Source organism: Pan paniscus, chromosome 23, assembly GCF_029289425.2.
Source record: "Pan paniscus chromosome 23, NHGRI_mPanPan1-v2.0_pri, whole genome shotgun sequence".
NCBI classification, from domain to species: domain Eukaryota; kingdom Metazoa; phylum Chordata; class Mammalia; order Primates; family Hominidae; genus Pan; species Pan paniscus.
In genome coordinates this window covers 7,076,481-7,220,659 of record NC_085927.1, presented here as the reverse complement: position 1 = coordinate 7,220,659, position 144,179 = coordinate 7,076,481, and positions in this window count along the sequence as shown.

Genomic DNA, 144,179 nt, shown 5'->3' with positions numbered 1-144,179 from the left:
TCCTTCCTTCCTACCTTCCTTCTTTCTTTCCTTCCTTCCTTCCTTCCTCCTATTTCTCTCTTACTCCTTCTGCCCTCTCTCTTTCATATGCCTTAGGTGCATCCCACATTCTGCGTTTTTTGGGAGAAATCCTCGACAGGTGCAGGAAAATTGTGTTATTGTAACTATTTACCGCTATCTCTCTTTCACGGCTCTCCATCAGTTGTGAACATCTATTGGTTTATCCCAAGTCACTAAGCATATTTTTATTAGGTACACCTGTTTTTCCTTATACAGCTGTTTCTGGACTATAGGGTCGCATACTCATAAACCCACTGTAACTCAGAAACGCATCTAATATTCCAATAATCCCATCATAACGTTGAAAAATCATAAATCAAACCACCGTAAGTCACGGTGTGTCCGTGGATATGGGCGTCATCAATTCCATTGTGTTCGGTAATGCTGTACACCATTAACAATGGCAGACTGATTGGGAGTGGATATTGATAGCATTATAAAAGTCAGTTATTAGAGGGATACTTCTTTAACCTGACTGAAGAACTGATCTAATGGCTTTAGTACAGTGCATGATTATGTGAGATGTTTTGAGACAGAGTAGTACATTTGTGAATGAAGATTTTTCACTTAGTAGGAACCATTGTGTGTGGAAAAGTGAGAAAATTGCTTTCTGCTGTAGAGTCTGGCATTCATTGTAGACTTAAGCTTATTTTTCTGTGAGCAAATCTTATTCAATAAAATACTACTCTTTATACTAAAAAACAGAAACAGTGGTGATGTGTGGTCATTATGCTCAGCAAACTAATCCAGGGAAAGAAAACCAAACGCCACATTCTCACTTATAATGAGAGCTGAAAAATGAGATCACATGGACACAGGAAGGGGAACAACACTCACTGGGGCCTTTCGGGAGGCAGAGCGTTAAGAAAAACAGCTACTGCATGCTGGGCTTAATACCTAGGTGATGGGTTGACAGGTGCAGCGAACCACCATGGCACACGTTTACCTTAGTAACAAATCTGCACATCCTGCACATATACCCCAGAACTTAGAAACGAAACGAAACAAAAGAAAACGAAAAAGCAATAGCAAAACGCTAAAGGCAAAATAAAGTTTCAAACTCAGAACGTGACAGACCAATGTTTGGTTCAAATCATGGTTCTCAACCCAGGTGCCATAAGGCCAGGATAAAGAATTTGATTACATATTGTAAATAAGACATGCAGCAAATGACCAGAAAGATTATTCTCAACATATGTGTGTCTTCTAATTCAATGGTGACGCTATCTACCGGGACATAGCTTTAGATTCCAAAGGGCCGAGTCCCGCCAGACAGGCCTCCCACACTAATAACAATGGGAAGCCCCACGTTGTTTTACCTGTGCTTCTCAGCAACTGGCTATAAATCAGGTTGCCACCACTCCCAGATTTAGTTGCATTCATTGGCTGGAAGAGCTCACAGCACGCAGGGAAACACTTACATTTGCCGTTGTATTTTAGCGGACTTTGCAAAAAGTTCAGAAATAAATGCGGGGCCCGGCGTGTGGGGAGGGGTGCACTACCTTCCAGGAAGTGTTATCCACAAGCTCTCTGAACCCAGTCCTTTTGGGTTTTTATGGAGACCTCATTCTATAGGCATGACGGGTTAAACCATAGGCTATTGGTGATCAACTCCACCTGAGGCTCTCAACCCTCCCTGGAAATTGGGGTTGAGGCTTTGCCATTTCCAGTCTGACTAAAAGAATTTACCCAAACGGAATTTTAAAACAGATGAGCATAACTGGAATCTTAATTAGATGATTGGATTATCTGGAGCCACACCTTGATATTCCTAACCCGAGCACCCTCATCCAACGAATGCTCCTCCCAACTGGCTCCCAAGTCTCTACGTGGTTCCAGAGCAAAAGAATGTTTATACAACGCATATCTCCACCTTTTCTTCAAAGTCTTTTCCCTTACACGGAAAGACTCCTTAAACTGCCATGCATCCGGATCAGGGGGAGGTATTGTTACACCGCAGATCTGTGGATCTCCGGGGTTTGATTGTGGCAAGGATGCTGCTGGTGTCAAAACCACAACGTGGGAACCACAGAACCACTAGTTGGTTTTCAGTGTTTCAGTGCATACAATTCCTAATATATCTGGCCAAGAAAACTTGTAAGTTCTTAGATTGTCCCAAAGGTGGCGCATGAAATCAAAGCAGGAGAACAGTTTCCTAGGAGGTGTAGCCTGGGAAAGTTGGGGGTGACTGATGGAAAGGAGGAGTGAAGCTCCGCCCTTTCCGCTGCTAGGCTGCGCCCGAAGCCATTAAAACCCACCCTGGCTGGCCTGTACTCAGATCTTCGCGGAGCGGATCAGCGGCCGGAGCGGTTGGCGGACTCTGCGTTGACTTGGAGCTCAAAGCGTCTTGCGACTTGGAAGCGGATTCAGAGGACAGGACAGAACACTTGGGCAAGTGAATCTCTGTCTGTCTGTCTGTCTGTCTGTCTGTCTGTCTCATTGGTTGGTTGATTTCCATTTTCTTAAGGGGCACATACCTCACACCGCACACACACACACACGCACACACACTCCTTCCTTCTGCGAGTTAGAAAATTAGTAGGGGCCCCTGGGAGCTGCAGGTTTCCTAATCATGTCTGCACCTAAGAACAGTAGGGTCTTATCCAGCTCTTCTTATGAACGGTCCCCCAGCACGGACTCCCCAAGGTCCATGCGAGCCTCACCCAGCTTCTCCCTCTCCCCTCTCAGAAACTCAGGCTTCAGGGGAAGCTCCTCACCAGGGATCCGGAGCTACCATTCACCATCCCCTAGGGCTTCACCACACTCACCTCTGTCATCACCAGAATCCCACAAGCTCCCATTTCCCTGTCCTCACCGTGATGGGCAATCAATGAAGCCATTGGGCTCTCCCGTGTCCTCCTCTGAGGATTCCTCAGAGTCCCCACGTTCATCAATAATATACCACATGTTCTTACTGCCATCACCCAGCAGCTCACCCCCAGCTCTCGGGGGATCTCCTGTGTCTCCCAGCTACTCTCCAAACAACCCCAGATTTCAGCTGGAGTCAGCCCCCACACCCGGGAATCACCTACAAACTCACGAGCCTCTCGGTGCTCCACCCCTGTGTCTTTCATCTCTTCACCCCCAGGCCTCAGGGACTCTCCTGTGGCTCCCAGTTACTCTCCAGCCATCCCCAGTTTCCTGCGGGAGTCAGCCCCATGCACCCAGGAGTCCCCCAGAGACTCACACGTCTCGGGAGAATATGAGCGGTCCCCCAGCCCTGACTCCTCAAGATTCATGCCTGCCTCACCCAGCTTCTCCCTCTCCCCTCCCAGAAACTCAGACCCAAGGGGCAGCTCCTCACCAGGGATGTGGAAGTACTCTACATCACCCCGCAGGGCTTCACCACTCTCACATCCATCATCAACAGAATTCCACAACTTTACGTTTCCCTTTCCTAACCAAGCAGGACAGTCACTCATGTCATTGTGTTCTCCCGTGTCCTCCTCTGGAGATTCTTCACAGTCACCTCATTCATCAATAATATACCATATGTTCTTACTGCCATCATCCAGCAGCTCACCCCCAGCCACCCATGACTCTCCTGTCTGTCCCAGCTACTCTCCAACTACGCCCAGATTTCAGCGGGAGTCTCTACCCCACACCCCAGAAACACCTACAAACTCACAGACCTCAGTGAGATCCTCGCCAGTCTCTCTCACGTCTTCACCCCCAGCCCTTACGGACCCTCCAGTCTGTCCCAGCTACTCTCCAACCACGCCCACATTTCAGCGCGGGTCAGTTCCAGGAACCCGGGGGTCACCACCAAGCCCACCACTTTCACTGAGTTACTCCCCAGTCTCTAGCACGTCTTTATCTCCAACCCTCAGGGACTCGCCTGTCTGTCCCAGCTACTCTCCAAACACGCCCACACTACAGTATATAAGATATATTTGGTGTCCTTTTGATATTTTATGTAAATTATATAATATATATTTGGTGTAGTTTTTGATATTTCACACAGATTGTAATATATATTTACTGTCCTTTTTCATCTTCTATTTAGAGTATATAATATACATTTGGTGTAGTTTGTGATATTTTACATAGTGTGTGTAAAATATATTTACTGTACTTTTTGGTATATTATTTAGAGTAAATAATATACAATTGGTGTAATTTTTGATATTTTATGTACAGTATATTAAATATAATTACTGTAGTTTTTGATAGTTTATTTACAGTATATATGAGACATATTTGGTGTACTTTTCGATATTTTATGTACAGTATGTAATATATATTTACTGTACTTTTGATATTTTATTTACAGTATATAAAATGTATTTGGTGTACTTTTAGTTAATATTATATGTACAATATATGAAATATATTTAGTGTACTTTTTGATATTTTATATAGAGTATATAAGATATATTTGGTGTCCTACTGATATTTTACGTGAATTATATAATATATATTTGGTGTAGTTTTTGATATTTTACTTAGGGTGTGTAGTAAATACTTACTGTACTTTTTGATATTTTATTTACAGTATATAATATACATTTGGTGTAATTTTTGATATTTTATGTACAGCATATTAAATATAAGTACTGTAGTTTTTGATAGTATATTTACAGTATATAAAACACATATTTGGTGTACTTTTTGATATTTTATGTACAGTATGTAATATACATTTACTGTACTTGTTGATATTTTATTTACAGTATATAATATGTATTTGGTGTACTTTTAGTTAATATTATATGTACAATATATGAAATATATTTATTGTACTTTTTGATATTTTTTGTACAGTATATAAGATATATTTGGTGTCCTTTTGATATTTTATGTAAATTATATAATATATATCTGGTGTAGTTTTTGATATTTTACATAGGGTGTGTAGTATATATTTACTGTCCTTTTTGATTATTTACAGTATGTACTATACATTTGGTGTAATTTTTGATATTTTATGTACAGTATATTAAATATAAGTACTGTAGTTTTTGATAGTTTATTTACATTATATATAACACATATTTGGTGTACTCTTTGATATTTTATGTACAGTATGTAATATATATTTACTGTACATTTTGATATTTTATTTACAGTATATAAAATGTATTTGGTGTACTTTTAGTTAATATTATATGTACAATATATGAAATATATTTACTGTACTTTTTGGTATTTTATGTAGACTATATAACATATATTTGGTGTCCTTTTGATATTTTATGTAAATTATATAATATATATTTGGTGTAGTTTTTGATATTTTACATAGGGTGTGTAGTATATATTTACTGTCCTTTTTGATATTTTATTTACAGTATATAATATACATTTGGTTTAATTTTGGATATTTAATGTACAGTATATTAAATATAATTATTGTAGTTTTTGATAGTTTATTTACAGTATATATAACACATATTTGGTGAACTTTTTGATATTTTATGTACAGTATGTAATATATATTTACTGTACTATTTGATATTTTATGTATAGTATATAATATATATTTGGTGTCCTTTTGATATTTTATGTAAATTATATAATATATATTTGGTGTAGATTTGATAATTTACATAGAGTGTAATATATATTTACTGTCCTTTTTCATATTTTATTTAGAGTATATAATTTACATTTGGTGTAATTTTTGATATTTTATGGACAGTATATTAAATATAATTACTGTAGTTTTTGATAGTTTATTTACAGTATATATAGCACATATTTGGTGTACTTTTTGATATTTTATGTACATTATGTAACATATATTTACTGTATTTTTTATATTTTATTTACAGTACATAAAATTTATTTGGTGTACTTTTCTTTAATATTATATGAACATTATATGAAATATATTTACTGTGCTTTTTGATGTTTTATGTACTGTATATAATATATATTTGGTGTCCTTTTGATATTTTATGTAAATTATATAATATATATTTGGTGTAGTTTTTCATATTTTACATAGGGTGTAGTATATATTTACTGTCCTTTTTTATATTTTATTTACAGTGTATAATATACATTTGGTGTAATTTTGGATATTTTATGTACAGTATATTAAATATAATTATTGTAGTTTTTGATAGTTTATTTACAGTATATTTAACACATATTTGGTGAAATTTTGATACTTTATGTAGAGTATGTAATATATATTTACTGTACTTTTTGATATTATATGTACAGTATATAATATATATTTGGTTTCCTTTTGATATTTTATGAAAATTATATAATATATATTTGGTGTAGATTTGATAATTTTCATAGAGTGTAATATATATTTACTGTCTTTTTCACATTTTATTTAGAGTATATAATATACATTTGGTGTAATTTTTGATATTTTATGTACAGTATATTAAATATAATTACTGTAGTTTTTGATAGTTTATTTACAGAATATATAGCACATATTTGGTGTACTTTTTGATATTTTATGTACAGTATGTAACATATATTTACTGTACTTTTTTATATTTTATTTACAGTATATAAAATGTATTTGGTGTACTTTTCGTTAATATTATATGTACAATATATGAAATATATTTACTGTACTTTTTGATATTTTATGCACAGTATATAATATATATTTGGTGTCCTTTTGATATTTTATGAAAATTATATAATATATATTTTGTGTAGTTTTTGATATTTTACATAGGGTGTAATATATATTTACTGTCCTTTTTTATATATTATTTACAGTATATAATATACATTTGGTGTCATTTTTGATATTTTACGTACAGTATATTAAATATAATTACTGTAGTTTTTGATGGTTTATTTACACTATATATACCACATATTTCATGTACTTTTTGATATTTTATGTACAGTATGTAGTACATATACTGTACTTTTTGATATTTTATTTACAGTATATAAAATATATTTGGTGAATTTTTAGTTAATATTATATGTACAATATATGAAATATATTTACTGTACTTTTTGATATTTTATATACAGTACATAAGATATATTTGCTGTCCTTTTGATATTTTATGTAAATTATATAACATATATTTTGTGTAGTTTTTGATAATTTACATAGACTGTAATATATATTTAGTGTCCTTTTTCATATTTTATTTAGAGTATATAATATACATTTGGTGTAATTTTTATATTTTATGTACAGTATATTAAATATAATTACTGTAGTTTTTGATAGTTTATATACAGTATATATAACACATATTTGGTGTACTTTTTGATATATTATGTACAGTATGTAATATATATTTATTGTAACTTTAAATTTTATTTACAGTATATTAAATGTATTTGGTGTAATTTTTGTTAATATTATATGTACAATATATGAAACATATTTACTGTACTTTTTGATATTTTATGTACAGTATATAATATATATTTTGTGGAATTTTGATATTTTATGTAAATTGTATAATATATAATTGGTGTAGTTTTTGATATTTTACATAGGGTGTGTAATATATATTTAATATAATTTTCATATTTTATTTACTGTGTATAATATACATTTGGTGTAATTTTTGATATTTTATGTACAGTATATTAAATATAATTACTGCAGATTTGATAGTTTATTTACAGTATATATAACATATATTTGGTGTACTTTTTGATATTTTATTTACAGTATGTAATATTTATTTACTACACATTTTGATATTTTATTTACAGTATATAAAATGTATTCGGTGTACTGTTAGTTAATATTATATATACAATATATGAAATATATTTACTGTACTTTTTGATATTTTATGTACGGTATGTAAGATATATTTGGTGTCCTTTTGATATTTTATGTAAATTATATAATACATATTTGTTGTAGTTTTTGATATTTTACATAGGGTGTGTCATATATATTTACTGTCTTTTTATATTTTATTTACAGTACATAATATACATTTGGTGTGATTTGATATTTTTCGTACAGTATATTAAATATAATTACTGTAGTTTATGATAGTTTATTTACAGTATATATGACACATATTTGTTGTTCTTTTTGATATTTTATGTACAGTGTGTAATATATATTTACTGTACTTTTTGATATTTTATTTACAGTTTATAAAATGTGTTTGGTGTACTTTTAGTTAATATTATATATACAATATATGAAATATATTTACTGTACTTTTTGATATTTTATGTACAGTATATAAGATAAATTTGGTGTCCTTTTGATATTTTATGTAAATTATATAATACATATTTGGTGTAGTTTTTGATATTTTACATAGGTTGTGTAGTATATATTAACTGTACTTTTTGATGTTTTATTTACAGTATACAATATACATTTGGTGTAATTTTTGATATTTTATGTACAGTATATTAAATATAAGTCCTGTAGTTTTTGATAGTTTATTTACAGTATATATAACACATATTTGGTGTACTCTTTGATATTTTATGTACAGTATGTAATATATATTTACGGTATATTTTGATATTTTATTTACAGTATATAAAATGTATTTGGTGTACTTTTACTTAATATTATATGTACAATATATGAAATATATTTACTGTACATTTTGCTATTTTATGTACAGTATATAACATATATTTGGTGTCCTTGTTATATTTTATGTAAATTATATAATATATATTTGGTGTAGTTTTTGATACTTTACATAGGGTGTGTTGTATATATTTACTGTCCTTTTTGATATTTTATTAACAGTACATAATATATATTTGGTGTAATTTTTGATATTTTATGTACAGTATATTAAATATAATTACTGTAGTGTTTGATAGTTTATTTACAGTATATATAACACATATTTGGTGTACTTTTTGATATTTTATGTACATTATGTAATATATATTTACTGAACTTTTTGATATTTTATTTACAGTATATAAAATGTATTTGGTGTACATTTAGTTAATATTATATGTACAATATATGAAATATATTTACTGTATTTTTGATATTTTATGTACAGTATATAAGATATATTTGGTGTCCTTTTGATATTTTATGTAAATTATATAATATATATTTGGTGTAGTTTTTGATATTTTACATAGGGTGTGTACTATATATTTACTGACTTTTTGATATTTTGTTTACAGTATATAATGTTCATTTGGTGTCATTTTGGATATTTTATGTACAGTATATTAAATATAATTATTGTAGTTTTCGATAGTATATTTACAGTATATATAACACATATTTTTGGTGTACATTTTGATATTTTATGTACAGTATGTAATATATATGTACTGTACTTTTTGATATTTTATTTACAGTCTATAAAATGTATTTGGTGTACTTTTAGTTAATATTATATGCACAATATATGAAATATATTTACTGTACTTTTTGATATTTTATGTACAGTGTATAATATATATTTGGTGTCCTTTTGATATTTTATTTAAATTATATAATATATATTTGGTGTAGTTTTTGATAATTTACATAGAGTGTAATATATATTTACTGTCCTTTTTCATATTTTAATTGGAGTATATAATATACATTTGGTGTAACTTTTGATATTTTATATACAGTATATTAAATATAATTACTGTAGTTTTTGATAGTTTATTTACAGTATATATAGCACATATTTGGTGTACTATTTGATATTTTATGTACAGTATGTAATATATATTTAGTATACTTTTTGAAATTTTATTTACAGTATATAAAATTTATTTGGTGTACTTTTAGTTAATATATGTACCATATATGAAATATATTTACTGTACTTTTTGATATTTTATGTACAGTATATAAGATATATTTGGTGTCCTTTTGATATTTTATGTAAATTATATAATATATATTTGGTGTAGTTTTTGATATTTTACATAGGGTGTGTAATATATATTTACTGTACTTTTTGATATTTTGTTTACACTATATAAAATGTATTTGGTGTACTTTTAGTTAATATTATATGTACAATATATGAAATATATTTCCTGTAATTTTTGATATTTTATTTACAGTATATAAAATGTATTTGGTGTACTTTTAGTTAATATTATATGTACAATATATGAAATATATTTCCTGTACTTTTTGATATTTTATGTACAGTATATAAGATAGAGTTGGTGTCCTTTTTATATTTTATGTAAATTATATAATATATATTTGGTGTAGTTTTTGATATTTTACATAGGGTGTGTAGTATATGTTTCCTGTCTTTTTTATATTTTATTTACAGTATATAATACACATTTGGTGTAATTTTTGATATTTTATGTACAGTATATTAAATATAGGTACTGTAGTTTTTGATAGTTTATTTACAGTATATATAACACATATTGGGTGTACTTTTTGGTATTTTATGTACAGTATGTAATATATATTTACTGTATATTTTGATGTTTTATTTACAGTATATTAAATGTATTTGGTGTTCTTGTAGTTAATATTATATGTACAATATATGAAATATATTTACTGAATTTTTGATATTTTATGTACAGTATATAAGATATATTTCGTGGCCTTTTGACATTTTATGTAAATTGTATAACATATATTTCGTGTAGTTTTTGATATTTTACATAGGGTGTGTAATAAATATTTAATGTAATTTTGATATTTTATTTAGAGTATATAATATACATTTGGTGTAATTTTTGATATTTTATGTACAGTATATTAAATATAAGTACTGTAGTTTTTGATAGTTTATTTACAGTATATATAACACATATTTGGTGTACTTTTTGATATTTTATGTACATTATGTAATGTATATTTACTGTACTCTTTGATATTTTATTTACAGCATGTAAAATGTATTTGGTGTACTTTTAGTTAATATTATATATACAATATATGAAATATATTTCCTGTACTTTTTGATATATTATGTACACTATATAAGATATATTTGGTGTCCTACTGATATTTTATGTAAATTATATAATATATATATGGTGTAGTTTTTGATATTTTACTTAGGGTGTGTAGTAAATATTTACTGTCCTTTTTGATACTTTATTTACAGTATATAATATACATTTGGTGTAATTTTTGATATTTTATGTACATTATATTAAATATAAGTACTGTAGTTTTTGATAGTTTATTTACAGTATATATAACACATATTTGGTGTACTTTTTGATATTTTATGTACAGTATGTAATCTATATTTACTGTCCATTTTGATATTTTTTTTACAGTATATAAAATGTATTTGGTGCACTTGTAGATAATATTATATGTACAATATATGAAATATATTTACTGTACTTTTTGATATTTTATGTACAGTATATAATATATATTTGGTGTCCTTTTGATATTTTATGTAAATTATATAATACATATTTGGTGTAGTTTTTGATATTTTATATAGGGTGTGTCTTATATATTTACTGTCCTTTTTGATATTTTATTTACAGTATATAATATACATTTGGTGTAATTTTTGATATTTTACGTACAGTATATAAAATATAATTACTGAAGTTTTGATAGTTTATTTACAATATATATGACACATATTTGTTTTACTTTTTGATATTTTATGTACAGTGTGTCATATATATTTTCTGTATATTTGATATTTTATTTACAGTATATAAAATGTGTTTATTGTACTTTTAGTTAATATTATATGTACAATATATGAAATATATTTACTGTACTTTTTAATATTTTATGTACAGTATATAAGATATATTTGGTGTCCTTTTGATATTTTATGTAAATTATATAATATTTATTTGGTGTAGTTTTCGATATTTTACATAGGGTGTGTAGTATATGTTTGCTGTCATTTTTGATATTTTATTAACAGTATATAATATACATTTGGTGTAATTATTGATATTTTATATACAGTATATTAAATATAATTACTGTAGTTTTTGATAGTTTATTTACATTATATATAACACATATTTTGTGTACTTTTTGATATTTTATGTAGAGTATGTAATATATATTTACTGTAATTGGATATTTTATTTACAGTATATAAAATGTATTTGGAGTACTTTTAGTTAATATTATATGTACAATATATGAAATATATTTACTGTACTTTTTGATATTTTATGTAGAGTATATAATGTATATTTGGTGTACTTTTGATATTTTATGTAAATTATATAATATATATTAGGTGTAGATTTTGATATTTTACATAGAGTGTGTCATATATATTTACTGTCTTTGATGTTTTATTTACAGTATGTAATATACATATGGTGTAATTTTTAATATTTTATGTATAGTATATTAAATATAATTAGTGTAGTTTTTGATAGTTTATTTACAGTATATATGACACATATTTGGTGTACGTTTTGATATTTTATGTACAGTATGTAATATATATTTACTGTATTTTTGAAATTTTATTTAGAGTATGTAAAATGTATTTGGTGTGCTTTTAGTTAATATTATATGTACAATATATGAAACATATTTACTGTACTTTTTGATATTTCATGTACAGTATATAAGGTATATTTGGTGGCCTTTTGATATTTTATGTAACTTATATAATATATATTTGGTGTAGATTTTGATATTTAACATACAGTGTGTAATATATATTTAGTGTAGTTTTTGATATTTTATTTACAGTATATAATATACATTTGGTGTAATTTTTGATATTTTATGTACACTATGTAACATATATTTACTGTGGTTTTTGATAGTTTATTTACAGTATATATGACACATATTTGGTGTACTTTTAGTTAATATTACATGTACAATATATGAAATATATTTACTGTACCTTTTGATATTTTATGTACAGTATATAAGATATATTTGGTGTACTTTCAGTTAATATTACTTGTACAATATATGAAATATATTTACCGTACTTTTCGATATTTTATGTACAGTATATAATATATATTTGGTGTCCTTTTGATATTTTATGTAAATTACATAATATATATTGGTTGTAGTTTTTGATTATTTACATAGAGTGTAATATATATTTACTGTCCTTTTTCATATTTTTTTTAGAGTATATAATATACTTTTGGTGTTATTTTTGATATTTTATGTACAGTATATTAAATATAATTATTGTAGATTTGATAGTTTATTTACAGTATATATAACACATATTTGGTGAACTTTTTGATATTTTATGTACTGTATGTAATATATATTTAATGTACTATTTGATATTTTATGTATAGTATATAATATATATTTGGTGTCCTTGTGATATTTTATGTAAATTATATAATATATATTTGGTGTAGATTTGATAATTTACATAGAGTGTAATATATATTTACTGTCCTTTTTCATATTTTATTTAGAGTATATAATATACATTTGGGGTAATTTTTGATATATTATGTACAGTATATTAAATATAATTACTGTAGTTTTTGATAGTTTATTTACAGTATATAGAGCACATATTTGGTGTACATTTTGATATTTTATGTACAGTATGTAACATATATTTACTGTACTTTTTTATATTTTATTTACAGTATATAAAATGTATTTGGTGTACTTTTCTTTAATATTATATATACATTATATGAAATATATTTACTGTGCTTTTTGATATTTTATGTACTGTATATAATATATATTTGGTGTCCTTTTGATATTTTATATAAATTATATAATATATATTTGGTGTTCTTTTTGATATTTTACATAGGGTGTAGTATATATTTACTGTCTTTTTTATATTTTATTTACAGTGTATAGTATACGTTTGGTGTAATTTTGGATATTTTATGTACAGTATATTAAATATAATTATTGTAGTTTTTGATAGTTTATTTACAGTATATATAACACATATTTGGTAAAATTTTGATATTTTATGTACAGTATGTAATATATATTTACAGTACTTTTTGATATTATATGTACAGTATATAATATATATTTGGTGTCCTTTTGATATTTTATGTAAATTATATAATATATATTTGGTGTAGATTTGATAAATTTCATAGAGTGTAATATATATTTACTGTCCTTTTTCATATTTCATTTAGAGTATATAATATACATTTGGTGTAATTTTTGATATTTTATGTAGAGTATATTAAATATAATTACTGTAGTTTTTCATAGTTTATTTACAGTATATATAGCACATATTTGGTGTACTTTTTGATATTTTATGTACAGTATGTAACATATATTTACTGTAATTTTTTATATTTCATTTACAGTATATAAATTGTATTTGGTGTACTTTTCGTTAATATTATATGTACAATATATGAAATATATTTACTGTACTTTTTGATATTTTATGCACAGTAGATAATATATATTTGGTGTCCTTTTGATATTTTATGTAAATTATATAATATATATTTGGTGTAGTTTTGATATTTTACATAGGGTGTAATATATATTTACTGTCCTTTTTTATATTTCATTTACAGTATATAATATACATTTGGTGTCATTTTTTATATTTTACGTACAGTATATTAAATATAATTTCTGTAGTTTTTGATAGTTTATTTACACTATATATAACACATATTTCATGTACTTTTTGATATTTTATGTACAGTATGTAATATATATACTGTACTTTTTGATATTTTATTTACAGTGTATAAAATATATTTGGTGAATTTTTAGTTAATATTATATGTACAATATATGAAATATATTTAGTGTACTTTTTGATATTTTATGTACAGTATATAAGATATATTTGGTGTCCTTTTGATATTTTATGTAAATTATATAATATATATTTTGTGTAGTTTTTGATAATTTACATAGAGTGTAATATATATTTAGTGTCCTTTTTCATATTTTATTTAGAGTATATAATATACATTTGGTGTAATTTTTGATATTTTATGTACTGTATATTAAATATAATTACTGTAGTTTTTGAAAGTTTATACACAGTATATATAACACTTATTTGGGGTACTTTTTGATATATTATGTACAGTATGTAATATATATTTACTGTAACTTTGAAATTTTATTTACAGTATATTAAATGTATTTGGTGTAATTTTTGTTTATATTATATGTACAATATATGAAACATATTTACTGTACGTTTTGATATTTTATGTACAGTATATAATATATATTTTGTGGAATTTTGATATTGTATGTAAATTGTATAATATATATTTGGTGTAGTTTTTGATATTTTACATAGGGTGTGTAATATATATTTAATTTAATTTTGATATTTTATTTACAGTATATAATATACATTTGGTGTAATTTTTGATATTTTATGTACAGTATATTAAATATAATTACTGTAGTGTTTGATAGCTTATTTACAGTATATATAACACATATTTGGTGTACTTTTTGATATTTTATGTACAGTATGTAATATATATTTACTGTACTTTTTGATATTTTATTTACAGTATATAAAATGTATTTGGTGTACTTTTAGTTAATATTATATGTACAATATATGAAATATATTTACTGTATTTTTGATATTTTATGTATAGTATATAAGATATATTTGGTGTCCTTTTGATATTTTATGTTAATTATATAATATATATTTGGTGTAGCTTTTGATATTTTACATAGGGTGTGTTATATATATTTACTGTCCTTTTTGATATTTCAATTAGAGTATATAATATACATTTGGTGTCATTTTTGATATTTAATGTACAGTATATTATATATAATTACTGTAGTTTTTGATAGTTTATTTACAGAATATATGACACATATTTGGTGTACTTTTTGATATTTTATGTACAGTATGTAATATAGATTTACTGAAATTTTTGATATTTTATTTACAGTATATAAAATGTATTTGGTGTACTTTTAGTTAATATTATATGTACAATATATGAAACATATTTACTGTACTTTTTGATATTTTATGTACAGTATATAAGATACATTTGGTGTCCTTTTGATATTTGATGTAAATTATATAATATATATTTGGTGTAGTTTTTGATATTTTACATAGGGTGTGTAATATATATTTACTGTACTTTTTGATATTTTATTTACAGTATATAATATACATTTGGTGTAATTTTTGATATTTTATGTACAGTATATTAAATATAGGTACTGTAGTTTTTCATAGTTTATTTACAGTATATATAACACATATTTGGTGTACTTTTTGATATTTTATGTACAGTATGTAATATATATTTACTGTACATTTTGATATTTTATTTACAGTATATAAAATGTATTTGGTGTACTTGTAGGTAATATTATATGTACAATATATGAAATATATTTACTGTACTTTTTGATATTTTATGTACAGTATATAAGATATATATGGTGTCCTTTTGATATTTTATGTAAAGTATATAATACATATTTGTTGTAGTTTTTGATATTTTACATAGGGTGTGTCATATATATTTACTGTCTTTTTGATATTTTATTTACAGTACATAATATACATTTGGTGTAATTATTGATATTTTATGTACAGTATATTAAATATAACTACTGTAGTTTTTGATAGTTTATTTACAGTATATATAACACATATTTGGTGTACTCTTTGATATTTTATGTACAGTATGTAATATATATTTACTGTACAATTTGATATTTTATTTACAGTATATAAAATGTATTTGGTGTAATTTTAGTTAATATTATATGTACAATATATGAAATATATATACTGTACTTTTTGCTACTTTATGTACAGTATATAACATATATTTGGTGTCCTTTTTATATTTTATGTAAATTATATAATATATATTTGGTGTAGTTTTTGATACTTTACATAGGGTGTGTAGCGTATATTTACTGTCCTTTTTGATATTTTATTAACAGTATATAATATACATTTGGTGAAATTTTTGATATTTTATGCACATTATATTAAATGTAATTACTGTAATTTTTGATAGTTTATTTACAGTATATATAACACATATTTGGCGTACTTTTTGATACTTTATGTAGAGTATGTAATATATATTTACTGTATTTTGATATTTTATTTACAGTATATAAAATGTATTTGGTGTACATTTAGTTAATATTATATGTACAATATATGAAATATATTTACAGTAATTTTTGATATTTTATGTACAGTAAATAAGATATATTTGGTGTCCTTTTGATATTTTACGTAAATGATGCAATATATATTTGTTGTAGATTTTGATATTTTACATAGGATGTGTCATATATATTTACTGTCCTTTTTCATATTTTAATTAGAGTATATAATATACATTTGGTGTAATTTTTGATATTTTATATACAGTATATTAAATATAATTACTGTAGTTTTTGATAGTTTATTTACAGTATATATAGCACATATTTGGTGTACTTTTTGATATTTTATGTACAGTATGTAATATATATTTACTATACTATTTGAAATTTTATTTACAGTATATAAAATGTATTTGGTGTACTTTTAGTTAATATATGTACAATACATGAAATATATTTACTGTACTTTTTGATAATTTTTGTACAGTATATACGATATATTTGGTGTCTTTTTGATATTTTACGTAAATGATATAATATATATTTGGTGTAGTTTTTGATACTTTACATAGGGTGTGTAGTATATATTTACTGTCCTTTTTGATATTTTATTTACAGTATATAATATACATTTTGGGTAATTTTTGATATTTTATGTACAGTATATTAAATATAAGTACTGTAGTTTTTGATAGTTTATTTACAGTATATATAACACATATTTGATGTACTTTTTGATATTTTATGTAGAGTATGTAATATATATTTACTGTATTTTGAAATTTTATTTACACTATATGAAATGTATTTGGTGTACATTTAGTTAATATTATATGTACAATATATGAAATATATTTCCTGTACTTTCGATATTTTATGTACAGCATATAAGATATATTTGGTGTCCTTTTGATATTTTACGTAAATGATATAATATATATTTGTTGTAGATTTTGATATTTTACATAGGATGTGTGATATATATTTACTGTCATTTTTGATAATTTATTTACAGTATATAATATACATTTGGTGTAATTTTTGATATTTTATGTACAGTATATTAAATATAATTACTGTAGTGTTCGATAGTTTATTTACAGTATATATAACACATATTTGGTGTACTTTTTGATATTTTATGGACATTATGTAATAGATATTTACCGAACTTTTTGATATTTTATTTACAGTATATAAAATGTATTTCGTGTACTTTTAGTTAATATTCTATGTACAATATATGAAATATATTTACTGTATTTTTGATATTTTATGTACAGTATATAAGATATATTTGGTGTCGTTTTGATATTTTATATAAATTATATAATATATATTAGGTGTAGTTTTTGATATTTTACATAGGGTGTGTAGTATATATTTACTGAATTTTTGATATTTTATTTACAGTATATAATGTACATTTGGTGTCATTTTTGATATTTTATGTACAGTATATTAAATATAATAAATGTAGTTTTTGATAGTTTATTTACAGTATATATAACACATATTTGGTGTACTTTTTGATATTTTATGTACAGTATGTAATATATATTTACTGTTCTTTTTGATATTTTATTTACAGTCTATAAACTATATTTGGTGTACTTTTAGTTAATATTATATGCACAATATATGAAATATATTTACTGTACTTTTTGATATTTTATGTACAGTGTATAATATATATTTGGCGTCCTTTTGATATTTTATGTAAATTATATAATATATATTTGCTGTAGTTTTTGATAATTTACATAGAGTGTAATATATATTTACTGTCCTTTTTCATATTTTAATTAGAGTATATAATATACATTTGGTGTAATTTTTGATATTTTATATACAGTATATTAAATATAATTACTGTAGTTTTTGATAGTTTATTTACAGTATATATAGCACATATTTGGTGTACTTTTTGATATTTTATATACAGTATGTAATATATATATACTATACTATTTGAAATTTTATTTACGGTATATAAAATGTATTTGGTGTACTTTTAGTTAATATATGTACAATATATGAAATATATTTACTGTACTTTTTGATATTTTTTGTACAATATATAAGATATATTTGGTGTCCTTTTGATATTTTGCGTAAATGATATAATATATATTTGGTGTAGTTTTTGATACTTTACATAGGGTGTGTAGTATATATTTACTGTCCTTTTTGATATTTTATTTACAGTATATAATATACATTTCGTGTAATTTTTGATATTTTATGTACAGTATATTAAATATAAGTACTGTAGTTTTTGATAGTTTATTTACAGTATATATAACACATATTTGATGTACTTTTTGATATTTTATGTAGAGTATGTAATATATATTTACTGTATTTTGAAATTTTATTTACAGTATATGAAATGTATTTGGTGTACATTTAGTTAATATTATATCTACAATATATGAAATATATTTCCTGTACTTTTTGATATTTTATGTACAGTATATAAAATATATTTGGTGTCCTTTTGATATTTTACGTAAAAGATATAATATATATTTGTTGTAGATTTTGATATTTTATATAGGATGTGTCATATATATTTACTGTCCTTTTTGAAATTTTATTTACATTATATAATATACATTTGGTGTAATTTTTGATATTTTATGTACAGTATATTAAATATAAGTTCTGTAGTTTTGATAGTTTATTTACAGTATATATAACACATATTTGGTGTACTTTTTGATATTTTATGAACTGTAGGTAATATATATTTACTGTACTTTTTGATATTTTATTTACAGTATATAAAATGTATTTGGTGTATTTTTAGTTAATATTATATATACATTATATGAAATATATTTACTGTACTTTTTGATATTTTATGTACAGTATATAAGATATATTTGGTGTCCTTTTGATATTTTATGTAAATTATATAATATATATTTGGTGTAGTTTTTGATATTTTACATAGGGTGTGTAGTATATATTTACTGTCCTTTTGATATTTTATTTACAGTATAAAATGTACATTTGGTGTTATTTTGGATATTTTATATACAGTATATTAAATATAATTATTGTAGTTTTTGATAGTTTATTTACAGTATATATAACACATATTTGGTGTACTTTTTGATATTTTATGTACAGTATGTAATATATATTTACTGTAATTTTTGATATTTTATTTACAGTCTATAAAATGTATTTGGTGTACTTTTAGTTAATATTATATGCACAATATATGAAATATATTTACTGTACTTTTTGATATTTTATGTACAGTGTATAATATATATTTGGTGTCCTTTTGATATTGTATGTTAATTAAATAATATATATTTGGTGTAGTTTTTGATATTTTCCATAGGGTGTCTAGTATATATTTACTGACTTTTTGATATTTTATTTACAGTATATAATGTACATTTGGTGTCATTTTGGATATTTTATGTACAGTATATTAAATATAATTATTGTAGTTTTTGATAGTTTATTTACAGTATATATAACACATATTTGGTGTACTTTTTGATATTTTTTGTACAGTATGTAATATATATTTACTGTACTTTTTGATATTTTATGTACAGTATGTAAGATATATTTGGTGTCCTTTTGATATTTTATGTTAATTAAATAATATATATTTGGTGTAGTTTTTGATATTTTACATAGGGTGTGTCATATATATTTACTGTCATTTTTGATATTTTATTTACAGTATATAATATACATTTGGTGTAATTTTTGATGTTTTATGTACAGTATATTAAATATAATTACTGTAGTGTTTGATAGTTTATTTACAGTATATATAACACATATTTGGTGTACTTTTTGATATTTTATGTACATTATGTAATATATATTTACTGAACTTTTTGATATTTTATTTACAGTATATAAAATGTATTTGGTGTACTTTTAGTTAATATTATATGTACAATATATGAAATATATTTACTGTATTTTTGATATTTTATGTACAGTATATAAGATATATTTGGTGTCCTTTTGATATTTTATGTAAATTATATAATATATATTTGGTGTAGTTTTTAATATTTTACATAGGGTGTGTAGTATATATTTACTGTCCTTTTGATATTTTATTTACAGTATATAATGTACATTTGGTGTTATTTTGGATATTTTATGTACAGTATATTAAATATAATTATTGTAGTTTTTGATAGTTTATTTACAGTATATATAACACATATTTGGTGTACTTTTTGATATTTTATGTACAGTATGTAATATGTATTTACTGTACTTTTTGATATTTTATTTACAGTCTATAAAATGTATTTGGTGTACTTTTAGTTAATATTATATGCACAATATATGAAATATATTTACTGTACTTTTTGATATTTTATGTACAGTGTATAATATATATTTGGTGTCCTTTTGATATTGTATGTTAATTAAATAATATACATTTGGTGTAGTTTTTGATATTTTCCATAGGGTGTCTAGTATATATTTACTGACTTTTTGATATTTTATTTACAGTATATAATGTACATTTGGTGTCATTTTGGATATTTTATGTACAGTATATTAAATATAATTATTGTAGTTTTTGATAGTTTATTTACAGTATATATAACACATATTTGGTGTACTTTTTGATATTTTTTGTACAGTATGCAATATATATTTACTGTACATTTTGATATTTTATGTACAGTATGTAAGATATATTTGGTGTCCTTTTGATATTTTATGTTAATTAAATAATATATATTTGGTGTAGTTTTTGATATTTTACATAGGGTGTGTCATATATATTTACTGTCATTTTTGATATTTTATTTACAGTATATAATATACATTTGGTGTAATTTTTGATGTTTTATGTACAGTATATTAAATATAATTACTGTAGTGTTTGATAGTTTATTTACAGTATATATAACACATATTTGGTGTACTTTTTGATATTATATGTACATTATGTAATATATATTTACTGAATTTTTTGATATTTTATTTACAGTATATAAAATGTATTTGGTGTACTTTTAGTTAATATTATATGTACAATATATGAAATATATTTACTGTATTTTTGATATTTTATGTACAGTATATAAGATATATTTGGTGTCCTTTTGATATTTTATGTAAATTATATAATATATATTTGGTGTAGTTTTTGATATTTTACATAGGGTGTGTAGTATATATTTACTGACGTTTTGATATTTTATTTACAGTATATAATGTACATTTGGTGTTATTTTGGATATTTTATGTACAGTATATTAAATATAATTATTGTAGTTTTTGATAGTTTATTTACAGTATATATAACACATATTTGGTGTACTTTTTGATATTTTATGTACATTATGTAATATATATTTACTGTACTTTTTGATATTTTATTTACAGTCTATAAAATGTATTTGGTGTACTTTTAGTTAATATTATATGCACAATATATGAAATATATTTACTGTACTTTTTGATATTTTATGTACAGTGTATAATATATACTTGGTGTCCTTTTGATATTGTATGTTAATTAAATAATATATATTTGGTGTAGTTCTTGATATTTTACATAGGGTGTGTCATATATATTTACTGTCCTTTTTGATATTTTATTTACAGTATATAATATTCATTTGGTGTCATTTTTGATATTTAATGTACAGTATATTATATATAATTACTGTAGTTTTTGATAGTTTATTGACAGTATATATGACACATATTTGGTGAACTTTTTGATATTTTATGTACAGTATGTAATATATATTTACTGAAATTTTTGATATTTTATTTACAGTATATAAAATGTATTTGGTGTACTTTTAGTTAATATTATATGTACAATATATGAAACATATTTACTGTACTTTTTGATATTTTATGTACAGTATATAAGATACATTTGGTGTCCTTTTGATATTTTATGTAAATTATATAATATATATTTGGTGTAGTATTTGATATTTTACATAGGGTGTGTAATATATATTTACTGTACTTTTTGATATTTTATTTACAGTTTATAAAATGTATTCGGTGTACTTTTAGTTAATATTATATGTCCAATATATGAAATATATTTCCTGTACTTTTTGATATTTTATGTACAGTATATAATATATAGTTGGTGTCCTTTTGATATTTTATGTAAATTATATAATATATATTTGGTGTAGTTTTTGATATTTTACATAGGGTGTGTAGTATATATTTCCTGTCTTTTTGATATTTTATTTACATTATATAATGTACATTTGATGTAATTTTTGTTATTTTATGTATAGTATATTAAATATAGGTACTGTAGTTTTTGATAGTTTATTTACAGTATATATAACACATATTTGGTGTACTTTTTGATATTTTATGTACAGTATGTAATATATATTTACTGTACATTTTGATATTTTATTTACAGTATATAAAATGTATTTGGTGTACTTGTAGTTAATATTATATGTACAATATATGAAATATATTTACTGTACTTTTTGATATTTTATGTACAGTATATAAGATATATATTGTGTCCTTTTGATATTTTATGTAAATTATATAATACATATTTGGTGTAGTTTTTGATATTTTACATAGGGTGTGTCATATATATTTACTGTCTTTTTGATACTTTACAGTACATAATATACATTTGGTGTAATTTTTGATATTTTATGTACAGTATATTAAATATAATTACTGTTGTTTTTGATAGTTTATTTACAGTATATATGACACATATTTGTTGTACTTTTTGATATTTTATGTACAGTATGTAATATATATTTACTGAACTTTTTGATATTTTATTTAGAGTATATAAAATGTGTTTGGTGTACTTTTAGTTAATATTATATGTACAATATATGAAATATATTTACTGTACTTTTTGATATTTTATGTACAGTATATAAGATACATTTGGTGTCCTTTTGATATTTTATGTAAATTATATAATACATATTTGGTGTAGTTTTTGATATTTTACATCGGGTGTGTAGTATATATTATCTGTACTTTTTGATGTTTTATTTACAGTATATAATATACATTTGGTGTAATTTTTGATATTTTATGTACAGTATATCAAATATAATTACTGTAGTTTTTGATAGTTTATTTACAGTATTTATGAGACATATTTGGTGTACTTTTCGATATTTTACGTACAGTATGTAATATATATTTACTGTACTTTTGATATTTTATTTACAGTATATAAAATGTATTTGGTGTACTTTTAGTTAATATTATATGTACAATATATGAAATATATTTACTGTATTTTTGATATTTTATGTACAGTATATAAAACATATTTGGTGTCCTTTTGATATTTTATGTAATTTATATAATATATATTTGGTGTAGATTTTGATATTTTACATATGGTGTGTCATATATAATTACTGTCCTTTTTGATATTTTATTTACAGTATATAATATACATTTGGTGTAATTTTTGATATTTTATGTACAGTATATTAAACATAAGTACTGTAGTTTTTGATAGTTTATTTACAGTATATATAACACATATTTGGTGTACTTTTTGATATTTTATGTACATTATGTAATATATATTTACTGTACTTTTTGATATTTTATTTACAGTATATAAAATGTATTTGGTGTATTTTTAGTTAATATCATATGTACAGTATATGAAATATATTTACTGTACTTTTTGATATTTTATGTACAGTATATAAGATATATTTTGTGTCCTTGTGATATTTTATTTAAATTATATAATATATATTTGGTGTAGTTTTTGACATTTTACATAGGGTGTGTAGTATATATTTACAGTCCTTTTTGATATTTTATTTAGAGTATGTACTATATATTTGGTGTAATTTTTGATATTTTATGTACAGTATATTAAATATAAGTACTGTAGTATTTGCTAGTTTATTTACAGTATATATAACACATATTTGGTGTACTCTTTGATATTTTATGTACTGTATGTAATATATATTTACTGTACTAATTGATATATTATTTACAGTATATAAAATCTATTTGGTGTACTTTTAGTTAATATTGTATATTCAATATATGAAATATATTTACTGAAGTTTTTGACATGTTATGTACATTATATAAGATATATTTTGTGGCCTTTTGATATTTTATGTAAATTGTATAATATATATTTGGTGTAGTTTTTGATATTTTACATAGGGTGTGTAACATATATTTAATGTAATTTTGATATTTTATTTACAGTATATAATGTACATTTGGTGTAATTTTTGATATTTTATGTACAGTATATTAAATATAATTACTGCAGATTTGATAGTTTATTTACAGTATATATAACACATATTTGGTGTACTTTTTGATATTTTATTTACAGTATGTAATATATATTTACTGCACATTTTGATATTTTATTTACAGTATATAAAATGTATTCGGTGTACTTTTAGTTAATATTATATGTACAATATATGAAATATATTTACTGTACATTTTGATATTTTATGTACAGTATGGAAGATATATTTGGTGTCCTTTTGATATTTTATGTTAATTTAATAATATATATTTGGTGTAGTTCTTGATATTTTACATAGGGTGTGTCATATATATTTACTGTCATTTTTGATATTTTATTTACAGTATATAATATACATTTGGCGTAATTTTTGATATTTTATGTACAGTATATTAAATATAATTACTGTAGTGTTTGATAGTTTATTTACAGTATATATAACACATATTTGGTGTACTTTTTGATATTTTATGTACATTATGTAATATATATTTACTGAACTTTTTGATATTTTATTTACAGTCTATCAAATGTATTTGGTGTACTTTTAGTTAATATTATATGCACAATATATGAAATATATTTACTGTACTTTTTGATATTTTATGTACAGTGTATAATATATATTTGGTGTCCTTTTGATATTTTATGTAAATTATATAATATATATTTGGTGTAGTTTTTGATAATTTAGATAGAGTGTAATATATATTTACTGTCCTTTTTCATATTTTAATTAGAGTATATAATATACATTTGGTGTAATATTTGATATTTTATGTACAGTATATTAAATATAATTACTGTAGTTTTTGATAGTTTATTTACAGTATATATAACACATCTTTGGTGTACTTTTTGATATTTTATGTACAGTATGTAACATATATTTACTGTACTTTTTGATATTTTATTTACGGTATAAAATATACATTTGGTGTGATTTTTGATATTTTATGTACAGTATATTAAATATAATTACTGTAGATTTTCATAGTTTACAGTATATATAACACATATTTGGTGTAATTTTTGATATTTTATGTACAGTATATAATATATATTTACTGAAATTTTTGATATTTTATGTACAGTATATAATATATATTTACTGTAATTTTTGATATTTTATTTACCCTACATAAAATGTATTTGGTGTACTTTTCGTTAATATTATATGTACAATATATGAAATATATTTACTGTACTTGTTGATATTTTATGTACAGTATATAAGATATATTTAGTGTCCTTTTGATATTTCATGTAAATTATGTAATATATATTTGGTGTAGTTTGTGATATTTTACATTGGGTGTGTAATATATATTTACTGTATTTTTGATATCTTATTTACAGTATATAATATACATTTGGTGTAATTTTTGATATTTTATGTACAGTATGTTAAATATAATTACTGTAGTTTTGATAGTTTATTTACAGTATATATAATACATATTTGGTGTACTTTTTGATATTTTATGTAGAGTATGTAATATATATTTAGTGTAATTTTTGATATTTTATTTACAGTATATCAAATGTATTTGGTGTACTTTTAGTTAAGAATATATGTACAATATATGAAATATATATACTGTACTTTTTGATATGTACAGTATTTGGTGTACTTTTTGATATTTTATGTACAGTATGTAATATATATTTACAGTACTTTTTGATATTTTATTTACAGTATATAAAATGTATTTGGTGTACTTTTAGTTAATATTATATGTACAATATATGAAACATATTTACTGCACTTTGTGATATTTTATGTACAGTATATCATATATATTTACTGTACTTTTGATATTTTATGTAAATTATATAATATATATTTGGTGTGGTTTGTGATATTATACATAGGGTGTGTAATATATATTTACTATACTTTTTGATCTTTTATTTACAGTATATAATGTACATTTGGAGTAATTTTTGATATTTTATGTACAGTATATTAAATATAATTACTGTAGTTTTTGATATTTTATTTACAATATATAACACATATTTGGTGTACTTTTTGATATTTTATTTACTGTATGTAATATATATTTACTGTATTTTTGATATTTTATTTACAGTATATAAAATGTATTTGGTGTACTTTTAGTTAATATTATATGTACAATATATGAAATATAGTTACTGTAATTTTTGATATTTTATGTACAGTGTATAAGATATATTTGGTGTCCTTTTGATATTTTATGTAAATTATATAATATATATTTGGTGTAGTTTGTGATATTTTACATAGGGTGTGTAATATATATTTACTGTACTTTTTGATATCTTATTTACAGTATATAATATACATTTGGTGTAATTTTTGATATTTTATGTTCAGTATATTAAATATAATTACTGTAGATTTGATAGTTTATTTACAGTATATATAACACATATTTGGTGTAGATTTTGATATTTTATGTACAGTATGTAATATATATTTACTGTACTTTTTGATATTTTATTTACAGTATATAAAATGTATTTGGTGTACTTTTAGTTAATATATGTACAATATATGAAATATATATACTGTATTTTTTGATATTTTATGTACAGTATATAAGATATATTTGGTGTCCTTTTGATATTTTATGTAAATTATATAATATATATTTGGTGTAATTTTTTATATTTTACATAGGGTGTGTAATATATATTTACTGTATTTTGGATATATTATTTACTCTATATAATGTACATTTGGAGTAATTTTTGACATTTTATGTACAGTATATTAAATATAATTACTGTAGTTTTTGATAGTTTATTTACAGTATATATAACACATATTTGGTGTACTTTTTGACATTTTATGTACAGTATGTAATATATATTTACTGTACTTTTTGATATTTTATTTACAGTATATAAAATGTATTTGGTGAACTTTTAGTTAATATTATATGTACAATATATGAAATATATATACTGTACTTTTTGATATTTTATGTACACTTTATAAGATATATTTGGTGTCTTTTGATATTTATTGTAAATTATATAATATATATTTGGTGTAGTTTTTGATATTTTACATAGTGTGTGTCATATATATTCACTGTCCTTTTTGATATTTTATTTACGGTATATAATATACATTTGGTGTGATTTTTGATATTTTATGTACAGTATATTAAATATAATTACTGTAGTTTTTGATTGTTTACAGTATATATAACACATATTTGGTGTACATTTTGATATATTATGTACAGTATGTAATATATATTTACTGTACTTTTTGATATTTTATTTACAGTATATAAAATGTATTTGGTGTACTTTCAGTTAATATATGTACAATATATGAAATATATATACTGTATTTTTTGATATTTTATGTACAGTATATGAGATATATTTGGTGACCTTTTGATATTTTATGTAAATTATATAATATATATTTGGTGTAGTTTTTGATATTTTACATAGGGTGTGTAGTATATATTTACTGTCCTTTTTGATATTTTATTTACAGTATATAATGTATATTTGGTGTAATTTTTGATAATTTATATACAGTACATTGAATATAATTACTGTAGTTTTTGATAATTGCAGTATATATAACACATATTTGGTGTACATTTTGATATTTTATGTACAGTATGTAACATACATTTACTGTAATTTTTGATATTTTATTTACAGTATATAAAATGTATTTGGTGTACTTTTAGTTAATATTATATGTTCAATATATGAAATATATTTACTGTAGTTTTTGATATTTAACGTACAGTGTATAAGATATATTTGGTGTCCTTCCGATATTTTTTGTAAATTATATAACATATATTTGGTGTAAATTTGGATATTTTACATAGGGTGTGTAATATATATTTACTGTATTTTGGATATTTTATTTACAGTATATAATTTACATTTGGTGTAATTTTTGATATTTTATATACAGTACATTGAATATAATTACTGTAGTTTTTGATATTTACAGTATATATAACACATAGTTGGTGTACTTTTTGATATTTTATGTACAGTATGTAGTATATATTTACTGTAATTTTTGATAATTTATTTACAGTATATAAAATGTATTTGGTGTAATTTTAGTTAATATTATATGTACAATATATGAAATATATTTACTGTAGTTTTTGATATTTTACGTACAGTATATAAGATATATTTGGTGTCCTTCCGATATTTTTTGTAAATTATATAATATATATTTGGTGTAATTTTTGATATTTTACATACGGTGTGTAATATATATTTACTGTATTTTGGATATATTATTTACACTATATAATGTACATTTGGAGTAATTTTTGATATTTTATGTACAGTATATTAAATATAATTACTGTAGTTTTTCATAGCTTATTTACAGTATATATAACACATATTTGGTGTACTTTTTTATATTTTATGTACTGTATGTAATATATATTTACTGTACTTTTTGATATTTTATTTACCCTACATAAAATGTATTTGGTGTACTTTTCGTTAATATTATATGTACAATATATGAAATATATTTACTGTACTTGTTGATATTTTATGTACAGTATATAAGATATATTTAGTGTCCTTTTGATATTTCATGTAAATTATGTAATATATATTTGGTGTAGTTTGTGATATTTTACATTGGGTGTGTAATATATATTTACTGTATTTTTGATATCTTATTTACAGTATATAATATACATTTGGTGTAATTTTTGATATTTTATGTACAGTATGTTAAATATAATTACTGTAGTTTTGATAGTTTATTTACAGTATATATAATACATATTTGGTGTACTTTTTGATATTTTATGTACAGTATGTAATATATATTTAGTGTAATTTTTGATATTTTATTTACAGTATATCAAATGTATTTGGTGTACTTTTAGTTAATAATATATGTACAATATATGAAATATATATACTGTACTTTTTGATATGTACAGTATTTGGTGTACTTTTTGATATTTTATGTACAGTATGTAATATATATTTACAGTACTTTTTGATATTTTATTTACAGTATATAAAATGTATTTGGTGTACTTTTAGTTAATATTATATGTACAATATATGAAACATATTTACTGCACTTTGTGATATTTTATGTACAGTATATCATATATATTTACTGTACTTTTGATATTTTATGTAAATTTTATAATATATATTTGGTGTGGTTTGTGATATTATACATAGGGTGTGTAATATATATTTACTATAGTTTTTGATCTTTTATTTACAGTATATAATGTACATTTGGAGTAATTTTTGATATTTTATGTACAGTATATTAAATATAATTACTGTAGTTTTTGATATTTTATTTACAATATATAACACATATTTGGTGTACTTTTTGATATTTTATTTACTGTATGTAATATATATTTACTGTACATTTTGATATTTTATTTACAGTATATAAAATGTATTTGGTGTACTTTTAGTGAATATTATATGTACAATATATGAAATATATTTACTGTACTTTTTGATATTTCATGTACAGTATTTAAGATATATTTGGTGTCCTTTTGATATTTTATGTAAATTATATAATATATATTTGGTGTAGTTTATGATATTTTACATAGGGTGCATAATATAGATTTACTGTCCTTTTTCATATTTTATTTAGAGTATATGATATATATTTGGTGTAATTTTTGATATTTTACATACAGTATAATAAATGTAATTACTGTAGATTTTGATAGTTTATTTACAGTATATATAACACATATTTGGTGTACTTTTTGATATTTTATGTACAGTAGGTAACATAAATTTACTGTAATTTTTGATATTTTATTTACAGTATATAAAATGTATTTGGTGTACTTTTAGTTACTATTATATGTACAATATATGAAATATATTTACTGTAGTTTTTGATATTTAACGTACAGTGTTTAAGATATATTTGGTGTCCTTCCGATATTTTTTGAAATTATATGATATATATTTGGTGTAAATTTGGATATTTTACATAGGGTGTGTAATATATATTTACAGTATTTTGGATATTTTATTTACAGTATGTAATTTATATTTGTTGTAATTTTTGATATTTTATATACAGTACATTGAATATAATTACGGTAGTTTTTGATATTTACAGTATATATAACACATCGTTGGTGTACTTTTTGATATTTTATGTACAGTATGTAATATGTATTTACTGTAATTTTTGATAATTTATTTACAGTATATAAAATGTATTTGGTGTACTTTTAGTTAATATTATATGTACAATATATGAAATATATTTACTGTAGTTTTTGATATTTTACGTACAGTATATAAGATATATTTGGTGTCCTTCCGATATTTTTTGTAAATTATATAATATATATTTGGTGTAATTTTTGATATTTTACATAGGGTGTGTAATATATATTTACTGTATTTTGGATATATTATTTACACTATATAATGTACATTTGGAGTAATTTTTGATATTTTATGTACAGTATATTAAATATAATTACTGTAGTTTTTCATAGCTTATTTAAAGTATATATAACACATATTTGGTGTACTTTTTTATATTTTATGTACTGTATGTAATATATATTTACTGTACTTTTTGATATTTTATTTACAGTTTATAAAATGTATTTGGTGTACTTTTAGTTAATATTATATGTACAATATATGAAATATATTTATTGTACTTTTTGATATTTTATGTACAGTATATAAGATATATTTGGTGTCCTTCTGATATTTATTGTAAGTTATATAATATATATTTGGTGTAGTTTTTGATATCTAACATAGTGTGTGTCATATATATTCACTGTCCTTTTTGATATTTTATTTACGGTATAAAATATACATTTGGTGTGATTTTTGATATTTTATGTACAGTATATTAAATATAATTACTGTAGTTTTTGATAGTTTACAGTATATATAACACATATTTGGTGTACTTTTTGATATTTTATGTACAGTATGTAATATATATTTACTGAAATTTTTGATATTTTATTTACCCTACATAAAATGTATTTGGTGTACTTTTCATTAATATTATATGTACAATATATGAAATATATTTACTGTACTTTTTGATATCTTATGTACAGTATATAAGATATATTTGGTGTCCTTTTGATATTTCATGTAAATTATGTAATATATATTTGGTGTAGTTTGTGATATTTTACATTGGGTGTGTAGTATATATTTACTGTATTTTTGATATCTTATTTACAGTATATAATATACATTTGGTGTAATTTTTGTTATTTTATGTACAGTATGTTAAATATAATTACTGTAGTTTTGATAGTTTATTTACATTATATATAATACATATTTGGTGTACTTTTTGATATTTTATGTACAGTATGTAATATATATTTACTGTAATTTTTCATATTTTATTTACAGTATATCAAATGTATTTGGTGTACTTTTAGTTAATAATATATGTACAATATATGAAATATATACTGTACTTTTTGATATTTTATGTACAGTATTTGGTGTACTTTTTGATATTTTATGTACAGTATGTAATATATATTTACTGTAATTTTTGAAATATTATTTACAGTATATGAAATGTATTTGTTGTACTTCTAGTTAATATTATATGTACAATATATGAAACCTATTTACTGTACTTTTTGGTATTTTATGTACAGTATATAAGATATATTTGGTGGCCTTTTGATATTTTATGTAAATTATATAATATATATTTGGTGTAGTTTTTTATATTTTACATAGGTTGTGTAATATATGTTTACTGTAATTTTTGATATTTTATTTACAGTATATAATATACATTTGGTGTAATTTTTGATATTTTATTTACAGTATATTAATTATATTTACTGTAGTTTTTCATAGTTTATTTACATTATATATAACACATATTTGGGGTACTTTTTGATATTTTATGTACAGTATGTAACATATATTTACTCTAATTTTGATATTTTATTTAAAGTACATAAAATGTAATTGGTGTACTTTTAGTTAATATTATATGTACAATATATGAAATATATGTACTGTACTTTTTGATATTTTATGTACAGTATATAATATATAATTGGTGTCCTTTTTATATTTTACGTAAATTATATAATATATATTTGGTGTAGTTTTTGATATTTTACATAGGTTGTGTCATATATATTTACTGTCCTTTTAGATATTTTATTTACAGTATATAATATACATTTGTTGTAGTTTTTGACATTTTATGTACACCATAATAAATATAATTACTGTAGTTTTTGATAGTTGATTTACAGTATATATAACACATATTTGGTGTACTTTTTGATATTTTATATATAGTATGTAATATGTGTTTACTGTAATTTTGATATTTTATTTACAGTATATAAAATGTATTTGGTGTACTTTTAGTTAATATTATATGTACAATATATGAAATATATTTACTGTACTTTTTATATTTTATGTACAGTATATAAGATATATTTCGTGTCCTTTATATATTTTATTTAAATTATATAATATATATTTGGCGTAGTTTTTGATTTTTTACATAGAGTGTAATATGTATTTACTGTACTTTTTGATATTTTATTTACAGTATATAATATACATTTAGTGTAATTTTTGATATTTTATGTACAGTATATTAAATATAATTACTGTAGTTTTTGATAGTTTATATACAGTATATGTAACACATATTTGGTGTACTTTTTGATATTTTATGTACAGTATGTAATATATATTTACTGTACTTTTTGATATTTTATTTACAGTATATAAAATGTATTTGGTGTACTTTTAGTTAATATTATATGTACAATGTATGAAATATATTTACTGTAATTTTGATATTTATGTACAGTATATAACATATATTTGGTGTCCTTTTGATATTTTATGTAAAGTATATAATATATATTTGGTGTAGTTTTTGATATTTTACATAGGGTGTGTAGTATATATTTACTGTACTTTTTGATATTTTATTTACAGTATATATTATACATTTGGTGTAATTTTCGATATTTTATGTACAGTATATTAAATATAAGTACTGTAGTTTTTGATACTTTATTTACAGTATATATAACACATATTTGGTGTACTTTTTGATATTTTATGTACATTATGTAATATATATTTACTGTATTATTTGATATTTTATTTACAGTATATAAAATGAATTTGGTGTACTTTTAGTTAATATTATATGCACAATATATGAAATATATTTACTATAATTTTTGATATTTTATGTACAGTACATAATATATATTTGGTGTCCTTTTGATATTTTATGTAAATTATATAATATATATTTGGTGTAGTTTTTGATATTTTACATAGGGTGTGTAATATATATTTACTGTATTTTGGATATATTATTTACTCTATATAATGTACATTTGGAGTAATTTTTGACATTTTATGTACAGTATATTAAATATAATTACTGTAGTTTTTGATAGTTTATTTACAGTATATATAACACATATTTGGTGTACTTTTTGACATTTTATGTACAGTATGTAATATATATTTACTGTACTTTTTGATATTTTATTTACAGTATATAAAATGTATTTGGTGAACTTTTAGTTAATATTATATGTACAATATATAAAATATATATACTGTACTTTTTGATATTTTATGTACACTTTATAAGATATATTTGGTGTCTTTTGATATTTATTGTAAATTATATAATATATATTTTGTGTAGTTTTTGATATTTTACATAGTGTGTGTCATATATATTCACTGTCCTTTTTGATATTTTATTTACGGTATATAATATACATTTGGTGTGATTTTTGATATTTTATGTACAGTATATTAAATATAATTACTGTAGTTTTTGATTGTTTACAGTATATATAACACATATTTGGTGTACATTTTGATATATTATGTACAGTATGTAATATATATTTACTGTACTTTTTGATATTTTATTTACAGTATATAAAATGTATTTGGTGTACTTTCAGTTAATATATGTACAATATATGAAATATATACTGTATTTTTTGATATTTTATGTACAGTATATGAGATATATTTGGTGTCCTTTTGATATTTTATGTAAATTATATAATATATATTTGGTGTAGTTTTTGATATTTTACATAGGGTGTGTAGTATATATTTACTGTCCTTTTTGATATTTTATTTACAGTATATAATGTACATTTGGTGTAATTTTTGATAATTTATATACAGTACATTGAATATAATTACTGTAGTTTTTGATAATTGCAGTATATATAACACATATTTGGTGTACTTTTTGATATTTTATGTACAGTATGTAACATACATTTACTGTAATTTTTGATATTTTATTTACAGTATATAAAATGTATTTGGTGTACTTTTAGTTAATATTATATGTACAATATATGAAATATATTTACTGTAGTTTTTGATATTTAACGTACAGTGTATAAGATATATTTGGTGTCCTTCCGATATTTTTTGTAAATTATATAATATATATTTGGTGTAAATTTGGATATTTTACATAGGGTGTGTAATATATATTTACTGTATTTTGGATATTTTATTTACAGTATATAATTTACATTTGGAGTAATTTTTGATATTTTATGTACAGTATATTAAATATAATTACTGTAGTTTTTCATAGCACATTTACAGTACATATAACACATATTTGGTGTACTTTTTTATATTTTATGTACTGTATGTAATATATACTTACTGTACTTTTTGATATTTTATTTACAGTATATAAAATATATTTGGTGTACTTTTAGTTAATATTATATGTACAATATATGAAATATATTTATTGTACTTTTTGATATTTTATGTACAGTATATAAGATATATTTGGTGTCCTTCTGATATTTATTGTAAGTTATAAAATATATATTTGGTGTAGTTTTTGATATCTCACATAGTGTGTGTCATATATATTCACTGTCCTTTTTGATATTTTATTTACGGTATAAAATATACATTTGGTGTGATTTTTGATATTTTATGTACAGTATATTAAATATAATTACTGTAGATTTTGATAGTTTACAGTATATATAACACATATTTGGTGTACTTTTTGATATTTTATGTACAGTATATAATATATATTTACTGTAATTTTTGATATTTTATTTACCCTACATAAAATGTATTTGGTGTACTTTTCGTTAATATTATATGTACAATATATGAAATATATTTACTGTACTTGTTGATATTTTATGTACAGTATATAAGATATATTTAGGGTCCTTTTGATATTTCATGTAAATTATGTAATATATATTTGGTGTAGTTTGTGATATTTTACATTGGGTGTGTAATATATATTTACTGTATTTTTGATATCTTATTTACAGTATATAATATACATTTGGTGTAATTTTTGATATTTTATGTACAGTATGTTAAATATAATTACTGTAGTTTTGATAGTTTATTTACAGTATATATAATACATATTTGGTGTACTTTTTGATATTTTATGTAGAGTATGTAATATATATTTAGTGTAATTTTTGATATTTTATTTACAATATATCAAATGTATTTGGTGTACTTTTAGTTAAGAATATATGTACAATATATGAAATATATATACTGTACTTTTTGATATGTACAGTATTTGGTGTACTTTTTGATATTTTATGTACAGTATGTAATATATATTTACAGTACTTTTTGATATTTTATTTACAGTATATAAAATGTATTTGGTGTACTTTTAGTTAATATTATATGTACAATATATGAAACATATTTACTGCACTTTGTGATATTTTATGTACAGTATATCATATATATTTACTGTACTTTTGATATTTTATGTAAATTATATAATATATATTTGGTGTGGTTTGTGATATTATACATAGGGTGTGTAATATATATTTACTATACTTTTTGATCTTTTATTTACAGTATATAATGTACATTTGGAGTAATTTTTGATATTTTATGTACAGTATATTAAATATAATTACTGTAGTTTTTGATATTTTATTTACAATATATAACACATATTTGGTGTACTTTTTGATATTTTATTTACTGTATGTAATATATATTTACTGTATTTTTGATATTTTATTTACAGTATATAAAATGTATTTGGTGTACTTTTAGTTAATATTATATGTACAATATATGAAATATATTTACTGTAATTTTTGATATTTTATGTACAGTGTATAAGATATATTTGGTGTCCTTTTGATATTTTATGTAAATTATATAATATATATTTGGTGTAGTTTGTGATATTTTACATAGGGTGTGTAATATATATTTACTGTACTTTTTGATATCTTATTTACAGTATATAATATACATTTGGTGTAATTTTTGATATTTTATGTTCAGTATATTAAATATAATTACTGTAGATTTGATAGTTTATTTACAGTATATATAACACATATTTGGTGTAGATTTTGATATTTTATGTACAGTATGTAATATATATTTACTGTACTTTTTGATATTTTATTTACAGTATATAAAATGTATTTGGTGTACTTTTAGTTAATATATGTACAATATATGAAATATATATACTGTATTTTTTGATATTTTATGTACAGTATATAAGATATATTTGGTGTCCTTTTGATATTTTATGTAAATTATATAATATATATTTGGTGTAATTTTATATATTTTACATAGGGTGTGTAATATATATTTACTGTATTTTGGATATATTATTTACTCTATATAATGTACATTTGGAGTAATTTTTGACATTTTATGTACAGTATATTAAATATAATTACTGTAGTTTTTGATAGTTTATTTACAGTATATATAACACATATTTGGTGTACTTTTTGACATTTTATGTACAGTATGTAATATATATTTACTGTACTTTTTGATATTTTATTTACAGTATATAAAATGTATTTGGTGAACTTTTAGTTAATATTATATGTACAATATATGAAATATATATACTGTACTTTTTGATATTTTATGTACACTTTATAAGATATATTTGGTGTCTTTTGATATTTATTGTAAATTATATAATATATATTTGGTGTAGTTTTTGATATTTTACATAGTGTGTGTCATATATATTCACTGTCCTTTTTGATATTTTATTTACGGTATATAATATACATTTGGTGTGATTTTTGATATTTTATGTACAGTATATTAAATATAATTACTGTAGTTTTTGATTGTTTACAGTATATATAACACATATTTGGTGTACATTTTGATATATTATGTACAGTATGTAATATATATTTACTGTACTTTTTGATATTTTATTTACAGTATATAAAATGTATTTGGTGTACTTTCAGTTAATATATGTACAATATATGAAATATATTTACTGTACATTTTGATATTCTATGTACAGTATATAAGGTATATTTGGTGTCCTTTTGGTATTTTATGTAAATTATATAATATATATTTGATGTAGTTTTTGATATGTTACATAGGGTGTGTAATATATGTTAACTGTACTTTTTGGTATTTTATTTACAGTAAATAATATACATTTGTTGTAATTTTTGATATTTTATGTACAGTATATTAAATATAATTACTGTTGTTTTTGATAGTTTATTTACAGTATATATAACACATATTTGGTGTCCTTTTTGAAAGTTTATGTACAGTATGTTATATATATTCACTGTAATTTTTGATATTTTATTTACACTATATAAAATGTATTTGGTGTACTTTTAGTTAATATAATATGTACAATATATGAAATATGTTTACTGTACTTTTTGATATTTTATGTACAGTATATACGATATATTTGGTGACCTTTTGTTATTTTATGTAAGTTATATAATATATATTTGGTGTAGATTGTGATAGATTACATATGGTGTGTAATATAAATTTACTATAATATTTGATATTTTATTTACACTATATAAAATGTATTTGGTGTACTTTTAGTTAATATTATATGTACAATATATGAAATATATTTACTGTACTTTTTGATATTTTATGTACAGTATATAAGATATATTTGGTGTCCTTTTGATATTTTATGTAAATTATATAATATATATTTGGTGTAGATTGTGATATTTTACATATGGTGTGTAAGATATATTTATTGTAATTTTTGATATTTTAGTTACAGTAAATAATATACATTTGGTGTAATTTTTGATATTTTATGTACAGTATATTAAATATAATTACTGCAGTTTTTGATAGTTTACAGTATATATAACACATATTTGGTGTACTTTTTGATATTTTATGTACAGTATGTAATATATATTTACTGTAATTTTGATATTTTATTTACAGTATATAAAATGTATTTGGTGTACTTTTAGTTAATATTATATGTACAATATATGAAATATATTTACTGTGCATTTTGATATTTTATGTACAGTATATAAGGTATACTTGGTGTCCTATTGATATTTTATGTAAATTATGTAATATATATTTGGTGTAGATTGTGATATTTTACATATGGTGTGTAATATATTTTTACTGTACTTTTTGATATTTTATTTACACTATATATAATGTACTTGGTGTACTTTTGGTTAATATTCTCTGTACAATATATGAAATATATTTACTGTAATTTTTGATATTTTATGTAGAATATATAAGATATATTTTGTGTCCTTTTGATATTTTATGTAATTTATATAATATATATTTGGTGTAGTTTTTGATATTTTACATAGGGTGTGTTATATATATTTACTGTACTTTTTGATATTTTATTTACAGTATATAATGTACATTTGGAGTAATTTCTGATAATTTATGTACAGTATATTAAATATCATTATGGTAGTTTTTGATAGTTTATTTACAGTATAAAGGACACATATTTGGTGTCCTTTTGATATTTCATGTACAGTATGTAATATATATTTACTGTAGTTTTTCATATTTTATTAACCGTATATGAAATGTATTTGGTGTACTTTTAGCTAATATTATATGTACAATATATGGAATATATTTACTGTAATTTTGATATTTTAAGTACAGTGTATAATATATATTTGGTGAACTTTTGAAATTTTATGTAAAGTACATAATATATATTTGGTGTAGTTTTTTATATTTTACAGAGAATGCGTAATATATCTTTACTGTACTTTTCGATATGTTATTTACAGTATATACGATACATTTGGTGTAATTTTTGATATTTTATGTACAGTATATTAAATATAATTACTGTAGTTTTTGATAGTTAATTTACAGTATATATAACCCATATTTGGTGTACTTTCTGACATTTTATGTACAGTATGTAATATATATTTACTGTACATTTTGGTATTTTATTTACAGTATAGAAAATATATTTGGTGTACTTTTAGTTAATATTATATGTACAATATATGAAACATATTTACTACACTTTGTGATATTTTATGTACAGTATATAATATATATTTTGTGTACTTTTGATATTTTATGTAAATTATATAATATATATTTGGTGTAGTTTTTGATATTTTACATACAGTGTGTAATATATATTTACTGTAATTTTAGATTTTTTTACAGTATATAGTATACATTTCGTGTAATTTTTGATATTTTATGTACAGCATATTAAATATAATTACTGTAGTTTTTGATTGTTTATTTACAGTATATATAACACATATTTGGTGTACTTTTTGACATTTTATGTACAGTATGTAATATATATTTACTGTACTATTGGATATTTTATTTACAGTATATAAAATGTATTTGGTGTACTTTTAGTTAATATTATATGTACAATATATGAAATATATTTACTGTAATTTTTGATATTTTATGTACAGTGTATAAGATATATTTGGTGTCCTTTTGATATTTTATGTAAATTATATAATATATATTTGGTGTAATTTTTTATATTTTACATAGGGTGTGTAATATATATTTACTGTATTTTGGATATATTATTTACACTATATAATGTACATTTGGAGTAATTTTTGACATTTTATGTACAGTATATTAAATATAATTACTGTAGTTTTTGATAGTTTATTTACAGTATATATAACACATATTTGGTGTACTTTTTGATATTTTATGTACAGTATGTAATATATATTTACTGTACTTTTTGATATTTTATTTACAGTATATAAAATGTATTTGGTGAACTTTTAGTTAATATTATATGTACAATATATGATATATATTTACTGTACTTTTTGATATTTTATGTACAGTATATAAGATATATTTGGTGTCTTTTGATATTTATTGTAAATTATATAATATATATTTCGTGTAGTTTTTGATATTTTACATAGTGTGTGTCATATATATTCACTGTCCTTTTTGATATTTTATTTACGGTATATAATATACATTTGGTGTGATTTTTGATATTTTATGTACAGTATATTAAATATAATTACTGTAGTTTTTGATTGTTTACAGTATATATAACACATATTTGGTGTACATTTTGATATATTATGTACAGTATGTAATATATATTTACTGTACTTTTTGATATTTTATTTACAGAATATAAAATGTATTTGGTGTACTTTCAGTTAATATATGTACAATATATGAAATATATATACTGTATTTTTTGATATTTTTTGTACAGTATATGAGATATATTTGGTGTCCTTTTGATATTTTATGTAAATTATATGATATATATTTGGTGTAGTTTTTGATATTTTACATAGGGTGTGTAGTATATATTTACTGTCCTTTTTGATATTTTATTTACAGTATATAATGTACATTTGGTGTAATTTTTGATAATTTATATACAGTACATTGAATATAATTACTGTAGTTTTTGATAATTGCAGTATATATAACACATATTTGGTGTACTTTTTGATATTTTATGTACAGTATGTAACATACATTTACTGTAATTTTTGATATTTTATTTACAGTATATAAAATGTATTTGGTGTACTTTTAGTTAATATTATATGTACAATATATGAAATATATTTACTGTAGTTTTTGATATTTAACGTACAGTGTATAAGATATATTTGGTGTCCTTCCGATATTTTTTGTAAATTATATAATATATATTTGCTGTAAATTTGGATATTTTACATAGGGTGTGTAATATATATTTACTGTATTTTCGATATTTTATTTACAGTATATAATTTACATTTGGTGTAATTTTTGATATTTTATATACAGTACATTGAATATAATTACTGTAGTTTTTGATACTTACAGTATATATAACACATAGTTGGTGTACTTTTTGATATTTTATGTACAGTATGTAATATATATTTACTGTAATTTTTGATAATTTATTTACAGTATATAAAATGTATTTGGTGTAATTTTAGATAATATTATATGTACAATATAGGAAATATATTTACTGTAGTTTTTGATATTTTACGTACAGTATATAAGATATATTTGGTGTCCTTCCGATATTTTTTGTAAATTATATAATATATATTTGGTGTAATTTTTGATATTTTACATACGGTGTGTAATATATATTTACTGTATTTTGGATATATTATTTACACTATATAATGTACATTTGGAGTAATTTTTGATATTTTATGTACAGTATATTAAATATAATTACTGTAGTTTTTCATAGCTCATTTACAGTATATATAACACATATTTGGTGTACTTTTTTATATTTTATGTACTTTATGTAATATATATTTACTGTACTTTTTGATATTTTATTTACAGTATATAAAATATATTTGGTGTACTTTTAGTTAATATTATATGTACAATATATGAAATATATTTATTGTACTTTTTGATATTTTATGTACAGTATATAAGATCTATTTGGTGTCCTTCTGATATTTATTGTAAGTTATAAAATATATATTTGGTGTAGTTTTTGATATCTTACATAGTGTGTGTCATATATATTCACTGTCCTTTTTGATATTTTATTTACGGTATAAAATATACATTTGGTGTGATTTTTGATATTTTATGTACAGTATATTAAATATAATTACTGTAGATTTTGATAGTTTACAGTATATATAACACATATTTGGTGTACTTTTTGATACTTTATGTACAGTATGTTATATATATTTACTGTAATTTTTGATATTTTATTTACCCTACATAAAATGTATTTGGTGTACTTTTCGTTAATATTATATGTACTATATATGAAATATATTTACTGTACTTGTTGATATTTTATGTACAGTATATAAGATATATTTAGTGTCCTTTTGATATTTCATGTAAATTATGTAATATATGTTTGGTGTAGTTTGTGATATTTTACATTGGTTGTGTAATATATATTTACTGTATTTTTGATATCTTATTTACAGTATATAATATACATTTGGTGAAATTTTTGATATTTTATGTACAGTATGTTAAATATAATTACTGTAGTTTTGATAGTTTATTTACAGTATATATAATACATATTTGGTGTACTTTTTGATATTTTATGTACAGTATGTAATATATATTTAGTGTAATTTTTGATATTTTATTTACAGTATATCAAATGTATTTGGTGTACTTTTAGTTAAGAATATATGTACAATATATGAAATATATATACTGTACTTTTTGATATGTACAGTATTTGGTGTACTTTTTGATATTTTATGTACAGTATGTAATATATATTTACAGTACTTTTTGATATTTTATTTACAGTATAGAAATGTATTTGGTGTACTTTTAGTTAATATTGTATGTACAATATATGAAACATATTTACTGCACTTTGTGATATTTTATGTACAGTATATCATATATATTTACTGTACTTTTGATATTTTATGTAAATTATATAATATATATTTGGTGTGGTTTGTGATATTATACATAGGGTGTGTAATATATATTTACTATACTTTTTGATCTTTTATTTACAGTATATAATGTACATTTGGAGTAATTTTTGATATTTTATGTACAGTATATTAAATATAATTACTGTAGTTTTTGATAGTTTATTTACAGTATATATAACACATATTTGGTGTACTTTTTGATATTTTATGTACAGTATGTAATATGTATTTACTGTACTTTTTGATATTTTATTTACAGTATATAAAATGTATTTGGTGTACTTTTAGTTAATATTATATGTACAATATATGAAATATATTTACTGTAGATTTTGATATTTTACGTACAGTATATAGGATATATTTGGTGTCCTTCCGATATTTTTTGTAAATTATATAATATATATTTGGTGTAATTTTTTATATTTTACATAGGGTGGGTAATATATATTTACTGTATTTTGGATATATTATTTACTCTATATAATGGACATTTGGAGTAATTTTTGACATTTTATGTACAGTATATTAAATATAATTACTGTAGTTTTTGATAGTTTATTTACAGTATATATAACACATATTTGGTGTACTTTTTGATATTTTATGTACAGTATGTAATATATATTTACTGTACTTTTTGATATTTTATTTACAGTATATAAAATGTATTTGGTGAACTTTTAGTTAATATTATATGTACAATATATGAAATATATTTACTGTACTTTTTGATATTTTATGTACACTATATAAGATATATTTGGTGTCCTTTTGATATTTATTGTAAATTATATAATATATATTTGGTGTAGTTTTTCATATTTTACATAGTGTGTGTCATATATATTCACTGTCCTTTTTGATATTTTATTTACGGTACATAATATATATTTGGTGTGATTTTTGATATTTAATGTACAGTATATTAAATATAATTACTGTAGTTTTTGATAGTTTACAGTATATATAACACACATTTGGTGTACTTTTTGATATTTTATGTACAGTATGTAATATATATTTACTGTAATTTTTGATATTTTATTTACAGTATATAAAATGTATTTGGTGTACTTTTAGTTAATATTATATGTACATTATATGAAATATATTTACTGTAATTTTTGATATTTTATGTACAGTATATAAGATATATTTGGTGTCCTTTTGATATTTTATGTAAATTATATAATATATATTTGGTGTAGTTTGTGATATTTTACATAGGGTGTGTAATATATATTTACTGTACTTTTTGATATCTTATTTACAGTATATAATATACATTTGGTGTAATTTTTGATATTTTATGTTCAGTATATTAAATATAATTACTGTAGTTTTGATAGTTTATTTACACTATATATAACACATATTTGGTGTACATTTTGATATTTTATGTACAGTATGTAATATATATTTACTGTACTTTTTGATATTTTATTTACAGTATATAAAATGTTTTTGGTGTACTTTTAGTTAATATATGTACAATATATGAAATATATATACTGTATTTTTTGATATTTTATGTACAGTATATAAGATATATTTGGTGTCCTTTTGATATTTTATGTAAATTATATAATATATATTTGGTGTAATTTTTTATATTTTACATAGGGTGTGTAATATATATTTACTGTATTTTGGATATATTATTTACTCTATATAATGTACATTTGGAGTAATTTTTGACATTTTATGTACAGTATATTAAATATAATTGCTGTAGTTTTTGATAGTTTATTTACAGTATATATAACACATATTTGGTGTACTTTTTGATATTTTATGTACAGTATGTAATATATATTTACTGTACTTTTTGATATTTTATTTACAGTATATAAAATGTATTTGGTGAACTTTTAGTTAATATTATATATACAATATATGAAATATATTTACTGTACTTTTTGATATTTTATGTACAGTGTATAAGATATATTTGGTGTCCTTTTGATATTTATTGTAAATTATATAATATATATTTGGTGTAGTTTTTGATAATTTACATAGTGTGTGTCATATATATTCACTGTCCTTTTTGATATTTTATTTACGGTATATAATATACATTTGGTGTGATTTTTGATATTTTATGTACAGTATATTAAATATAATTACTGTAGTTTTTGATTGTTTACAGTATATATAACACATATTTGGTGTACATTTTGATATATTATGTACAGTATGTAATATATATTTACTGTACTTTTTGCTTTTTATTTACAGTATATAAAATGTATTTGGTGTACTTTCACTTAATATATGTACAATATATGAAATACATATTCTGTATTTTTTGATATTTTATGTACAGTATATAAGATATATTTGGTGTCCTTTTGATATTTTATGTAAATTATATAATACATATTTGGTGTAGTTTTTGATATTTTACATAGGGTGTGTAGTATATATTTACTGTCCATTTTGATATTTTATTTACGGTATATAATGTACATTTGGTGTAATATTTGATAATTTATATGCAGTACATTGAATATAATTACTGTAGTATTTGATAATTACAGTATATACAACACATATTTGGTGTACTTTTTGATATTTTATGTACAGTATGTAATATATTTACTGGAATTTTTGATGTTTTATTTAAAGTATATAAAATGTATTTGGTGTACTTTTAGTTAATATTATATGTACAATATATGAAATATATTTACTGTAGTATTTGATATTTTACGTACAGTATATAAGATATATTTGGTGTCCTTCCGATATTTTTTGTAAATTATAAAATATATATTTGGTGTAAATTTGGATATTTTACATAGGGTGTGTAATATATATTTACTGTATTTTGGATATTTTATTTACACCATATAATGTACATTTGGAGTAATTTTTGATATTTTATGTACAGTATATTAAATACAATTACTGTAGATTTTCATAGCTCATTTACAGTACATATAACACATATTTGGTGTACTTTTTTATATTTTATGTACTGTATGTAACATATAATTACTGTACTTTTTGATATTTTATTTACAGTATATAAAATATATTTGGTGTACTTTTAGTTAATATTATATGTACAATATATGAAATATATTTATTGTACTTTTTGATATTTTATGTACAGTATATAAGATATATTTGGTGTCCTTCTGATATTTATTGTAAGTTATAAAATATATATTTGGTGTAGTTTTTGATATCTTACATAGTGTGTGTCATATATATTCACTGTACTTTTTGATATTTTATTTACGGTATAAAATATACATTTGGTGTGATTTTTGATATTTTATGTACAGTATATTAAATATAATTACTGTAGATTTTGATAGTTTACAGTATATATAACACATATTTGGTGTACTTTTTGATATTTTATGTACAGTATATAATATATATTTACTGTAATTTTTGATATTTTATTTACCCTACATAAAATGTATTTGGTGTACTTTTCGTTAATATTATATGTACAATATATGAAATATATTTACTGTACTTGTTGATATTTTATGTACAGTACATAAGATATATTTAGTGTCCTTTTGATATTTCATGTAAATTATGTAATATATATTTGGTGTAGTTTCTGATATTTTACATTTGGTGTGCAATATATATTTACTGTATTTTTGATATCTTATTTACAGTATATAATATACATTTGGTGTAATTTTTGATATTTTATGTACAGTATGTTAAATATAATTACTGTAGTTTTGATAGTTTATTTAGAGTATATATAATACATATTTGGTGTACTTTTTGATATTTTATGTACAGTATGTAATATATATTTAGTGTAATTTTTGATATTTTATTTACAGTATATCAAATGTATTTGGTGTACTTTTAGTTAAGAATATATGTACAATATATGAAATATATATACTGTACTTTTTGATATGTACAGTATTTGGTGTACTTTTTGATATTTTATGTACAGTATGTAATATATATTTACAGTACTTTTTGATATTTTATTTACAGTATATAAAATGTATTTGGTGTACTTTTAGTTAATATTATATGTACAATATATGAAACATATTTACTGCACTTTGTGATATTTTATGTACAGTATATCATATATATTTACTGTACTTTTGATATTTTATGTAAATTATATAATATATATTTGGTGTGGTTTGTGATATTATACATAGGGTGTGTAATATATATTTACTATACTTTTTGATCTTTTATTTACAGTATATAATGTACATTTGGAGTAATTTTTGATATTTTATGTACAGTATATTAAATATAATTACTGTAGTTTTTGATAGTTTATTTACAGTATATATAACACATATTTGGTGTACTTTTTGATATTTTATGTACAGTATGTAATATGTATTTACTGTACTTTTGATATTTTATTTACAGTATATAAAATGTATTTGGTGTACTTTTAGTTAATATTATATGTACAATATATGAAATATATTTACTGTAGATTTTGATATTTTACGTACAGTATATAGGGTATATTTGGTGTCCTTCCGATATTTTTTGTAAATTATATAATATATATTTGGTGTAATTTTTTATATTTTACATAGGGTGGGTAATATATATTTACTGTATTTTGGATATATTATTTACTCTATATAATGGACATTTGGAGTAATTTTTGACATTTTATGTACAGTATATTAAATATAATTACTGTAGTTTTTGATAGTTTATTTACAGTATATATAACACATATTTGGTGTACTTTTTGATATTTTATGTACAGTATGTAATATATATTTACTGTACTTTTTGATATTTTATTTACAGTATATAAAATGTATTTGGTGAACTTTTAGTTAATATTATATGTACAATATATGAAATATATTTACTGTACTTTTTGATATTTTATGTACACTATATAAGATATATTTGGTGTCCTTTTGATATTTATTGTAAATTATATAATATATATTTGGTGTAGTTTTTCATATTTTACATAGTGTGTGTCATATATATTCACTGTCCTTTTTGATATTTTATTTACGGTACATAATATATATTTGGTGTGATTTTTGATATTTAATGTACAGTATATTAAATATAATTACTGTAGTTTTTGATAGTTTACAGTATATATAACACATATTTGGTGTACTTTTTGATATTTTATGTACAGTATGTAATATATATTTACTGTAATTTTTGATATTTTATTTACAGTATATAAAATGTATTTGGTGTACTTTTAGTTAATATTATATGTACATTATATGAAATATATTTACTGTAATTTTTGATATTTTATGTACAGTATATAAGATATATTTGGTGTCCTTTTGATATTTTATGTAAATTATATAATATATATTTGGTGTAGTTTGTGATATTTCACATAGGGTGTGTAATATATATTTACTGTACTTTTTGATATCTTATTTACAGTATATAATATACATTTGGTGTAATTTTTGATATTTTATGTTCAGTATATTAAATATAATTACTGTAGTTTTGATAGTTTATTTACACTATATATAACACATATTTGGTGTACATTTTGATATTTTATGTACAGTATGTAATATATATTTACTGTACTTTTTGATATTTTATTTACAGTATATAAAATGTTTTTGGTGTACTTTTAGTTAATATATGTACAATATATGAAATATATATACTGTATTTTTTGATATTTTATGTACAGTATATAAGATATATTTGGTGTCCTTTTGATATTTTATGTAAATTATATAATATATATTTGGTGTAATTTTTTATATTTTACATAGGGTGTGTAATATATATTTACTGTATTTTGGATATTTTATTTACACCATATAATGTACATTTGGAGTAATTTTTGATATTTTATGTACAGTATATTGAATATAATTACTGTAGTTTTTGACAGTTTATTTACAGTATATATAAAATATATTTGGTGTACTTTTTGATATTTTATGTAGAGTATGTAATATATATTTAGTGTAATTTTTGATATTTTATTTACAGTATTTAAAATGTATTTGGTGTACTTTTAGTTAATATTATATGTACAATATATGAAATATATTTGCTGTAATATTTTATATTTTATGTACAGTATATGATATTTAGTTTCCTTTTGATATTTTATGTAAATTATATAATATATATTTGGTGTAGTTTCTGATATTTTACATAGGTTGTGTAACATATATTTACTGTGCTTTTTAATATTTTATTTACAGTATATAATATACATTTGGTGTAATTTTTGATATTTTATGTACAGTATATTAAATATAATTACTGTAGTTTTTGATAGTTTATTTACAGTATATATAACACATATTTGGTGTACATTTTCATATTTTATGTACAGTATGTAATATATATTTACTATACTTTTTGATAATTTATTTACAGTATATAAAATGTATTTGGTGTATTTTTAGTTAATATTATATGTACAATATATGAAATATATTTACTGTACTTTTTGATATTTTATGTACAGTATATAAGATATGTTTGGTGTCTTTTGATATTTTATGTCAATAATATCATATATATTTGGTGTAGGTTTTGATATTTTACATAGAGTGTAATATATATTTACTGTAATTTTTGATATTTTATTTACAGTATATAATATACATTTAGTGTAATTTTTTATATTTTATGTACAGTATATTAAATACAATTACAGTAGTTTTTGATAGTTTATTCACAGTATATGTAACATATATTTGGTGTACTTTTTGATATTTTATGTACAGTATGTAATATATATTTACTGTTCTTTTTGATATTTTATTTACAGTATATAAAATGTATTTGGTGAACTTTTAGTTAATATTATATGTACAATATAGTAAATATATTTACTGTACATTTTGATATTTTATGTACAGTATATAATATATATTTGGTGTCATTTTGATATTTTATGTAAATTATATAATATATATTTGGTGTAGTTTGTGATATTTTACATAGGGTGTGTAATATATATTTACTGTAATTTTTGATATCTTATTTACAGTATATAATATACATTTGGTGTAATTTTTGATATTTTATGTTCAGTATATTAAATATAATTACTGTAGTTTTGATAGTTTATTTACAGTATATATAACACATATTTGGTGTACATTTTGATATTTTATGTACAGTATGTAATATACATTTACTGTACTTTTTGATATTTTATTTACAGTATATAAAATGTATTTGGTGTACTTTCAGTTAATATATGTACAATATATGAAATATATATACTGTATTTTTTGATATTTTATGTACAGTATATAAGATATATTTGGTGTCCTTTTGATATTTTATGTAAATTATATAATATATATTTGGTGTAGTTTTTGATATTTTACATAGGTTGGGTAGTATATATTTACTGTCCTTTTTGATATTTTATTTACAGTATATAATTTACATTTGGTGTAATTTTTGATAATTTATATAGAGTACATTGAATATAATTACTGTAGTTTTTGATAATTGCAGTATATATAACACCTATTTGGTGTACTTTTTGACATTTTATGTACAGTATGTAACATACATTTACTGTAATTTTTGGTATTTAATTTACAGTATATAAAATGTATTTGGTGTACTTTTAGTTAATATTATATGTACAATATATGAAATATATTTACTGTAGTTTTTGATATGTTACGTACAGTGTATAAGATATATTTGGTGTCCTTCCGATATTTTTTGTAAATTATATAATATATATTTGGTGTAAATTTGGATATTTTACATAGGGTGTGTAATATATATTTACTGTATTTTGGATATTTTATTTACAGTATATAATTTACATTTGGTGTTATTTTTGATATTTTATATACAGTACATTGAATATAATTACTGTAGTTTTTGATATTTACAGTATATATAACACATAGCTGGTGTACTTTTTGATATTTTATGTACAGTATGTAATATATATTTACTGTAATTTTTGATAATTTATTTACAGTATATAAAATGTATTTGGTGTACTTTTAGTTAATATTATATGTACAACATATGAAATATATTTACTGTACTATTTGATATTTTATGTACAGTATATAAGATATATTTGGTGCCCTTTTGTTATTTAATGTAAATTATATAATATATATTTGGTATAGTTTTTGATATTTTACATAGGGTGTGTCATATATATTTACTGTACTTTTTGATATTTTATTTACAGTATATAATATACATTTGGTGTAATTTTTGATATTTTCTGTACAGTATATTAAATATAATTACAGTAGTTTTGATAGTTTATTTAGAGTATATATAACACATATTTGGTGTAGTTTTTGATATTATATGTACAGTATGTAATATATATTTACTGTACTTTTTGATATTTTATTTAAAGTATATAAAATGTATTTGGTGTACTTTTAGTTAATATTATATGTACAATATATGAAATATATTTACTGTAGTTTTTGATATTTTACGTACAGTATATAAGATATATTTGGTGTCCTTCCGATATTTTTTGTAAATTATAAAATATATATTTGGTGTAAATTTGGATATTTTACATAGGCTGTGTAATATATATTTGCTGTATTTTGGATATTTTATTTACACCATATAATATACATTTGGAGTAATTTTTGATATTTTATGTACAGTATATTGAATATAATTACTGTAGTTTTTGACAGTTTATTTACAGTATATATAACACATATTTGGTGTACTTTTTGATATTTTATGTACAGTATGTAATATAAATTTACTGTAATTTTTGATATATTATTTACAGTATTTAAAATGTATTTGGTGTACTTTTAGTTAATATTATATGTACAATATATGAAATATATTTGATCTACTATTTGATATTTTATGTACAGTATATGATATTTAGTTTCCTTTTGATATTTTATGTAAATTATATAATATATATTTGGTGTAGTTTCTGATATTTTACATAGGTTGTGTAACATATATTTACTGTACTTTTTGATATTTTATTTACAGTATATAATATACATTTGGTGTAATTTTTGATATTTTATGTACAGTATATTAAATATAATTACTGTAGTTTTTGATAGTTTATTTACAGTATATATAACACATATTTGGTGTACATTTTGATATTTTATGTACAGTATGTAATATATATTTACTGTACTTTTTGATATTTTATTTACAGTATATAAAATGTATTTGGTGTATTTTTAGTTAATATTATATGTACAATATATGAAATATATTTACTGTACTTTTTGATATTTTATGTACAGTATATAAGATATGTTTGGTGTCTTTTGATATTTTATGTCAATAATATCATATATATTTGGTGTAGGATTTGATATTTTACATAGAGTGTAATATATATTTACTGTAATTTTTGATATTTTATTTACAGTATATAATATACATTTAATGTAATTTTTTATATTTTATGTACAGTATATTAAATATAATTACATTAGTTTTTGATTGTTTATTCACAGTATATGTAACACATATTTGGTGTACTTTTGATATATTATGTACAGTATGTAATATATATTTACTGTAATTTTTGATATTTTATTTACAGTATATAAAGTGTATTTGGTGTACTTTTAGTTAATAATATATGTACAATATATGAAATATATATACTGTACTTTTTGATATTTTATGTGCAGCATATAAGATATATTTGGTGTCCTTTTGATATTTTATGTAAATTATATAATATATATTTGGTGTAGTTTTTGATATTTTACATAGGGTGTGTAGTATATATTTACTGTCCTTTTTGACATTTCATTTACAGTATATAATTTATATTTGGTGTAATTTTTGATAATTTATATACAGTACATTGAATATAATTAGTGTAGTTTTTGATAATTACAGTATATATAACACATATTTGGTGTACTTTCTGATATTTTATATACAGTATGTAATATATATTTACTGTAATTTTTGATACTTTATTTACAGTATATAAAATGTATTTGGTGTACTTTTAGTTAATATTATATGCACAATATATGACATATATTCACTGTATTTTTGATATTTTATGTACAGTATATAATATATATTTGGTGTCCCTTTGATATTTTATGTAAATTACATAATATATATTTGGTGTAGGTTTTGATATTTTACATAGGGTGTGTAGTAAATATTTACTGTCATTTTTGATATTTTATTTACAGTATATGATATACATTTGCTGTAATCTTTGATATTTTATGAAAAGTATATTAAATATAATTACTGTAGTTTTTGATAGTTTATTTACACTATATATACCACATGTTTGGTGTACTTTTTGATGTTATGTGTACAGTATGCAATATATATTTACTCTAATATTTGATATTTTATTTACAGTATATAAAATGTATTTGTTGTACTTTTAGTTAATATTATATGTACAATATATGAAATATATTTACTGTAGATTTTGATATTTTACGTACAGTATGTAATATATATTTACTGTAATTTTTGATATTTTATTTACAGTATATAAATGTATTTGGTGTACATTTAGTTAATATTATATGTACAATATATGAAATATATTTACTGTACTTTTTGATATTTTATGTACAGTATATAATATATATTTGGTGTCCTTTTGATATTTTATGTAAATTATATAATATAGATTTGGTGTAGTTTTTGATATTTTAAATAGGGTGTGTAATACATATTTACTGTCCTTTTTGATATTTTATTTACAGTATATGATTTACGTGTGGTGTAATTTTTGATATTTTATATACAGTACATTGAATATAATTACTGTAGTTTTTGATAGTTTATTTACAGTATATATAACACATATTTGGTGTACTTTTTGATATTTTATGTACAGTATGTAATATATATTTACTGTAACTTTTGATATTTTATTTACAGTATATAAAATGTATTTGGTGTACTTTTAGTTAATATTATATATACAATATATGAAATATATTTACTGTACTTTTGATATTTTATGTACAGTATATAAGGTATATTTGGTGTCCTTTTGATATTTTATGTAAATTATATAATATATATTTGGTGTAGTTTGTGATATTTTAAATAGGGTGTGTAATATATATTTACTGTACTTTTTGATATTATATTTACAGTATATAAAATGTATTTGGTGTACTTATAGTTTGTATTATATGTACAATATATGAAATATATTTACTGTACTTTTTGATATTTTATGTACAGTATATAAGATATATTTGGTGTCCTTTTGATATTTTATGTAAATTACATTATATATATTTGGTGTAGTTTTTGATATTTTACATAGGGTGCGTAGTATATATTTACTGTCCTTTTTGATATTTTATTTACAGTATATAATTTACATTTGGTGTAATTTTTGATAATTTATATACAGTACATTGAATATAATTACTGTAGTTTTTGATAATTACAGTATATACAACACATATTTGGTGTACCTATTGATATTTTATGTTCAGTATGTAATATATTTACTGTAATTTTTGATATTTTATTTAAAGTATATAAAATGTATTTGGTGTACTTTTAGTTAATATTATATGTACAATACATGAAATATATTTACTGTAGTTTTTGATATTTGACGTACAGTATATGAGATATATTTGGTGTCCTTCCGATATTTTTTGTAAATTATAAAATATATATTTGGTGTAAATTTGGATATTTTACATAGGGAGTGTAATATATATTTACTGTATTTTGGATATTTTATTTACACCATATAATGTACATTTGGAGTAATTTTTGATATTTTATGTACAGTATATTGAATATAATTACTGTAGTTTTTGATAGTTTATTTACAGTATATATAACACATATTTGGTGTACTTTTTGATATTTTTTGTACAGTATGTAATATATATTTACTGTACATTTTGATATTTTATTTACAGTAAATAATATAACTTTGGTGTAATTTTTGACATTTTATGTACAGTATATTAAATATAATTACGGCAGTTTTTGATAGTTTACTGTATATATAACACATATTTTGTGTACTTTTTGATATTTTATGTACAGTATGTAATATATATTTTCTGTAATTTTTGATATTTATGTACAGTATATAAGATATATTTTGTGTCCTTTTGATATTTTATGTAAATTATATAATATATATTTGGTGTAGATTGTGATATTTTACATATGGTGTGTAATATATATTTACTGTACTTTTTGATATTTTATTTACAGTATATATTATACATTTGGTGTAATTTTTCATATTTTTTGTACAGTATATTAAATATAATTACTGTAGTTTTTGATAGTTTATTTACAGTATATATAACACATATTTGGTGTACTTTTTGATATTTTATGTACAGTATGTAATATATATTTACTGTACTTTTTGATATTTTATTTACAGTATATAAAATGTATTTGGTGAACTTTTAGTTAATATTATATGTACAATATATGAAATATATTTACTGTACTTTTTGATATTTTATGTACACTATATAAGATATATTTGGTGTCCTTTTGATATTTATTGTAAATTATATAATATATATTTGGTGTAGTTTTTCATATTTTACATAGTGTGTGTCATATATATTCACTGTCCTTTTTGATATTTTATTTACGGTACATAATATATATTTGGTGTGATTTTTGATATTTAATGTACAGTATATTAAATATAATTACTGTAGTTTTTGATAGTTTACAGTATATATAACACACATTTGGTGTACTTTTTGATATTTTATGTACAGTATGTAATATATATTTACTGTAATTTTTGATATTTTATTTACAGTATATAAAATGTATTTGGTGTACTTTTAGTTAATATTATATGTACATTATATGAAATATATTTACTGTAATTTTTGATATTTTATGTACAGTATATAAGATATATTTGGTGTCCTTTTGATATTTTATGTAAATTATATAATATATATTTGGTGTAGTTTGTGATATTTTACATAGGGTGTGTAATATATATTTACTGTACTTTTTGATATCTTATTTACAGTATATAATATACATTTGGTGTAATTTTTGATATTTTATGTTCAGTATATTAAATATAATTACTGTAGTTTTGATAGTTTATTTACACTATATATAACACATATTTGGTGTACATTTTGATATTTTATGTACAGTATGTAATATATATTTACTGTACTTTTTGATATTTTATTTACAGTATATAAAATGTTTTTGGTGTACTTTTAGTTAATATATGTACAATATATGAAATATATATACTGTATTTTTTGATATTTTATGTACAGTATATAAGATATATTTGGTGTCCTTTTGATATTTTATGTAAATTATATAATATATATTTGGTGTAATTTTTTATATTTTACATAGGGTGTGTAATATATATTTACTGTATTTTGGATATATTATTTACTCTATATAATGTACATTTGGAGTAATTTTTGACATTTTATGTACAGTATATTAAATATAATTGCTGTAGTTTTTGATAGTTTATTTACAGTATATATAACACATATTTGGTGTACTTTTTGATATTTTATGTACAGTATGTAATATATATTTACTGTACTTTTTGATATTTTATTTACAGTATATAAAATGTATTTGGTGAACTTTTAGTTAATATTATATATACAATATATGAAATATATTTACTGTACTTTTTGATATTTTATGTACAGTGTATAAGATATATTTGGTGTCCTTTTGATATTTATTGTAAATTATATAATATATATTTGGTGTAGTTTTTGATAATTTACATAGTGTGTGTCATATATATTCACTGTCCTTTTTGATATTTTATTTACGGTATATAATATACATTTGGTGTGATTTTTGATATTTTATGTACAGTATATTAAATATAATTACTGTAGTTTTTGATTGTTTACAGTATATATAACACATATTTGGTGTACATTTTGATATATTATGTACAGTATGTAATATATATTTACTGTACTTTTTGCTTTTTATTTACAGTATATAAAATGTATTTGGTGTACTTTCACTTAATATATGTACAATATATGAAATACATATTCTGTATTTTTTGATATTTTATGTACAGTATATAAGATATATTTGGTGTCCTTTTGATATTTTATGTAAATTATATAATACATATTTGGTGTAGTTTTTGATATTTTACATAGGGTGTGTAGTATATATTTACTGTCCATTTTGATATTTTATTTACGGTATATAATGTACATTTGGTGTAATATTTGATAATTTATATGCAGTACATTGAATATAATTACTGTAGTATTTGATAATTACAGTATATACAACACATATTTGGTGTACTTTTTGATATTTTATGTACAGTATGTAATATATTTACTGGAATTTTTGATGTTTTATTTAAAGTATATAAAATGTATTTGGTGTACTTTTAGTTAATATTATATGTACAATATATGAAATATATTTACTGTAGTATTTGATATTTTACGTACAGTATATAAGATATATTTGGTGTCCTTCCGATATTTTTTGTAAATTATAAAATATATATTTGGTGTAAATTTGGATATTTTACATAGGGTGTGTAATATATATTTACTGTATTTTGGATATTTTATTTACACCATATAATGTACATTTGGAGTAATTTTTGATATTTTATGTACAGTATATTAAATACAATTACTGTAGATTTTCATAGCTCATTTACAGTACATATAACACATATTTGGTGTACTTTTTTATATTTTATGTACTGTATGTAACATATAATTACTGTACTTTTTGATATTTTATTTACAGTATATAAAATATATTTGGTGTACTTTTAGTTAATATTATATGTACAATATATGAAATATATTTATTGTACTTTTTGATATTTTATGTACAGTATATAAGATATATTTGGTGTCCTTCTGATATTTATTGTAAGTTATAAAATATATATTTGGTGTAGTTTTTGATATCTTACATAGTGTGTGTCATATATATTCACTGTACTTTTTGATATTTTATTTACGGTATAAAATATACATTTGGTGTGATTTTTGATATTTTATGTACAGTATATTAAATATAATTACTGTAGATTTTGATAGTTTACAGTATATATAACACATATTTGGTGTACTTTTTGATATTTTATGTACAGTATATAATATATATTTACTGTAATTTTTGATATTTTATTTACCCTACATAAAATGTATTTGGTGTACTTTTCGTTAATATTATATGTACAATATATGAAATATATTTACTGTACTTGTTGATATTTTATGTACAGTACATAAGATATATTTAGTGTCCTTTTGATATTTCATGTAAATTATGTAATATATATTTGGTGTAGTTTCTGATATTTTACATTTGGTGTGCAATATATATTTACTGTATTTTTGATATCTTATTTACAGTATATAATATACATTTGGTGTAATTTTTGATATTTTATGTACAGTATGTTAAATATAATTACTGTAGTTTTGATAGTTTATTTAGAGTATATATAATACATATTTGGTGTACTTTTTGATATTTTATGTACAGTATGTAATATATATTTAGTGTAATTTTTGATATTTTATTTACAGTATATCAAATGTATTTGGTGTACTTTTAGTTAAGAATATATGTACAATATATGAAATATATATACTGTACTTTTTGATATGTACAGTATTTGGTGTACTTTTTGATATTTTATGTACAGTATGTAATATATATTTACAGTACTTTTTGATATTTTATTTACAGTATATAAAATGTATTTGGTGTACTTTTAGTTAATATTATATGTACAATATATGAAACATATTTACTGCACTTTGTGATATTTTATGTACAGTATATCATATATATTTACTGTACTTTTGATATTTTATGTAAATTATATAATATATATTTGGTGTGGTTTGTGATATTATACATAGGGTGTGTAATATATATTTACTATACTTTTTGATCTTTTATTTACAGTATATAATGTACATTTGGAGTAATTTTTGATATTTTATGTACAGTATATTAAATATAATTACTGTAGTTTTTGATAGTTTATTTACAGTATATATAACACATATTTGGTGTACTTTTTGATATTTTATGTACAGTATGTAATATGTATTTACTGTACTTTTGATATTTTATTTACAGTATATAAAATGTATTTGGTGTACTTTTAGTTAATATTATATGTACAATATATGAAATATATTTACTGTAGATTTTGATATTTTACGTACAGTATATAGGGTATATTTGGTGTCCTTCCGATATTTTTTGTAAATTATATAATATATATTTGGTGTAATTTTTTATATTTTACATAGGGTGGGTAATATATATTTACTGTATTTTGGATATATTATTTACTCTATATAATGGACATTTGGAGTAATTTTTGACATTTTATGTACAGTATATTAAATATAATTACTGTAGTTTTTTATAGTTTATTTACAGTATATATAACACATATTTGGTGTACTTTTTGATATTTTATGTACAGTATGTAATATATATTTACTGTACTTTTTGATATTTTATTTACAGTATATAAAATGTATTTGGTGAACTTTTAGTTAATATTATATGTACAATATATGAAATATATTTACTGTACTTTTTGATATTTTATGTACACTATATAAGATATATTTGGTGTCCTTTTGATATTTATTGTAAATTATATAATATATATTTGGTGTAGTTTTTCATATTTTACATAGTGTGTGTCATATATATTCACTGTCCTTTTTGATATTTTATTTACGGTACATAATATATATTTGGTGTGATTTTTGATATTTAATGTACAGTATATTAAATATAATTACTGTAGTTTTTGATAGTTTACAGTATATATAACACATATTTGGTGTACTTTTTGATATTTTATGTACAGTATGTAATATATATTTACTGTAATTTTTGATATTTTATTTACAGTATATAAAATGTATTTGGTGTACTTTTAGTTAATATTATATGTACATTATATGAAATATATTTACTGTAATTTTTGATATTTTATGTACAGTATATAAGATATATTTGGTGTCCTTTTGATATTTTATGTAAATTATATAATATATATTTGGTGTAGTTTGTGATATTTCACATAGGGTGTGTAATATATATTTACTGTACTTTTTGATATCTTATTTACAGTATATAATATACATTTGGTGTAATTTTTGATATTTTATGTTCAGTATATTAAATATAATTACTGTAGTTTTGATAGTTTATTTACACTATATATAACACATATTTGGTGTACATTTTGATATTTTATGTACAGTATGTAATATATATTTACTGTACTTTTTGATATTTTATTTACAGTATATAAAATGTTTTTGGTGTACTTTTAGTTAATATATGTACAATATATGAAATATATATACTGTATTTTTTGATATTTTATGTACAGTATATAAGATATATTTGGTGTCCTTTTGATATTTTATGTAAATTATATAATATATATTTGGTGTAATTTTTTATATTTTACATAGGGTGTGTAATATATATTTACTGTATTTTGGATATTTTATTTACACCATATAATGTACATTTGGAGTAATTTTTGATATTTTATGTACAGTATATTGAATATAATTACTGTAGTTTTTGACAGTTTATTTACAGTATATATAAAATATATTTGGTGTACTTTTTGATATTTTATGTAGAGTATGTAATATATATTTAGTGTAATTTTTGATATTTTATTTACAGTATTTAAAATGTATTTGGTGTACTTTTAGTTAATATTATATGTACAATATATGAAATATATTTGCTGTAATATTTTATATTTTATGTACAGTATATGATATTTAGTTTCCTTTTGATATTTTATGTAAATTATATAATATATATTTGGTGTAGTTTCTGATATTTTACATAGGTTGTGTAACATATATTTACTGTGCTTTTTAATATTTTATTTACAGTATATAATATACATTTGGTGTAATTTTTGATATTTTATGTACAGTATATTAAATATAATTACTGTAGTTTTTGATAGTTTATTTACAGTATATATAACACATATTTGGTGTACATTTTCATATTTTATGTACAGTATGTAATATATATTTACTATACTTTTTGATAATTTATTTACAGTATATAAAATGTATTTGGTGTATTTTTAGTTAATATTATATGTACAATATATGAAATATATTTACTGTACTTTTTGATATTTTATGTACAGTATATAAGATATGTTTGGTGTCTTTTGATATTTTATGTCAATAATATCATATATATTTGGTGTAGGTTTTGATATTTTACATAGAGTGTAATATATATTTACTGTAATTTTTGATATTTTATTTACAGTATATAATATACATTTAGTGTAATTTTTTATATTTTATGTACAGTATATTAAATACAATTACAGTAGTTTTTGATAGTTTATTCACAGTATATGTAACATATATTTGGTGTACTTTTTGATATTTTATGTACAGTATGTAATATATATTTACTGTTCTTTTTGATATTTTATTTACAGTATATAAAATGTATTTGGTGAACTTTTAGTTAATATTATATGTACAATATAGTAAATATATTTACTGTACATTTTGATATTTTATGTACAGTATATAATATATATTTGGTGTCATTTTGATATTTTATGTAAATTATATAATATATATTTGGTGTAGTTTGTGATATTTTACATAGGGTGTGTAATATATATTTACTGTAATTTTTGATATCTTATTTACAGTATATAATATACATTTGGTGTAATTTTTGATATTTTATGTTCAGTATATTAAATATAATTACTGTAGTTTTGATAGTTTATTTACAGTATATATAACACATATTTGGTGTACATTTTGATATTTTATGTACAGTATGTAATATACATTTACTGTACTTTTTGATATTTTATTTACAGTATATAAAATGTATTTGGTGTACTTTCAGTTAATATATGTACAATATATGAAATATATATACTGTATTTTTTGATATTTTATGTACAGTATATAAGATATATTTGGTGTCCTTTTGATATTTTATGTAAATTATATAATATATATTTGGTGTAGTTTTTGATATTTTACATAGGTTGGGTAGTATATATTTACTGTCCTTTTTGATATTTTATTTACAGTATATAATTTACATTTGGTGTAATTTTTGATAATTTATATAGAGTACATTGAATATAATTACTGTAGTTTTTGATAATTGCAGTATATATAACACCTATTTGGTGTACTTTTTGACATTTTATGTACAGTATGTAACATACATTTACTGTAATTTTTGGTATTTAATTTACAGTATATAAAATGTATTTGGTGTACTTTTAGTTAATATTATATGTACAATATATGAAATATATTTACTGTAGTTTTTGATATGTTACGTACAGTGTATAAGATATATTTGGTGTCCTTCCGATATTTTTTGTAAATTATATAATATATATTTGGTGTAAATTTGGATATTTTACATAGGGTGTGTAATATATATTTACTGTATTTTGGATATTTTATTTACAGTATATAATTTACATTTGGTGTTATTTTTGATATTTTATATACAGTACATTGAATATAATTACTGTAGTTTTTGATATTTACAGTATATATAACACATAGCTGGTGTACTTTTTGATATTTTATGTACAGTATGTAATATATATTTACTGTAATTTTTGATAATTTATTTACAGTATATAAAATGTATTTGGTGTACTTTTAGTTAATATTATATGTACAACATATGAAATATATTTACTGTACTATTTGATATTTTATGTACAGTATATAAGATATATTTGGTGCCCTTTTGTTATTTAATGTAAATTATATAATATATATTTGGTATAGTTTTTGATATTTTACATAGGGTGTGTCATATATATTTACTGTACTTTTTGATATTTTATTTACAGTATATAATATACATTTGGTGTAATTTTTGATATTTTCTGTACAGTATATTAAATATAATTACAGTAGTTTTGATAGTTTATTTAGAGTATATATAACACATATTTGGTGTAGTTTTTGATATTATATGTACAGTATGTAATATATATTTACTGTACTTTTTGATATTTTATTTAAAGTATATAAAATGTATTTGGTGTACTTTTAGTTAATATTATATGTACAATATATGAAATATATTTACTGTAGTTTTTGATATTTTACGTACAGTATATAAGATATATTTGGTGTCCTTCCGATATTTTTTGTAAATTATAAAATATATATTTGGTGTAAATTTGGATATTTTACATAGGCTGTGTAATATATATTTGCTGTATTTTGGATATTTTATTTACACCATATAATATACATTTGGAGTAATTTTTGATATTTTATGTACAGTATATTGAATATAATTACTGTAGTTTTTGACAGTTTATTTACAGTATATATAACACATATTTGGTGTACTTTTTGATATTTTATGTACAGTATGTAATATAAATTTACTGTAATTTTTGATATATTATTTACAGTATTTAAAATGTATTTGGTGTACTTTTAGTTAATATTATATGTACAATATATGAAATATATTTGATCTACTATTTGATATTTTATGTACAGTATATGATATTTAGTTTCCTTTTGATATTTTATGTAAATTATATAATATATATTTGGTGTAGTTTCTGATATTTTACATAGGTTGTGTAACATATATTTACTGTACTTTTTGATATTTTATTTACAGTATATAATATACATTTGGTGTAATTTTTGATATTTTATGTACAGTATATTAAATATAATTACTGTAGTTTTTGATAGTTTATTTACAGTATATATAACACATATTTGGTGTACATTTTGATATTTTATGTACAGTATGTAATATATATTTACTGTACTTTTTGATATTTTATTTACAGTATATAAAATGTATTTGGTGTATTTTTAGTTAATATTATATGTACAATATATGAAATATATTTACTGTACTTTTTGATATTTTATGTACAGTATATAAGATATGTTTGGTGTCTTTTGATATTTTATGTCAATAATATCATATATATTTGGTGTAGGATTTGATATTTTACATAGAGTGTAATATATATTTACTGTAATTTTTGATATTTTATTTACAGTATATAATATACATTTAATGTAATTTTTTATATTTTATGTACAGTATATTAAATATAATTACATTAGTTTTTGATTGTTTATTCACAGTATATGTAACACATATTTGGTGTACTTTTGATATATTATGTACAGTATGTAATATATATTTACTGTAATTTTTGATATTTTATTTACAGTATATAAAGTGTATTTGGTGTACTTTTAGTTAATAATATATGTACAATATATGAAATATATATACTGTACTTTTTGATATTTTATGTGCAGCATATAAGATATATTTGGTGTCCTTTTGATATTTTATGTAAATTATATAATATATATTTGGTGTAGTTTTTGATATTTTACATAGGGTGTGTAGTATATATTTACTGTCCTTTTTGACATTTCATTTACAGTATATAATTTATATTTGGTGTAATTTTTGATAATTTATATACAGTACATTGAATATAATTAGTGTAGTTTTTGATAATTACAGTATATATAACACATATTTGGTGTACTTTCTGATATTTTATATACAGTATGTAATATATATTTACTGTAATTTTTGATACTTTATTTACAGTATATAAAATGTATTTGGTGTACTTTTAGTTAATATTATATGCACAATATATGACATATATTCACTGTATTTTTGATATTTTATGTACAGTATATAATATATATTTGGTGTCCCTTTGATATTTTATGTAAATTACATAATATATATTTGGTGTAGGTTTTGATATTTTACATAGGGTGTGTAGTAAATATTTACTGTCATTTTTGATATTTTATTTACAGTATATGATATACATTTGCTGTAATCTTTGATATTTTATGAAAAGTATATTAAATATAATTACTGTAGTTTTTGATAGTTTATTTACACTATATATACCACATGTTTGGTGTACTTTTTGATGTTATGTGTACAGTATGCAATATATATTTACTCTAATATTTGATATTTTATTTACAGTATATAAAATGTATTTGTTGTACTTTTAGTTAATATTATATGTACAATATATGAAATATATTTACTGTAGATTTTGATATTTTACGTACAGTATGTAATATATATTTACTGTAATTTTTGATATTTTATTTACAGTATATAAATGTATTTGGTGTACATTTAGTTAATATTATATGTACAATATATGAAATATATTTACTGTACTTTTTGATATTTTATGTACAGTATATAATATATATTTGGTGTCCTTTTGATATTTTATGTAAATTATATAATATAGATTTGGTGTAGTTTTTGATATTTTAAATAGGGTGTGTAATACATATTTACTGTCCTTTTTGATATTTTATTTACAGTATATGATTTACGTGTGGTGTAATTTTTGATATTTTATATACAGTACATTGAATATAATTACTGTAGTTTTTGATAGTTTATTTACAGTATATATAACACATATTTGGTGTACTTTTTGATATTTTATGTACAGTATGTAATATATATTTACTGTAACTTTTGATATTTTATTTACAGTATATAAAATGTATTTGGTGTACTTTTAGTTAATATTATATATACAATATATGAAATATATTTACTGTACTTTTGATATTTTATGTACAGTATATAAGGTATATTTGGTGTCCTTTTGATATTTTATGTAAATTATATAATATATATTTGGTGTAGTTTGTGATATTTTAAATAGGGTGTGTAATATATATTTACTGTACTTTTTGATATTATATTTACAGTATATAAAATGTATTTGGTGTACTTATAGTTTGTATTATATGTACAATATATGAAATATATTTACTGTACTTTTTGATATTTTATGTACAGTATATAAGATATATTTGGTGTCCTTTTGATATTTTATGTAAATTACATTATATATATTTGGTGTAGTTTTTGATATTTTACATAGGGTGCGTAGTATATATTTACTGTCCTTTTTGATATTTTATTTACAGTATATAATTTACATTTGGTGTAATTTTTGATAATTTATATACAGTACATTGAATATAATTACTGTAGTTTTTGATAATTACAGTATATACAACACATATTTGGTGTACCTATTGATATTTTATGTTCAGTATGTAATATATTTACTGTAATTTTTGATATTTTATTTAAAGTATATAAAATGTATTTGGTGTACTTTTAGTTAATATTATATGTACAATACATGAAATATATTTACTGTAGTTTTTGATATTTGACGTACAGTATATGAGATATATTTGGTGTCCTTCCGATATTTTTTGTAAATTATAAAATATATATTTGGTGTAAATTTGGATATTTTACATAGGGAGTGTAATATATATTTACTGTATTTTGGATATTTTATTTACACCATATAATGTACATTTGGAGTAATTTTTGATATTTTATGTACAGTATATTGAATATAATTACTGTAGTTTTTGATAGTTTATTTACAGTATATATAACACATATTTGGTGTACTTTTTGATATTTTTTGTACAGTATGTAATATATATTTACTGTACATTTTGATATTTTATTTACAGTAAATAATATAACTTTGGTGTAATTTTTGACATTTTATGTACAGTATATTAAATATAATTACGGCAGTTTTTGATAGTTTACTGTATATATAACACATATTTTGTGTACTTTTTGATATTTTATGTACAGTATGTAATATATATTTTCTGTAATTTTTGATATTTATGTACAGTATATAAGATATATTTTGTGTCCTTTTGATATTTTATGTAAATTATATAATATATATTTGGTGTAGATTGTGATATTTTACATATGGTGTGTAATATATATTTACTGTACTTTTTGATATTTTATTTACAGTATATATTATACATTTGGTGTAATTTTTCATATTTTTTGTACAGTATATTAAATATAATTACTGTAGTTTTTGATAGTTTATTTACAGTATATATAACACATATTTGGTGTACTTTTTGATATTTTATGTACAGTATGTAATATATATTTACTGTACTTTTTGATATTTTATTTACAGTATATAAAATGTATTTGGTGAACTTTTAGTTAATATTATATGTACAATATATGAAATATATTTACTGTACTTTTTGATATTTTATGTACACTATATAAGATATATTTGGTGTCCTTTTGATATTTATTGTAAATTATATAATATATATTTGGTGTAGTTTTTCATATTTTACATAGTGTGTGTCATATATATTCACTGTCCTTTTTGATATTTTATTTACGGTACATAATATATATTTGGTGTGATTTTTGATATTTAATGTACAGTATATTAAATATAATTACTGTAGTTTTTGATAGTTTACAGTATATATAACACACATTTGGTGTACTTTTTGATATTTTATGTACAGTATGTAATATATATTTACTGTAATTTTTGATATTTTATTTACAGTATATAAAATGTATTTGGTGTACTTTTAGTTAATATTATATGTACATTATATGAAATATATTTACTGTAATTTTTGATATTTTATGTACAGTATATAAGATATATTTGGTGTCCTTTTGATATTTTATGTAAATTATATAATATATATTTGGTGTAGTTTGTGATATTTTACATAGGGTGTGTAATATATATTTACTGTACTTTTTGATATCTTATTTACAGTATATAATATACATTTGGTGTAATTTTTGATATTTTATGTTCAGTATATTAAATATAATTACTGTAGTTTTGATAGTTTATTTACACTATATATAACACATATTTGGTGTACATTTTGATATTTTATGTACAGTATGTAATATATATTTACTGTACTTTTTGATATTTTATTTACAGTATATAAAATGTTTTTGGTGTACTTTTAGTTAATATATGTACAATATATGAAATATATATACTGTATTTTTTGATATTTTATGTACAGTATATAAGATATATTTGGTGTCCTTTTGATATTTTATGTAAATTATATAATATATATTTGGTGTAATTTTTTATATTTTACATAGGGTGTGTAATATATATTTACTGTATTTTGGATATATTATTTACTCTATATAATGTACATTTGGAGTAATTTTTGACATTTTATGTACAGTATATTAAATATAATTGCTGTAGTTTTTGATAGTTTATTTACAGTATATATAACACATATTTGGTGTACTTTTTGATATTTTATGTACAGTATGTAATATATATTTACTGTACTTTTTGATATTTTATTTACAGTATATAAAATGTATTTGGTGAACTTTTAGTTAATATTATATATACAATATATGAAATATATTTACTGTACTTTTTGATATTTTATGTACAGTGTATAAGATATATTTGGTGTCCTTTTGATATTTATTGTAAATTATATAATATATATTTGGTGTAGTTTTTGATAATTTACATAGTGTGTGTCATATATATTCACTGTCCTTTTTGATATTTTATTTACGGTATATAATATACATTTGGTGTGATTTTTGATATTTTATGTACAGTATATTAAATATAATTACTGTAGTTTTTGATTGTTTACAGTATATATAACACATATTTGGTGTACATTTTGATATATTATGTACAGTATGTAATATATATTTACTGTACTTTTTGCTTTTTATTTACAGTATATAAAATGTATTTGGTGTACTTTCACTTAATATATGTACAATATATGAAATACATATTCTGTATTTTTTGATATTTTATGTACAGTATATAAGATATATTTGGTGTCCTTTTGATATTTTATGTAAATTATATAATACATATTTGGTGTAGTTTTTGATATTTTACATAGGGTGTGTAGTATATATTTACTGTCCATTTTGATATTTTATTTACGGTATATAATGTACATTTGGTGTAATATTTGATAATTTATATGCAGTACATTGAATATAATTACTGTAGTATTTGATAATTACAGTATATACAACACATATTTGGTGTACTTTTTGATATTTTATGTACAGTATGTAATATATTTACTGGAATTTTTGATGTTTTATTTAAAGTATATAAAATGTATTTGGTGTACTTTTAGTTAATATTATATGTACAATATATGAAATATATTTACTGTAGTATTTGATATTTTACGTACAGTATATAAGATATATTTGGTGTCCTTCCGATATTTTTTGTAAATTATAAAATATATATTTGGTGTAAATTTGGATATTTTACATAGGGTGTGTAATATATATTTACTGTATTTTGGATATTTTATTTACACCATATAATGTACATTTGGAGTAATTTTTGATATTTTATGTACAGTATATTAAATACAATTACTGTAGATTTTCATAGCTCATTTACAGTACATATAACACATATTTGGTGTACTTTTTTATATTTTATGTACTGTATGTAACATATAATTACTGTACTTTTTGATATTTTATTTACAGTATATAAAATATATTTGGTGTACTTTTAGTTAATATTATATGTACAATATATGAAATATATTTATTGTACTTTTTGATATTTTATGTACAGTATATAAGATATATTTGGTGTCCTTCTGATATTTATTGTAAGTTATAAAATATATATTTGGTGTAGTTTTTGATATCTTACATAGTGTGTGTCATATATATTCACTGTACTTTTTGATATTTTATTTACGGTATAAAATATACATTTGGTGTGATTTTTGATATTTTATGTACAGTATATTAAATATAATTACTGTAGATTTTGATAGTTTACAGTATATATAACACATATTTGGTGTACTTTTTGATATTTTATGTACAGTATATAATATATATTTACTGTAATTTTTGATATTTTATTTACCCTACATAAAATGTATTTGGTGTACTTTTCGTTAATATTATATGTACAATATATGAAATATATTTACTGTACTTGTTGATATTTTATGTACAGTACATAAGATATATTTAGTGTCCTTTTGATATTTCATGTAAATTATGTAATATATATTTGGTGTAGTTTGTGATATTTTACATTTGGTGTGTAATATATATTTACTGTATTTTTGATATCTTATTTACAGTATATAATATACATTTGGTGTAATTTTTGATATTATATGTACAGTATGTTAAATATAATTACTGTAGTTTTGATAGTTTATTTAGAGTATATATAATACATATTTGGTGTACTTTTTGATATTTTATGTACAGTATGTAATATATATTTAGTGTAATTTTTGATATTTTATTTACAGTATATCAAATGTATTTGGTGTACTTTTAGTTAAGAATATATGTACAATATATGAAATATATATACTGTACTTTTTGATATGTACAGTATTTGGTGTACTTTTTGATATTTTATGTACAGTATGTAATATATATTTACAGTACTTTTTGATATTTTATTTACAGTATATAAAATGTATTTGGTGTACTTTTAGTTAATATTATATGTACAATATATGAAACATATTTACTGCACTTTGTGATATTTTATGTACAGTATATCATATATATTTACTGTACTTTTGATATTTTATGTAAATTATATAATATACATTTGGTGTGGTTTGTGATATTATACATAGGGTGTGTAATATATATTTACTATACTTTTTGATCTTTTATTTACAGTATATAATGTACATTTGGAGTAATTTTTGATATTTTATGTACAGTATATTAAATATAATTACTGTAGTTTTTGATAGTTTATTTACAGTATATATAACACATATTTGGTGTACTTTTTGATATTTTATGTACAGTATGTAATATGTATTTACTGTACTTTTGATATTTTATTTACAGTATATAAAATGTATTTGGTGTACTTTTAGTTAATATTATATGTACAATATATGAAATATATTTACTGTAGATTTTGATATTTTACGTACAGTATATAGGATATATTTGGTGTCCTTCCGATATTTTTTGTAAATTATATAATATATATTTGGTGTAATTTTTTATATTTTACATAGGGTGGGTAATATATATTTACTGTATTTTGGATATATTATTTACTCTATATAATGGACATTTGGAGTAATTTTTGACATTTTATGTACAGTATATTAAATATAATTACTGTAGTTTTTTATAGTTTATTTACAGTATATATAACACATATTTGGTGTACTTTTTGATATTTTATGTACAGTATGTAATATATATTTACTGTAATTATTGATAATTTATTTACCCTACATAAAATGTTTTTGGTGTACTTTTAGATAATATTATATGTACAATATATGAAATATATTTACTGTACTTTTTGATATTTTATGTACAGTATATAAGATATATTTGGTGTCCTTTTGATATTTTATGTTAATTATATAATATATATTTGGTGTAGTTTGTGATATTTTACATAGGGTGTGTAATATATATTTACTGTATTTTTGGTATTTTATTTACAGTAAATAATATACATTTGGTGTAACTTCTGATATTTTATGTACAGTATATTAAATATAATTACTGTAGTTTTTGATAGTTTATTTACAGTATATATAACACATATTTGGTGTACTTTTTGATATTTTATGTACAGTTTGTAATATATATTCACAGAAATTTTTGATATTTTATTTACACTATATAAAATGTATTTGGTGTACTTTTAGTTAATATTATGTGTACAATATATGAAATATATTTACAGTACATTTTGATATTTTATGTACAGTATATAAGGTATATTTGGTGTCCTTTTTGTATTTTATGTAAATTATATAATATATATTTGGTGTAGTTTGTGATATTTTACATAGGATGTGTAATATACGTTTACTGTATTTTTTGGTATTTTATTTACAGTAAATAATATACATTTTGTGTAATTTTTGGTATTTTATGTACAGTATATTAAATATAATTACTGCAGTTTTTGATAGTTTACAGTATATATAACACATGTTTCGTGTACTTTTTGAACTTTTATGTACAGTATGTAATATATATTTACTGTAATTTTGATATATTTTTCACAGTATATAAAATATATTTGGTTTACTTTTAGTTAATATTATATGTACAATATATGAAATATATTTACTGTATATTTTGATATTTTATGTACAGTATATAAGGTATATTTTGTGTCGTTTTGATATTTTATGTAAATTATGTAATATATATTTGGTGTAGTTCTTGATATTTTACATAGTGTGTGTAATATATATTTACTGTGCTTTTTGATATTTTATTTACAGTATATAATGTACATTTGGAGTAATTTTTGATAATTTATGTACAGTATATTAAATATCATTACGGTAGATTTGATAGTTTATTTACAGTATAAAGTACACATATTTGGTGTCCTTTTGATATTTCATGTACAGTATGTAATATATATTTACTGTAGTTTTTCGTATTTTATTTACAGTATATGAAATGTATTTGGTGTACTTTTAGTTAATATTATATGTACAATATATGGAATATATTTACTGTAATTTTGATATTTTATGTACCGTGTATAATATATATTTGGTGTACTTTTGATATTTTATGTAAAGTATATAATATATATTTGGTGTAGTTTTTTATATTTTACAGAGAATGCGTAATATATCTTTGCTGTACTTTTTGATATGTTATTTACTGTATATACTATACATTTGGTGTAATTTTTGATATTTTATGTACAGTATATTAAATATAATTGCTGTAGTTTTTGATAGTTTATTTACAGTATATATAACACATATTTGGTGTACTTTCTGATATTTTATGTACAGTATGTAATATATATTTACTGAACTTTTTGATATTTTATTTACGGTAAATAACATACATTTGGTGTAATTTTTGATATTTTATGTACAGTATATTAAATATAATTACTGTAGTTTTTGATAGTTTATTTACAGTATATATAACACATATTTGGTGTACTTTCTGATATTTTATGTACAGTATGTAATATATATTTACTGAACTTTTTGATATTTTATTTACGGTAAATAACATACATTTGGTGTAATTTTTGATATTTTATGTACAGTATATTAAATATAATTACTGTAGTTTTTGATAGTTTATTTACAGCATATATAACACATATTTGGTGTACTTTTTGATATTTTATGTACAGTATGTAATATATATACACTGTAATTTTTGATATTTTATTTACACTATATAAAATGTATTTGTTGTACTTTTAGTTAATATTATATGTACAATATATGAAATATATTTCCTGTACATTTTGATATTTTATGTACACTATATAAGATATATTTGGTGTCCTTCTGATATTTTATGTAAATTATATAATATATATTTGGTGTAGATTGTGATATATTACATATGGTGTGTAATATATATTTACTGTACCTTTTAATATTTTATTTACAGTAAATAACATACATTTGTTGTAATTTTTGATATTTTAAGTACAGTATATTAATATAATTACTGTAGATTTTGATAGTTTATTTACCGTATATATAACACATATTTGGTGTACTTTTTGATATTTTATGTATAGTATGTAATATATGTACACTGTAATTTTTGATATTTTATTTTCACTATATAAAATGTATTTGTTGTACTTTTAGTTAATATTATATGTACAATATATGAAATATATTTAGTGTACTTTTTGATATTTTATGTACAGTATATAAGACATATTTGGTGTCCTTTGGATATTTTATGTAAATTATATAATATATATTTGGTGTAGTTTTTGATATTTTACATAGGGTGTGTAATATATATTTGCTGTCCTTTTTGATATTTTATTTACAGTATATAATGTACATTTGGAGTAATTTTTGATAATTTATGTACAGTATATTAAATATCATTACGGTAGTTTTTGATAGTTTATTTACAGTATAAAGGACACATATTTGGTGTCTTTTGATATTTCATGTACAGTATGTAATATATATTTAATGTAGTTTTTCATATTTTATTTAAAGTATATGAAATGTATTTGGTGTTCTTTTAGTTAATATTATATGTACAACATATGAAATATATTTACTGTACTTTTTGATAATTTATGTACAGTATATAAGATATACTTGGTGTACATTTGATATTTTATGTAAATTATATAATATATATTTGGTGTAGTTTTTGATATTTGACATAGTGTGTGCAGTATATATTTACTGTCCTTTTTGATATTTTATTTACAGTTTATACTATACATTTGTTATAATTTTTGATATTTTATGTACAGTATATTAAATATAATTACTGTAGTTTTTGATAGTTTATTTACAGTATAAAGGACACATATTTGGTGTCTTTTGATATTTCATGTACAGTATCTAATATATATTTAATGTAGTTTTTCATATTTTATTTACAGTATATGAAATGTATTTGGTGTTCTTTTAGTTAATATTATATGTACAATATATGAAATATATTAACTGTACTTTTTCATAGTTTATGTACAGTATATAATATATATTTGTTGTACTTTTGATAGTTTATGTAAATTATATAATATATATTTGGTGTAGTTTTTGATATTTTACATAGGGTGCGTAATATATATTTACTGTCCTTTTTCATATTTTATTTAGAGTATATAATATACATTTGGTGTAATTTTTGATATTTTATGTTCAGTATATTAAATGTAATTACTGTAGCTTTTGATGGTTTATTTACAGTATATATAACACATATTTGTACTTTTTGATATTTAATTTACAGTATGTAATATATATTTATTGTAGTTTTTGATATTTTATTTACAGTATATAAAATGTATTTGGTGTGCTTTTAGTTAATATTATATGTACAATATATGAAATATATTTACTGTATATTTTGATATGTTATGTACAGTATATAAGGTATATTTGGAGTCCTTTTGCTATTTTATGTAAATTATATAATATATATTTGGTGTAGTTTGTGATATTTTACATAGGGTGTGTAAGATATATTTACTGTACTTTTTGATATTTCATTTACAGTAAATAATATACCTTTGGTGTAATTTTTGATATTTTATGTACAGTATATTAAATATAATTACTGCAGTTATTGATAGTTTATTTACAGTATATATAACACATATTTGGTGTACTTTGTGATATTTTATGTACAGTATGTAATATATATTTACTGTAAATTTGATATTTTATTTACAGTATATAAAATGTATTTGGCGTACTTTTAGTTAATATTATATGTACAATATATGAAATATATTTACTGTACATTTTGATATTTTATGTACAGTATATAAGGTATATTTGGTGTCCTTTTGATATTTTATGTAAATTATGTAATAAATATTTGGTGCAGATTGTGATATTTTACATATGGTGTGTAATATATTTTTACTGTACTTTTTGATATTTTATTTACACTATATAAAAGGTACTTGGTGTACTTTTAGTTAATATTCTCTGTACAATACATGAAATATATTTACTGTAATTTTTGATATTTTATGTAGAATATATAAGATATATTTGGTGTCCTTTTGATATTTTATGTTAATTATATAACATATATTTGGTGTAGTTTTTGATATTTTCCATACTGTGTGTAATATATATTTACTGTACTTTTTGATATTTTATTTACAGTATATAATGTACATTTGGAGTAATTTTTGATAATTTATGTACAGTATATTAAATATCATTACGGTAGTTTTTGATAGTTTATTTACAGTATAAAGGACACATATTTGGTGTCCTTTTGATATTTCATGTACATTATGTAATATATATTTACTGTAGTTTTTCATATTTTATTTAAAGTATATGAAATGTATTTGGTGTACTTTTAGTTAATATTATATGTACAATATATGGAATATATTTACTGTAATTTTGATATTTTATGTACAGTGTATAATATATATTTGGTGTACTTTTGATATTTTATGTAAAGTATATAATATATATTTGGTGTAGTTTTTTATATTTTACAGAGGATGCGTAATATATCTTTACTGTGCTTTTTGATATGTTATTTAGAGTATATACTATACATTTGGTGTAATTTTTGATATTTTATGTACAGTACATTGAATATAATTACTGTAGTTTTTGATATTTACAGTATATATAACACATATTTGGTGTACTTTTTGATATTTTATGTACAGTATGTAAAATATATTTACTGTACTTTTTGATATTTTATTTACAGTAAATACTATCCCTTTGGTGTAATTTTTGATATTTTATGTACAGTATATTAAATATAATTACTGCAGTTTTTGATAGTTTATTTACAGTATATATAACACATAGTTGGTGTACTTTTTGATATTTTATGTGCAGTATGTAATATATATTGACCGTAATTTTTGATATTTTATTTACTCTATATAAAATGTATTTGTTGTTCTTTTAGTTAATATTAAATGTACAATATATGAAATATATTTACTGTACTTTTTGATATTTTATGTACAGTATATACGATATATTTGGTGTCCTTTTGATATTTTATGTAAATTATGTAATATATATTTGGTGTAGATTGTGATATTGTACATTTTGTGTGTAATATATTTTAACTGTAATTTTTGGTATTTTATTTACAGTAAATAACATACATTTGTTGTAATTTTTGATATTTTATGTACAGTATATTAAATATAGTTACTGTAGTTTTTGATAGTTTATCTACAGTATATATAACACATATTTGGAGTACTTTTTGATATTTTATGTACTGTATTGAATATATATTTGCTGTACTTTTTGATATTTTATTTACAGTATATAAAATATATTTGGTGTTCTTCTTTTAGTTAATATTATATGTACAATATATGAAATATATCTACTGTATATTTTGAAATTTTATGTAAAGTATATAAGTTATGTTTGGTGTCCTTTTGACATTTTATGTAAATTATATAATATATATTTGGTGTAGTTTGTGATATTTTACATAGGGAGTGTAATATATATTTACTGTTCTTTTGATATTTTATTTACAGTATATAATATACATTCGGTGTAATTTTTGACATTTTATATACAGTATATAGAATATAATTACTGTAGTTTTTGATAGTATATTTACAGTATATATAACACATATTTGGTGTACTTTTTTATATTTTATATACTGTATGTAATATATATTTACTGTGCTTTTTGATATTTTATTTACAGTATATAAAATTTATTTGGTGTACTTTTAGTTAATATTATATGTACAATATATGAAATATATTAACTGTACTTTTTGATAGTTTATGTACAGTATTTAAGATATATTTGTTGTACTTTTGATATGTTATATAAATTATATTATATATATTTGGTGTAGTTTTTGCTATTTTACATAGGGTGCGTAATATATATTTACTGTCTTTTTCATATTTTATTTAGCGTAATATATATTTACTGTCTTTTTCATATTTTATTTAGAGTATATAATATACATTTGGTGTAATTGTTGATATTTTATGTTCAGTATATTAAATATAATTACTGTAGTTTTGATGGTTTATTTACAGTGTATATAACACATATTTGTTGTACTATTTGATATTTTATGTACAGTATGTAATATATATTTACTGTAATTTTTGATATTTTATTTAAAATATATAAAATGTATTTGGTGTACTTTTAGTTAATATTATATGTACAATACATGAAATATATTTACTCTACATTTTGATATGTTATGTACAGTATATAAGGTATATTTGGTGTCCTTTTGATATTTTATGTAAATTATATAATATATATTTGGTATAGTTTGTGATATTTTACATAGGGTGTGTAATATATATTTACTGTCTTTTTGATATTTTATTTACAGTATATAATATACATTTGGTGTAATTTTTGATATTTTATGTACAGTATATTAAATATAATTACTGTAGTTTTTTATAGTTTATTTACACTATATATAACACATATTTGGTGTGCTTTTTGATATTTTATGTAAAGTATAAAAGATATGTTTGGTGTAGTTTTTGATATTTTACAAAGAATGTGTAATAAATATTTACTGTACTATTTGATATTTTATTTAGTGTGTATAATATATATTTCGTGTAATTTTTGATTTTATGTACAGTATGTTAAATGTAATTACTGTAGTTTTTGATAGTCTATTTACAGTATATACAACACATATTTGGTGTACTATTTGATATTTTATGTACAGTATGGAATATATATTTACTGAAATTTGGATATTTAATTAACAGTATACAAAATGTATTTGGTGTACTTTCAGTTAATATTATATGTACAATATATGAAATATATTTTCTGTACTTTTTGATATTTCATGTACAGTATATAATATATATGGTGTACTTTTGATATTTTATGTAAATTATGTAATATATATTTGGTGTAGTTTTTGATATTTTACATAGAGTGTGTAATATATATTTACTGTAATTTTAGATTTTTTTTTACAGTATATAGTATACATTTCGTGTAATTTTTGATATTTTATGTACAGTATATTAAATATAATTACTGTAATTTTTGATTGTTTATTTACAGTATATATAACACATATTTGGTGTAGTATTTGATATTTCACGTAGAGTGTGTAATAAATATTTACTGAACTATTTGATATTTTATTTACAGTATATAATATGCATTTAGTGTAATTTTTGATATTTTATGTACAGTATATTAAATATAATTACTGTAGATTTTATAGTTTTTTTACAGTACATATAACACATATTTGGAGTACTTTTTGATATTTTATGTACAGTATGTATTTTATGTACAGTATATTAAATATAATTACTGTAGTATTTGATAGCTTATTTAGAGTATATATAACACATATTTGGTGTACATTTTGATATTTTATGTACATTATGTAATATATATTTACTGTAGTTTTGGATATTTTATTTACAGTATATGCAATGTATTTGGTGTACTTTATTTAATATATGTACAATATATGAAATATATTTACTGTACATTTTCATATTTTATGTACAGTATATAAAATATATTAAGTGTACCTTTGATATTTTATGTAAATTAAATTATATTTTTGGTGTAGTTTTTGATATTTTAAATAGAATGTGTAATATATATTTACTGTAATTTTTGATATTTTATTTACAGTATATAATATACATTTTGTGTAATTTTTGATATTTTATGTACAGTATATTAAATATAATTACTGTAGATTTTATAGTTAATTTACAGTATATATAACACATATTTGGTGTACTTTTTGATATTTTATGTACAGTTTGTAATATATATTTACTGTACTTTTGGGTATTTTGTTTACAGTATATAAAATGTATTTGGTGTAATTTTAGTTAATATTATATGTACAATATTTGCAATATATTTACTGTACTTTTTGATATTTTATGTACAGTATATAATATATATTTGGTGTAGTTTTGATATTTTCTGTAAATTATATAATATATATTTGGCGTATTTTTTGATATTTTACATAGAGTGTGTAATATATATTTAATGTAATTTTAGATTTTTTTTACAGTATATAGTATACATTTCGTGTAATTTTTGATATTTTATGTACAGTATATTAAATATAATTACTGTTTTTTTGATTGTTTATTTACAGTATATATAACATATATTTGGTGTACTTTTGGATATTTTTTCTACAGTATGTAATATATATGTACTGTGCTTTTTGATATTTAATTTACAATATATAAAATGTATTTGGTGTACTTTCAGTTAATATTATATGTACAATATATGAAATAGATTTACTGTGCGTTTTGATATTTTATGTACAGAATATAATATATATTTGGTGTACATTTCATATTTTATGTAAATTATATAACATATATTTGGTGTAGTTTTTGATATTTTACATAAAGTGTGTAATAAATATTTACTGTACTATTTGATATTTTATTTACAGGATATAATATGCATTTAGTGTAATTTTTCATATTATATGTACAGTATAATAAATATAATTACTGTAGTTTTTATACTTTATTTACAGTTTATATAACACATATTTGGTGTACTATTTGATATTTTATGTACAGTATGTAATATATATTTACTGTACTATTGGATATTTTATTTACAGTATAGAAAATGTATTTGGTGTAGTTTTAGTTAATATTATATATACAATATATGAAATATATTTACTGTACATTTTGATATTTTATGTACAGTATATAATATCTATTTTGTGTACTTCTGTTATTTTATGTAAATTATATAATATATATTTGTCGTAGTTTTTGATATTTTACATAGAGTGTGTAACATATATTTACTGTAATTTTAGATATTTTTTTTACAGTACATAGTATACATTTCGTGTAATTTTTGATTTTTTATGTACAGTATATTAAATATAATTACTGTATTTTTTGATTGTTTATTTACAGTATATATAACACATATTTGGTGTACTTTTTGATATTTTATGTACCGTATGTAATATATACTTACTGTTCTTTTGGATATTTTATTTACAGTATATAAAATGTATTTGGTGTACTTTCAGTTAATATTATATGTACAATATATGAAATAGATTTACTGTGCATTTTGATATTTTATGTACAGTATATAATATATATTTGGTGTACTTTTGATATTTTATGTAAATTAAATAAAATATATTTGGTGTAGTTTTTGATATTTAACATAGAGTGTGTAATAAATATTTACTGTACTATTTGATATTTTATTTGCAGTATATAATATGCATTTAGTGTAATTTTTGATATTTTATGTACAGTATATTAAATATAATTATTGTAGTTTTTGATAGCTTATTTACAGTATAGATAACACATATTTGGTGTACTTTTTGATATTTTATGTACAGTATGTAATATATATTTATAAATAAATATATATTTATAAATAAAATATATTGGATATTTTATTTACAGTATATAAAATGTATTTGGTGTACTCTTAGTTAATATATGTACATTATATGAAATATATTTACTGTGCATTTTGATATTTTATATACACTATGTAATATCTATTTGGTGTACTTTTGATATTTTATGTAAATTATATATTATATATTTGGCGTAGTTTTGATATATTTGCAATATATTTACTGTAATTTTTGATATTTTTTGTAGAGTATATAATATATATTTGGTGTACTTTTGATATTTTATGTAAATTATATTATATATTTGACGTAGACTTTGATATTTTACATAGAGTGTGCAATATATATTTACTGTAACTTTAGATTTTTTTTCAAACTCTATAGTATACATTTCGTGTAATTTTTGTTATTTTATGTACAGTATATTAAATATAATTACTGTAGTTTTTGATTGTTTATTTACAGTATATATAACACATATTTGGTGTAGTTTTTCATATTTTATGTACAGTATGTAACATATCTTTACTGTGCTTTTGGATATTTTATTTACAGTATATAAAATGTATTTGGTGTACTTTCAGTTAATATTATATGTACAATATATGAAATAGATTTACTGTGCATTTTGATATTTTATATACAGCATATAATATATATTTTGTGTACATTTGATATTTTATGTAAATTATATAACGTATATTTGGTGTAGTTTTTGATATTTTACATAGAGTGCGTAATAAATATTTACTGTACTGTTTCATATTTTATTTACAGTATATCATATTCATTTAGTGTAATTTTTGATATTTTATGTACAGCGTATTAAAGATAATTACTGTAGTTTTTAAAGTTTATTTACGGTATATATAACACATATTTGTTGTACTTCTCGATATTTTATGTACAGTGTGTAATATATATTTACTGTACTATTGGATGTTTTATTTACGGTATATAAAATGTATTTGGTGTACTTTTAGTTAATATTATATGTACCATATTTGCAATATATTTACTGTACTTTTGATATTTTATGTACAGTATATAATATATATTTGGTGTACTTTTGATATTTTATGTAAATTATATAATATATATTTGGCATAGTTTTTGATATTTTACATAGAGTGTGTAATAAATATTTACTGTACTATTTGATATTTTATTTAGAGTATATAATATGCATTTAGTGTAATTTTTGATATTTTATGTACAGTGTATTAAATATAATTACTGTAGTTTTTACAGTTTATTTACAGTATATATAACACATATTTGGTGTACTTTTTAATATTTTATGTACAGTATGTAATATTTACTGTACTATTGGACTTTTTATTTACAGTATTTAAAATGTATTTGGTGTACTTTATTTAATATTATATGTAAAATATATGAAATATATTTACTGTACATTTTCATATTTTATGTACAGTATATAAAATATATTAAGTGTACTTTTGATATTTTATGTAAATTATAAAATATATTTTTGGTGTAGTTTTTGATATTTTAAATAAAATGTGTAATATATATTTACTGTAATTTTTGATATTTTACTTACAGTATATAATATACATTTTGGGTAATTTTTGATATTTTATATACAGTATATTAAATATAATTACTGTAGTTTTTATAGTTTATTTACAGTATATATAACACATATTTGGTGTACTTTTTGATATTTTATGTACAGTAGATAATATATATTTACTGTACTTTTGGATATTTTATTTACAGTATATAAAATGTATTTGGAGTACTATTAGTTAATATTATATGTACAATATTTGCAATATATTTACTGTATTTTTGATATTTTATGTACAGTACATAATATATATTTGGTGTACTTTTGATATTTTATGTAATTTATCTCATATATATTTGGTGTAGTTTTTGATATTTTACATAAGGTGTGTAATATATATTTACTGTAATTGTAGATTTTTTTTTACAGTATATAGCATACATTTCGTGTAATTTTTGATATTTTATGTAAAGTATGTTAAATATAATTACTGTAATTTCTGATTATTTATTTACAGTATATATAACACATATTTGGTGTAGTTTTTGATATTTTACATAGAGTCTGTAATAAATATTTACTGAACTATTTGATATTTTATTTACATTATATAATATGCATTTAGTGTAATTTTTGATATTTTATGTACAGTATATTAAATATAATTACTGTAGTTTTTATAGTTTATTTACAGTATACATAACACATATTTGGTGTACTTTTTGATATTTTATGTACAGTATGTAATATATATTTGCTGTACTATTGGATATTTTATTTAGAGTATATAAAATGTATTTGGTGTACTTTTAGTTAATATTATATGTACAATATATGAAATATATTTAATGTACACTTTGAAATTTTATGTACAGTATATAATATCTGTTTGGTGTACTTTTGATATTTTATATAAGTTATATAATGTATATTTGACGTAGTTTTTGATATTTTACATAGAGTGTGTAATATATATTTACTGTAATTTTAGATTTTTTTTATGGTATATTGTATACATTTCGTGTAATTTTTGATATTTTATGTAGAGTATATTAAATATAATTACTGTATTTTTTGATTGTTTATTTACAGAATATATAACACATATTTGGTGTACTTTTTGATATTTTATGTACAGTATGTAATATATATTTACTGTGCTTTTGGATATTTTATTTACAGTATATAAAATGTATTTGGTGTACTTTCAGTTAATATTATATGTACAATATATGAAATAGATTTACTGTGCATTTTGATATTTTATGTACAGTATATAATATATATTTGTTGTACTTTTGATATTTTATGTAAATTATATAACATATATTTGGTGTAGTTTTTGATATTTTACATAGAGTGTGTAATAAATATTTACTGTACTTTTTGATATATTATTTACAGTATATAATATGCATTTAATGTAATTTTTGATATTATATGTACAGTATATTAAATATAATTATTGTAGTTTTTGATAGCTTATTTACAGTATATATGACACATATTTGGTGTACTTTTTGCTATTTTATGTACAGTATTACTATATATTTACTGTACTTTTGGATATTTTATTTACAGTATGTAAAATGTATTTGTGTACTTTTAGTTAATATTATATGTACAATATATGAAATATATTTACTATATTTTTGATATTTTATGTATAGTATATAAGATATATTTGCTGTCCTTTTGATATTTTATGTAAATTATATAATATATATTTGGTGTAGATTGTGATATATTACATATGGTGTGTAACATATATTTACTATACTTTTGATATTTTATTTACAGTATATAATATAAATTTGGTGTAATTTTTGATATTTTATGTACAGTATATTAAATATAATTACTGTAGTTTTTGATAGTTTATTTACAGTATATATAACCCATATTTGGGGTACTTTTTGATATTTTATGTACAGTATGTAATATATATTTACTGTATTTTTTGATATTTTATTTACAGTATATAAAATGTATTTGGTGTACTTTTAGTTCATATTATATATACAATATATGAAATATATTTCCTGTACTTTTTGATATTTTATGTACAGTATATAAGATATATTTGGTGACCTTTTGTTATTTTATGTAATTTATATAATATATATTTGGTGCAGTTTTTGATATTTTACATAGGCTGTGTGGTATATATTTACTGTCTTTTTGAGATTTTATTTACAGTATATAATATACATTTCGTGTAATTTTTGATATTTTATATACAGTATATTAAATATAATTACTGTAGTTTTTGATAGTTTATTTACAGTATATATAACAAATATTTGGTTTACTTTTTTATATTTTATGAACTGTATGTAATATATATTTATTGTACGTTTTGATATTTTATTTACAGTATATAAAATGTATTTGGTGTACTGTTAGTTAATATTATATGTACAATATATGAAATATATTTACTGTACTTTTTGATATTTTATGTACAGTGTATAAGATATATTTGGTGTACTTTTGATGTTTTATGTAAATTATATAATATATATTTGGTGTAGATTGTGATATTTTACATACGGTGTGTAATATATATTTACTGTACTTTTTGATATTTTATTTAGATTATATAATATACATTTGGTGTAATTTTTGATATTTTATGTACAGTATATTAAATGTAATTACTGTAGTTTTTGATAATTTATTTACAGTATATATAACACATATTTGGTGTTCTTTTTGATATTTTATGTACAGTATGTAATATATATTTACTGTACTTTTTGATATTTTATTTACAGTATATAAAATGTATTTGGTGTACTTTTAGTTAATATTATATGTACAATATATGAAATATATTTACTGTACATTTTGATATTTTATGTACATTATATAAGATATATTTGGTGTACTTTTGATATTTTATGTAAATTATATAATATATATTTGGTGTAGATTGTGATATTTTACATATGGAGTGTAATATATATTTACTATACTTTTGATACTTTTAGTTAATATTATATGTACAATATATGAAATATATTTACTATATTTTTGATATTTTATGCACAGTATATAAGATATATTTGCTGTCCTTTTGATATTTTATGTAAATTATATAATATATATTTTTAGTTTTTGATATTTTACATAGAGTGTAATACATATTTACTGTCCTTTTTTATAATTTATTTACAGTATATAATATACATTTGGTGTAATTTTTGATATTTTATGTACAGTATATTAAATATAATTACTGTAGTTTTTTATAGTTTATTTACAGTATATAAAACACATACTTGGTGTACTTTTTGATATTTTATGTACTGTATGTAATGCATATTTACTGTACTTTTTCATATTTTATTTACAGTATATAAAATGTGTTTGGTGTACTTTTAGTTAATATTATATGTACAATATATGAAATATATTTACTGTACATTTTGATATTTTATGTACATTATATATGATATATTTGGTGTACTTTTGATATTTTATGTAAATTATATAATATATATTTGGTGTAGATTGTGATATTTTACATATGGAGTGTAATATATATTTACTATACTTTTGATATTTTATTTACAGTATACAATATACATTTGGTGTAATTTTTGATATTTTATGTACAGTATATTAAATATAATTACTGTAGATTTGATAGTTTATTTACAGTATATATAACACATATTTGGGGTACTTTTTGATATTTTATGTACAGTATGTAATATATATTTACTGTATTTTTTGATATTTTATTTACAGTATATAAAATGTATTTGGTGTACTTTTAGTTCATATTATATATACAATATATGAAATATATTTCCACTACATTTTGGTATTTTATGTTCAGTATATAAGGTATATTTGGTGTCCTTTTGATATTTTATGTAAATTATATAATATATATTTGGTGTAGTTTGTGATATTTTACATAGGGTGTGTAAGATATATTTACTGTACTTTTTGATATTTTATTTACAGTATATAATATACATTTGGAGTAATTTTTGATATTTTATATACAGCATATTAAATACAATTACTGTAGTTTTTGATAGTTTATTTACAGTATATATAACACATATTTGGTTTACATTTTTATATTTTATGAACTGTATGTAATATATATTTACTGTACATTTTGATATTTTATTTACAGTATATAAAATGTATTTGGTGTACTTTTAGTTAATATTATATGTACAATATATGAAATATATTTACTGTACTTTTTGATATTTTATGTAGAGTATATAATATATATTTGGTGTACTTTTGATATTTTATGTAAATTATATAATATATATTTGGTGTAGATTGTGATATGTTACATATGGTGTGTAATATATATTTACTATACTTTTGATATTTTATTTACAGTATATAATATACATTTGGTGTAATTTTTGATATTTTATGTACAGTATATTAAATATAATTATTGTAGTTTATGATAGTTTATTTAGAGTAAATATAACCCATATTTGGGTTTCTTTTTGATATTTTCTGTACACTACGTAATATATATTTACTGTATTTTTTGATATTTTATTTACAGTATATAAAATGTATTTGGTGTACTTTTAGGTAATATTATATATACAATATATGAAATATATTTCCTGTACTTTTTGATATTTTATGTACAGTATTTAAGATATATTTGGTGACCTTTTGTTATTTTATGTAAATTATATAATATATATTTGGTGTAGTTTTTTATATTTTACATAGGGTGTGTAGAATATATTTACTGTCCTTTTTGATATTTTATTTACAGTATATAATATACATTTGGTGTAATTTTTGATATTTTATATACAGTATATTAAATGATATTACTGTAGTTTTTGATAGTTTATTTACAGTATATATAACACATATTTGGTTTACTTTTTTATATTTTATGAACTGTATGTAATATATATTTACTGTACTTTTTGATATTTTATTCACAGTATATAAAATGTATTTGGGTGACTTTATTTAATATTATATGTACAATATATGAAATATATTTACTGTACTTTTTGATATTTTATCTACGGTGTATAAGATATATTTGGTGACGTTTTGATATTCTATGTAAATTATATAATATATATTTTGTGTAGTTTTTGATATTTTACATCGGGTGTGTAGTATATATTTACTGTCTTTTTGATATTTTATTTACAGTATATAATATACATTTGGTGTAATTTTTGATATTTTATGTACAGAATATTAAATATAATTACTGTAGTTTTTGATAGTTTATTTACAGTATATATAACACATATTTGGTGTACTATTTGATATTTTATGTACAGTATGTAATATATATTTACTGTAATTTTTGATATTTTATTTACAGTATATAAAATGTATTTGGTGTACTTTTAGTTAATATTACATGTAGAATATATGAAATATATTTACTGTACATTTCGATATTTTATGTACACTATATAAGATATATTTGGTGTCCTTTTGATATTTTATGTAAATTATATAATATATATTTGGTGTAGTTTTTGATATTTTACATAGGGTGTGTAATACATATTTACTGTCTTTTTCATATTTTATTTACAGTATATAATATACATCTGGTGTCATTTTTGATATTTTATGTACAGTATATTAAATATAATTACTGTAGTTTTTGATAGTTTATTTACAGTATATATAACACATATTTGGTGTACTTTTTGATATTTTATATACAGTATGTAATATATATTTAATGTACTTTTTGAAATTTTATTTACAGTATATAAAATGTATTTGTTGTACTTTTGGTTAATGTTATATGTACAATCTATGAAACATATTTACTGTAGTTTTTCATATTTTATTTACAGTATATAAGATATAGTTAGTGTCCTTTTGATATTTTATGTAAATTATAAAATATATATTTGGTGTAGTTTGTTATATTTTACATAGGGTGTGTAATATATATTTACTGTACATTTTGATATTTTATTTACAGTATATAATATACATTTCGTGTAATTTTTGATATTTTATATACAGTATATTAAATATAATTACTGTAGTTTTTGATAGTTTATTTACAGTATATATAACAAATATTTGGTATACTTTTTTGTAATTTATGAACTGTATGTAATATATATTTACTGTACTATTTGATATTTTATTTACAGTATATAAAATGTATTTGGTGTACTGTTAGTTAATATTATATGTACAATATATGAAATATATTTACTGTACATTTGATATTTTATGTACAGTATATAAGATATATTTGGTGTACTTTTGATATTTTATGTAAATTATATAATATATATTTGGTGCAGATTGTGATATTTTACATATGGTGTGTATTACATATTTACTGTACTTTTTGATATTTTATTTAGAGTATATAATATACATTTGGTGTAATTTTTGATATTTTATGTACAGTATATTAAATATAATTTCTGTAGTTTTTCATAGTTTATTTACCGTATATATGACACATATTTGGGGTATTTTTGATATTTTATGTACAGTATGTAATATATCTTTACTGTATTTTTGATATTTTATTTAAAGTATATAAAATGTATTTGGCGTACTTTTAGTTAATATTATATGTACAATGTATGAAATATATTTACTGTACTTTTTGATATTTATGTACAGTATATTATATATTTGGTTTCGTTTTGATATTTTATGTAAATTATATAATATATATTTGGTGTAGTTTTTGATATTTTACATAGGGTGTGTAGTATATATTTACTGTCCTTTTTGATATGTTATTTACAGTATATATTATACATTTGGTGTAATTTTTGATATTTTATGTACAGTATATTAAATATAAGTACTGTAGTTTTTGATAGTTTATTTACAGTGTATATAACACATATTTGGTTTACTTTTTGATATTTTGTGTTCAGTATGTAATATATATTTACTGTACTATTTGATATTTTATTTACAGTATATAAAATGTATTTGGTGTACTTTTAGTTAATATTATATGCACAATATATGAAATATACTTTGTGTACATTTTGATATTTTAAGTACAGTATATAAGATATATTTGGTGTACTTTTGATTTTTTATGTAAATTACATAATATATATTTGGTGTAGATTGTGATATTTTCCATATGGTGTGTAATATATATTTACTGTAGTTTTTGATATTTTATTCACAGTATATAATATACATTTGGTGTAATTTTTGATATTTTATGTACAGTATATTAAATATAATTTGTGTAGTTTTTCATAGTTTATTTACAGTATATATAACACATATTTGGGGTACTTTTTGATATTTTATGTACAGTGTGTAATATATATTTACTGTACTTTTTGATATTTTTTTACAGTATATAAAATGTGTTTGGTGTACTTTTAGTTATTATTATATGTACAATATATGAAATATATTTCCTGTATATTTTGATATTTTATGTACAGTATATAAGATATATTTGCTGTCCTTTTTATATTTTATGTAAATTGTATAATATATATTTGGTGTAGTTTTTTTATATTTTACATAGCGTGTGTAGTATATATTTACTGTCCTTTTTGATAATTATTTACAGTATATAATATACATTTGGTGTAATTTTTGATATTTTATATACAGTATATTAAATATAATTGCTGAAGTTTTTGATAGTTTATTTACAGTATATATAACACATATTTGGTTTACATTTTTATATTTTATGAACTGTATGTAATATATATTTACTGTACTATTTGATATTTTATTTACAGTATATAAAATGTATTTGGTGTACTTTTAGTTAATATTATATGTACAATATATGAAATATATTTACTGAACTTTTGGTATTTTATGTGCAGTATATAAGATATATTTAGTGTCCTTTTGATATTTTATGTAAATTATATAATATATATTCGGAGTAGATTGTGATATTTTACATATGGTGTGTAATATATATTTACTGTACATTTTGATATTTTATTTACAGTATATAATATACATTTGATGTAATTTTTGATATTTTATGTACAGTATATTAAATATAATTACTGTAGTTTTTCATAGTTTATTTACAATATGTATAACACAAATTTGGGTTACTTTTTGATATTTTATGTACAGTATGTAATATATAATTACTGTACTTCTTGATATTTTATTTACAGTATGTAAAATGTATTTGGTGTACTTTTAGTTAATATTATATATACAATATATGAAATATATTTACTGTACTTTTTGATATTTTATGTACAGTATATAATATATATTTTGTGTACATTTGATATTTTATCTAAATTACATAATATATATTTGGAGTAGTTTTTGATATTTTACATAGGGTGTGTAGTATATATTTACTGTCCTTTTTGATATTTTATATACAGTATAAAGTATACATTTGGTGTAATTTTTGATATTTTATATACAGTATATTAAATATGATTACTGTAGTTTTTGATAATTTATTTAAAGTATATATAACACATATTTGGTTTACTTTTGTATATTTTATGAACTGTATGTAATATATATTTACTGTACTTTTTGATATTTTATTTACAGTATATAAAATGTATTTGGTATACTGTTAGTTAATATAATATGTACAATATATGAAATATATTTACTGTACTTTTTGATATTTCATGTACAGTATATAAGATATATTTGGTGTACTTTTGATATTTTATGTAAATTATATAATATATATTTGGTGTTGATTGTGATATTTTACATATGGTGTGTAATATATCTTTACTGTACTTTTTGATATTTTATTTACAGTATATAATATACATTTGGTGTAATTTTTGATATTTTATGTACAGTGTATTAAATATAATTACTGTAGATTTTCATAGTTAATTTACAGAATGTATAACAGATATTTGGGGTACTTTTTGATACTTTATGTACTGTATGATATATATATTTACTGTAGTTTTTGATATTTTATTTACAGTATATAAAATGTATTCGGTGTACTTTTAGTTAATATTATAGGTTCAATATATGAAATACATTTACTGTAGTTTTTGATACTTTATGTCCAGTATATAAGATATATTTAGTGTCCTTTTCATATTTTATGTAAATTATAAAATATATATTTGGTGTAGTTTGTGATATTTTACATAGGTTGTGTAATATATATTTACTGTAATTTTGATATTTTATTTACAGTATATAATATACATTTGGTGTAATTTTTGATATTTTATGTACAGTATATTAAATATAATTACTGTAGTTTTTGATAGTGTATTTACAGTATATATAACACATATTTGGTGTACTTTTTGATATTTTATGTTCAGTATGTAATATATCTTTACTGTACTTTTTCAAATTTTATTTACAGTATATAAAATGTATTTGGTGTACTTTTAGTTAATATTATATGTACAATATATGAAATATATTTACTATACATTTTGATATATTATGTAGAGTATATAAGATATATTTTGTGTCCTTTTGATATTTTATGTAAATTATATAATATATATTTGGTGTACTTTTTGATATTTTACATAGGGTGTGTAATATATATTTACTGTCCTTTTTCATATTTTATTTAGAGTATATAATATACATTTGGTGCAATTTTTGATATTTTATGTACAGTATATTAAATATAATTACTGTAGATTTTCATAGTTTATTTACTGTATATATAACACATATTTGTTGTAGTTTTTGATATTTTATGTAAAGTATGTAATATATATTTACAGGATTCTGATATTTTATTTACAGTATATAAAATGTATTTTGTTTACTTTTAGTTAATATTATATGTACAATATATGAAACATATTTACTGTACTTTTTGATATTTTATGTACAGTATATAAGATATATTTGGTGGCCTTTTGATATTTTATGTAAATTATATAATATATATTTGGTTTAGTTTTTGATATTTTACATAGGGAGTGTAATATATATTAACTGTCCTATTTCATATTTTCTTTAGAGTATATATTATACATTTGGTGTAATTTTTGATATTTTATGTACAGTATATTAAATATAATTACTGTAGTTTTTGGTAGTTTATTTACAGTATATATAACACATATTTGGTGTACTTTTTGATATATTATGTACAGTATGTAATATATATTCACTGTACTTTTTGAAATATTATTTACAGTACATAAAATGTATTTGTTGTACTTTTAGTTAATATTATATGTACAATATATGAAATATATTTACTGTACTTTTTGATATTTTATGTACAGTATATAAGATATATTTGGTGACCTTTAGATATTTTATTTAAATTATATAATATATATTTGGTGTAGTTTTTGATATTTTACATAGGGTGTGTAATATATATTTACTCTACTTTTTGATATTTTATTTACACTATATAATATACATTTAGTGTAATTTTTGATATTTTATGTACAGTATATTAAATATAATTACTGTAGTTTTTGATAGTTTATTTACAGTATATATAACTCATATTAGGTGTACTGTTTGATATTTTATGTACAGTATGTAATAGATATTTACTGTACTTTTTGATATTTAATATACAGTATATAAAATGTATTTGCTGTACTTTTAGTTAATATTATATGTGCAATATATGAAACATATTTACTGTACTTTTCGATATTTTATGTACATTATATAAGATATATTTGGTGTCCTTTTGATATTTTATGTAAATTATATAATATATATTTGGAGTAGTTTTTCATATTTTACATAGGGTGTGTAATATATATTTACCGTCCTTTTTGATATTTTCTTTACACTATATAATATATATTTGGTGTAATTATTGATATTTTATGTACAGTATATTAAATATAATTACTGTAGATTTTGATAGTTTATTTACAGTATATAAAACACATATTTGTTGTACATTTTGATATTTTATGTACAGTATGTAACATATATTTACTGTACTTTTTGATATCTTATTTACACTATATAAAATGTATTTGGTGTACTTTTAGTTAATATTATATGTAAAATATATGAAGTATATTTACTCTACATTTTGATATTTTATGTACAGCATATAAGATTTATTTGGTGTCCTTTTGATATTTTATGTAAATTATATAATATATATTTGGTGTAGTTTGTGATATTTTACATAGGGTGTGTAATATATATTTACTGTAATTTTTGATATTTTATTTACTGTAAATAATATACATTTGGTGTAATTTTTGATATTTTATGTACAGTATATCAAATATAATTACTGTAGTTTTCGATAGATTATTTAGAGTATATATAACACATATTTGGTGTACTTTTTGATGTTTTATGTACAGTATGTAATATATATTTACTGTAATATTTGGTATTTTATTTACACTATATAGAATGTATTCGGTGAACTTTTAGTTAATATTTTATGTGCAATATATGAAATATATTTACTGTACTTTTTGATATTTTATGTACAGTATATAATACATTTGGTGTAATTTTGTTAATTTTATGTAAAGTATATTAAATATAATTATTGTACCTTTTTATAGTTTATTTAGAGTGTATATAACACATATTTGGTGTACTTTTTGATATTTTATGTACAGTATGTAATATATATTTACTGTATTTTTGATATTCTATTTACAGTACATAAAATGTATTTGGTGTAATTTTAGTTAATATTATATGCACAATATATGAAATATATTTACTGTACTTTTTGATATTTTATGTACAGTATATAAGATATACTTGGTGTCCTTTTGATATTTTATGTAAATTATATAATATATATTTGGTGCAGTTTTTGATATTTTACATAGGGTGTGCAGTATATATTTACTGTCCTTTTTGATATTTTATATACAGTATATAACATACATTTGGTGTAATTTTTGATATTTTATATACAGTAAATTAAATATAATTACTGTAGTTTTTGATAGTTTATTTACATTATACATAACACATATTTGGTGAACTTTTTTATATTTTATGTACTGTATGTAATATATATTTACAGAACTTTTTGATATTTTATTTACAGTATATAAAATGCATTTGGTGTACTTTCAGTTAATATTATATGTACAATATATGATATATATTTTCTGTATTTTTTGATATTTTATGTACAGTATATAATATATATTTGGTGTACTTTTGATATTTTATGTAAATTATATTATATATATTTTGAGTAGTTTGTGATATTTTCCATAGGGTGCGTAGTATATATTTACTGTAATTTTTCATATTTTATTTAGAGTATATAATATACATTTGGATTAATTTTTGATATTTTATGTACAGTATATTAAATATAATTACTTTAGATTTTATACTTTATTTAGAGTATATATAACACATATTTGGTGAGATTTTGATAATTTATGTACAGTATATAATACATATTTACTGTACTTTTTGATATTTTATTTACACTATATAAAATGTATTTGGTGTAGTTTCAGTTAATACTATATGTACAATATATGAAATATATTTACTGTATTTTTGATATTTTATGTGCAGTATATAAGATATATTTGGAGTCCTTTGGATATTTTATGTAAATTATATAATATATATTTGGTGTAGATTGTGATATTTTATATATGGTGTGTAATATATATTTACTGTACATTTTGATATTTTATTTACAGTATATAATATACATTTCGTGTAATTTTTGATATTTTATGTACAGTATACTAAACATAATTACTGTAGTTTTTCATAATTTATTAACAGAATATATAACACATACTTGGGGTACTTTTTTATATTTTATGTAGTGTATGTAATATATATTTACTGTAATTTTTGATATTTTATTTGCAGTATATAAAATGTATTTAGTGTACTTTTAGTTAATATTATATGTACAATATATGAAATATATTTCCTGTACTTTTTGATATTTTATGTACAGTATATAAGATATATTTGGTGTCCTTTTGATATTTTATGTAAATTATATAATATATATTTGGTGTAGTTTTTGATATTTTACATCGTGTGTGTAATATATATTTCCTGTCCTTTTTGATATTTTATTTACAGTATATAATATACATTTGGTGTAATTTTTGATATTTTATATGCAGTATATTAAATATAATTACTGTAGTTTTTGATAGTTTATTTACAGTATATATAACACATATTTGGTTTATTTTTTATATTTTATGAACTCTATGTAATATATATTTACTGTTCTTTTTGATATTTTATTTACAGTATATAAAATGTATTTTTTCTACTGTTAGTTAATATTATATGTACAATATATGAAATATATATACTGAACTTTTTGATATTTTATGTACATTATATAAGATATAATTGGTGTCCTTTTGATATTTTATGTAAATTATATAATATGTATTTGGTGTAGATTGTGATATTTTACATATGGTGTGTAATATATATTTACTGTATTTTTGATATTTTATTTAAAGTAAATAACGTACATTTGGTGTAATTTTTGATATTTTATATACATTATATTAAATATAATTACTGTAGTTTTCGATAGTTTATTTAGAGTATATATAACACATATTTGGTGTACATTTTGATGTTTTATGTACAGTATGTAATATATATTTACTGTAATTTTTCGTATTTTATTTACAATATATAGAATGTATTCGGTGAACTTTTAGTTAATATTATATGAACAATATATGAAATATATTTACTGTACATTTAGATATTTTATGTACAGTATATAAGATATATTTGGTGTCCTTTTGATATTTTATGTAAATTATATAATATATATTTGGTGTAGTTTGTGATATTTTACATAAGGTGTGTAATATATATTTACTCTACTTTTTGATATTTTATTTACAGTATATAATACATTTGGTGTAATTTTGTATATTTTATGTACAGTATATTAAGTATAATTATTGTAGTTTTTTATACATTATTTAGAGTATATATAACACATATTTGGTGTACTTTTTGATATTTTATGTACAGTATGTAATATATATTTACTGAACTTTTTGAAATATTATTTACATTATATGAAATGCATTTGTTGTACTTTTAGTTAATATTATATATACAATATATGAAACCTATTTACTGTATTTTTGGTATTTTATGTACAGTATATAAGAGATATTCATTGGCCTTTTGATATTTTATGTAAATTATATAATATATATTTGGTGTAGTATTTTATATTTTACATAGGTTGTGTAATATATATTTACTGTACTTTTTGATATTTTATTTATAGTATATAATATATATTTGGTGTAATTTTTGATATTTTATTTACAGTATATTAAATATAATTACTGTAGTTTTGGATAATTACAGTATATGTAACACATATTTGGTGTACTTTTTAATACTTTATGTAGAGTATGTAATATGTATTTACTGAAATTTTTGATATTTTATTTACAGTATATAAAATGTATTTGGTGTACTTTTAGTTAATGTTATATGTACAATATATGAAATTTATTTAATGTAGTTTTTGATATTTTACGTACAGTATATAGGATATATTTGGTGTCCTTCCGATATTTTTTGTAAATTATATAATATATATTTGGTGTAATTTTTGATATTTTACATAGGGTGTGTAATATATATTTACTGTATTTTGGATATATTATTTACACTATATAATGTACATTTGGAGTAATTTTTGATATTTTATGTACAGTATATTAAATATAATTACTGTAGTTTTTCATAGCTTATTTACAGTATATAAAACACATATTTGGTGTACTTTTTTATATTTTATGTACTGTATGTAATATATATTTACTGTACTTTTTGATATTATATTTACAGTGTATAAAATGTATTTGGTGTACTTTTAGTTAATATTATATGTACAATATATGAAATATATTTACTGTACTTTTTGATATTTTATTTAAAGTATATAATATACATTTGGTGTGATTTTAGATATTTTATGTACAGTATATTATATATAATTACTGAAGTTTTTGATAGTTTACAGTATATATAACACATATTTGGTGTACTTTTTGAAATTTTATGTACAGTATGTAATATATATTTACTGTAATTTTTGATATTTTATTTACAGTATATAAAGTATATTTGGTGTACTTTTAGTTAATAATATATGTACAATATATGAAATATATATACTGTACTTTTTGATATTTTATATAGAGTATATAAGATATATTTGGTGTCCTTTTGATATTTTATGAAAATTATATAATATATATTTGCTGTAGTTTTAGATATTTTACTTAGGGTGTGCAGTATATATTTACTGTCCTTTTTGATATTTTATTTACAGTAAATAATTTACATTTGGTGTAATTTTTGATAATTTATATACCGTATATTGAATATAATTACTGTAGTTTTTGATAATCACAGTATATATGATACATATTTGTTGTACTGTTTGATATTTTATGTACAGTATGTAATATATATTTACTGTAATTTTTGATATTTTATTTACAGTATATAAAATGTATTTGGTGTACTTTTAGTTAATATTATATGTACAATATATGAAATATATTTACTGTAGTTTTTTTTATTTTACGTACACTATATAAGATATATTTTGTGTCCTTCTGATATTTTTTGTAAATTATATAATATATATTTGGTGTAAATTTGGATATTTTACATAGGGTGTGTAATATATATTTACTGTATTTTGGATATTTTATTTACAGTATATAATATATATTTGGTGTAATTTTTGATATTTTATGTACAGTATATTGAATATAATTACTGTAGTTTTTGATAGTTTATTTACAGTATATATAACACATATTTGGTGTACTTTTTGATATTTTATGTACAGTATGTAATATATATTTACTGTAAATTTTGATATTTTATTTACAGTATATAAAATGTATTTCGTGTACTTTTAGTTAATATTATATGTACAATATATGAAATATATTTACTGTACTTTTTGATACTTCATGTACAGTATTTAAGATATATTTGGTGTCCTTTTCATATTTTATGTAAATTATATAATATATATTTGGTGTAGTTTATGATATTTTACATAGGGTGCGTAATATAGATTTACTGTCCTTTTTCATATTTTATTTAGAGTATATGATATACATTTGGTGTAATTTTTATATTTTATGTACAGTATATGAATATAATTACTGTAGTTTTTGATAGTTTATTTACACTATATATAACACATTCTTGGTGTACTTTTTGATATCTTAATACAGTGTGTAATACACATTTACTGTACTTTTTGATATCTCATTTACAGTATATAAAATGTATTTGGTGTACTTTTAGTTAATATTATATGTACAATATATGAAATATATTTACTGTACTTTTTGATATTTTATGTACAGTATATAAGATATATTTGGTCTCCTTTTGATATTTTATGTAAATTATATAATATATATTTGGTGTAGTTTTTGATATTTTACATAGGGTGTGTAGTATATATTTACTGTCCTATCTGATATTTTATTTAGAGTTCATAATATACATTTGGTGTAATTTTTGATATTTTATGTACAGTATATTAAATATAATTTCTGTAGTTTCTGAAGGTTTATTTACAGTATATATAACACACATTTGTTGTACTTCTTGATATTTTGTGTACAGTATGTAATATACATTTACAGTACATTTTGATATTTTATTTACAGTATATAAAATGTATTTGGTGTACTTTTAGTTAATATTATATATACAATATATGAAATATATTTACTGTACTTTTTGATATTTTATGTACAGCATATAAGGTATATTTGGTGTCCTTTTGATATTTTACGTAAATTATATCATATATATTTGGTTTAGTTTTTGATATTTCACATAGGGTGTGTAGTAAATATTTACTGTCCTTTTTGATACTTTATTTACAATTTATAATATACATTTGGTGTAATTTTTGATATTTTATGTACATTATATTAAATATAATTACTGTAGATTTTGATAGTTTATTTACAGTATATATAACACATATTTGTTGTACTTCTTGATATTTTATGTACTGTATGTAATATATATTTACTGTACTTTTTGATATTTTATTCACAGTATATAAAATGTATTTGGGTTACTTTATTTAATATTATATGTACAATATATGAAATATATTTACTGTACTTTTTGATATTTTATGTACGGTGTATAAGATATATTTGGTGACGTTTTGATATTCTATGTAAATTATATAATATATATTTGGTGTAGTTTCTGATATTTTACATAGCGTGTGTAGTATATATTTACTGTCTTTTTGATATTTTATTTACAGTATATAGTATACATTTGGTGTAATTTTTGATATTTTATGTACAGTATATTAAATATAATTACTGTAGTTTTTGATAGTTTATTTACAGTATATATAACACAAATTTGCTGTAGTATTTGATATTTTATGTACAGTATGTAATATATATTTACTGTAATTTTTGATATTTTATTTACAGTATATAAAATGTATTTGGTGTACTTTTAGTTAATATTACATGTAGAATATATGAAATATATTTACTGTACTTTTCGATATTTTATGTACAGTATATAATATATATTTGGTGTCTTTTGTTATTTTATGTAAATTATATAATATGTATTTGGTGTAGTTTTTGATATTTTACATAGGGTGTGTAGTATATATTTACTGTACTTTTTGATATTTTATTTACAGTATATAGTATACATTTGGTGTAATTTTTGATATTTTATGTACAGTATATTAAATATAATTACTGTAGTTTTTGATACTTTATTTACAGTATATATAACACATATTTGGTGTACTTTTTGATATTTTATGTAGTGTATGTAATATATATTTACTGTACTTTTTGATATTTTATTTACTGTATATAAAATGTATTTGGTGTACTTTTAGTTAATATTATAAGTACAATATATGAAATATAATTACTCTATTTTTTGATAGTTTATTCACAGTATATATAACACATATTTGGTGTACTTCTTGATATTTTATGTACTGTATGTAATATATATTTACTGTACTTTTTGATATTTTATTTACAGTGTATAAAATGTATTTGGTGTACTTTATTTAATATTATACGTACAATATATGAAATCTATTTACTGTACTTTTCGATATTTTATGTACGGTGTATAAGACATATTTGGTGTCCTTTTGATATTTTATGTAAATTATATAATATATATTTGGTGTAGTTTTTGATATTTTGCATAGAGTGTGTCATATACATTTACAGTCCTTTTTGATATTTTATTTACAGTATATAATATACATTTGGTGTAATTTTTGATATTTTATGTACAGTATATTAAATATTATTACTGTAGTTTTTGATAGTTTATTTACAGTATATATAACACATTCTTGGTGTACTTTTTGATATCTTTAGTACAGTGTGTAATATACATTTACTGTATTTTTTGATATCTCATTTACAGTATATAAAATGTATTTGGCGTACTTTTAGTTAATATTATATGTACAATATATGAAATATATTTACTGTACTTTTTGATATTTTATGTACAGTATATAAGATATATTTGGTCTCCTTTTGATATTTTATGTAAATTATATAATATATATTTGGTGTAGTTTTTGATATTTCACATAGGGTGTGTAGTATATATTTTCTGTCCTATTTGATATTTTATTTACAGTTCATAATATACATTTGGTGTAATTTTTGATATTTTATGTACAGTATATTAAATATAATTACTGTAGTTTGTGATTGTTTATTTACAGTATATATAACACATATTTGGTGTACTTTTTGATATTTTATGTACAGTATGTAATATACATTTACAGTACATTTTGATATTTTATTTACAGTATATAAAATGTATTTGGTGTACTTTTAGTTAATATTATATATACAATATATGAAATATATTTACTGTAATTTTTGATATTTTATGTACAGTATATAAGGTATCTTTGGTGTCCTTTTGATATTTTGTGTAAATTATATCATATATATTTGGTTTAGCTTTTGATATTTCACATAGGGTGTGTAGTATATATTTACTGTCCTTTTTGATATTTTATTTACAATTTATAATATACATTTGGTGTAATTTTTGATATTTTATGTACATTATATTAAATATAATTACTGTAGATTTTGATAGTTTATTTACAGTATATATAACACATATTTGGTGTACTTTTTGATATTTTATGTACAGTATGTAATATATATTTACTGTAATTTTTGATATTTCATTTACAGTATAAAAATGTATTTGGAGTACTTTTAGTTAATATTATATGTACAATATTTGAAATATATTTACTGTACTTTTTGATATTTTATGTACAGTATATAAGATATATTTGGTGTCCTTTTGATATTTTATGTAAATTATATAATATATATTTGGTGTAGTTTTTGATATTTTACGTAGGGTGTGTAATACATATTTACTGTCTTTTTCATATTTTATTTACAGTATATAATATACATTTGGTGTAATTTTTGATATTTTATGTAGAGTATATTAAATATAATTACTGTAGTTTTTGATATTTTATTTACAGTATATATAACACCTATTTGGTGTGCTTTTTGATATTTTATGTACTGTATGTAACATATATTTACTATACTTTTTGATATTTTATTTACAGTATATAAAATGTATTTGGTGTACTTTTACTTAATATTACATGTAAAATATATGAAATATATTTACTGTACTTTTTCATATTTTATGTAGAGTATATAAGATATATTTGGTGTCCTTTTGATATTTTATGTAAATTATATAATATATTTGGTGCAGTTTTTGATATTTTACATAGGGTGTGTCGTATATATTTACTGTTCTTTATATATATTATTTGCAGTATATAATATACATCTGATGTAATTTTTGATATTTTATGTACAGTACATTAAATATAATTACTGTAGTTTGTGATTGTTTATTTACAGTATATATAACACATATTTGGTGTACTTTTTGATATTTTATGTACAGTATGTAATATATATTTACTGTACTTTTTGAGATTTGATTTACAGTATATAAAATGTATTTGGTGTACTTTTAGTTAATATTATATGTACAATATATGAAATACATTAACTGTACTTTTTGATATTTTATGTAGAGTATATAGGATATATTTGGTGTACTTTTGATATTTTATATAAATTATATAATATATATTTGGTGTAGTTTTTGACATTTTACATAGGGTGTGTAATATATATTTACTGTACTTTTTGATAGTTTATTTACAGTAAATAATATACATTTGGTGTAATTTTTGATATTTTATGTACAGTATATTAAATATAATTTCTGTAGTTTTTGATAGTTTATTTACAGTATATATAACACATATCTGGTGTACTTTTTCATATTTTATGTACAGTATGTAATATATTTACTGTAATTTTTGATATATTATCTACAGTATATAAAATGTATTTGGTGTACTTTCAGTTAATATTATAGGTACAATATATGAAATATATTTATTGTACTTTTTGATATTTTATGTACAGTATATAAGATATATTTGGTGTCCTTTTGATATTTTATGTAAATTATATTATATATATTTGGTGCAGTTTTTGATATTTTACATAGGGTGTGTCATATATATTTACTGTCCTTTTTCATATATTATTTACAGTATATAATTTACATTTGGTGTAATTTTTGATATTTTATGTACAGTATATTAAATATAATTACTGTAGTTTTTGATAGTTTATTTACAGTATATATAACACATATTTGGTGTAATTATTTATATTTTATGTACTCTATGTAATATATATTTACTGTACTTTTCGATATTTTATTTACAGTATAGAAAATGTATTTGGTGTACTTTTAGTTAATATTATGTATACAATATATGAAATATATTTACTGTACTTTTTGATATTTTATTTACAGTATATAATATACATTTGGTGTACTTTTGATATTTTATGTAAATTATATAATATATATTTGGTGTAGTTTTTGATATTTTACACAGGGTGCGTAATATAGATTTACTGTCCTTTTTCATATTTTATTTAGAGTACATGATATACATTTGGTGTAATTTTTCATATTTTATATACAGTATATTAAATGTAATTACTGTAGTTTTTGATAGTTTATTTACAGTATATATAACACATATTTGGTGTACTTTTTGATATTTTCTGTACAGTATGTAATATATATTTACTGTACATTTGATATTTTATTTACAGTATATAACATATATTTGGTGTACTTTTAGTTAATATTATATGTACAATATATGAAATATATTTACTGTACTATTTGATATTTTATGTACAGTATATAAGATATATTTGGTGTACTTTTGATATTTTATGTAAATTATATAATATATATTTGCAGTTTTTGATATTTTACATAGAGTGTAATATATATTCACTGTCCTTTTTGATATTATTTTACAGTATATAATATATATTTGGTGTAATTTTTGATATTTTATGCACAGTATACTAAATATAATTACTGTAGTTTTTTATAGTCTATTTACAGTATATATAACAGATATTTGGTGTACTTTTTGATATTTTATGTACAGTATGTAATACCTATTTACTGTACTTTTTGATATTTTATTTACCCTATATAAAATGTATTTGGTGAACTTTTAGTTAATATTATATGTACAATATATGAAATATATTTACTGTACATTTTGATATTTTATGTACAGTATATAAGATATATTTGGTGTTCTTTTGATATTTTATGTAAATTATATAATATATATTTGGTGTAGATTATGATATTTTACATATGGTGTGTAATATATATTTACTGTATTTTTGATATTTTATTTACATTAAATAATATACATTTGGTGTAATTTTTGATATTTTATGTACAGTATATTAAATATAATTACTGTAGTATTTGATAGTTTATTTACAGTATATATAACACATATTTGCTGTACTTTTTGATATTTTAGGTACAGTATGTAATATATATTTACTCTAATTTTTGATACTTTATTAACAGTATACAAAATGTATTTGGTGTACTTTCAGTTAATATTATATGTACAATATATGAAATATATTTACTGTACATTTTGATATTTTATGTACAGTATAAAAGATATATTTGGTGTCCTTTTGATATTTTATGTAAATTATATAACATATATTTGGTGTAGTTTGTGTTATTTTACATAGTGTGGGTAATATATATTTACTGTCTTTTTGATATTTTATTTACAGTATATAATATACATTTGGTGTAATTTTTGATATGTCATGTACAGTATATTAAATATAATTTCTGTAGTTTTTGATAGTTTATTTACAGTATATATAACACATATTTGATGTACTTTTTGATATTTTATGTACAGTATGTAATATATATTTACTGTACTTTTTGATATTTTATCTACAGTATATAAAATGTACTTGGTGTACTTTTAGTTAATATTATATGTACAATATATGAAATATATTTACTGTACTTTTTGATATTTTATTTCCAGTATAAAATATATATTTGGTGTCCTTTTGATATTTTATGTAAATTATATAATAGATATTTGTTGTAGTTTTTGATATTTTACATAGGGTGTGTCATATATATTTACTGTCCTATTTGATAATTTATTTACAGTATATAATTTACATTTGGTGTAATTTTTGATATTTTACATACAGTATATTAAATATAATTACTGTAGTTTTTGATAGTTTATTTACAGTATATATAACACATATTTGTTGTAATTATTTATATTTTATATTCTGTATTTAATATACATTTACTGTATTTTTGATATTTTATTTACTGTAAAGAAATTGTATTTGGTGTACTTTTAGTTAATATTATATATACAATATATGAAATATATTTACTGTACTTTTTGATATTTTATTTCCAGTATATAATATATATTTGGTGTAATTCTGATATTTTATGTAGATTATATAATATATATTTGGTGTAGTTTTTGATATTTTACATAGTGTGCGTAATATAGATTTACTGTCATTTTTCATATTTTATTTAGAGTATATGATATACATTTGGTGTAATTTTTGATATTTTATATACAGTATATTAAATGTAATTACTGTAGTTTTTGATAGTTTATTTACAGTATATATAACACATATTTGGTGTACTTTTTGATATTTTCTCTACAGTATTTAATATATATTTAATGTAATTTTTGATATTTTATTTACAGTATATAAAATATATTTGGTGTACTTTTAGTTAACATTATATGTACAGTATATGAAATATATTTACTGTACTTTTTGATATTTTATGTACAGTATATAACATATATTAGGTGTATTTTGATATTTTATATATTATATAATATATATTTGCAGTTTTTGATATTTTACATAGAGTGTAACATATATTCACTGTCCTTTTTGTTATTTTTTTACAGTATATAATATACATTTGGTGTAATTTTTGATATTTAATGTACAGTATGTAATACCTATTTACTGTACTTTTTGATATTTTATTTACACTATATAAAATGTATTTCGTGTACTTTTAGTTAATATGTGTACAATATATGAAATATATTTACTGTACATTTTGATATTTTATGTACAGTATATAAGATATATTTGGTGTCCTTTTGATATTTTATGAAAATTATATAATATATATTTGGTGTAGAATGTGATATTTTACATATGGTGTGTAATATATATTTACTGTGTTATTGATATTTTATTTACATTAAATAATATATATTTGGTGAAATTTTTGATATTTTATGTACAGTATTTTAAATATAATTACTGTAGATTTTGATAGTTTATTTACAATATATATAACACATATTTGGTGTACTTTTTGATATTTTAGGTACAGTTTGATATATATATTTACTGTAATTTTTGATATTTTATTTACAGTATATAAAATGTATTTGGTGCACTTTTAGGTAATATTATATGTACAATATATGAAATATATTTACTGTACATTTTGATATATTATGTACAGTATATAAGATATATTTGGTGTCCTTTTGATATTTTATGTAAATTATATAATTTATATTTGTTGTAGTTTGTGTTATTTTATATAGTGTGTGTAATATATATTTGCTGTATTTTTGATATTTTATTTACAGTATATACTATACATTTTGTGTAATTTTTGATATTTTATGTAAACTATATTAAATATAATTACTGCAGTTTTTGATAGTTTATTTACAGTATATATAACACATATTTGGTGTACTTTTTGATATTTTATGTACAGTATGAAATATATATTTACTCAACTTTTTGACCTTTTATTTACAGTATATAAAATATAATTGGTGTACTTTTAGTTAATAGTATACGTACAATATTTGAAATATATTTACTGTACTTGTTGATATTTTATGTACAGTATATAATATATATTTGGTGTCCTTTTTATATGTTATGTAAATTATATAATATATATTTGGTGTAGTTTTTGATATTTTACATAGGGTGTGTCATATATATTAACTGTCATTTTTGATATTTTATTTACAGTATATAATATACATTTGGTGTAATTTTTGATATTTCATGTACAGTATATTAAATATAATTACTGCAGTTTTTGATAGTTTATTTACAGTATATATAACACATATTTGGTGTACTTTTTGATATTTTATGTACAGTATGTAATATATATTTAATGTAATTTTTATTATTTTATTTACAGTATATAAAATGTATTTGGTGTACTTTTAGTTAATATTATATGTACAATATATGAAATATATTTACTGTACTTTTTGACATTTTATGTACAGTATGCAAGATATATTTGCTGTCCTTTTGATATTTGATGTAAATTATATAATATATATTTAGTGTAGTTTTTGATATTTTACATAGGGTGTGTCATATATATTTACAGTCCTTTTTTATATTTTATTTACAGTATATAATATACATTTGGTGTAATTTTTGATATTTTATGTACAGTATATTAAATATAATTACTGTAGTTTTTGATAGTTTATTTACAGTATATATCACACATATTTGGTGTACTTTTTTATATTTTATGTACTGTATGTAATATATATTTACTGTACTTTTTGATATTTTATTCACAGTACATAAAATGTATTTGTTGTACTTTTAGTTAATAGTATATATACAATATATGAAATATATTTACTGTACTTTTTGATATTTTATTCACAGTGTATAATATATATTTGGTGTACTTTTGATATTTTATGTAAATTATATAATATATATTTTGTGTAGTTTTTGATATTTTACATAGGATGCGTAATATAGATTTACTGTCCTATTTCATATTTTATTTAGAGTATATGATATACATTTTGTGTAATTTTTGACATTTTATATACAGTATATTAAATGTAATTACTGTAGTTTTTGATATTTTATTTACAGTATATATAACACATATTTGGTGTACTTTTTGATATTTTATGTACAGTATGTAATATATATTTACTGAACATTTTGATATTTTATTTACACTTTATAAAATATATTTGGTGTACTTTTAGTTAATATTATATGTACAATATATGAAATGTATTTACTGAAATTTTTGATATTTTATGTACAGTATATAAGATATAATTTTTGTCCTTTTGTTATTTTATGTAAATTATATAATATATATTTGTAGATTTTGAAATTTTACATAGAGTGTAATATATATTTACTGTCCTTTTTGATATCTTATTTACAGTATATAATAAACAATTTGTGTAATTTTTGATAATTTTTGTACAGTATATTAAATACAATTACTGTAGTTTTTTATAGTTTATTTACAGTACATATAACACATATTTGGTGTACATTTTGATATTTTATGTACAGTATGTAATACATATTTACTGTACTTTTTGATATTTATTTACACTATATAAAATAAATTTGGTGTACTTTTAGTTAATATCATATGTACAATATACGAAATATATTTACTGTACGTTTTGATATTTTATGTACAGTATATAAGTTATATTTGGTGTCCTTTTGATATTTTATGTAAATTATATAATATATATTTGGTGTAGATTGTGATATTTTACATATGGTGTGTAATATATATTTACTGTAATTTTTGATATTTTATTTACAGTAAATAATATACATTTGGTGTAATTTTTCATATTTTATGTACAGTATATGAAATATAATTACTGTAGTTTTTGATAGTTTATTTACAGTATATATAACACATATTTGGTGTACTTTCTGATATTTTAAGTACAGTATGTAATATATATTTACTGTACTTTTGGATATTTTTTTTACAGTATATAAAATGCATTTGGTGTACTTTTAGTTAATATTATATGTACAATATATGAAATATATTTACTGTACCTTTTGATATTTTATGAACAGTATATGAGATATATTTGGTGTCCTTTTTATATTTTATGTAAATAATATAATATATATTTGGTGTCGTTTCTGATATTTTACATAGGGTGTGTAATATATATATACCGTCCTTTTTGATATATTCTTTACACTATATAATATACAATTGGTGTAATTTTTGATATTTTATGTACTGTATATTAAACATAATTACTGTAGTTTTTGATAGTTTATTTACATTATATATAACACATATTTGGTGTACTTTTTGATATATTATGTACAGTATTTAATGTGTATTTACAGAGTTTTTGATATTTTATTTACAGTATATAAAATGTATTTGGTGTACTTTTAGTAAATATTATATGTACAATATATGGTATATATTTACTGTACTTTTTGATATTTTATGTACAGTATATAAGATATATTTGGTGTCCTTTTGATATTTTATGTAAATTATATAATGTATATTTTGTATAGTTTTTGATAATTTACATAGAGTGTAATATATATTTACTGTCCTTTTTCATATTTTATTTAGAGAATATAATATACATTTGGTGTAATTTTTGATATTTTATGTACAGTATATTAAATATAATTACTGTAGTTTTTGATAGTTTATTTGCAGTATATATAACACATATTTGGTGTACTTTTTGATATTTTATGTACAGTATGTCATATAAATTTACTGAACTTTTTGAAATTTTATTTACAGTATATAAAATGTATTTGCTGTAATTTTGGTTAATATATGTACAATATATGAAACATATTTACTGTACTTTTTGATAATTTATGTACAGTATATAAGATATATTTGGTGGCCTTTTGATATTTTATGTAAATTATATAATATATATTTGGTGCAGTTTTTGATATTTTACATAGGGTGTGTAATATATATTTACCGTCTTTTTGATATATTCTTTACACTACATAATATACATTTGGTGTAAATTTAGATATTTTATGTGCAGTATATTAAATATAATTACTGTAGTTTTTGATAGTTTATTTACAGTATATATAACACATATTTGGTGTTCATTTTGATATTTTATGTACAATATGTAATATATATTTACTGTACTTTTTGATATTTTATTTACTGTATATAAAATGTATTTGTTGTACTCTTAGTTAATATTATATGTACAATATATGAAATATATTTACTGTACTTTTGGATATTTTATGTACAGTATATAAGATATATTTGGTGTCCTTTAGATATTTTATGTAAATTATATAATATATATTTGGTGTAGTTTTTGATATTTTACATTGAGTGTAATATATATTTACTGTACTTTTTGATATTTTATTTACAGTATATAATATACATTTGGTGTAATTTTTGATATTTTATGTACAGTATATAAAATATAATTACTGTAGTTTTTGATCGTTTATTTACAGTATATATAACACATATTTGGTGTACTTTTTGATATTTTATGTACAGTATGTAATATATACTTACTTTATATTTTGATGTCTTATTTACAGTATATAAAATGTATTTGTTGTACTTTTAGTTAATATTATACGTACAATATATGAAATATATTTACTCTACTATTTGATATTTTATGTACAGTATATAAGATATATTTGCAGTCCTTTTGATATTTTATGTAAATTATAAAATATATATTTAGTGTAGTTTGTGATATTTTACATAGGTTGTGTAATATATATTTACTGTACTTTTTGATTTTTTTTACAGTATATAATATACATTTGGTGTAATTTTTGATATTTTATGTACAGTGTATTAAATATAATTACTGTAGTTTTGATAATTTATTTACAGTATATATAACACATATTTGGTGTACTTTTTGATATTTTATGTACATTATGTAATGTATATTTACTGTACTTTTTTATATTTGATTTACAGTATATAAAATGTATTTGGTGTACTTTTAGTTAATATTATATGTACAATATATGAAATATATTAACTGTACTTTTTGATATTTTATGTAGAGTATATAGGATATATTTGGTGTCCTTTTGATATTTTATGTAAATTTTATAATATGTATTTGGTGTAGTTTTTGATAATTTACAAAGAGTGTAATATATATTTACTGTCCTTTTTCATATTTTATTTAGAGTATATAATATACATTTGGTGTAATTTTTGATATTTTATGTACAGTATATTAAATATAATTGCTGTAGTTTTTCATAGTTTATTTACGGTATATATAACACATATTTGGTGTACTTTTTGATATTTTATGTACAGTATGTAATATATATTTACAGAACATTTTGAAATTTTATTGACAGTATATAAAATGTATTTGCTGTACTTTTAGTTAATATTATATGTACAATATAGGAAACATGTTTACTGTACTTTTTGATATTTTATTTACACTATATAAGATATATTTTTTGTCCTTTTGATATTTTATGTAAATTATATAATATATATTTGGTCTAGTTTTTGATATTTTACATAGGGTGTGTCATATATATTTACTGACTTTTTGATATTTTATTTACAGTATATATTATACATTTGGTGTAATTTTTGATATTTTATGTACAGTAATTAAATATTGTTACTGTAGTCTTTGATAGTTAATTTACAGTATAAATAACACATATTTGGTGTACTTTTTGATATTTTATGTACAGTATGTAATATATACTTACAGTATTTTTGATATATTTTTTACACTATATAAAATGTATTTGGTGTACTTTTAGTTAATATTATATGTACAATATATGAAACATATTTACTGTACTTTTTGATATTTTATGTACAGTATATAAGATATATTTGGTGTCCTTTTGATATTTTATGTAAATTATATAATATATATTTGGTGTAGTTTGTGATATTTTACATAGGGTGTGTAGTATATATTTACTGTCCTTTTTGATATTTTATTTAGAGTATAAAATATACATTTGGTGTAATTTTTGATATTTTATGTACAGTATATTAAATGTAATTAGTGTAGTTTTTGATAATTTATTTACAGTATATATAACACATATTTGGTGTACTTTTTGATATTTTATGTACAGTATGTAATATATATTTACTGTACTTTTTGATATTTTAGTCACAGTATATAAAATATATTTGGTGTACTTTTAGTTAACATTATATGTACAATATATGAAATATATTTACTGAAATTTTTGATATTTTATGTACAGGATATAAGATATATTTGGTGTCCTTTTGATATTTTATGTAAATTAAATAACATATACTTGGTGTAGATTGTGATAGTTTACATATGGTGTGTAATATATATTTACTGTATATTTTGATATTTTATTTACACTATATAAAATGTATTTGGTGTACTTTTAGTTAATATTATATGTACAATATATGAAATATATTTACTGTACTTTTTGATATTTTATGTACAGTATATAAGATATATTTGGTGTCCTTTCGATATTTTATGTAAATTATATAATATATATTTGGTGTAGATTGTGATATTTTACATATGGTGTGTCATATATATTTACTGTAATTTTTGATACTTTATTTACAGTAAATAATATACATTTGGTGTAATTTTTGATATTGTATGTACAGTATATTAAATATAATTACTGTAGTTTTTGATAGTTTATTTACAGTATATATGACACATATTTGGTGTACTTTTTGATATTTTATGTACAGTATGTAATATATATTTACTGTAATTTTTGATATTTTATTTACAGTATATAAAATGTATTTGGTGTACTTTTAGTTAATATTATATGTACAATATATGAAATACATTTACTGTACCTTTTGATATTTTATGTACAGTATATAAGATATATTTGGTGTCCTTTTGATATTTTATGTAAATTATATAATATATATTTGGTGTAGATTGTGATATTTTACATATGGTGTGTAAGATATATTTACTGTACTTTTTGATACTTTATTTACAGTAATTAATATACATTTGGTGTAATTTTTGATATTTTATGTACAGTATATTAAATATAATTACTGCAGTTTTTGATAGTTTATTTACAGTATATATAACACATATTTGGGGTACTTTTTGATATTTTATGTACAGTATGTAATATATATTTACTGAAATTTTGATATTTTATTTACCATATATAAAATGTATATGGTGTATTTTTAGTTAATATTATATGTACAATATATGAAATATATATACTGTACATTTTGAAAATTTTTGTACAGTATATAAGGTATATTTGGTGTCCTTTTGATATTCTATGTAAATTATATAATATATATTGGTTGTAAATTGTGATATTTTACATATGGTGTGTCATATATATTTACTGTACTTTTTGATATTTTATTTACAGTAAATAATATACATTTGGTGTAATTTTTGATATTGTATGTACAGTATATTAAATATAATTACTGTAGTTCTTGATAGTTTATTTACAGTATATATAACACATATTTGGTGTACTTTTTGATATTTTATGTACAGTATGTAATATATATTTACTGAAATTTATGATATTTTATTTACAGTATATAAAATGTATTTGGTGTACTTTTAGTTAATATTATATGTACAATATATGAAATACATTTACTGTACATTTTGATATTTTATGTACAGTATATAAGATATATTTGGTGTCCTTTTGATATTTTATGTAAATTATATAGTATATATTTGGTGTAGATTGTGATATTTTACATATGGTGTGTCATATATATTTACTGTACTTTTTGATATTTTTTTTACAGTAAATAATATACATTTGGTGTAATTTTTGATATTGTATGTACAGTATATTAAATATAATTACTGTAGTTTTTGATAGTTTATTTACAGTATATATAACACATATTTGGTGTACTTTTTGATATTTTATGTACAGTATGTAATATATATTTACTGAACTTTATGATATTTTATTTACAGTATATAAAATGTATTTGGTGTACTTTTAGTTAATATTATATGTACAATATATGAAATACATTTACTGTACCTTTTGATATTTTATGTACAGTATATAAGATATCTTTGGTGTCCTTTTGATATTTTATGTAAATTATATAATATATATTTGGTGTACATTGTGATATTTTACATATGGTGTGTAAGATATATTTACTGTACTTTTTGATACTTTATTTACAGTAATTAATATACATTTGGTGTAATTTTTGATATTTTATGTACAGTATATTAAATATAATTACTGCAGTTTTTGATAGTTTATTTACAGTATATATAACATATATTTGGTGTACTTTTTGATATTTTATGTACAGTATGAAAAATATATTTACTGTAATTTTGATATTTTATTTACCGTATATAAAATGTATTTGGTGTACTTTTAGTTAATATTTTATGTACAATATATGAAATATATTTACTGTACATTTTGAAAATTTTTGTACAGTATATAAGTTATATTTGGTGGCCATTTGATATTTTATGTAAATTATATAATATATATTTGGTGTAGTTTGTGATATTTTACATAGGGTGTGTAATATATACTTACTGTACTTTTTGGTTTTTTATTTACAGTAAATAATATACATTTGGTGTAATTTTTGATATTGTATGTACAGTATATTAAATATAATTACTGTAGTTTTTGATAGTTTATTTACAGTATATATAACACATATTTGGTGTACTTTTTGATATTTTATGTACTGTATGTAATATATATTCACTGTAATATTTGATATTTTATTTACACTATATAAAATGTAATTGGTGTACTTTTAGTTAATATTATATGTACAATATATGAAATATATTTACTGTACATTTTGATATTTTATGTACAGTATATAAGGTATATTTGGTGTCCTTTTGGTATTTTATGTAAATTATATTCTATATATTTGGTGTAGTTTGTGATATTGTACATAGCGTGTGTAATATAGGTTTACTGTAATTTTTGGTATTTTATTTACAGTAAATAGTATACATTTGGTGTAATTTTTGATATTTTATGTACAGTATATTAAATATAATTACTCTAGTTTTTGATAGTTTATTTACAGTATGTATAACACATATTTGGTGTACTTTTTGATATTTTATGTACAGTATGTAATATATATTCACTGTAATTTCTGATATTTTATTTACAGTATATAAAATGTATTTGATGTACTTTTAGTTAATATTATATGTACAATATATGAAATATATTTACTGTACTTTTTGATATTTTATGTACAGTATATAAGATATATTTGGTGTCCTTTTGATATTTTATGTAAATTATATAATATATACTTGGTGTAGATTGTGATAGTTTACATATGGTGTGTAATATATATTTACTGTACATTTTGATATTTTATTTACACTATATAAAATGTATTTGGTGTACTTTTACTTAATATTATACGTACAATATATGAAATATATTTACTGTATATTTTGATATTTTATGTACACTATATAAGATATATTTGGTGTCCTTTTGATATTTTATGTAAATTATATAATATATATTTGGTGTAGATTGTGATATTTTACATATGGTGTGTCATATATATTTACTGTACTTTTTGATATTTTATTTACAGTAAATAATATACATTTGGTGTTATTTTTGCTATTGTATGTACAGTATATTAAATATAATTACTGTAGTTTTTGATAGTTTATTTACAGTATATATAACACATATTTGGTGTACTTTTTGATATTTTATGTACAGTATGTAATATATATTTACTGTACTTTATGATATTTTATTTACAGTATATAAAATGTATTTGGTGTACTTTTAGTTAATATTATATGTACAATATATGAAATACATTTACTGTACTTTTTGATATTTTATGTACAGTTTGTAACATATAGTTGGTGTCCTTTTGATATTTTATGTAAATTATATAATATATATTTGGTGTAGTTTGTGATATTTTACATAGGGTGTGTAATATATATTTACTGTATTTTTGATATTTTATTTACAGTAAATAATATACATTTGGTGTAATTTTTGATATTTTATGTACCGTATATTAATTATAATTACTGCAGTTTTTGATAGTTTATTTACAGTATATATAACACATATTTGGTGTACTTTTTGATATTTTATGTACAGAATGTTATATAAATTCACTGTAATTTTGATATTTTATTTACACTATATAAAATGTATTTGGTGTACTTTTAGTTAATATTATATGTACAATATATGAAATACATTTACTGTACATTTTGATATTTTATGTACAGTATATAAGGTATATATTGTGTACTTTTGGTATTTTATGTAAATTATATAATATATATTTGGTGTAGTTTGTGATATTTAACATAGGGTGTGTAATATATGTTTACTGTACTTTTTGGTATTTCATTTACAGTAAATAATATACTTTTGGTGTAATTTTTGATATTTTATGTACAGTATATTAAATATAATTACTGTAGTTTTTGATAGTTTATTTACAGTATATATATAACACATATTTGGTGTACTTTTTGATATTTTATTTGCAGTATGTAATATATATTCACTGTAATTTTTGATATTTTATTTACACTATATAAAATGTATTTGGTGTACTTTTAGTTAATATTATATGTACAATATATGAAATATGTTTACTGTACATTTTGATGTTTTATGTACAGTATATAAGTTATATTTGGTGTCGTTTTTTTATTTTATGTAAGTTATATTATATATATTTGGTGTAGTTTGTGATATTTTACATAGGGTGTGTAATATATGTTTACTGTACTTTTTGGTTTTTTATTTACATTAAATAATATACATTTGGTGTAATTTTTGATATTTTATGTACAGTATATTAAATATAATTACTGTAGTTTTTGATCGTTTATTTACAGTATATATAACACATATTTGGTTTACTTTCTGATATTTTATGTAGTGTATGTAATATATATTTACCTTACTTTATGATATTTTATTTACAGTATATAAAATGTATTTGGTGTACTTTTAGTTAATATTATATGTACAATATATGAAATATAATTACTGTAGTTTTTGATAGTTTATTTACAGTATGTATAACACATATTTGGTGTACTTTTTGATATTTTATGTACAGTATGTAATATATATTTACTGTCCTTTTGGATATTTTATTTACAGTATATAAAATGTATTTGGTGTACTTTTAGTTAATATTATATGCACAATATATGGAATTTATTTACTGTACATTTTGATATTTTTTGTACAGTATATAAGATATATCTGGTGTCCATTTGATATTTTATATAAATTGTATAATATATATTTGGTGTAGTTTTTGATATTTTACATAGGGTGTGTCATAGATATTTACTTTCCTTTTCGATATTTTATTTACACTATATAATATACATTTGGTGTAATTTTTTGTATTTTATGTACAGTATATTAAATATAATTACTGTAGTTTTTCATAGTTTATTTACAGTATTTATAACACATATTTGGTGTACTTTTTGATATTTTATGTAGAGTATGTAATATATATTTACTGTGTTTTGATATCTTATTTACAGTATATAAAATGTATTTGGTGTACTTTTAGTTAATATTATATGTACAATATATGAAATATATTTACTGTACTTTTTGATATATTATATACAGTATATAATATATATTTGGTGTACTTTTGATATTTTATGTAAATTATATAATATATATTTGGTGTAGATTTTGATATTTAACATAGTGTGTGTCATATATATTTACTGTCCTTTTTGATATTTTATTTACAGTATATAATGTATATTTGGTGTAATTTTTGATATTTTATGTACAGAATATTAAATATAATTACTGTAGTTTTTGATAGTTTATTTACAGGATATAGAACTGATATTTGGTGTAATTTTTGATACTTTATGTACTCTATGTAATATATATTTACTGTACTTTTTGATATTTTATTTACAGTATATAAAATGTATTTGGTGTACTTTTAGTTAATATTATATGTACAATATATGAAATATATTTAATGTACATTTTGATATTTTATGTACAGTATATAATATATATTTGGCGTACTTTTGGTATTTTATGTAAATTATATAATACATATTTTGTGTAGTTTTTGATATTTTACATTGGGAGTGTAGTATATATTTACTGTACTTTTTGATATTTTATTTACAGTATATAATAAACATTTGGTGTAATTTTTGATATTTTATGTACAGTATATGAAATATAATTACTGTAGTTTTTGATAGTTTATTTACAGTATATATAACACATATTTGGTGTACTTTTTGATATTTTATTTAGTGTATGTACTATATTTTTACTCTAATTTTCATATTTTATTTACAGTATATTATATACAATTTTTGTAATTTTTGATATTTTATGAACATTATATTAAATATAATTACTGCAGTTTTTGATAGTTTATTTACAGTATATATAAAACATATTTGATATACTTTTTGATATTTTATGAACAGTATGTAATATATATTTACTGTACTTTTTCATATTCTATTTACACTATATAAAATATATTTGGTGTACTTTTAGTTAATATAATATGTACAATATATGAAATATATTTGCTGTACTTTTTGATATATTATGTACAGTATATAATCTATATTTGGTGTCCTTTTGATATTTTAAGTAAATTATACAATATATAATTGGTGTAGTTTTTGATATTTCACACAGAGTGTAATATATATTTACCGTCCTTTTTAATCTTTTATTTTGAGTATATAATATACATTTGGCGTAATTTTTGATATTTTATGTACAGTATATTAAATATAATTACTGTAGTTTTTGATACTTTATTTACAGTATATATAACACATATTTGGTGTACTTTTTGATATTTTATGTACAGTATGTAATATATATTTACTCAAATTTTTTAAAATTTATTTACAGTATATAAAATGTATTTGGTGTACTTTTAGTTAATATTATATGTACAATATATGAAACATATTTACTGTAGTTTTTGATATTTTATGTACAGTATATAAGATAACTTTGGTGGCCTTTTGATATTTTATGTTAATTATATAATATATATTTGGTGTAGTATTTGATATTTTACATAGGGTGTGTAATATATATTTACTCTACTTTTTGATAATTTAATTACAGTATATAATATACATTTGGTGTAATTTTTGATATTTTATGTACAGTATATTAAATATAATTACTGTAGTTTTTGATAGTTTATTTACAGTATATATAACACATATTTGGTGTACTTTTTGATATTTTATGAAGTGTATGTAATATATATTTACTGTACTTTTTGATATTTTATTTACAGTATATAAAATGTATTTAGTATACTTTTAGTTAATATTATAAGTACAATATATGAATTATAATTACTGTAGTTTTTGATAGTTTATTTACAGTATACATAACACATATTTGGTGTACATTTTGATATTTTATATAGAGTATGATATATATATTTACTGTACTTTTTGATATTTATTTACAGTATATAAAATGTATTTGGTGTACTTTTAGTTAATATTACATGAACAATATATTAAATGTATTTACTGTACTTTTTCATATTTTATGTACAGTATATAAGATATATCTGGTGTCCTTTTGATATTTTATATAAATTATATAATATATATTTGGTGTAGTTTTTGATATTTTACATAGGGTGTGTCATATATATTTACTTTCCTTTTTGATATTTTATTTACAGTATATAATATACATCTGGTGTAATTTTAGATATTTTATGTATATTATATTAAATATAATTAGTGTAGATTTTTATAGCTTATTTACAGTATATATAACACATATTTGGTGTAATTTTTTATATTTTATGTAGAGTATGTAATATATATTTACTGAATTTTGATATTTTATTTACAGTATATAAAATGTATTTGGTGTACTTTTAGTTAATATTATATGTACAATATATGAAATATATTTACTGTACTTTTTGATATATTATGTACACTATATAATATATATTTGGTGTACTTTTGAAATTTTATGTAAATTATACAATATATATTTGGTGTAGATTTTGATATTTTACATAGGGTGTGTCATATATATTTACTGTCTTTTTTGATATTTTATTTACAGTATATAATGTACATTTGGTGTAATTTTTGATATTTTATGTACAGTATATTAGATATAATTACTGTAGTTTTTGATAGTTTATTTACAGTATATATAACACATATTTGGTGTACTTTTTGAAATTTTATGTACAGTATGTAAGATATATTTACTGAACTTTTTCATATTTATTTACAGTATATAAAATGTAATTGGTGTACTTTTAGTTAATATTATATGTACTATATATGAAGCATATTTACTGTAATTTTTGATATTTTATGTACAGTATATAAGATATATTTGGTGGTCTTTTGATATTTTATGTAAATTATATAATATATATTTGGTGTAGTTTTTGATATTTTTCATAGGTTGTGTAATATATATTTACTTTACTTTTTGATATTTTAATTACAGTATATAATATACATTTGGTGTAATTTTTGATATTTTATGTACAGTATATTAAATATAATTACTGTAATTTTTATACTTTATTTACAGTATATATAACACATATTTGGTGTACTTTTTGATATTTTATGTACACTATGTAATGTATATTTACTGTACTTTTTGAAATTTTATTTTCAGTATATAAAAGGTATTTGGTGTACTTTTAGTTAATATTATATGTACAATATATGAAACATTTACTGTACTTTTTGATATTTTATGTACAGTATATAAGATATATTTGGTGTCCTTTTGATATTTTATGTAAATTATATAATATGTAATTGGTGTAGTTTTTGATATTTCACCCAGAGTGTAATATATATTTACTGTCCTTTTTCATCTTTTATTTAGAGTATATAATATACATTTGGTGTAATTTTTGATATTTTATGTACAGTATATTAAATATAATTACTGTAGTTTTTGATAGTTTATTTACAGTATCTATAACACATATTTGGTGTACTTTTTGATACTTTATGTCCTGTATGTAATATATATTTACTGTACTTTTTGATATTTTATTTACAGTATATAAAATGTATTTGGTGTACATTTAGTTAATATTATACGTACAATATATGAAATATATTTAATGTACTTTTTGATATTTTATGTACAGTATATAATCTATATTTGGTGTCTTTTTGATATTTTATGTAAATTATATAACATAAATTTGGTGTAGTTTTTCATATTTTACATAAGGTGTGTACTATATATTTACTTTCCTTTTTGATATTTTATTTACAGTCTAAAATATACATTTGGTGTAATTTTTGATATTTTATGTACAGTATATTAAATATAATTACTGTAGTTTTTCATACTTTATTTACAGTATATATAACACATATTTGGTGTACTTTTTGATATTTTATGTACAGTATGTAATATATATTTACTGTACTTTTTGATATTTTTTTTACACTATATAAAATATATTTGGTGGACTTTTAGTTAATATTATATGTACAATATATGAAATATATTTGCTGTACTTTTTGATATTTTATGTACAGTATATAATATATATGTGGTGTCCTTTTGATATTTTATGTAAATTATAAAATATATAATTGGTGTAGTTTTTGATATTTCACCCAGAGTGTAATATACATTTACTGTCCTTTTTCATCTTTTATTTAGAGTATATAATATACATTTGGTGTAATTTTTGATATTTTACGTACAGTATATTAAATATAATTACTGTAGTTTTTGATAGTTTATTTAGAGTGTATAAAACAAATATTTGGTGTACTTTTTGATATTTTATGTAGAGTATGTAATATATATTTACTGTATTTTGATATTTTATTTACAGTATATAAAAGGTATTTGGTTTAATTTTAGTTAATATTATATGTACAATATATGAAATACATTTACTGTAAATTTTGATATTTATGTACAGTATATAATATATAATTGGTGTACTTTTGATATTTTATGTAAATTATATAATATTTATTAGGTGTAGATTTTGATATTTTACATAGGGTGTGTCATATATATTTACTGTCTTTTTGATATTTTATTTACAGTATATAATATATATTTGGTGTAATTTTTTATATTTTATGTACAGTATATTAAATATAATTACTGCAGTTTTTGATAGTTTATGTACAGTATATATAACACATATTTGGTGTAATTTTTGATATTTTATGTAGAGTATATTAAATATAATTACTGTAGTTTTTGATAGTTACTTTACAGTATACATAATACATATTTGGAGTACTTTTTGATATTTTATGTAGTGTATGTAGTATATATTTACTGTCCTTTTTTATATTTTATTTATAGTAAATAATATACATTTGGTGTAATTTTTGATATTTTACTTACAGTATATTAAATATAATTACTGTAGTTTTTGATAGTTTATTTACAGTATATATAACACATATTTGGTGTACTTTTTGATATTTTATGTACAGTATGTAATATATATTTACTGTCCTTTTTGATATTTTATTTACAGTATATAAAATGTATTTGGTGTACTTTTAGTTAATATTATATTCACAATATATGAAATGTATTTACTGCACTTTTTGATATTTTATGTACAGTATATAAGATATATCTGGTGTCCTTTTGATATTTTATGTAAATTATATAATATATATTTGGTGTAGTTTTTGATATTTTACATAGGGTGTGTCATATGTATTTACTTTCCTTTTTGATATTTTATTTATAGTATATAATATACATTTGGTGTAATTTTTTATATTTTATGTACAGTATATTAAATATAATTACTCTAGTTTTTCATAGTTTATTTACAGTATATATAACAAATATTTGGGGTAATTTTTGATATTTTATGTAGAGTATATTAAGTATAATTACTGTAGTTTTTGATAGTTTATTTAAAGTATATATAACACATATTTGGTGTACTTTTTGATATTTTATGTAGAGTAGGTAATATATATTTACTGTATTTTGATATTTTATTTACAGTATATAAAATGTATTTGGTGTACCTTTAGTTAATATTATATGTAGAATATATGAAATATATTTACTGTACTTTTTGATATTGTATGTACAGTATATAATATATATTTGGTGTCCTTTAGGTATTTTATGTAAATTATATAATATATATTTGTTGTAGTTTTTGATATTTTACATAGGGAGTGTAGTATATATTTACTGTACTTTTTGGTATTTTATTTACAGTATATAATAGAAATTTGGTGTAATTTTTGATATTTTATGTACAGTATATTAAATATAATTACTGTAGTTTTTGATAGTTTATTTACACTATATATAACACATATTTGGTGTACTTTTTGATATTTTATTTAGTGTATGTAATATATTTTTACTCTAATTTTGATAATTTATTTACTGTATATAATATACATTTGGTGTAATTTTTAATATTTTATGTACATTATATTAAATATAATTACTGCAGTTTTTGATAGTTTATTTACAGTATATATAACACATATTTGGTGTACTTTTTGAAATTTTATGTACAGTATGTAAGATATATTTACTGAACTTTTTCATATTTATTTACAGTATATAAAATGTAATTGGTGTACTTTTAGTTAATATTATATGTACTATATATGAAGCATATTTACTGTAATTTTTGATATTTTATGTACAGTATATAAGATATATTTGGTGGTCTTTTGATATTTTATGTAAATTATATAATATATATTTGGTGTAGTTTTTGATATTTTACATAGGTTGTGTAATATATATTTACTTTACTTTTTGATATTTTAATTACAGTATATAATATACATTTGGTGTAATTTTTGATATTTTATGTACAGTATATTAAATATAATTACTGTAATTTTTATACTTTATTTACAGTATATATAACACATATTTGGTGTACTTTTTGATATTTTATGTACACTATGTAATGTATATTTACTGTACTTTTTGAAATTTTATTTTCAGTATATAAAAGGTATTTGGTGTACTTTTAGTTAATATTATATGTACAATATATGAAACATTTACTGTACTTTTTGATATTTTATGTACAGTATATAAGATATATTTGGTGTCCTTTTGATATTTTATGTAAATTATATAATATGTAATTGGTGTAGTTTTTGATATTTCACCCAGAGTGTAATATATATTTACTGTCCTTTTTCATCTTTTATTTAGAGTATATAATATACATTTGGTGTAATTTTTGATATTTTATGTACAGTATATTAAATATAATTACTGTAGTTTTTGATAGTTTATTTACAGTATCTATAACACATATTTGGTGTACTTTTTGATACTTTATGTCCTGTATGTAATATATATTTACTGTACTTTTTGATATTTTATTTACAGTATATAAAATGTATTTGGTGTACATTTAGTTAATATTATACGTACAATATATGAAATATATTTAATGTACTTTTTGATATTTTATGTACAGTATATAATCTATATTTGGTGTCTTTTTGATATTTTATGTAAATTATATAACATAAATTTGGTGTAGTTTTTCATATTTTACATAAGGTGTGTACTATATATTTACTTTCCTTTTTGATATTTTATTTACAGTCTAAAATATACATTTGGTGTAATTTTTGATATTTTATGTACAGTATATTAAATATAATTACTGTAGTTTTTCATACTTTATTTACAGTATATATAACACATATTTGGTGTACTTTTTGATATTTTATGTACAGTATGTAATATATATTTACTGTACTTTTTGATATTTTTTTTACACTATATAAAATATATTTGGTGGACTTTTAGTTAATATTATATGTACAATATATGAAATATATTTGCTGTACTTTTTGATATTTTATGTACAGTATATAATATATATGTGGTGTCCTTTTGATATTTTATGTAAATTATAAAATATATAATTGGTGTAGTTTTTGATATTTCACCCAGAGTGTAATATACATTTACTGTCCTTTTTCATCTTTTATTTAGAGTATATAATATACATTTGGTGTAATTTTTGATATTTTACGTACAGTATATTAAATATAATTACTGTAGTTTTTGATAGTTTATTTAGAGTGTATAAAACAAATATTTGGTGTACTTTTTGATATTTTATGTAGAGTATGTAATATATATTTACTGTATTTTGATATTTTATTTACAGTATATAAAAGGTATTTGGTTTAATTTTAGTTAATATTATATGTACAATATATGAAATACATTTACTGTAAATTTTGATATTTATGTACAGTATATAATATATAATTGGTGTACTTTTGATATTTTATGTAAATTATATAATATTTATTAGGTGTAGATTTTGATATTTTACATAGGGTGTGTCATATATATTTACTGTCTTTTTGATATTTTATTTACAGTATATAATATATATTTGGTGTAATTTTTTATATTTTATGTACAGTATATTAAATATAATTACTGCAGTTTTTGATAGTTTATGTACAGTATATATAACACATATTTGGTGTAATTTTTGATATTTTATGTAGAGTATATTAAATATAATTACTGTAGTTTTTGATAGTTACTTTACAGTATACATAATACATATTTGGAGTACTTTTTGATATTTTATGTAGTGTATGTAGTATATATTTACTGTCCTTTTTTATATTTTATTTATAGTAAATAATATACATTTGGTGTAATTTTTGATATTTTACTTACAGTATATTAAATATAATTACTGTAGTTTTTGATAGTTTATTTACAGTATATATAACACATATTTGGTGTACTTTTTGATATTTTATGTACAGTATGTAATATATATTTACTGTCCTTTTTGATATTTTATTTACAGTATATAAAATGTATTTGGTGTACTTTTAGTTAATATTATATTCACAATATATGAAATGTATTTACTGCACTTTTTGATATTTTATGTACAGTATATAAGATATATCTGGTGTCCTTTTGATATTTTATGTAAATTATATAATATATATTTGGTGTAGTTTTTGATATTTTACATAGGGTGTGTCATATGTATTTACTTTCCTTTTTGATATTTTATTTATAGTATATAATATACATTTGGTGTAATTTTTTATATTTTATGTACAGTATATTAAATATAATTACTCTAGTTTTTCATAGTTTATTTACAGTATATATAACAAATATTTGGGGTAATTTTTGATATTTTATGTAGAGTATATTAAGTATAATTACTGTAGTTTTTGATAGTTTATTTAAAGTATATATAACACATATTTGGTGTACTTTTTGATATTTTATGTAGAGTAGGTAATATATATTTACTGTATTTTGATATTTTATTTACAGTATATAAAATGTATTTGGTGTACCTTTAGTTAATATTATATGTAGAATATATGAAATATATTTACTGTACTTTTTGATATTGTATGTACAGTATATAATATATATTTGGTGTCCTTTAGGTATTTTATGTAAATTATATAATATATATTTGTTGTAGTTTTTGATATTTTACATAGGGAGTGTAGTATATATTTACTGTACTTTTTGGTATTTTATTTACAGTATATAATAGAAATTTGGTGTAATTTTTGATATTTTATGTACAGTATATTAAATATAATTACTGTAGTTTTTGATAGTTTATTTACACTATATATAACACATATTTGGTGTACTTTTTGATATTTTATTTAGTGTATGTAATATATTTTTACTCTAATTTTGATAATTTATTTACTGTATATAATATACATTTGGTGTAATTTTTAATATTTTATGTACATTATATTAAATATAATTACTGTAGTTTTTGATACTTTATTTACAGTATATATAACACATATTTGGTTTACTTTTTTATATTTTATGAACTGTATGTAATATATATTTACTGTTCTTTTTGATATTTTATTTACAGTATATAAAATGTATTTGGTGTACTGTTAGTTAATATTGTATGTTCAATATATGAAATATATTTACTGTACATTTTGATACTTTATGTACAGTATATAAGATATATTTGGTGTCCTTTTGATATTTTATGTAATTTATAAAATATATATTTGGTGTAGTTTCTGATATTTTACATAGGGTGTGTAATATATATTTACTGTATTTTTTGATATTTTATTTACAGTATATAATATATATTTGGTGTAATTTTTGATATTTTATGTACAGTATATTAAATATAATTACTGTAGTATTTCATAGTTTATTTACAGTATATATAACACATATTTGGGTTACTTTTTGATATTTTATATACAGTATGTAATATATATTTACTGTACTTTTTGATATTTTATTTACAGTATATTAAATGTATTTCGTGTACTTTTAGTTAATATTATATGTACAATATAGGAAATATATTTCCTGTACATTTTGATATTTTATGTACAGTATATAAGATATATTTGCTGTCCTTTTGATATTTTATGTAAATTATATAATATATATTTGGTGTAGTTTTTTATATTTTACATAGGGTATGTAGTATCTATTTACTGTCCTTTTTGATACTTTATTTACAGTATATAGTATACATTTGGTGTAATTTTTTATATTTTATATACAGTATATTAAATGTAATTACTGTAGTTTTTGATAGTTTATTTACAGTATATATAACACATATTTGGTATACTTTTTTGTATTTTATGAACTGTATGTAATATATATTTACTGTACTATTTGATACTTTATTTACAGTATATAAAATGTATTTGGTGTACTGTTAGTTAATATTATATGTACAATATATGAAATATATTTACTGTACTTTTTGATATTTTATGTACAGTATATAAGATATATTTGGTGTACTTTTGATATTTTATGTAAATTATATAATATATATTTGGTGCAGATTGTGATACTTTACATAGGGTGTGTAATACATATTTACTGTACTTTTTGATATTTTATTTAGAGTATATAATATACATTTGGTGTAATTTTTGATATTTTATGTACAGTATATTAAATATAATTTCTGTAGTTTTTCATAGTTTATTTACCGTATATATAACACATATTTGGGGTATTTTTGATATTTTATGTACAGTATGTAATATATCTTTACTGTATTTTTGAAATTTTATTTAAAGTATATAAAATGTATTTGGCGTACTTTTAGTTAATATTATATGTACAATGTATGAAATATATTTACTGTACTTTTTGATATTTTATTTACAGTATATAATATACATTTGGTGTAATTTTTGATATTTTATGTACAGTGTATTAAATATAATTACTGTAGATTTTCATAGTTAATTTACAGAATATATAACACATATTTGGGGTACTTTTTGATACTTTATGTACTGTATGAAATATATATTTACTGTAGTTTTTGATATTTTATTTACAGTATATAAAATGTATTCGGTGTACTTTTAGTTAATATTATAGGTTCAATATATGAAATACATTTACTGTAGTTTTTGATACTTTATGTCCAGTATATAAGATATATTTAGTGTCCTTTTGATATTTTATGTAAATTATAAAATATATATTTCGTGTAGTTTGTGATATTTTACATAGGGTGTGTAATATATATTTACTGTAATTTTGATATTTCATTTACAGTATATAATAAACATTTGGTGTAATTTTTGATATTTTATGTACAGTATATTAAATATAATTACTGTAGTTTTTCATAGTTTATTTACAGTATATATAACACATATTTGGGGTACTTTTGATATTTTATGTACAGTATGTAATATATATTTACTGAACCATTTGATATTTAATTTACAGTATATAAAATGTATTTGGTGTACTTTTAGTTAATATTATATGTACAATATATGAAATATATTTCCTGTACATTTTGATATTTTATGTACAGTATATAAGATATATTTGGTGTCCTTCTGATATTTTATGTAAATTATATAATATATATTTGGTGTAGTTATTGATATTTTACATAGGGTGTCTGATATATATTTACTGTACTTTTTGATATTTTATTTACAGTATATAATATTCATTTGGTGTAATTTTTGATATTTTATGTACAGTATATTAAATGTAATAACAGTAGTTTTTGATAGTTTATGTACAGTATATATAACACATATTTGGTGTAATTTTTGATATTTTATGTCCAGTATGTAATATATATTTACTGTATTTTTGATATTTTGTTTACAGTATATAACATGTATTTGGCATACTTTTAGTCAATATTACATGTACAATGTATGAAATATATCTACTGTACTTTTTGATATTTATGCACAGTATATAATATATATTTGGTGTCGTTTTGGTATTTTATGTAAATTATATAATATATATTTGGTGTAGTTTTTGATATTTTACATAGTGTGTGTAGTATATATTTACTGTCCTTTTTGATATTTTATTTACAGTATATAATATACGTTTGGTGTAATTTTTGATATTTTATGTACAGTATATTAAATATAATTATTGTAGTATTTGATAGATTATTTACAGCATATATAACACATATTTGGTGTACTTTTTGATATTTTATGTACAATATATTAAATATAATTACTATAGTTTTTGATAGTTTATTTACAGTCTATATAACACACATTTGGTGTACTTTCTGATATTTTATGTACAGTATGTAAAATATATTTACTGTACATTTTGATATTTTAATTACAGCATATAAAATGTATTTGGTGTACTTTTAGTTAATATTATATGTACAATATATGAAACATATTTACTGTACTTTGTGATATTTTATGTACAGTATATAATATATATTTGGTGTACTTTTTATATTTTATGTAAATTATATAATTTATAGTTGGTGTAGTTTTTGATATTTTACATAGAGTGTGTAATATATATTTACTGTAGTTTTTGATATTTTATTTACAGTATATAACGTACATTTGGAGTAATTTTTGATATTTTATATACAGTATATTAAATATAATTACTGTAGTTTTTGATATTTTATTTACCATATATAACACATATTTGGTGTACTTTTTGATATTTTATGTACAGTATGTAATATATATTTACTGTACTATTTGATATTTTATTAAGAGAATATAAAATGTATTTGGTGTACTTTTATTTAATATTATACGTGCAATACATGAAATATATTTACTCTGCTTTTTGATATTTTATGTAGAGTATATAATATATATTTGGTGTACTTTTGATATTTTATGTAAATTTTATAATATCTATTTGGTGTAGTTTTTGATATTTTACATGGAGTGTGTAATATATATTTACTATCATTTTTCATATGTTATTTACCGTATATAATATACATTTGGTGTAATTTTTGATATTTTATGTACAGTATAATAAAGATAATTACGGTAGTTTTTGATAGTGTATTTACAGTATATATAACACATATTTGGAGTAATTTTGATATTTTAAGTACAGTGTGTAATATATATTTACTGTACTTTTTGATATTTTTTTAATGTATATAAAATGTATTTGGTGTACTTTAAGTTAATATTATATGTACAATATATGAAATATATTTACTGAACTTTTTGTTATTTTATGTACAGAATATAACATATATTTGGTGTACTTTTATTATTTTATGTAAATTATTTAATATACATTTGGTGGAGTTTTTGATATTTTACATAGAGTGTAATATATATTTACTGTCCTTTTTTATGTTTTATTTAGAGTGTATAATATACATTTGGTGTTATTTTTGATATTTTATGTACAGTATATAAAATATAATGACTGTAGTTTTTGATAGTATATTTGAAGTATATATAACACATATTTGGTGTACTTTTTGATATTTTATGTACAGTATGTAATATATATTTACTGTAATTTTGATATTTTATTTACAGTATATAAAATGTATTTGGTGTACTTTTAGTTAATATTATATGTACAATATATGAAATATATTTACTGTACATTTTGATATTTTATGTACAGTATATAAGGTATACTTGGTGTCCTATTGATATTTATGTAAATTATGTAATATATATTTGGTGTAGATTGTGATATTTTATATATGGTGTGTAATATATTTTTACTGTACTTTTTGATATTTTATTTACACTATATATAATGTACTTGGTGTACTTTTGGTTAATATTCTCTGTACAATATATGAAATATATTTACTGTAATTTTTGATATTTTATGTAGAATATATAAGATATATTTGGTGTCCTTTTGATATTTTATGTAAATTATATAATATATATTTGGTGTAGTTTTTGATATTTTACATAGGGTGTGTTATATATATTTACTGTACTTTTTGATATTTTATTTACAGTATATAATGTACATTTGGAGTAATTTCTGATAATTTATGTACAGTATATTAAATATCATTACGGTAGTTTTTGATAGTTTATTTACAGTATAAAGGACACATATTTGGTGTCCTTTTGATATTTCATGTACAGTATGTAATATATATTTACTGTAGTTTTTCATAATTTATTTACCGTATATGAAATGTATTTGGTGTACTTTTACCTAATATTATATGTACAATATATGGAATATATTTACTGTAATTTTGATATTTTATGTACAGTGTATAATATATATTTGGTGTACTTTTGTAATTTTATGTAAAGTACATAATATATATTTGGTGTAGTTTTTTATATTTTACAGAGAATGCGTAATATATCTTTACTGTACTTTTTGATATGTTATTTACAGTATATACGATACATTTGGTGTAAGTTTTGATATTTTATGTACAGTATATTAAATATAATTACTGTAGTTCTTGATAGTTAATTTACAGTATATATAACACATATTTGGTGTACTTTCTGACATTTTATGTACAGTATGTAATATATATTTACTGTACATTTTGGTATTTTATTTACAGTATATAAAATATATTTGGTGTACTTTTAGTTAATATTATATGTACAATATATGAAACATATTTACTACACTTTGTGATATTTTATGTACAGTATATAATATATATTTGGTGTACTTTTTATATTTTATGTAAATTATATAATATATATTTGGTGTAGTTTTTGATATTTTACATACAGTGTGTAATATATATTTACTGTAATTTTAGATTTTTTTTACAGTATATAGTATACATTTCGTGTAATTTTTGATATTTTATGTACAGTATATAATATATATTTGGTGTACTATTGATATTTTATGTAAATTATATAAGATATGTTTGGTGTAGTTTTTGATATTTTACATAGAATGTGTAATAAATATTTACTGTACTATTTGATATTTTATTTACAGTATATAATATGCATTTAGTGTAATTTTTGATATTTTATATACAGTATATTAAATATAATTACTGTAGTTTTTGATAGCTTATTTACAGTATATATAACACATATTTGGTGTATTTTTGATATTTTATGTACAGTATGTAATATACATTTACTGTACTTTTGGATATTTTATTTACAGTATATAAAATGTATTTGGTGTACTTTTAGTTAATATTATATATACAATATAGGAAATATATTTACTGAACTTGTTGATATTTTATGTAGAGTATATAATATATATTTGTTGTACTTTTGATATTTTATGTAAATTTTAAAATATATATTTGGTGTAGTTTTTGATATTTTACATCGAGTTTGTAATATATATTTACTGTAATTTTTGATATTTTATTTACTGTATATAATATACATTTGGTGTAATTTTTGATATTTTATGTACAGTATACTAAATATGATTACTGTAGTTTTTGGTAGTTTATTTACAGTATATATAACACATATTTGGTGTACTTTTGATATTTTATGTACAGTATGTAGTATATATTTACTGAAAGTTTGGATATTTAGTTTACAGTATGTAAAATGTATTTGGTGTACTTTTACTTAATATTATATGTACAATATGTGAAATATATTTACTGTGCATTTTGATATTTTATGTACAGTATATAATATATATTTGGTGTACTTTTGATATTTTATGTAAATTATATAATATATATTTGGTGTAGCTTTGATAGTTTACATAGAGTGTGTAATAAATATTTACTGTACTTTTTGATATTATATTTAGTGTATATAATAAATATTTCGTGTAATTTTTATATTTTATATACAGTATGTTAAATATAATTACTGTAGTTTTTGATAGTTTATTTACAGTATATACAACACATATTTGGTGTCCTATTTGATATTTTATGTACAGTATGTAATATAGATTTACTGAACCTTTGGATAGTTTATTTACAGAATATAAAATGTATTTGTTGTACTTTTAGTTAATATTATATGCTCAATATATGAAAAATATTTACTGTACTTTTTGATATTTTATGTACAGTATATAATATATATGTTGTACATTTGATATTTTATGTAAATTTTATAATATATATTTGGTGTAGTTTTTGATATTTTACATAGAGTGTGTAATATATATTAATTGTACTTTTTGATATTTTATTTACAGTATATTGTATACATTTGGTGTAATTTTTGATATTTTATGTACAGTATATTAAATATAATTACTGCAGTTTTTGATAGTTTATTTACAGTATATATAACACATATTTGGTGTCCTTTTGACATTTCATGTACAGTAAGTAATATATATTTACTGTAGTTTTTCATACTTTATTTACTGTATATGAAATGTATTTGGTGTACTTTTAGTTAATATTATATGTACAATATATGGAATATATTTACTGTAATTTTGATATTTTATGTACAGTGTAAAATATATATTTGGTGTACTTTTGATATTTTATGTAAGGTATATAATATATATTTGGTGTAGTTTTTAATATTTTACAGAGAATGCGTAATATATCTTTACTGTACTTTTTGATATGTTATTTACAGTATATACTATACATTTGGTGTAATTTTTGATATTTTATGTACAATATATTAAATATAATTACTGTAGTTTTTGATAGTTTATTTACAGTATATATAACACATATTTGGTGTACTTTCTGATATTTTATGTACAGTATGTAAAATATATTTACTGTACATATTGATATTTTAATTACAGCATATAAAATGTATTTGGTGTACTTTTAGTTAATATTATATGTACAATATATGAAACATATTTACTGTACTTTGTGATATTTTATGTACAGTATACAATATATATTTGGTGTACTTTTAATATTTTATGTAAATTATATAATTTATATTTGCTGTAGTTTTTGATATTTTACATAGAGTGTGTAATATATATTTACTGTAGTTTTTGATATTTTATTTACAGTATATAACGTACATTTGGAGTAATTTTTGATATTTTATATACAGTATATTAAATATAATTACTGTAGTTTTTGATATTTTATTTACCATATATAACACATATTTGGTGTACTTTTTGATATTTTATGTACAGTATGTAATATATATTTACTGTACTATTTGATATTTTATTAACAGTATATAAAATGTATTTGGTGTACTTTTATTTAATATTATACGTGCAATATATGAAATATATTTACTCTGCTTTTTGATATTTTATGTAGAGTATATAATATATATTTGGTGTACTTTTGATATTTTAGGTAAATTTTATAATATCTATTTGGTTTAGTTTTTGATATTTTACATGGAGTGTGTAATATATATTTACTATCATTTTTGATATGTTATTTACCGTATATAATATACATTTGGTGTAATTTTTGATATTTTATGTACAGTATAATAAATATAATTACGGTAGTTTTTGATAGTGTATTTACAGTATATATAACACATATTTGGAGTAATTTTGATATTTTAAGTACAGTGTGTAATATATATTTACTGTACTTTTTGATATTTTTTTAATGTATATAAAATGTATTTGGTGTACTTTAAGTTAATATTATATGTACAATATATGAAATATATTTACAGAACTTTTTGTTATTTTATGTACAGAATATAATATATATTTGGTGTACTTTTATTATTTTATGTAAATTATTTAATATACATTTGGTGGAGTTTTTGATATTTTACATAGAGTGTAATATATATTTACTGTCCTTTTTTATATTTTATTTAGAGTGTATAATATACATTTGGTGTTATTTTTGATATTTTATGTACAGTATATAAAATATAATGACTGTAGTTTTTGATAGTATATTTGCAGTATATATAACACATATTTGGTGTACTTTTTGATATTTTATGTACAGTATGTAATATATATTTACTGTAATTTTGATATTTTATTTACAGTATATAAAATGTATTTGGTGTACTTTTAGTTAATATTATATGTACAATATATGAAATATATTTACTGTACATTTTGATATTTTATGTACAGTATATAAGGTATACTTGGTGTCCTATTGATATTTTATGAAAATTATGTAATATATATTTGGTGTAGATTGTGATATATTATATATGGTGTGTAATATATTTTTACTGTACTTTTTGATATTTTATTTACACTATATATAATGTACTTGGTGTACTTTTGGTTAATATTCTCTGTACAATATATGAAATATATTTACTGTAATTTTTGATATTTTATGTAGAATATATAAGATATATTTGGTGTCCTTTTGATATTTTATGTAAATTATATAATATATAATTGGTGTAGTTTTTGATATTTTACATAGGGTGTGTTATATATATTTACTGTACTTTTTGATATTTTATTTACAGTATATAATGTACATTTGGAGTAATTTCTGATAATTTTTGTACAGTATATTAAATATCATTACGGTAGTTTTTGATAGTTTATTTACAGTATAAAGGACACATATTTGGTGTCCTTTTGATATTTCATGTACAGTATGTAATATATATTTACTGTAGTTTTTCATAATTGATTTCCCGTATATGAAATGTATTTGGTGTACTTTTAGCTAATATTATATGTACAATATATGGAATATATTTTCTGTGATTTTGATATTTTTTGTACAGTGTATAATATATATTTGGTGTACTTATGAAATTTTATGTAAAGTACATAATATATATTTGGTGTAGTTTTTTATATTTTACAGAGAATGCGTAATATATCTTTACTGTACTTTTTGATATGTTATTTACAGTATATACGATACATTTGGTGTAATTTTTGATATTTTATGTACAGTATATTAAATATAATTACTATAGTTTTTGATAGTTAATTTACAGTATATATAACACATATTTGGTGTACTTTCTGACATTTTATGTACAGTATGTAATATATATTTACTGTACATTTTCGGTATTTTATTTACAGTATATAAAATATATTTGGTGTACTTTTAGTTAATATTATATGTACAATATATGAAACATATTTACTACACTTTGTGATATTTTATGTACAGTATATAATATATATTTGGTGTACTTTTGATATTTTATGTAAATTATATAATATATATTTGTTGTAGTTTTTGATATTTTACATACAGTGTGTAATATATATTTACTGTAATTTTAGATTTTTTTTTACAGTATATAGTATACATTTCGTGTAATTTTTGATATTTTATGTACAGTATATAATATATATTTGGTGTACTTTTGATATTTTATGTAAATTATATAAGATATTTTTGGTGTAGTTTTTGATATTTTACATAGAATGTGTAATAAATATTTACTGTAATATTTGATATTTTATTTACAGTATATAATATACATTTGGTGTAATTTTTGATATTTTATGTACAGTATACTAAATATGATTACTGTAGTTTTTGGTAGTTTATTTACAGTATATATAACACATATTTGGTGTACTTTTGATATTTTATGTACAGTGTGTAATATATATTTACTGAAACTTTGGATATTTAGTTTACAGTATGTAAAATGTATTTGGTGTACTTTTACTTAATATTATATGTACAATATATGAAATATATTTACTGTGCATTTTGATATTTTATATACAGTATATAATATATATTTGGTGTACTTTTGATATTTTATGTAAATTATATAATATATATTAGGTGTAGTTTTTGATATTTTACATAGAGTGTGTAATAAATATTTACTGTACTTTTTGATATTATATTTAGTGGTATATAATAAATATTTTGTGTAATTTTTACATTTTATATACAGTATGATAAATATAATTACTGTAGTTTTTGATAGTTTATTTACAGTATATACAACACATATTTGGTGTACTATTTGATATTTTATGTACAGTATGTAATATAGATTTACTGTACCTTTGGATAGTTTATTTACAGAATATAAAATGTATTTGTTGTACTTTTAGTTAATATTATATGTTCAATATATGAAAAATATTTACTGTACTTTTTGATATTTTATGTACACTATATAATATATATTTGTTGTACATTTGATATTTTATGTAAATTTTATAATATATATTTGGTGTAGTTTTTGATATTTTACATAGAGAGTGTAATATATATTAATTGTACTTTTTGATATTTTATTTACAGTATTTTGTATACATTTGGTGTAATTTTTGATATTTTATGTACAGTATATTAAATATAATTACTGCAGTTTTTGATAGTTTATTTACAGTATATATAACACATATTTGGTGTCCTTTTGAAATTTCATGTACAGTAAGTAATATATATTTACTGTAGTTTTTCATACTTTATTTACTGTATATGAAATGTATTTGGTGTACTTTTACTTAATATTATATGTACAATATATGGAATATATTTACTGTAATTTTAATATTTTATGTACAGTGTAAAATATATATTTGGTGTACTTTTGATATTTTATGTAAAGTATATAATATATATTTTGTGTAGTTTTTAATATTTTACAGAGAATGCGTAATATATCTTTACTGTACTTTTTGATATGTTATTTACAGTATATACTATACATTTGGTGTAATTTTTGATATTTTATGTACAATATATTAAATATAGTTACTGTAGTTTTTGATAGCTTATTTACAGTATATATAACACATATTTGGTGTACTTTTTGATATTTTATGTACAGTATGTAAAATATATTTACTGTACATTTTGATATTTTAATTACAGTATATAAAATGTATTTGGTGTACTTTTAGTTAATATTATATGTACAATATATGAAACATATTTACTGTACTTTGTGATATTTTATGTACAGTATATAATATATATTTGGTGTACTTTTTATATTTTATGTAAATTATATAATTTATATTTGCTGTAGTTTTTGATATTTTACATAGAGTGTGTAATATATATTTACTGTAGTTTTTGATATTTTATTTACAGTATATAACGTACATTTGGAGTAATTTTTGATATTTTATATACAGTATATTAAATATAATTACTGTAGTTTTTGATATTTTATTTACCATATATAACACATATTTGGTGTACTTTTTGATATTTTATGTACAGAATGTAATATATATTTACTGTACTATTTGATATTTTATTAACAGTATATAAAATGTATTTGGTGTACTTTTAGTTAATATTATATGTGCAATATATGAAATATATTTACTCTGCTTTTTGATATTTTATGTAGAGTATATGACATATATTTGGTGTCCTTTTGATATGTTATGTAAATTATATAATATATATTTGGTGTAGATTGTGATATATTATATATGGTGCGTAATATATATTTACTGTACTTTTTGATATTTTATTTACACTATATAAAATGTATTTGGTGTACTTTTAGTTAATATTATATGTACAAAATATGAAATATATTTACTGTACTTTTTGATATTTTATTTACAGTATATAATATACATTTGGTGTAATTTTTGATATTTTATGTACAGTATATTAAATATAATTACTGTAGTTTTTTATAGTTTATTTACAGTATATAAAACACATATTTGGTGTACTTTTTGATATTTTATTTACAGTATAGAAAATGTATTTGGTGTACTTTTAGTTAATATTATAAATACAATATATGGAATATATTTACTGTACTTTTTGATATTTTATGTACAGTATATAAGATATATTTGGTGTCCTTTTGATATTTTATGTAAATTATATAATATATATTTGTTGTAGTTATTGATATTTTACATAGGGTGTGTAATATATATTTACTGTACTTTTTGATATTTTATTTACAGTATATAATATACATTTGGTGTAATTTTTGATATTTTATGTACAGTATATTAAATATAATTACTGTAGATTTTATAGTTTATTTACAGTATATATAACATATATTTGGTGTACTTTTTGATATTTTATGTACAGTATGTAATACATATTTACTGTACATTTTGATATTTTATTTAGAGTATATAAAATTTATTTGGTGTACTTTTAGTTAATATTATATATACAATATATGAAATATATTTACTGTAATTTTTGATATTTTATCTACAGTATATAATATATATTTGGTGTCCTTTTGATATTTTATGTAAATTATATAATATGTATTTGGTGTAGTTATTGATATTTTACATAGGGTGTGTAATATATATTTACTGTTCTTTTTCATATTTTATTTACAGTGTATAATATTCATGTGGTTTAATTTTTAATATTTTATGTACATTATGTTAAATATAATTACTGTAGTTTTTGATAGTTTATGTTGAGTATATATAACACATATTTGGTGAACTTTTTGATATTTTATGTACAGTATGTAATATATATCTTCTGTAATTTTTGAAATTTTATTTACAGTATATAGAATGTATTTGTTGTACTTTTAGTTATTATTATATTTACAATATATGAAACATATTTACTGTACATTTGATATTTTATGTACAGTATATAAGATATATTTGGTGTCCTTTTGATATTTTATGTAAATTATATAATATATATTTGGTGTAGTTTGTGATATTTTACATAGGGTGTGTAATATATATATAGTGTAATTTCTGATATTTTATTTACAGTATATAATATACATTTGGTGTAATTTTTGATATTTTATGTACAGTATATTAAATATAACTACTGTAGATTTTCATAGTTTATTTACAGTTTATATAACACATACGTGGCGTACTTTTTGATATTTTATGTACAGTATGTAATATATATTTACTGTACATTTTGATATTTTATTTACAGAATATAAAATGTATTTGGTGTACTTAGCTAATATTCTACGTACAATATATGAAATATATATACTGTACATTTTGATATTTTATGTAGAGTATATAAGATATATTTGGTGTCGTTTTGATATTTTATGTAAATTATATAATATATATTTGGTGTAGATTGTGATATTTTACATATGGTGTGTCACATATATTTACTGTACTTTTTGATATTTTATTTACAGTAAATAATATACATTTCGTGTAATTTTTGATATTGTATGCACAGGATATTAAATATAATTACTGTAGTTTTTGATAGTTTATTTACAGTATATATAACACATATTTGGTATACTTTTTGATATTTTATGTACAGTATGTAATATATATTTACTGTACTTTATGATATTTTATTTACAGTATATAAAATGTATTTGGTGTACTTTTAGTTAATATTATATGTACAATATAAGAAATATATTTACTGTACTTTTTGATATTTTATGTACAGTACATAATTTATATTTGGTGTCCTTTTGATATTTTATGTAAATTATATAATATATATGTGGTGTAGATTGTGACATTTTACATATGGTGTGTAAGATATATTTACTGTACTTTTTGATATTTTATTTACAGTAAATAATATACATTTGGTGTAATTTTTGATATTTTATATACAGTACATTGATTATAATTACTGTAGTTTTTGATAATTACAGTATATATAACACATATTTGGTGTACTTTTTTATATTTTATGTACAGTATGTAATAGTTATTTACTGTAATTTTTGATATTTTATTTACAGCATATAAATTGTATTTGGTGTACTTTTAGCTAATATTATATGCACAATATATGAAATATATTTACTGTATTTTTGATATTTTATGTACAGTATATAATATATATTTGGTGTCCTTTTGATATTTTATGTAAATTATATAATATATATTTGGTGTAGTTTTTGATATTTTACATAGAGTTTAATATATACTATCTATCCTTTTTGATATTTTATTTACAGTATATCATATACATTTGGTGTAATTTTTGATATTTTATGTACAGTATATTAAATATAATTACTGTAGTTTTTGATAGTTTATTTACAGTATATATAACACATATTTGGTGAAAATTGTGTTATTTTAACTATTTACCGCTATCTCTCTTTCACGGCTCTCCATCAGTTGTGAACATCTATTGGTTTATCCCAAGTCACTAAGCATATTTTTATTAGGTACACCTGTTTTTCCTTATACAGCTGTTTCTGGAGTATAGGGTCGCATACTCATAAACCCACTGTAACTCAGAAACGCATCTAATATTCCAATAATCCCATCATAACGTTGAAAAATCATAAATCAAACCACCGTAAGTCACGGTGTGTCCGTGGATATGGGCGTCATCAATTCCATTGTGTTCGGTAATGCTGTACACCATTAACAATGGCAGACTGATTGGGAGTGGATATTGATAGCATTATAAAAGTCAGTTATTAGAGGGATACTTCTTTAACCTGACTGAAGAACTGATCTAATGGCTTTAGTACAGTGCATGATTATGTGAGATGTTTTGAGACAGAGTAGTACATTTGTGAATGAAGATTTTTCACTTAGTAGGAACCATTGTGTGTGGAAAAGTGAGAAAATTGCTTTCTGCTGTAGAGTCTGGCATTCATTGTAGACTTAAGCTTATTTTTCTGTGAGCAAATCTTATTCAATAAAATACTACTCTTTATACTAAAAAACAGAAACAGTGGTGATGTGTGGTCATTATGCTCAGCAAACTAATCCAGGGAAAGAAAACCAAACGCCACATTCTCACTTATAATGAGAGCTGAAAAATGAGATCACATGGACACAGGAAGGGGAACAACACTCACTGGGGCCTTTCGGGAGGCAGAGCGTTAAGAAAAACAGCTACTGCATGCTGGGCTTAATACCTAGGTGATGGGTTGACAGGTGCAGCGAACCACCATGGCACACGTTTACCTTAGTAACAAATCTGCACATCCTGCACATATACCCCAGAACTTAGAAACGAAACGAAACAAAAGAAAACGAAAAAGCAATAGCAAAACGCTAAAGGCAAAATAAAGTTTCCAACTCAGAACGTGACAGACCAATGTTTGGTTCAAATCATGGTTCTCAACCCAGGTGCCATAAGGCCAGGATAAAGAATTTGATTACATATTGTAAATAAGACATGCAGCAAATGACCAGAAAGATTATTCTCAACATATGTGTGTCTTCTAATTCAATGGTGACGCTATCTACCGGGACATAGCTTTAGATTCCAAAGGGCCGAGTCCCGCCAGACAGGCCTCCCACACTAATAACAATGGGAAGCCCCACGTTGTTTTACCTGTGCTTCTCAGCAACTGGCTATAAATCAGGTTGCCACCACTCCCAGATTTAGTTGCATTCATTGGCTGGAAGAGCTCACAGCACGCAGGGAAACACTTACATTTGCCGTTGTATTTTAGCGGACTTTGCAAAAAGTTCAGAAATAAATGCGGGGCCCGGCGTGTGGGGAGGGGTGCACTACCTTCCAGGAAGTGTTATCCACAAGCTCTCTGAACCCAGTCCTTTTGGGTTTTTATGGAGACCTCATTCTATAGGCATGACGGGTTAAACCATAGGCTATTGGTGATCAACTCCACCTGAGGCTCTCAACCCTCCCTGGAAATTGGGGTTGAGGCTTTGCCATTCTCAGTCTGACTAAAAGAATTTACCCAAACGGAATTTTAAAACAGATGAGCATAACTGGAATCTTAATTAGATGATTGGATTATCTGGAGCCACACCTTGATATTCCTAACCCGAGCACCCTCATCCAACGAATGCTCCACGCAACTGGCTCCCAAGTCTCTACGTGGTTCCAGAGCAAAAGAATGTTTATACAACGCATATCTCCACCTTTTCTTCAAAGTCTTTTCCCTTACACGGAAAGACTTCTTAAACTGCCATGCATCCGGATCAGGGGGAGGTATTGTTACACCGCAGATCTGTGGATCTCCGGGGTTTGATTGTGGCAAGGATGCTGCTGGTGTCAAAACCACAACGTGGGAACCACAGAACCACTAGTTGGTTTTCAGTGTTTCAGTGCATACAATTCCTAATATATCTGGCCAAGAAAACTTGTAAGTTCTTAGATTGTCCCAAAGGTGGCGCATGAAATCAAAGCAGGAGAACAGTTTCCTACGAGGTGTAGCCTGGGAAAGTTGGGGGTGACTGA